At 53.2% G+C, this 123,254-nt stretch overlaps 4 protein-coding genes across 6 annotated transcripts; 3 read left to right on the forward strand and 1 right to left on the reverse strand.

Annotated features, from left to right (window-relative positions):
- The first annotated feature begins 301 nt into the window (after positions 1 to 301).
- On the forward strand, positions 302 to 20,917 carry PPP1R7 (protein phosphatase 1 regulatory subunit 7). 2 transcript variants are annotated; one of them, XM_065880417.1, is made up of 10 exons: positions 302 to 376; positions 3,217 to 3,345; positions 6,595 to 6,650; positions 7,339 to 7,404; positions 7,998 to 8,128; positions 8,556 to 8,718; positions 10,166 to 10,282; positions 11,116 to 11,220; positions 14,522 to 14,608; positions 20,616 to 20,917. In XM_065880417.1, the coding sequence occupies exons 1-10, from the start codon at positions 325 to 327 to the stop codon at positions 20,790 to 20,792; spliced, it is 1,083 nt and encodes a 360-aa protein (XP_065736489.1). In that variant the 5' UTR covers positions 302 to 324; the 3' UTR covers positions 20,793 to 20,917. The 2 variants fall into 2 exon arrangements, with proteins under 2 accessions (XP_065736489.1, XP_065736490.1); XM_065880418.1 differs by lacking the exon at positions 3,217 to 3,345 and having other exon boundaries at positions 325 to 376; positions 20,616 to 20,792.
- A 6,066-nt stretch (positions 20,918 to 26,983) lies between these two features.
- On the forward strand, positions 26,984 to 54,586 carry ANO7 (anoctamin 7). Its single transcript, XM_065880202.1, is given in 28 exon segments — positions 26,984 to 27,070; positions 27,323 to 27,502; positions 28,210 to 28,234; positions 28,437 to 28,565; positions 28,685 to 28,840; positions 29,426 to 29,592; positions 33,942 to 34,102; positions 34,497 to 34,643; positions 35,677 to 35,728; positions 36,123 to 36,308; positions 36,945 to 37,052; positions 37,750 to 37,886; positions 38,756 to 38,813; positions 39,612 to 39,722; positions 40,602 to 40,767; positions 42,235 to 42,266; positions 42,268 to 42,326; positions 42,812 to 42,842; positions 42,845 to 42,886; positions 45,265 to 45,363; positions 46,426 to 46,533; positions 46,536 to 46,560; positions 47,848 to 48,053; positions 48,148 to 48,294; positions 50,426 to 50,515; positions 50,885 to 51,004; positions 51,074 to 51,094; positions 54,545 to 54,586. Coding segments are annotated over 28 exon segments (2,892 nt in total).
- LOC136126055 (NADH dehydrogenase [ubiquinone] 1 alpha subcomplex subunit 5-like) lies at positions 29,642 to 29,983 on the forward strand. The gene is made up of 2 exons (XM_065881108.1): positions 29,642 to 29,706; positions 29,815 to 29,983. The coding sequence occupies exons 1-2, from the start codon at positions 29,642 to 29,644 to the stop codon at positions 29,981 to 29,983; spliced, it is 234 nt and encodes a 77-aa protein (XP_065737180.1).
- Positions 54,587 to 55,521: 935 nt separating the features above from the next.
- On the reverse strand, positions 55,522 to 91,809 carry HDLBP (high density lipoprotein binding protein). 2 transcript variants are annotated; one of them, XM_065880261.1, is made up of 28 exons: positions 91,732 to 91,809; positions 86,756 to 86,820; positions 85,423 to 85,534; positions 83,499 to 83,656; positions 82,043 to 82,258; positions 76,998 to 77,204; positions 76,685 to 76,900; positions 75,957 to 76,163; positions 75,690 to 75,797; positions 74,769 to 74,873; positions 74,331 to 74,409; positions 72,546 to 72,685; positions 71,515 to 71,619; positions 71,311 to 71,424; positions 70,034 to 70,120; positions 69,756 to 69,887; positions 66,389 to 66,607; positions 64,050 to 64,271; positions 63,734 to 63,952; positions 63,076 to 63,214; positions 61,237 to 61,391; positions 60,348 to 60,452; positions 59,967 to 60,101; positions 58,716 to 58,859; positions 56,933 to 57,118; positions 56,345 to 56,461; positions 56,102 to 56,230; positions 55,522 to 55,990 (listed from the first exon to the last, which is right to left on the reverse strand). In XM_065880261.1, the coding sequence occupies exons 3-28, from the start codon at positions 85,496 to 85,498 to the stop codon at positions 55,904 to 55,906; spliced, it is 3,807 nt and encodes a 1,268-aa protein (XP_065736333.1). In that variant the 5' UTR covers positions 85,499 to 85,534; positions 86,756 to 86,820; positions 91,732 to 91,809; the 3' UTR covers positions 55,522 to 55,903. The 2 variants fall into 2 exon arrangements, with proteins under 2 accessions (XP_065736333.1, XP_065736334.1); XM_065880262.1 differs by lacking the exons at positions 75,957 to 76,163; positions 86,756 to 86,820; positions 91,732 to 91,809 and adding an exon at positions 85,956 to 85,998.
- Positions 91,810 to 123,254: the final 31,445 nt, after the last annotated feature.

Consider the following 123,254-nt stretch of genomic DNA (forward strand, 5'->3'; position numbering starts at 1 on the left):
CCACGAGCCCAGAGCGGCTCCCAGACTCCTCTCCGCTCTCCTGCAGGCTCGGCTCCGTGCGTGCGGCCCCGACTATCCCTGCCCGCAACCCGCTCCTCGCCTTCAAAGCCTCCCGTGCGCTAACTACCTGTCCGCCGGGTGTTGTGGCTGGCGGCAAGGGGGCTGAGGGCGGGCTAGGCCTCGCGGAAGGACTACAACTCCCATGAGGCTCTGGGGCCGCGCAAGCGTATGTGATTCCATTGGCTGGGAAAGCTCTGAGCTGGGAACCCTCATTGGCTGAGGGGCCTGAGGCGATAGATACCGGAAAGGGGAAGAGTAGCCAACATGGCGGCGGAGCGCGGCGCGGGACAGCAACAGTCGCAGGAGATGATGGAGGGTGAGCGGCCCCGCGGGGCGGCGACCGAAGGGCCCAGCGGGTGGGGGGCGGCGACCCGTACCGGCCTTGCCCGGGAGAAACGGGGCGGCCCGCCTGCGGCCGCGGCTCGGACCCCGCCGCGCGCACCCCCTGACATCTGCCAGCCGGCAGGGCGGGGGTGGCCCTGGACCCGGGACCCCATGCTGAGGCGGTAGCGGCCGGGAAGGCGCGGGCGGCCCGGGAGGTGCCAAACCTAGGGTCGGGGCCAGCGGCGGGGCGAGCCGGGCGCGTGGGTGGGGACTGAGGGCGCGGTGGTCCTACAGCCCTGGCGTCCGCCAGCTGGTGGGAGCCTCGCACCGAGTTCCTCAGCCAGCCGCGCGAGTCCCCAGTCCCGGGGCAGCTGACGAGGACACAAGGCGCGGGGCTCCCTGGGACTCGCCCGAGTCGGGTCATTGGTGAACGTGGCGGGGGTGGAGAAGGGTCCTCCCGAAAGTGAATGGGTCGTGGGGAAGGGGTGACTAGGAGCCAAGAGCTGAGTTACAAAATCGACGGTTTCCTGTTTTCAAAGCGATCATAGTTCCAAAAAGACTAAATCAAACTCTTCCGCTTTGTTGAAAAAAAGTATATGCATGTTGTGTGTGCATATAGTTACATACACACGCTTACCGCAATCGGAGAGCCAGTCCCGTCTTCGAGTGCTCCTGTACTGTTCGATCCGCTGGCCTCATGAGCGCTCCGGAAGAGCAGCCACAGTCTCCAGTGTCAAGTGCTAGGGAAGCGGGGGCGGCGAAAGAAGAGCAGGCATGTTTGTGAGTGATGGCTGTGCAACCAAAGCCAGCTCTGAGCTGAATCGTGCAAGACAACTATAAGTCAGCCGGGTTGGAGATGGGCTGAGGTCATTTCAGGTGAAGGAAGCCACACGAAGGCAGGGGGGTGTGAAGGAATGTGACCTTTGGAGGAGAGTTCAGCCAAGAGTGGCGCAGTCGCACCGAACGAGGGAGAGTGCCGGTGAGGCTGGCAGGGAAGGTCGTGGAGGGCCTTGGTGGCGGGGAGAAGCACATGAAGGGTCTTGGACTTTCAGACCATTAGGTCTTTTTACGCAGGGAAACGCCTCTTCTTATCCCCCTTCTTCCCACCCTCCCACCTATTCCCACTTCCTCTTTAGCTGTTTCTGTGTCTTGGTAAATGGCAAGTAGGAAACCCAGGCAATTCCTTCTCTCCGGCTCCCACCCATCCAATGAATCAACAAGCTCTGCTGCCCCTGCTTCCTTAATATCTCCAAATCTTTGATACCTCTCCCATGCCCACTGCTGATACCTTGAGCCAGTCCATAGTCCCCGGTGCCACATAGTCACCTTATGTGCTGTCTGCTGTCCCATGCCCCTGTTTCACTTTGGCTGCCCTTCATTAGCTAAGCCCCTCCCACCCTGGGCTCCACTGCACCAGACCATTGCCCAGTAGAACTTGCTGTCCCTTAGCCTTGACCACCTGTGCCTGGTAACAACTGATTTATTACATGTCTGCGTACGTGTCATGCACATGTTTTTGTGCCTGACAGCAACTCTGAGATGCAGGTACTATACTAGCTCCTTCTACAGGTGAGGAGACTGAGGCTTAGAAAAGAAAATCACTTGCCAAAGCTGTGCCTGTGGAGACAGGATGCAAACTCAGGAAGAGTCAGTGGCATTCCAGAAATTTTTGGAGTCAAAGATCAGATTTGGATTTTAGGATAAGATCGGATTCTCTAGCAATGGAGAATAGATTAAACAGCCAGACAAGCCATCGAGAGACCAGTTAGGAGGCCAGGCAGGAGCCGAGGCCACAGGTAATGAGTAGCTGATCCAGGGCAGTTGCCAGGGCAGGGAAGAAGGAATGGGTTTGGAGGTTTTAGAGGTGGATTTCATCAGGACTTATCCAGCAGTCCTTTCCTGGGTGCTGCTTTGCTAGGCCCAGCAGGAGATACAAAGGTGAAGTAGCTGCCTTCCCCTCAAAGAGCATACCCCTTTGTAAATAAGCTGTAGTGGGAGAAAAGAGAATGCTTTCAGTGTGGTTGATGATTCCAAGTAATCCATTAGTGCTCCAGGTCTTCCACAGATTTCCAAAAGAGGTTGCAAAAAAAGTTAGGAAAAAGGGAAATTATTTGACAGTCTTGCCAAAGAATTTTTACCAGTCTGCCACATTTAATCACTGCCTGATTTGCTAATTCAAAAAATATTTATTTACCAGCCTTTCAAAACTGCGCTGGTGTCACGGTGCCCTGACATTCAGCATCAGTGACTTCGTGGGGCATTTAGCACTACTGGCTGTCTTCTCCTTTTTCTAGAGCTCCCCGCTGCCCACAGTCTGATTTGAGTTAGTCTTGATTTCTTTCAGAACGTGGGCCTGTGAACTGGGCTGGTTTTCTTGGCCAAATGGATAGTGGAGCATGGATGAAGGTATGTGGCGGGAGGGTCACATGGTCCCCTCTACGTGGACATCCAGGCCAAAAGGGAGCCAGACAGGAGGTGCTTCTCTGTGTGTTACCGCTAGGGCGTTTAATCACAAACCACCCAGGCCTTCCAGAACACCTGGTAATTCTTCACGAGTTCCTTGAGGGCAGGAATAGTATGTCACTCACCTTTGTACCCCTGTGGCCTCCCTGCTGTGCCCCATTCCCATCTGCCACAGTTCCCCCCTCCACTGGATGCCTCAGGTGGTACCCGGGACATCCATGGAAAACACTCAAATGTTTGTTGAACTGAGTTCAACAAACATTTTTGATTGAAGTCTTTTTGACTTCCAACTGGATGTCAATCTGTTATATGTTCCTCAAAGGGCCCCCTAACATGGGTGTGAGTTCTTATGGATGTGTGTGGGTTCAGTTGACAGGCGGGTGGAATCGGAAGAGTCAGGCGATGAAGAAGGGAAGAAGCAGAGCAGCGGAATGGTGGCCGAGCTCAGTGCGCACAGCCTGAAGGACGGAGAGGAGCGGGGGGAAGAGGACCCAGAAGGTACCAGGCCGAGTTAAGAACCTTAAACTCACTAAGCGGGAGGAGGATGGGGCTCTGTGGCATGCGATGGGCCCCTGGGTGGCGCCCGGGTGTTTGTCTGGCTGACTCTGGAGGCCCTCGGTGGGTGGCCAGGGGCGGTGGGAGTAGGCGCTGGGAGTAGGGCGCCCTCTGAGGTGCTCCCTGAGCCAGCTACACACTTACGGCACTTGCAGGCAGGATGAACTTTTTCCTAATTCCATTGAAGGCAAATACTAACGATATTGATACTAATGTGTCATCTGAAACAGAACCAGAAGATTGTTTTATTAACCACCTGTGCAGAAAGTGCGATTTGAAATAAACAGTTCGGCTAACGAGCATGCTCTCTTTTCCTACTGTGGACATAAACTGATTCTCTCTTAGTCATTTCTGAGTTCTGTCCACCAAACTTCTAGGCCTGAGGATCAACTTCTAAGTCGGTTTAGTGATTAACAACAACGAAATGAATTTAGAGATGAGAAAGTAAGTGCTCCGCCTGTGATGGTGGGTTTTCACCCTCCCGAACTGTGAGCTGAGCCTTTTTTGTTTGTTTTCTTTGCTTGCTTAGAAAATCAGTTTACATTCAGAGGAGTGAGAGAAACCATAGAAACAGACATAAAGATGTCCAAGATATATTATTAGGTGAAAAGAGCAAATTCTTTACAAATGGGATGCGTGTTAAAATCCTATCTTTATTTTTAAAATGATAATAATGGAATAATAGTATGTAGTTTTACTTAAGAGAGAAAACACCTCAAACTGTTGTTGGGCCGGGGGGCAGTCTTTCTAAACAGCAGGTTTGAGAGGGTCTTATACCTTCTGCATTTTCTAGATTTATACACAGTGTATGGGTATTTAAAGTTTTAATAGTCATGCATTACCGTTATGGTAATTAAAGCAAAACGAATTTTTAAAATAACATCATGCTCTGTGCCAGTGAAGATGGTTGGTAACTATGGCAACCTAATTTTAAGGCAAAAGGAGATTACCACAAAAGTACCAGTCACATTACTTTGGAACTTCAGAGTCGATATTCTGGAAGTGATGTGGGTGGAATACGTACACGGGAGTGATGGGTGAAAGCTCTCGTTGCTGACTCAGTCACAGGAAGGCCAAGCAGTGGGAGTGTCACCTGCCCTCACATCTGAATGCCTGACATGTTGACAGAGCCCTGTCATGGGCTCTCCCCTGGCTCGTGAGCACAGGCTCACTGTGACTCGCCCAAGGGTACATGGCTACAAAGTGGAGCCCCTGGACTAGACCCCAACTTGTCTAGATCCAGTGTTCTCTCTTCCAGGCTACTAGCTGGTTAGAAGTCCTCTAGGAAGGTGCATTTTTATAGGTCCTTAGAGAAACCAGGACTTGCTCCTACCTGTACTTACTTAGATCTTAAGTTCAAGTAAAACAAATTCAAACGTGACAACTGGTACCATTCACTTATTTTCTATAAGTTGTTTTAAAACTTAAAACATACAGGATAGGTTTGGAAAGATGGCTGGTAACTTTGTTTCAAAGGTTAAGCTGCCATTTTGAGCGCTGCCCTGTGCTGGATGTATTACAAACAGAACCCTTTAAGCCTTGTGACCATGTGTCCTGGACACCCTGCCTTTGTTGTCGCGCGCGTCTTTCGTTGCAGCTTCCTGAATTCAGGCCGTTGGCTGTGCTGTCTTTTGTAGGGGGATCGTTTGGGCATATCTCTTGGTTTTGCCCAGCTCCTTTTATTTAATTTTTGGGTTGGTTGACATCTTGTAAAGCTATGGCTGAACTAGAGTAAATGACACGTTTTTTTTCTTGTTTTTTTTTTTGCGGTACGCGGGCCTCTCACTGTTTTGGCCTCTCCTGTTGCGGAGCACAGGCTCCGGACGCACAGGCTCAACGGCCATGGCTCACGGGCCCAGCCGCTCCGCGGCATGTGGGATCCTCCCGGACCGGGGCACGAACCCGCGTCCCCTGCATCGGCAGGCGGACTCTCAACCACTGCGCCACCAGGGAAGCCCGACATGTTTTTTTAACTAGCCATTGTCAGTGGTTATGGAAAAGGTGGCACGGTGAATTCAGCCAGTGTGGCGCCAGGACGTCTTTGTCAGGCTGGGCCTGCATCGGGCGTGCCTCTCCTAGGCCTCCGGTCCAGCCTGCGAGCTGCCCCGTGCTGGGGGGCGCTGGGGGGCGCGGGGGGCATGAGGCTGGGGCCGTGAGCCTGCTCAGCCGCAGGCGCATATGCAGTGTTGCCGTCGGGGAGAGGCAGCTGAAGGAAGCAGGCCGAATGGTAGTGGTGACTGGCGGTCCCTGGGGGCACAGGCCAGATAGCAGTCACCGTGGAGGAGCCGCCGCCACCGAGGAGGAGCCTCTCCAAGGCAGGCGGCCCAGTTGCTTCAACAACAAATTGCAAGAACAAACGGGGACTTTATAGAAATGCCCTCTAGTACAGTGTGTGGCCTCATTCAGATCCTAATGCGTGCAGGCTGGGGAGAGCATTTAACCCTTTTAGACGATGTGCTGCAGTAGGCCCAGAGCCCAGCGCGGGAGCGGTAGCCGCCCTCCTCAGGCCCCCGGACGGGAGGCCCGCTCTCCAGGGTGGACTGGCTCCTCGTCCTGCCCGGCAAGAGGGGCATGGAAATTGCTCAGCGAGGCTCTTCAATCTTGTCTGTCGAGCTGAGCGTTTTGTTTCGCTCTTTGCAGGCAGACGTGTTTGTAGGTGCTGGGCCACTTTCCAAAGCAGTAGAAGGCACATCCTAGAACATCTGATGTGCCCACAGCGTGATCTATATTCAAATGACCTGCTTTCTTGTCACAGACAGGAAGGGAAAGACCGGGAGGCAGGCTGCCACCAGCTATGCAGCTTCGGGCGTCACCAGGAGGTGGCGGTGGGCAGCTTCCTGGCCCCTGGCTGGGGTCACTTGAGGCTTGGTCACCGTCCCCCCTCCCCCGGCTTTTCTGACGACAGCGTCAGACTGCGTTTCCCTTCCTGGGAAGTTGTGTGGCACAGATGGAAGTTTGGAGGCGTTTGCTGAGTTCAGGAAACTGAGGATCTTGAAGGGTGACCATTGTCAGACAGATGTTAGCTCTGCTGCGTCATCCATGCCCTCCGGGTGTTGCCTGCTGGTTTCTCCTCTGCTTTCGAGTTGGCTCTGTGCCCCAGGCAGCCCGACCCAGCTCTCCGCGGACGCCGGGTCTACGTCCTCCTGGAGACGGGGGTCTCTGAATGGGCTTTTCTTCTTGTTGTTGTTTCAGAAGGACAAGAGCTGCCTGTGGATATGGAAACCATTAACCTGGACAGAAACGCAGAGGTAACGCTGCCGGCTCAGCCCAGCCTCGGGGGGCGTGGTGACAGCACTCTGGCCGTCAGGGTAGCCTTTACGAGCGTGCCAGGTTAGCGAGCGATTTCCCTGGAAGGAGTTGTCTGAGCCTGTCTCGGCTGGCTCAGAGACCCTGTGTTCTTACCGTTCTTAATACCGGTGATTGACCTGCCATTTCTGTTTAACCAAATGAAACGCCTTTGACTCAAATTATATGGGTCCGATGATTACATTGTACGTGGTGGGGTCCTGCCATCCCCGGCCTCTGAGAAGCACCGCGCATTAATGATCTGGGAAGGGCGGAGCCAGCCGCTGTGTCTAGGTGGCCCGTGGGGCCTCCCCTGAGCCCACAGCCGGCCGTCGGTGGGGACGCGGGACTCAGAGCATGGGCTTGTGCTCTGTGCTAAGGGGGCAAAGGGGTGAGAGTAGGTTTCGCATCCCACCCGCTTGGAGGGTCAGTTTTACATCAAGCCGCTACCCGTGGTAGCTGAACCGAGGAGCGTTTTGCAGCTCGCCTCTGAGTCCCCGCCCCCTGTCTGCGCAGACTCCGTGTAGCGCTTCTCCCATTCTCCCCTCACCCTCGCGTCCACCCGCTGCCCGGCCTCCTCGTGGCTCCGATTCCAGGAAGCATGTCTTCAGGCGCTTGCCTGCAGCTGAGCGAGGTCTCGTCTTGTTTCAGGACGTTGATTTGAATCATTACCGCATTGGAAAAATCCAAGGCTTCGAGGTGCTGAAGAAAGTGAAGGTGAGGAACTCCGTCCTTGCAGGGGAGGTGACACTCCAGAGTCTCTCCCGCCCGAAGGACATAGATAAACCCAGAACAGAGTCAGTTCTGCGCAAGTGACAGTCCTTGCAAAGGTGCCAGGCCGCACCAGGAGCTGCCGTCGGGCACCTTTCCTCCGGAGCCTGGCAGGGTTGCTAGGGCAGACGGCAGGCTGGGTGGCTCGCCCCAGGTTCAAGCGGTGGCTCGGCCATGTGGCCGCCTGCAGTGCCTCAGGTCGAAGCCCGCCTGCAGCCACACACACCCCAGCCTGTGCAGTCCTTAACTCGCTTCAGTCCAATCTGTTTTTCAGAATTGAGCCGCTGAGGGTTCCCTCTGCTGGGACACAGCACCCCCCCCCCCTGCCCGCTGCCTCCCTCACTAAGTAGGTCTTCTCGGTATGGGGCTTGCCTCCAGCCTCCCTTGGGTGTCTGCCCATCCTTTCCAAGGTCAGCAGCTTTCTAGAAAACGGGAAGGAAACCCACATCCTCCCACCCGGAAGACCTGTCCTGTAACAGCGGGCACTTTCTCCTGGCCTCCCTGTTGCCTACGTCAGCTGCCCTCTTTCTGTCCCCTAGACTCTCTGCCTCCGTCAAAATTTAATTAAGTGCATTGAGAATCTAGAGGAGCTACAGAGTCTTCGAGAGCTGGATCTTTACGACAACCAAATCAAGAAGATTGAGAACCTGGAGGGACTGACAGAGCTGGAGTGAGTCGTGAGACCCAGGGAGACAACGGAGGGGCCCGTCCAGCCTCCCCAGAACCAGCCCTGGGCCCCAGCTCTCAGGCCCAGGGAGGCCACTTCTGCCCCAGGGTCCTGCCCTGCACCTGGCTCCAGGGGTGCGTTGGCTTGCCCACAGTCCCAGCCTGCAAATTAAACCTGTGGAGCCTTTTGGCTGGTCTCTTCAGGGAGGACATGGTCTCTGCCCTCAACACCATCCTGTGAGCCCAGAGGCATCGGGAACCTGTAGGCTGCCTCCCAGCTCTCCCGGGCCTTCTTGGGCAGCCACAGATTCTGCGCCCGCCCCCGGGTGAGGCACGGTCCCCCAGGTCAGGATGCTGCCTCTAAGTTAATTACATTCTGAGTTCTGTGTGACCTACGCTCATTAAAAAATAAATGTTTTGCCTGTTCCCAGGATTCTAGATATTTCTTTTAATCTACTGAGAAACATTGAAGGAATTGATAAGTTGACACGACTGAAAAAGCTCTTCTTGGTCAACAATAAAATCAATAAAATTGAGAACATAAGCAGCTTACATCAACTGCAGATGCTGGAGCTGGGGTCCAACCGCATCCGGGTAGGTGCGAGCGTGGCAGCTGCGTGGCCTGGACGGTATGGGTGCAGGGTGTGCGGTCGGCTGTATTTTTCATAAGAAAAAGTGCTGACTGGAGGTCAGTATTAATAAGAGTGTGTGCCCAGGTGCAGCGGTCTAGCCTTTCTTCTGCACGTAGAGTTCACTTGCTCCCCGTTCAAACCATGACATAATTCTTACCAAACCATTCCATTAGGTTCTGCCCGAGGTGAGCTGATCAGCTCCAAACACTTTGCTTTTGAATGTCCTGCAGAGTGAAAGTGTCCCAAGGCAGCAGAGGGCTGGCTTGCCGGTGCCTCGCCCCACACCAGGGCCGTAGGAAGGAGCACGCAGCCTGGTACTCGGCTGGCCTGTCCTCCCCTGCTGAGCGGCTGGGGGCAGGGATTTCGGAGCACTTCTTCCCCTCCCTCCGTGTCGCAAGTGACCCTCTGTCCAACTTTTGGAAGCTCGTAGCACACGGTCATCCCAGGTTGGCCCTCATGAGCTGGACAGGATGCAAACCAAAGAGAGTGGTTCTGGCAAAGGGCCTCTCATGATGATGGTGGTGATACGGCTGAAGATAGCAAAGCAGCACACTTAAAACTAGACAGTGGCCCAGATGTCAGCATTTTATCGAGTATTTCTCTATGGAATCTTCCAAGAGAAAGGTGGCTCGTCACAAATTGATGTAGGCCGTAGCAGTTAAGGATGCCTTCCCTCTGAATCCTCATCCTCGTAGACTGCCCCCAGCCACATCTTGCTGTGAAGGGCCAGACAAGATGCTCGGTCTGCACTCGCTTGAGGCCCCACTGTGTTCCCGTGCACATAGTCTGGTCATTTAGTGCTGAAGAAGCCAGTAGCTAACCTGTTCTGGGAGAGCGGTGAACTCAGAGGAGGCGGCAGCCTGAGGCCTGGTCAGTGGGCGTTGATTAAACCGGCTGCTACCCGAGGCGCTGTGGGAGATCCATCTCCAGCTGAATGGCGGAGCACCGGCATGGAGCAAGGAGAAGCAAGGAAGCAGGTGGCAGAAACAGGAAGAGGGGCAGAGAGTCAGGGAATGGGGGCACCTGCTCTAGGAATCCCGTAGGGCATCCCAAGGCCAGAGCTCCCAGCTTCTGTCTCTTGTGGAATGCATTTTAACAAACCCTACATAGAGTCACGTAATAATGTGGCAACTCGGAATTTTAGGACTGGAGGGACCTGAGAAGTCCCGAGAGCTCCAGGGCTCTGTGGAAACTCGAGGTCCAGGAGTGAGCCCAAGTAAGGGGGGGCCTTGATGCCTCGCTCCCACCCCCACCTTTTCTGTGTTCTCATGTTGTGCTTTCACGTGAGGTTGCATGGGAAATTTTCCAGAGTGGAGAAGCACCTGCCTGACGCCCCGGGAGGCTCTCCTTGCCCAGAGATCTTTCCCTTCCCCGGGTAGCTAAGTGCTGCCCTGTCCTGATTTTCACAGGCAATTGAAAATATTGACACGTTAACCAGCCTGGAGAGTTTGTTTTTGGGGAAAAACAAGATCACTAAGCTTCAGAACCTGGACGCACTCACCAACCTGACAGTCCTCAGCATGCAGGTACTGACTGCCCTACCCCCCGCCCCTGCCGCCCCAGTCCTGCAGGCCCAGGGCCCGGGCTTTGATGGGCTCTCTGTTTCACTGGCAGGGAGCGACTGAGACATTATACTTCACTGACCTTAGTCGTGCGTGACGCATGCTGGACCACAGTTTCATTCTCTAAGCATCACGCTCCTTTTCCTAGTAAAATTTCGAGCTGGTTTTTAGCCAGAGGGTCTCTTCAGAAGGTGGAGCTCGTTCCAGAACCTACAGTGCTGGGCTCCACGGTGGGAGCGGAGGGCATGCGGCCTGGCTCGGGGGTTGGGAAGCACATGGCTGCGCCTCAGCTCCTGTTCCTTTTTGTCAGAAGCAGGCAGGTGGCACCAGGCCCTTGAGGCAGGATGTGGCGGGGTGCTCTGAGGACAGGACCTCAGCGTGGCAGGTCCCCTAAAACCACAGGTGCCTTTTGGAAAGCAGACGTTCCGCAGACTTCTTTAAGAAGAGGGCGTTAGGCTTTAATTTGAGTTATAGTAGATGCTGAAAGAAATGAGAACTGATTTTATTTTAAAATATTCTGTGATTCTGACATTTTTGAATTACTAAATTAATTGAGGTAGACCTTCCCCAAGTAGATGAAAAGTGAGTGCTTTGCATACAAGCCTTTAACCCCGCGTGTGAGCTTTAGCCCGGTACAGCAGACCCAAGATTTCGGTCTTCCTTTTCTGTGTGTGTGAGTCCCATTCTTGCAGCTGTATCCGGATGCCCCGCCGTCAGGCACCCACGGTAAGCAGCCCCACTTCCCACAAGCCACGCAGCTTCACGCGTCCTTGCTGCTCTGACTCTCCCTCTTGCAGGGCAACCGGCTGACCAAGATCGAGGGCCTGCAGAGCCTGGTGAACCTACGGGAGCTCTATCTCAGCCACAACGGCATCGAGGTCATCGAGGGCCTGGACAACAACGTAAGCCCGCCGGCCGCCTGTGGGGCAGTGGGGTCATGGGGTGCCCAACGGGCAGGCAGCACACACCAGCCTCCAGGTGGCTCTCGAGGGGACTCGCTGCCTCTGGAGGTCTGTCCTAGTGACCTTTCCATCCCTCCTCACGCTGGGAAACACAGACGCAGGCGGTATCTGCTCAGCCCTGAGCGGGTGCTGAGCTGTGTGTCGCGGGGATAGATTCACTGCGTGGCCCTGTAGGCGTTGGGGAAGATTTTTGAAAATTAAACCCCAGGGACTCCCTCGGCTGTCCAGTGGTTAGGACTCTGCGCTTCCTGTGCAGGGGACGCAGGTTCAGTCCCTGCTCGGGGAACTAAGATCCCACATGCCGCGGGGCACGGCCAAAAATAAAGTTAAGAAAAAAGTAAACCCCGGCTGCTCCTAGGTGTCCCTGTCCCACGGAGGGCTAGTGGGCGCAGCAGCCACCCCCTCTTCCCGCTCCGGGCCCCACTACCCAGCCCGCGGGGCCAGCAGCGCCCCCCCGGCCCAGATCCTGCACAGTCTCGCTCCCTCCCGCCCGCCCCTCAGCAGCCCTGCCCGCCCAGCGCGGGACAGCCTTAGGGGCGCTGGGCAGGGAGGGGTAGCGCTGGCCCTGAGCCCCCAGGAAGCCCCTGCGCCCCTCAGCTGCCTGCAGGCAAACCTGCTTTTCCTCAGTGCAGTATTCAAGACAAATAAAATACTTTTACTCTTTCAATTTTACTGGGTTTTTTTTCCTGTTTTGTTGACTTGCCAGCAAGTGTAACCAGATTGGTCACTTCTGTTGTTTTAAACACAGTGTTTCAATCTTCGTCAAGTCTCCTTTGGGCTTTGCACCTCAGCCCCTGGGCCTAGCCACCATTAGTAATGTTTTCAGGGGAAATCCACGTTCTGAATTTCATTTCACCAACATGTACGTACAAAATTTTAGAAAAGCTAGAATTTGCCTACAGTGAGTCTGGTCGCCTTTGCCTGCCTTCCAATCAAGCTGAGAGTTTACGGAGCTGGTGTGTAAACTGGGTGCACAGTCGGCCGGTGCAGAATGGGACCCTGAGGCTAAACTGAGAGGTGCGGCCGTGTGGAGGCCGTGCGATTGGAGCCAGGCGGTGCCCCCTCTGCTCCTTGGCCTCCCCCGCCGGTCCCCACGGTCAGCGGAGGGTCCACGCAGGAGAGGGCGTGGCAGCGGTATGGCCCAAAAGAGCAGCGGGGTCCCAGGCTCACAGGACGGGGCAAGAGCTTAGGACTGTCCCAGTAGGAGCGCTGTGCCTCGGTCTGGGGTCAGCACCGCACCCTTCTGGGGCCTCTGCAACAAAACAGAAAAATAGCAGTTGTGGCTTTAAAGGTAATCATTGTAAGATTCTTGTAATCAAATGAGACAGGCTTTCCTCTGAGGTCTTTGTTCAGCTAGAGATCAAATATTCACCTATACTTTCTTCTAAGCTTTATCTCTTAATTTATCTGGCATTTACCTTTGTGGTGCGATATCAGGCAGTAAGTATCCTTTTCCCAAATGGCAGATCCACCGTCTTGACACCACGGCTGAGTCCTCCCCCACTGCTGCCTCTGTTTGCCCCTCTGTGTGCTGGGTCGTCTTCCTGTGGGTCTAGCGGGGTAATCTCTCCTGTGCGTGCTCTCCCCACCCTGTCCCCTTCCTTTTTTTTTTTTAAAGCAATTCTTACTGGTTTGCTTTTGAATGAGCTTTCAAAACACTGTCCAGCTCCCCAGGAAAACACGAGGTAGTATTGAGCGCATGACGGAATCCTTGTTCCTGGACGTTTGGGGCCAGTTCTGGCAGCCGGGCGCCCCTGGTGCTGAGCCCTCGTGCTGGGGCTGCACAAGGGTCACATCCTGCCGCGGGCCACACATGCTTTAGCTTGGCCGGTTCCTGCGCTGACACATCCCACGCCGCCCGGCACCGCAGAGCAAGGGGCAGCGGGCCTGCCCTGGCCCCGCCCTGCTGCCCACGGTGGCCCCCTTCTGCAGAGTTCTCCCGAGTCCCTGTTTGCTCTGAAGGTCGCCGAGCCCCGCAGGCAGGCGCCTCCTAGCCCCCTGTAGTCACCCAACTACCTGAGCGGACACCAGGAGCCCAACAGAAGCCAGTGGAAGGGCTCGTCACCCGTGTCTATGCCCAGACGGCGCAGGACACTGTGCCCGGCCCTCAAGGAGTCAGAGGCCAGGGCCGGAGCGCTTCTGGGTTGGCAGGGCTTCTGGCTGCCCGCTCGTGTGTGTGTTTGTGGGCTTTGTTTTTATTTTATTGAGAGTTTTTTTTTAACTTTCCCTTAAAACTTGGTATTTGGAGTCAGAATCCCAGGAACACGGTAGAAAATGTAAGAAGGCAACCCGCAATCAGAAATGAGCAGAGAGGAAGAGAATGTACTGTCGGGGGCTGTCAACCAACTTGTAATGTTTCCCTTTTGATTTTAGAAAAACTTGCCAATTGGTGTGGTTAAACATACTTCAGGGAGCAGTGCAAGCTTTTAAAGGCTTCGTTTTCACTACAATCTTATTGTGTGAAATCTTGAAACTCTGTGAACTTTAAAAAAAATTCCTCGGGCTTAGCTGATGTGTGCTGGGAAGTAGGCGTCTGCTGGAGATTTCTGGAATAGAGGGTCGAGCACAGCGTTGTCTCCACGAGACAGTGCGATGCCTGCCCCGCGGTGGGCGAGCCCCGGACGCTGTCCCCAGGGGGGCTGAGCCCCCTCTTTCTTCTCTCCCATCAGCTGTAAATTCCAGGCCAGTGGCCACCCGCTGCCCCTCAGTGCCCAGGCGTTCCTCTCCGCCCTTCCTCCTGCGCTGGAAGGAGGGCCCCTTCACCCCCGCCAAGCCCCAGTTTCCTCAGCCCTAAAAGAAGAAGGAAACGCTGTTCTAAGGATCAGTTGGAATTGTATGTTTCCTAGGGGTGAGCACTAAACAGATGCTACTGCAACTGCTACCCCCTCTTCAGAGCCCCGGCCTCATGTTCGCTGCCCTTCCCGGGACCAGGCGTGTCGCTGGGGTCCTTGTGGGCCAGGATCTGGGAGCCTGGGGCTTGGGATCTGAAGGAACTAGTTCCAGACCCCAGTGGTGAGAGCGCAGTGAGGCAGTCGTGAGGATTCTGTGTCTTCGGCCTGGTCTGGGGGTGGGCGGGGAGGCTGCAGGAGGTGGGCAGTGCTGTCCCCCTGCTAGCGCACTCCCGTCCTGAGAGGGCAGCTCGCCTCACGGCTCTAAGCCCAGCGCCCAGCGCTGTGTGCATGGTCGCGCGCTCGTTGTTGATCTGAGGTAATCCAGGAAAAATTTTATTTCCTTATTTTAGAACAAACTCACGATGTTGGACATTGCGTCAAATAGAATCAAAAAGATTGAAAATATCAGCCATCTAACAGAGCTGCAGGAATTCTGGGTAAGTTTAATACACAAGGGGTTGATGACACTTCAGCTGCACTGGTCCTGCCGAGTGAAATACCGTTTACTCCAGCCCTGGAGGCTGTGGCGTGGAATGGGACTGTGGGCAGGGCTGTAGGACTTTGGCACCCACGCGGGATCTCGGGCCCCGCCACGCCCCAGATGTAGACCAAACCAAAATGGGCATTTTAGAAGATTCTGGGTGATTGCGGTTCACATGAAAGTGTGAGGAGCCCTGCACAGTGTATGGTTAGACCCGAGGATTGCCACATGACTGAAGGGCTTCCAGACCCAGCCAAGGGGCCCAGTGCACCCAGCACAGGGGTGTACCGGCACCGCGGAAGGAGGTGTCACATGAGCTTCTGCTGTCCGTCGTCCCAGGATGTGCCTTGTGTTTGCCTCATGGTGACAGTGTTGTCTCGGGAGCAGTGCCACCGAGCCCAGAGGAAGAGAAACAGGGCATAAGATGTCTTGAGACTCCTCTGAGGGGGTGGTAGGATGACCCCCAAGCTGAAGTCCTCAATGTCAGGGTTCCACACGGGTGTCCTCCTGAAGCACGTTTGTTGCCTGGTGGCTCCTGCAGGCGCCACCACACGCTCCACCCGGTGACTGCCGTCTGCAAAGTGAGCGTCGTCCGGATGCGCTCAGTCTGATCCAAGATTCGTGCTGCGTCTAAGGCGTGCTTCTTCCTTGTCTAGCCATCCTACTGACCCTGCTTGTGTCCTGTGTGCTTTCCTTTACTCATCTTAAAAGATCGTCCCGGTTTCCCTAGAGCACAGGTGGCCTGCTGTGAGCATGTCCCTTGCCCCTTAGCGGTAGCCCTGAGTCTTGGGTGTTGTCAGCACGTGATGCCAGCAAGTCTGGGAAGACCGGAACCAGCCTTTGAGAGGCTGGGGGAGCCGAGCGAGCCGCCGTGAGCCGGGGGTCTGGTGTACAGCCCACCCCCGGAGGCAGGTGTGGCTAGCGGTAAGCCGGTTGCATTGGAGCGAAGGGATTTGGCTCCGAAGAGGCCAGGGAACCACACAGAAAAACCGCACAACCGGAAGCGGGGTCCAGAGATGGAGGCTGGGGCTAGGCCAGCACCCAGGGCGCCCAGCAGGGAGACAGCACTAGGTGTGCCCCCACCCCCCGCAAGGTGCTGATATTCACGCCGTGTGTAACCCCTCCCCGTGAGTGTGTGTTGACCTTAGTGACTCACTTCCAGCCGACAGAATGCAGCAGAAAACAGGATTCCACCCCCGTGACGGGGTGATGAAAAGACTGGCTTGTCTCCTAGGGGCTCCCCCTTGCTCTCTCCTGAACCCCAGCTTTGTGTGAAGTAACAGACACCTTCTTTGATGCCAGCAACAAACAAGGCACGCATCCCCTCTGTTGAAGTGATTCTGTTGTGTGAGAAATGTATCTTGGGAATTCTCCCACACCTCCGTTTTGTTTAAAATGTTATTGAATTTGAGGGGAAGTAAATGTAAATTTTCTATATAAACATTAGCCACCAAAAACCATTGTGATGGGAAATGCATACATCCTATGAAGTTTGGGTCTTGAAAACCACGAGATAGTCTGCTGGGGAATGTCAGCCAGGGTGATGTTCTGTCGCAGAATTCCAGTCTGGGATTCAGGCAGGATCATCACCAGACTCTAAAACCGTGGACGAGCAGGGTGTTCGCACCTGTGCCAAGTGTCGCCCCGCCGAGAGTTTGCTGATCGCAAAGGGGAGACGCGTTCCCCAGAGTCATCTGGGCGCCACCAGTGTGTCCACAGGATCAGACTTATCCCCGGTAGTGGGACAGCCTCATGCCTTGTGTCCCCCGATGTGCTTCATGTATGAAGTGTGCTCACCAGGAATGTTCAGTGTGATGTAACCAAGCATGTAGACCTAACTTCCAGTTGTCGGGAAGTAGAGGGTCCGGGAGAACGAGCTAGGTGACACCACGGGAAGCAGGCAGCTGAACCCAGAACAAGGGTCCTTCTACACGACAAGTAGCTGGGTGTCTTTAAAGGTCGACTTCATATAACAGAAAAAAAATGAGAGGAGGAAGTGGGAAACATTCTAGATGGAAAAAACTAAAAATTGCACCTTCTGGGAGACTCTTTAAGAAGACGGGCGTACCTGGAAGGTCACACTCCACATCACACCTTGCTCCTTTACATCTCAGTTGTGCGGAACTTGAAAAAAGAGACATAAAGGCCTTTTTTTTTTTTTTTTTCCCTCAATGAGGCTTCCAGAGATCCTGGAATTTCTGTGGAGACAATACAGGTGAATGGTTTTGAGTTCCATTTTGGAAAAATACAAAGATAAGAATCTCCAGGGACTTCCCCGGTGGCACAGTGGTTAAGAATCCGCCAGCCAATGCAGGGGACACGGGTTCAAGCCCTGGTCCGGGAAGATGCCACATGCCACGGAGCACCTAAGCCCATGCGCCACAACTACTGAGCCTATGCTAGATCTAGAGCCCATGAGCCACAACTACTGAGCCCACGCGCCACAACTACTTGAAGCCCATGCGCCTAGAGCCCATGCTCCACAACAAGAGAAGCCACCGCAATGAGAAGCCCGCACACCACAACAAAGAGTAGCCCCTGCTCGCCACAACTAGAGAAAGCCCCAGCGCGGCCACGAAGACCCAACGCAGCCAAAAATAAATAAATGTATTTAAAAAAGAAAAGAATCTCTGAAAGTCACCTGTGTCAAAGACATCCTTTACAATGTGCCATTGGTGGTGAGTAAAACTCCCAGGTCCACATTCACTAAATCCTAGAGAAAACTGCCCTGTGGCTGGCTGTACTGTGGAATACCCTCAACTATAAGACCTGGGGTTTACAAAGACAGTAAGCGCACCACCGGGGACTAACAGGACTGGAAATGCCGTGACGTGTGACACAGGAAGCACACAGTGTGTGTCAGCCACAAACGACTCTGTTGAGAAAGACGAGGAGGAGATGGCGGCCCTGCCGGAGCGTCAGCCGCCAGCGGAGTGGGAGACGGTTTATAAGTAGATTCTGCGGCAAAAAGACCTTACTTCTCCTGAGCGATGTAACATTGCTACTTCTATTAAATGAATGTGCTGTTTGCACGTTGCAAGGTAAAAGCGCTTAAGGCATGCGTGGCTTTTTTGTGACTCTCCACTGCGGCGGCCTCCTTCTGGTAACCGAGCAGCTGCAGCCACCGCCACGGGGGACATGGCTTCTCTCTGGTTCTGATTTTGCACACTTTGCGTTGGCCGCATGGGCAGCTCATGTTGTACAAGAGGAGTGTCATAGACTAACGCTTAACAGAGTACTGCTTAAGGCTTTATCCTGGGACAGCTCTTCTCCCTCTGCGGTGGAGGCACCTTGAGTCCTGCTCTGAGTTCCGGGTCCCCGGGACTCCGTGCTCAGAAGCAGCCTTCGGGCCCTCCACAAGGCCGGCCTCTGGGTTTTGGAAATCCGGCTTTCCCAAAGCACGTGGCACACTAGGCCCACGTGAAGTTCTGTGAAAATAGCGTTCCTTAAATAGGCGAGTCTGAGAAGCCCTGCATTGTATACCCTCTGGGAGAATCTAGGAGAATCTCTGTGGGAGATTCATAATGTGCAGTGAGTTATTAAAGACAAGCCTGGCTGTGGCCGTGGAATGGAGCCAGAGTAGCCCTCCCGCCATGAACCGACCCCAAGGCCCGAGGCTGCTCCGTTCGGGCAGTGCGCAGCTGGCCGCGGGCCCTGAGGACGGGGGTGGCACAGTGAGCCCCGGGCTGCCCTGCTCTGCCTAGGACCAGCTTCCTAAGCGGAGCACTGCGGTTCTGTGGAGCTGAAGACGCAGAGGTCAGAGTTCATGGCAGCTGGACTCTTCAGGACAAGGTGTTGGAGAGAGGGGATAGCTGTGCAGAGGAGGGCCCCGGAAGTCCACGTGGGGGTCGCCTGCCAGGCTGTGGCTGAGCGGTGGGCAGTCTGGGCACGAGACCACCCCTCTCGCGGCTCACCCGCTAGCTCTGCCGGAGGAGAGCAGAGCTGGGGGACGATGGAGCTCCAGCCCTGCCCAGGTGGGGGTCTCACCAGCACCCTTGACATCCAGCTAGACACCAAACGGGCCAGGCCTTAGGGGTAAGTGCCACAGGCTCAGCTACGACGCCCTCCAGGCCCCCCCAATAAAGCCTAGAAGCAGGCTGCCGCGGTGTGTCCAGAGGAGGCTGCGCTGGGAGCTTGCTTCCCACCAGGTCAGAGGGGCCTGACCTCCCGGAGACCCGCCCTGAAGAAGTGTGGAACCGAGCCTGTGGCCGTCTCTACACCGTCTTAGCCCCGATGTCCAGCGTTCAATCCAAAACCACTAGGTGTACAATAGGAAAATGTGATCTGTATTCAAGGAAGTCGTCCTAAGAAACCAAGCCTAGGTTTTCAGTCACCGTTTGTGAACGTAGCCCTGGACCTGGAGGTGGCTTGCGGTCTCTTGGTCATCACTCCCACCTCCAGGCTGCTCTCACCTTCCGCCCGCGAAGACCCCCACCACACCGCCGCTCTGCAGCGTGGCCGTCATCCTCTCCCTCCCTGGAGACCCTGGTGCTGCGGCAAAACTGGGCCCTTCTCTCAAGAGACTTAATCCAGTGCCTGGTCAGTGCTCGAACCCTCTGCAGTGTCCCCACCAAGTGGCAGTGGATGGGACGGCCAAGGGCCTCGGCTTCTTCACCTCCCACACATGGACAGATGTCATACCTTCTCTGAGTGGGGCTGCTGCCCTGTGACCTCGGCCACCCCGCTTCTGCCCTCGCAGGTTCCGAGGGAACAGGTCTGCCCTTCCCACCACCATGTGCATGGCGGGCCCCGGGCCTGGTGTCTCTTGAAGCGTGATTTCTAGAACTGGGTGTGGCCGGAGCCAGGGGGTGAGGGCAGCAGGTGCGGGGCATGCACTCAGGGCAGCTTCCCCGCCCACCCTGCACACCCAGCCCTGTCAGCTGTCAGCTCACGGGCGGCGACGCGCTGGAGCCTCTGCCGTGCGCCTCTCTTCCCAGTGCTGTGGTCAGCGTGAGGTCAGCCACCGAAGCTGGCAGACACGACACGTCAGGGCTCTTCAGCTTTCCTGGGAGCCGGTTACCGAGCATTTGCTGGCGCGGCACAGCCGGGAGACGTGACGGTGATGTCCCCACGGGTGCCGCCTGAGCCCCCTGCCCTCGCCCTTCACTCCGGCCATCCAGGGCACGTCTCACGTTCACAGAGGCAGTTCTCTAGTTTGTGTTCACTTGGCCGTCTGCCGTATTCTTTGGAAACTGAAGACTGGTCTCTTGGAGCCCCAGCAGAAGGGCCACGACATCCACGCGACAGGTGTGGACCGAGCTGGGTGACGGGTGCTCCAACCCAGAGGCTCTACGTGCCCTCACCTTGATGGTGGTTTGAAAAGTGAGAGGTCTCCCCACCCACCAACCCCAGCCCCGCGGGCCTCAGCAGAGCCGGGACGGGGCCTCCTGACCTGCTCTGAGCCCGTCCTCCTGACGTGGCGCATCCTGGACGGGATCAGCCGTGGTGCAGCATTTCCGCCACAGAGGCGGGCGGTGGGTGTCCCGGGGGTGCACGCCATCAAGGCCCCTCGTGCCCTGAGTGTCCGGCGAGCGACCTCTGGTCTGTTGTCCGTGTTGTCATCAGAGCGCATAGTCAGGCCTTGGGGACAATGGCCGAGGATGGTTTGTAGGAAATACAGCCGAACCGGCTGCAGCACTTTGCCTGGAGACGGGGTGGGGTGGGGTTGCTCCGTCTCCCCTCTGCTGAACTGAACATGGATTTGCCCCTGTCGTGGCACCGTGTCCAGGTTCATCCCATATGGGACGCGGCCCGGCCAGGATGTGCCGTGGTGGATGGAAGGCCCCGTGAGGTGCTGGTCACCCCTCTTTTGAGGGGGGGGTCTCGTGGCCCACGTGGGGAGGCTGGGGGGCCGGGTTGGTGTGACCTGAAGGGGGCGGGGCAGGGCTGTCGTTTTCTGAAGGGGGGCGCGGTGCGGGGCTGTAGCACCCGAAGGCTTCTCTGATGTGCGCGTGTTCCCCCAGATGAACGACAACCTCCTGGACTGCTGGAGTGACCTGGACGAGCTCAAGGGCGCCAAGAGCCTGGAGACGGTGTACCTGGAGCGGAACCCCCTGCAGAAGGACCCCCAGTACCGGCGGAAGATCATGCTGGCCCTCCCCACCGTGCGGCAGATCGACGCCACCTTCGTCAGGTTCTGAAGCGCCCGGCCCCTCTCTTCCGAGAGCCTCCCAGCCACGGTTTTTAGTCCACCCGTTGCTCCTAAATGATCGCTCTATCAACAACGGTCACAAACCCAATGGCAATAAAAAGGCACTGAGTGAAAGCTGCCGTGTGCGGTGCCGCTTGCCACCTGGACACCAGTGCTGTCACCTCCGGCCGGTATGCGTTCCGAGTCAGTGGCCCACGGCCCCGCGCCACCCGTGGTGCTGCTCGAGACCCGTCTCCGTTTCCTCCTCTCGACAGGTCTGGGAGCGCGTGCCCGGGGGGCGTCCGGGCCGTCCAGGGGCCTGTCAGCTTCATAGCCTCCTAGACCAGTTGATGCCAATTTTTTTTTTATTTGATATATTAAAAAACAAACCTGCAGGCAAAGGATGACTCAGCCCTGTGTGCCATGACCCCCAGCGCTCTCTTAAAGAGCAGTGGCCGCCCGCCAGGCCTTGCTGGCTGCCTTCCGGGCACGCCCGTTGGTCCCCCGCAGCCCTCGGGGCAGGAGGGGCCGCCTCCCGCGCACACTGCGCTGTGTGCTGGCGGGTCTGAGCCCACCTGAGCCTCTGCGAGGACTGTCTCTAGAGAGCTGCCCTCGTGGCTGCTCGAGTACTGCTTCCCTTCTTACCCCACCGTTGTGTTGGCTTGTTCTTTACAAAGCTTACATTGACACGCACCCTGAATGCTACAAGGACCTTGTCATCTCTTGGGGCCCTGGATTTTCCCTTCTGCAGAATGAGGACCAAATCTCAGGGTCCCTAGGGTTCCTCCTTCCAAGACTCAAGCTGCGCTGTCCATTGTGGGCCCCCTCGTGCCACACGTGGCTGCGTCAGTTCAAGTTTAAATTTGTTAAAATGAAATTAAAAATTCATGTCCTCCACTGCACTCGCCACACCATAGCCACATCTCACCAGGGGCAGCCCGTCTCCATGGTCACAGAAAGTCCTACTGGACAGCACTGCTCTGGAGCCTGTCACAGAGCCTGGGCAGCCGCGTGGGGGGCCAGGAGCTCGGGGGTGAGCGCCTGCTGGGGTGGCCTGAGGGTGAGGTCACGTCCAAGTCCTGACTCAAATCTTCGCCAGAATCGATTGTGTGACGTGCATCTGTGAGCATCTCCCTGTTGAAGAGTGAACTCTTGGAAAGGAAAGCAGGGTTAGGTAGGACCTGGCCCCAGAGAGCCCTTGCGTTGCGACCCCAGAATTCTGCCCTTGGCCAGACACTAGCTGAGGACAAAAGAAAGCCATTTTAGAAACACAGGGTTTCAGGATTTGAGTGCCCTTGCTGGAAGGATTATGTGGAGGAGTCCACCCACACGAACAGTGAATCCAAATAAGGAATGAAGGAAGGGAAAGACAGGGTTTGGCAGCAGTACCAAAACCAGCAAAATTTGGTTTAAAAGTACGTACTCGACTGGTTGGTGAGCTCTTTTCTTTGTAAATGCTAGGACGGTTCCTGACAAGACACAAAACTTGCCCCTGAAAAACCATGAGTGACCCGAACCGCATGGCTATTGTTTTTTTAAATCGAGGTAAGACCGTGGCAAGTGCAAGTAGAGACTGCGCAGGCTTTCACTTTGGTGTGGAAGAGGGAGCGAGAGCTTAAGAGAGTTTGTGGGAAGATGTAAGTTTAGAGCAGCCGCTCGTAGATATAAATTATCCAACATCCAACTCACAAGTAGGAAAAAACCCAAAAAGCTTCAAGCAAAGAGGACACTGGAGAAAAAGGCTCAAGGAGGCGCCACAGATAGACGTGCAGATGGGGTCAGAGCCCGTCCGTCCCCGTTTCGGGTCACAAATCCAAGTCCAGCACCTGCTCTTTAATAGACACTTGCAAAATTATACAAAAAAAGGAGAAGGGATGGGAAAGCTCTGCTAAATCCAGCACAGTCCTAATCAGAATGACATTTGATTTTTTAAGAACCTTAAACTCTAAAATTTATATGGAAGAAAAGATCCACACTGAACCTTGAAACTTTAAAAAAGTTTAGTCACCTTTGAAAATGAGTCAAGAGCAGTGATTTCCTTCCAGATTATAAAAAATCTGGGGGAAAGCAAAAAAGCTACAAAGCCACCGTAGAAACACTGCCAACACTGTAGAAATACAGCCGGCCGCACAGACCCTCGGACGGGCTCGGTGCTGGTGAGGGCGCCCGCGGGTCCCTGGACGAGAGGCCTGTGTCCTGGGCGGGGCTGGCAGAGGAGCACAGTTTGTGGGAAAAGGGACACTGACCCAGCCTAACTTCGTACGCAGGCCGACCTGAGGATTAAAAGTCTCCGTGTGAAAGAATCGCAAGCCAGTAGAAAGAACGGTGGGAAAATACACTTGTGAGCTGGGAGTGCAGAAAAGCTTCTTAATCCCCGAAGCACAGCCGTAAGACAAGGTTTTGATGGGTTAGTTTACATAAAGTAAAAATTCCTGTGGGGCAAAGGACACCATGAATAGACCACTGAGAGCAGACTGAGAGACGTGTGCTCAGAGTTTAGAACTGGCAGAGGGCCTGACGCTTAGATGTAAAGGACTCCTGCAAACCAGAGGAAGGAGAATCCGGGTAGAAACATGGCCCCAGGACAATCAGGCAGCTCAGAGAAGCCGGGGGCCAGCCAGCCAGGGCTGCCATCAGAGGTGTGCAAAGCAGGGCAGGGAGCCGATCCTCTGCAGTGCGGGGTTGCCATGGGGGAAGAGGGGGCACGGACTGGGGCGTCGACGTCGGGAGTTGTCCCCTCCTGGCCGGCAGGGCACTGCACGCAGGCCCCAGGCACAGCGGTGGCTGAGTCCAGGCTGGGCCTTCGGCTATGGTAAATGCTCCTCAGTGGGGAGGAGCCCACAGCGCCCTTGCTGGGAAACCACAGGAGGCCACAGCCACGTGGACTGCACGTCCATCACAGAGGGATGCGTCCGAGTAGGAGGGTTCCCACAACAGGGACGGAGTGGACGAGGGGATAAAGTGAGGCCCGAGTCCCTGCTGAGAGCAAGCACCCCGTGAACGGAGGGTGGTGAGCACAAGCCGCCTCACCAGGGCCTCTGCAGCGTGACGACGCCGACGGTAAGCCGCGGGGGGGGGGGAGGGGGGTGACGACGCCGACGGTAAACCAGGGGAAGGAGGGGGGGTGACGACGCCGACGGCAAGCGGGGGAGGAGGCAGCTTCCGTGGGGGATCTGACCTTCGTCCCTCAGCAGGCACTCGGCACCTGCTCCGTGCCAGCCTCCCTCTTGGGCACCTGGGAGACATCGCGACAGAGGTCTTTAAATTCCTGCCCTTGTGAACTTCACATACAGTGGCTATAGATCAAACAATAACCGTAATAAGACAGTTACGTAGTTGGAAGGTGACCCGTGCTTTGGAAGAAAGCAGAGCGTTTTGGACAGGCTCGCTGAGGAGTCATTTAACAGGAGGAATGGGTGACCCTGAAGAGAAGACCAGCACTGGGGAGGGGGCGGGGACCTGAGAAGGGGCGGCAGAGGTGGGGAGGGGCAGAGAGTGAAGCCGTAGCCAGAGCAGCCTGGAAGGAGGTGGGGTGAGGGCGAAGGAGCCCTGAGAACCCCCAGCTCTGGGCTTGGGGCACTTGGCAGGAAGAACCAGGGGGGATGGGGAGTCGGGGTAGGGACCCAGGGGGGCTGAAGGAGAGATAGGGGTCCGGGAGCAGGGGACAGGCATGCAGACGCACTGGACCGGGGTGAAGGCTGCGGGGATGGAAGTGCCCTGTGCAGCCAGAGACAAGCAGGCAGGACGGCGGCAGATGGCTGGTGAGCAGGCTGGGAGGCTGCCTGGAGGAGGGTGCCCCTTTTGTGCAAGGAGAAGGTTTGGGGGAAGCAGGGGAGGGTCCTGGGGGCAGGGAGCACGCTGTGCAAACGAGGTAGCTCGTCCGGGCACAGGAAGCCTTGAGCATCCGTGGTCCACCCCTCAGGCTCTGTGCAGAGCAGGCAAGTGTCAGGAGGACAGAGTCCTTCCCAGCTAGCAGTCACTACAGTGGACACTCACCTCAGTGGTTTCACCCAGACCAGCAATGTGTCCACCCCCAAGGATGAGGTGCATTTGTTCCCAACCACCTTTCCAGACTGCCTCATGGCCGAGGGTGGCCCGAGACTCGTGCTTAGCTGATGACACCTGCTTTCCCGAGAAGAAGGGCAGGTGCAGCTAGAAGGGCAGGTACCTTGAATGTGGACTCAGTGGCTGGACCTGCCACAGCAATCCTGCAGCCACAGGCAAGGGCTCTGGCCCTGACACCCTTGAGCCACTGAACCCACCCAGGTGCCAGCACCTCCCTACTTATGAGGTGAGGAAGAAAACCTTTTGGGTTAAGCCACACAAAGGTCTGGTGTCAAAGCCACAGTAGTTGGAGGCTTAGCTTTTTCTAACTAATGTATTTCTGAATATTATATAAACATATACTAAAAGTTATGGTCAAATAAAGCTAGTATAGCAGCGGCTCCTGGGCCTGGGCCCTTCCTAGCACCTGGGACCCAGCAATACAGCCGCGCTAATTGTAGCTTGCTTGCTTGCTTAAATTTTTTTTAATCATATATTTTTATTTTTTATTAATAGACTATTTTTTAGAAGTTTATTTATTTTAATAAATTTATTTATTTTTGGCTGTGTTGGGTCTTCATTGCTGCATGCAGGCTTTCTCTAGTTGCCGCGAGCAGGGGCTACTCTTTGTTGCGGTGCGCGGGCTTCTCATTGCGGTGGCTTCTCTTGTTGTGGAGCACGGGCTCTAGTCGTGCTGGCTCAGTAGTTGTGGCTTGCGGGCTCCAGAGCGCAGGCTCAGTAGTTGTGGCACACGGGCTCAGTAGTTGTGGCTCACGGGCTCCAGAGCACAGGCTCAGTAGTTGTGGCGCACGGACGTAGTTGTTCCGCGGCATGTGGGATCTTCCCAGACCAGGGCTCGAACCTGTGTCCCCTGCATTGGCACACGGATTCTTAACCACTGTGCCACCAGGGAAGCCCTAATTTTTTTTTTTAACTGCTAAAATAATGCAACTTGAAAAAATTTCAAACCATAATACATTGTATAAAGTGAAAAGTAAAAGATCATACGCAGGGCGTGTGTGCCTTTGTACGCGCCTGTGTCCCTCTGAGGGCTCCAGCTGAGCTGTGCACCCACCTCCAGAAACCTGCTGCCACCGCTCTCCTTGAGCAGCCAGTGCTGGGGCCACCAGAGCTGCTGTGCCACCGACAGCGGAGAGCCTGGGACCCTGCGGCTTGGTCTCTTCCGGGACCGTCCTTCGCAGCGGTAGCCAGAGGAGAGTGTCCAGCGGCCTAGTCTGGGGAGCTTGGCCAAGCCCTCCTGCCGCAAGCCCCGCAGGGTCAGCCTGAGGCTGCCCTCTGCCAGGATTTCTCCTCCTCGACTGCGTGCCTCCCGGTCCTGTCCTGGGGTGCCGAGGTCAGGGGCTCCAGCCAGGATAAGGGTCAGACTCAGGGATTTCCACAGGCAGCCAAGGGCACGAGGGGAACGGCCATGGGGGCAGGGCCGTGAGGACAGGGTCCCTCCCAGCTCTCTGCCCTCAGGGCTGACCCAGACTTGGCTGCCAGACCAGGCTGGTGCTGGGATGTTGGCCATGATCTCGGAGGCCTCTTCCGGAAGCCGCTGTGCCAGGTGGGAGCCCATTCTGCCATGAATGGGTCGCCAGAGGAAGGGGGTAGATGGACCCAGGGAGGCTGGGCAAACACCTGGCCCGTCAGGGCTCCACAGGCCCCTGGGCCTGGCGCGGCATCTCCTCCAGGCCCTCGGGGGTGAGAAGGGCCAGGCGCTCTGTGTGGCTTCGGTGGGGGGACCCCAGCCCTGGGGAACCGCGGTTGCCCACCTGCCCGCTGGACGCACCGCAGAGCAGCTCACTTCGGGCGGGGCCTTGGCAGGTGGGGCGGCCTCGGTCGGTCCCTGTGCCCCCGGCGCAGAGCGCGGACAAACACCCCGCCCCAGCCCTCGCGCTCGCCACAGCGGGGCATCTGGGGCCTGGTGCGGGCTCCCATCTGCTCCTCCAGGCCTCGGGCTCTCTGGACTAAATGGCAGCTGCCCCAGCTCCTGTAGCTCTCCCCCCCTCGCACCGTCCCAGCCACCAGCAGCCCTCCCGGCCGCAGACCTCCCCTCGCTCTCTGCCCCGCTCTGCCGACCCGGCAGCCGCAACAGTGGTGTCCGTCCTCCCCGCAGAGGGATCCAGGCGCCGGCAGGAAGGACGCAGGGTCAACATGGCCAGACGGTCCTCCCCGCTGGCCCAGGATCCCCGAGGAGCCGCGGCCCTGTCTCTATTAACGGGTGGTCTGTTCCCCCTGCAGGTGGGGCGGGGGGGTCTGCACTCCAAGCCCACCCTCGGGCCTTGCCAGGCCCTGCCACGCGGAGGGGGAGGCAGGCACTCCCTGGGCAGGTGGGCAGACAGACAGCTGGGGGGCCAGCCTCCCCGTGCTCCCCGTCTCCCTGGTCTGGAGCAGGGGCCCAATCTAGGGCGACTTCCTCTGCTCCCGGGCCGGACCCAGCCCTGCTCCAAGCCCCGTCCTCCCCTCTGAAGTGCCGACTGTGCGGTGAGGCAGGGACCGGGCCCACGTGCCCCTCCTACCCCACCCGTCCCCACCCCGGGCCTGGCCCTGGCGGGATGCAAGAGCGGGGTGCTGCACAGACGGGCCCGGGAAGAGGACAGTGCCGTCCTGATCGACGTGGCCGCCGGGGCAGAGAAGGGGGACTCTCACGGGAGCACAGCCAACGCCTCGGAGGTAACCCCTCCCCTCCTCCCCTCCCCGGGTCCAGGCTCGGTCTGCTCTAGGGTTAGGAGGTGGACGCAGGGACCCGGGAGACAATGGCCCCAGGCCCTTGGTGGGGCGGATGCATGCCAACTGTGTCTTCCCTCCTGCGTCCCCCAGCGACACCCAAACCCTCACCTGCCCCAGCGAAGGGAAGAGGGAGGTGCCCTTAACCCTGAGGGATGAGCAGACACCCCTCAGAACAGGCTGAGCGGGGCCCCCGGTGAAGGGGGAAGGAAGGGGACACAGAGCAACGCACCAGGGTGACGCGGTTGCCTGAAAACAGAGCTGGGCGCACAGCAGACGCGGCCAGTGTTGGGTCTGGGTAGAGACTGTGGGCGCTTGTTGGGTTGTGTCTGCTTCGTTCTGCATCTGCCAATTTATCAGAACACAGAAGTGACGGGGAGAGAAGGCTCTAACCCCCCAGAGGGCGGAGATGGGCTTTAGAATTAGGGTCAGGGTCAGAGCGTGGGTAAGCTTCAGATGGGTTAGGTGAGGGTGAGGGCGGAGCTCTGTACGGTGACGTTATTGATAGGGTAGGTTTTCAGTTAAGGTTAGGGTTAGAGTTAGGATCAAAATTAGTGACGGGGTTCAGGTTAGGTCACCCTGGGCCCAGGGGAGTACAGATGCTTTTGATAAAGTGTGCTGGGGTAAGAACACCCGGCCCCACCTTGTCTTAGGTTCCAGCCGACCCCCGGGACCCAGGTCAGCCACTCTGTGAGGCCCCAAGGATCCTGAGGGCCTCAGCCTGGCCTCAGGCTCACTCATGTTCAAGCTTTGTCCCCTGGGTCAAACCTGGAGAAGAACACACCTCCTGGGGCCTGCAGGAGACTCCCTCCGGGCAGACTGTTGTGGGCCTCCTTTGGCCATCTCTAGGGTTCCCACCCCTGTCCCTGGGGGGCCACAGACACCCCAAGTGAGGCTGTTGGGGAAGATTCCGGGTCCCAGACCCGGGAGTCCCCGCCAGGGAGGTTCCTCTTCCCTGGTCCTCCGGGGCCTCGAGCCTCCGGCTGCTGCGGCCTGAGAGTGGACACAGGTGCCTCCCTTCCTGCTGCCCCAAAACATAGCCTCAGGGGAAACACTCACCCGGAACATCTAGAAACGCAGAAGCATTCCACCCTCTGGGCGCCGTGACCACCTCTGGCCTATCCGAAGGGCACCTGGCTCTTCTCCAGCCTCTGGAGGCCAGCACGGTGGGCGCCCTGGGTCCTGCCCGTGCTGCCCACAGCCCAGGTGCTCCGTGGCCCATGGAAGCGCCCAGAGAGGCTGGAGAGGCCCGGGGCTGGCCTCACCCCCGGATGCACGTGTGCTGTGAGCCCCTCTGGCCACGTGGTCAGAGGCTGCCATTCCTCCCACTTCCTTCCCTCCAGCTGGACGCCAGGCAGCCACCGGCAGGGTGGGAAGCCCCGCCAAGCCCTGGGTCGGTGAGCCCCTCCCATCATCTGCCAGCCGTGCCTATGTTGGTACCGGGGCTGGGGACACAGATGGGGCGCCCAGGGGTGGCAGCGGGAGGACGGGGCCCAGGCCACCATCCTCAGGAACCAGGCCTCCCCTCCCTCGCCCAGCACCATCTCCGGAGCCAGCTGTGGTGCCAGCCGCTGTGCTGGAGGGTGGGGTGAACAGCACACAGCAGGAAGGGGGTCCCTACTGATGAGGGGAGCTGGAGAGGGCTCGGGGGCAGAGCGGTCGGCCGTCTCTCTCCTGCTCTGGCCTCGGGACCAACTCCAAGTCACCTCAGACTCTGCTCTCTTGCGCCCCACACTTTCTCTACCTTCAAAGTGGATCGGATCCATTTCTCCTCACTCCCCACCCCGCGGCTCCTGTCTGCCCCGAGCCACCATAATCTCCCCAGAGCTCTGCACCAGTGCCCACCTGCCAGCCCTGCTCTCCACGCAGCACCGGAAAGACCCGTGCTAAAAGGAGATGCCCTGACCTCGCACCCGTTAGAATGGTTGAACGACAGCAAAGAAACAGAAAACAAGTGCCGGGGAGGACGTGGAGAAACTGGAACCCTCGTGCACTGCCGCTGGAAAGGTGAAACGGCGCGGCTGCGGTGGAGAACGGTATAGCGGTTCCTCAAAAAATTAAACACAGAATTACCGTGTGGCCGTCATGGCGGGCTTGCTGAAGAAGACCACTGGCCTTGTGGGACTGGCTGTATGTGAGAGTCCACACGAGAGGCTAAAAATATTGTATACAAAGATTCTTGGACAAATCCCTAGAAATGCAGCATACCGAAAGTATACAGAACAGATTACAACTGAGAAGCTGCGTATGGTTAAAGCGGAACCAGATGTTAAAAAATTAGAAGAGCAACTTCAGGGAGGCCAAATAGAAGAGGTGATTCTTCAGGCTGAAAATGAACTAAGTCTGGCAAGAAAAATGGTGCAATGGAAACCATGGGAGCCTTTAGTGGAAGAGCCTCTTGCCAACCAATGGAAGTGGCCAATATAAACATCATTAAATGACTTATGTGTTTATGGGAAACTGACGTAATTAAATATTCTGTTATATTAAAAATATTTCCATATTACTGACATCTTATAATCAAGAAAACTGATACAGACCATATATAGGAGACTTGATGAAATTGCTGATTATGTAATAGGGACTTGTGAATCGGTTTTTGATTTGTAGAGCATTCATTCAGATTATTTCAAAAATATTGTTTAAAACAGAAAAAAAAAAAAGAATTACCATATGATCCAGCAATCCCACTTCTAAGTTTATACCCAAAAGAAGTGATGACAAACATTTGTGTTGTTTCCATGTTGGGGGTTATTGTGATTAATGCAGCAATGAGATCACGTACAAGATTTTGTGTTAATGTAAGTGTTCATTGGGGGTGCGGGGGCGTATACCACTGAGTGGAATTTCCAGGTCATATGGTAACTCGATGTTTAACATTTTGAGGAACTGTCAAACTGTTTTCCAACGTGACCCCCATTTTACAAACCACCAGCAATGAATGAGGTTCCAGTTTCTCCACATTCTATCCAACACTTCTTATTGTCTGTCTTGGTAATATAGTTGTCCGAGTGGCTGTTGGGTGGCATCTCACTGTGGGTTTGATTTGTATTCCCCTAATGACTGGTGATACTGAGCATGTTTTCATAGACTTATTGCCAATCTGTATATCTTCTTTAGAGAAATGTCTATTCAAAATCTTTGCCCATTTAAAAATTGGGTTGTGGGACTTCCCTGGTGGCACAGTGGTTAGGAATCCGCCTGCCAATGCAAGGGACACGGGTTTGAGCCCTGCTCCGGGAAGATCCCACGTGCCGCGGAGCAACTAAGCCCGTGCACCACAACTACTGAGCCTGCGCTCTAGAGCCCTCGAGCCACAACTACTGAGCCCGCGTGCCACAACTACTGAAGCCTGTGCTCTGCAACAAGAGAAGCCACCGCACTGAGAAGCCCACACACCGCAACTTAGAGTAGCCCCCGCTCACCGCGACTAGAGACAGCCCGCGTGCAGCAACGAAGACCCAGCACAGCCAAAAATAAATAAATATATTTATTTATTTTTTTTAATTGGGTTGTTTGTCTTTTTATCATTGAATTGTAAAAGTTCTCTTATGTTCTGGATACAAGTCCCTTACCAGATACATGATTTGCATATACATATTTTTTCTCTCAGTCTATGGGTTGCCTTTTTCACTTTCCTAATTGATGTGCTTTGAAGCAGATAGGTCTTTAATTTTGATGAAGACCATCTTACCAATCTTCTCTTTTATTGCCTTGCTTTTGGTGTCGTATCTAAGAAATCATTGCCTAAACCAGGTCATTAAGACTTACAACTATGTTTTTTCCTAAAAAGTTTTATCATTTTAGTCCTTATACTTAGGTCTGGGGAATTCCCTGGCGGTCTAGCGGTTAGGGCAGTGCGCTCTCACTTCCAAGGGCCTGGGTTCAATCCCCGTTTGGGGAACTGAGATCCCACAAGCTGCGTGGTGTGGCCAAAAAAAACCCGAGAACAAAACAAAAAAGAACCTTAGGGCTGTGATCTTTAACTTATTATCTTTTTTTTTTTACACACACACACACTTATGTAGATCTTTAACTTTTATTATCTTTTCTTTTTTACACACACACACACACTTATGTAGATGTTTTAAAAGTAGATTTCTGCTATTGTTTTTTGTTCTTCACAAAATTTTAGAAAGCTTTTCACATCAGTACATATAAACACATCCCATTCTTTTTTTTAAATTGGGGTATAGATATTTTATTAATTTACCATCTTAACTCCACTTTGAGTTAATTTTTGTAAATGGTGTGAAGTAGGGGTCCAAATTCATTCTTCTTGTGAAAATTCACTTGTCCCAGCAACATTTGTTGAAGTCACTATTCTTTTCCCATTGAATTGTTGACCTCTTTGTTTTAAAAACTGATAATAAAATTGGGTTTATTTTCGAAATCTCAAATATATTCCGTTGATCTATATGTCTGTCCTTATGCTGGTGCCACTCTGTCTTGATTATCCTATCTTTTTTTTTTTTTTTTTTTTTTTTTTTTGCAGTACGCGGGCCTCTCATTGTTGTGGCCTCTCCCGTTGTGGAGCACAGGCTCCAGACGCACAGGCTCAGCGGCCATGGCTCACGGGCCCAGCCGCTCCGCGGCATGTGGGTCACAAACCCGCGTCCCCTGCATCGGCAGGCGGACTCTCAACCACTGCGCCACCAGGGAAGCCCTTATCCTATCTTTGTAGTGAGTATTGAAATAAAAAATTGTGAGTTCTAAAATTTTGTTCTCCTTTTTCTACATTGTTTTGGCTAATCTGGGTCTCACGTGTTTCCATATGAATTTTAAACTTGTCAATTTCTGCAAAAAAAAAAAAGTCAGCTAAGATTTTGATAGGGACTGTGTTGAATCTGTAGGTCAATCTGGGGAGTACTGCTGTCTTCACTATGTTAAGTCCTCTCATTCATGCACATGGGATATTTTTGTGTTTATCTAGTTAGTGCTTCTTCAACTTATTTCAACAATATTCGGTACTTTGCAGTGTGTACATCTTACACTTTCTTTGCTGTTAAATTTGTTCAGGTTTTTTGGGGGGAGCTGTTATAAATGGATTGTTTTTCTTTGTTTTATTTTCAGCTTGCTTGTTGCTAGTGTATAGAAATACAGTTGTTTTGTGTGTTAAGTTTGTATCCTGCAAACTTGCCAAACCTGTTATTAGTTCTAATAGTGTTTGTAGTGGCTTCTTTGGGATTTTCTATACACAAGGTCATGCCATCTGTAAACAGAGAGAGTTTGACGTTTACATTTACCTGTTTGTTTATCCTCTTGGTCCGTTCATTCGTTCTTGCGTATCTGCACTTCCACCTGAGAGTATCCCCTTTAGTATTTACTGTAGAGCATGTGTCTGGGGCTAAATCTCTCGGATTTTGATCGTCTGAGAATATCTTCACTTAGCCTTCATTTCTGAAGAACATTTCGACTGGATAAAGAATTTTAGTTTGCAGTATTTCCCCACCCTTTAAAGACGTCGTTCCGTTGTCTTTGGCCTCCGTCGTTTCAGTTGAGGAATCGTGTGCCTGTTTTATTATTTTCCCCTGAAAAAAGCATGGTTTTCTTTCTCACTGCTTTTAAGATTTCTCTTTATCTTTAATACAGCAGAGCCATGCTGCACAATGGTTTTCCTAGTTTTTAAACCCTGTCTGGAGCTCACGGAGCTTTTTGAACCTTTGAACTGATTTATTTCGTCAGATTTGGAAATTCTCGAACATTCTTGTTCAAAGATTGCTTCCTTCCTGCTCTCTCCTGGTTCTCGGATTACGGTCTGTTGGGCCTTTGACCACGACCCCACCCTTCTTGTACCCTGATCTGTTCTTGCCGTTCTTTCTGCTCCGAACGTCACTTTTTCTACTGGTCTCTCCTTCAGTTCAGCAAGCCTGTCTTCTGTTGAGTCTAGTTGCCTATTAAACACGTCCAATGAGTTCTTAATTTCATACGCTGTGTTTGGCTATTTTATTTCTTAGTTTTGGCTGCACCACGCGGCATGTGGGATCTTATTAGTTCCCCAAACAAGGACCGAGCTAGCACCCCCTGCAGCGGAAGCGTGGAGTCTTAACCCCCGGACCGCCAGGGCAGCCTCCGCTTTGCTATCTTGGCACGTGCATTTGATCCTTTCCACAGATTCTAATTCTCTCTCAAAGCAGTCCAGTTGTTCATCAGACCACTCTGTCCATTCTTTACCCTTTTTTTCTCTTTTAACTTAATAACCACCATTATTTTGCACCTTTTCTGCTAAGAGCTCCACTGTGGGGTTCGCCTCTGGGTCTCTGTTGGCTCTGGCACCCTCCTGTGCAGTGCTGAGCTTTGCTCTGGCAGGTGGTCCAGTTACTGGCAGGTCACCTTGCTGGGCCTGAGCTTGGTTTCAGGTGTCAGCTCTGCACCCATCCCGCAGGTGCAGAGTCCTCACCCCTGTGCTATTGCCCAGGAGGCTCAGCTGGGAAGCCAGAGGGGCCGACAGGCTCCCTCCTCCCTGTGTGGCTGGAGCTCCAGCACTGTGCTTCCTGAGTCTCTGTTAGCCATCAGCCTGCAGCAGCCGCCTCTGGGCGTGAACGAGTCAGCAGCTCCAAGAACCCCCGGATCTCCTCACAGACCTGTGTCTCCATCCTCTCCACATAGCACCCCTCAAGCCCAAGGCCCCTTAGCAGCCCCGGATTCTGACCTCCCTCTGGGCTCTGTGGCCCTGCCCTGCATTAGGGAGAGAGATGAAGCGAATGCTTCCCTTCTCTCGAGGGCCTTAGCCCGGCATCCACGGCTTCCTATGCTTTGCCCAGCTTTTACAGTCTCTATGGCAGGGAGCTAAGGCTGATGTGACTCAGAGTCCTTCCAGACCCACATAGACTCCTGAGGAGTTTGGGGCTCACTCTGCAGGGATGGGGGCCACAGAGGAGCCAGAGGGCTGGCCCCAGCCCCTCTCCAGGGCTCAGCTTTCCCCCGTGGTCCAATGCAGGGCTGTCCCGAAAGCTCTCCTGAGCCCTCCCACCCCAGCAAGGACCAGGGAGGGCCTGGGAAGGAGACACAGAGGAGCAGGCCAAGCGGCCGGTGCCCAGATCCTACTGCCCACCGGGAGCCTGGGCGTCCCGTACCTGTGGGCCAGGTACGTCGGGTAGCTGGGGAGCCCCAGGCTCAGCGTTCGTTCAGTGACCTTGCCCCACGAGACCTGAGGGCATGGTGTCCCGAGACTTGGAACAAATCAAGCCCCAAAGTCCTGCTGGGGGCCTCACCCTTCAGTGAGCACCCCATGGAACCATTAACCACAGGCCAGTATAATACCCACCCATCGCAGGAGGCCAAAGCCCTCAGGCCACCTGAAAACTCAGAAGCCACCTTCCGTTCATCTGTCCCACCTCCAACGTTAGAGCTTTTGTCAAGGGGTGACATTTGTAATCATAACCGTGTTTTTATAGAATTAAACAGCTGAAGAAGTCCTTTCACATGCAGCATGTCGGTTATAACGGTTGGCATCACTTAGATCCCCTCGGTCTCCTGCACCCTCCACCCTCCTTTCCTACCGGCTTCCTCTGTTCCCCAGGGACAGGCTCTGCCATCAGAGGAACCGATCCTGAATTTTATGTTAATCACATTCTTGTGTTGTGGGTTTTTAAAAATCATTTTTGCCCCCATTTCACGTCACCAAACAACACAGCTTGGTTTTGTCTCTTTGAACTTGATGGAAGGTCTCAGTGTCACTCCTCCTGAGGTAGTGTTCGCGAGGCCCGCCTGCGTCGCTGGCCACTGTCCTTGCTGTGGAGAAGCCACTGTCTTCCTCTCTGTCCTTGTGTGGACAGACATTTGACTTCTTCCCAGTTTGGGGTGATTATGAAGACGGGCTGCTGTGCACCTGTGCCGTGCCCTCACGGGGCTGTCTCCTAAGGGTAGGGTCGCTGGCGGGGTGCAGGGCCACACCAGTCCCCAGGCACGTTGCACCGCCGACAGCGGGAACTCCTCTCAACACTTGGTGGTGTCAGTTCTTACAACCCGGTGGGTGTACAGTGGTGTCTCGCTGCAGTTTTAATTCACCTTTTCCCTGATTCCTAAAAAGATGGAGCATTTTTTGCATGTTTATGGGCTCTTTGTGTTTCCAGTACTGCGAACGGTCTTTTCGTGTCTTTTGCACCTTTTGCGCTCAGGCCGTCCATCGATAGCAATGCTGGGCGCATTTTCTCATCAGTGCTGGTGCTTGTATCCTGGACGTTTCCTCGTTGTCGCTTCCATGCGTGGCAAACCCCTTCCGCTGTCGGCCTGGCTGTCCCAGCATCACGGTGTCCTGGTTGGTTTTGACCACACGGCTTTCCCTCCACCTTGTGTTCTGTTTCCTGTCCCTCAGGCATGAAGTGAGCCCCTGCCGCCCTTGCTGCCCGCCCTCCCCGGCCCACAGCCGGCTGCGCTCCCTTCCAGAGCTGCCTTAAGAGTTGGCAGACATACACACCGTGGGATTGGGGCCAAGACCCCTCCCTTTCCAGGTTCAGATCCACTTGACAGCCTGGTGCGGGGAGGGGCTGCAAAGCTGCCCTGTACGATGGAAACGGTGTGGCTCACAGGTGCGGTCACATGACTTTGCCAAACCTTCTTCCAGAACTGGGCTGCATCCTCCTTGGGCGTGGGGACCATGCTGCCCGAAGCCACACGCTGCCCAAAGGGCCCTCAGCCTTCAGTCCAGATGGCGGCCCTCAGCTTTCAGCACACGTCACAGCCAGCTGGGGCCGCCCATGCCTGTCCCCTGGGCTTCTGGCCTTTCGGGGACCCCGATGGCTGTGATATGGTAGCGAGGACTGAGAGCCACTGAAGAGGACAGTTTGGGAAAGCAGGTGCACTCAGCAGAGACGCCAGTCCCTGGGACAGAGACGCCGGGCCCCGAGCAGAGAGGCTGGGCCCTGGAACTGAAAGTCCCGGCTCCGGCTCCAGGAAAGCCTGGCACGCGCCTGCACACAGACACACGGCCAGGCCCGCCCGTGTGTGCACACCTCTGTTGTACGTGCATAACATACACAGATGCCCAGTGGCTTGTTGAAGGCGCAGACGGGCGTTCGTTATCCGCAGAGTTTCTTGCCCATGGACGTCAGGACAGCCAGGTGGCGGCCTCGCGGGGACTGTCGCTGTTTGGCTGGCTTCCAAACAGGAGCGGCCCCCCGTGCCGGCTTCCACAGGTCCACAGAAGCAAGTTGCCTTTTATCGAATAGGTTTAAAACAGCGCTGGTGAGCTGTTACCACGTTACCTACGGAAATGCCCCTTTTCCTTAGAGTGTGAATGCACACACACACACACACTCAGGGGCACACACGCGTGCACCCACACGTGTGCACACGCGTGCATAAAGATGACCGCACATGCCACACGCGCACACGTGTACACGCATGCGTGCACCCCAGGCTGTCACGGAGCCCCCCGTCCCGGCAGCGTGACGTCCAGGACGAGGACAGCGTGGTGCACTACCACCTCTTCAGCGCCCCTTGGGCTGTGCTCCGCTATTACGCGGAGGACCTGTATCTGAAGCTGCCCCTGCAGGTACCCAGGGCACGTCGGGGACAGAGAGGGCCTGGAGGCCCCCCACAGCCAGGATCGCTTGTGACGGCACTCCAGTTCCCGGGGGCAGCCACCAGTGCTGACGATCCTGGGGGCTCCCCACTCCGTGTCCCCGAGGGTCCCTGCCAACACCCCTACCCCACCCCCGCCAGTTCCACGGTGCTCCTAGAAGCCTTGTGGCCAAGTCGGGTGAGGGGTGGTGCCCCCATGGTGGGCTCAGGGGAGGGGCGGGCAGTGCGTACAGCAGCCAAGGCTCTAAGCGGGCCACCTGGGCCCCCTTCCAGGCCTGGACCCTCTCCAGGCCTCCTGCTGAGGGCCAGCCCTCCAGGCAGGGGCACAGGGTGGAGGGGCAGCGGCTCCCAGGTGACCTCAGGTTGACAGGCCTAGGGGCTGCTCTACTGCCCAGTCTGTGGGCTGCCTGGGACCGTCATGGCGTGCGGATGGAAAAAGAGACGTGCCCCCACCCTCTCGTCCTTCTTGCCGTGAGGGGCTCTGGGCCTCAAACTGACCAGCAGAGCAGCCCTGGAGCCTGAGGCCCGGAGAGGGAAAGGGGCTCGCCTGGCGTTTCTGCAGGGCCCACAGCAGAGCCGGGGAGGGCGGGAGCCAGGGTGCCCACACCCCACCGCCTGGTGTCTGCGTCCCCTCAGGACGGGGAGGGGCAACTGACGATTCCTTCCAGGAGCTGCCCAACCAGGCCTCCAACTGGGCAGCCAGCGTGCTGGAGTGGCTGGGGTTCCCCAACATCCTGCTGGAGGACGTGCCCGACGTGCCCCACAAGTCTTACTCCTGCCAGTTCAAAGTGAGCAATCTGTCCAGGTAAGATGGCCCCACCACTCCGCCAGACAGCCTCACACAGGGCCCTGGGATGGATGAAAGAATCAACGGATGAGTGAACCAAAACCTGCTGCTCTTCCCCTAAACTCTCTCCTTCCCAGAGCTTTTCGACCAGGGCCTGCGAATCTCAGGTAGGTGAGCTTTCGTGCACGCCGCCTGTATCAGTCAGATAGGCAGGTTGTGCTGCGGAACGAGCATCCCCCAAACCTCAGGGGCTGGACGTGAAGGTTCACTTCCTGCTCAGCGCCATGTCCGTGGTGGGTGGGCAGGGTGTCCTGAGGCCCGGGTGGGTGCAGGCTCCATCTCACACAGAAAATGCAAGCGGTCAGTCCACACTGGCTCCTGGATCCCTTCTCCCATTCACATTTTACTGCCCAAAGCAGGTCACACAGCCACACACCCAGCAGGCAGGTTAGGGCAGCGTCCAGGCCTGGGGGGACCCGTGTGGGTGGCCAGCACCAGAAACCCCCATGCTGAGGACACCTCCTTCCCGGGCTGGTGGGAGGATTCAGCCTCACCCACACGTGTCCCTACACAGGGAATCCCCAAGGTTCTGGTGTCCCAGGGAGGGCCCTCTGGTCAACCACCTGTCCACACAGGCTACCACCAGACACCGCCCAGAGGCCTTTGGTCCTGAGTTCGGAACTTCAGGGGATGCAGATGTCTGTGGGCTCCTTTGCCCAAGTGCAGTCCACTCTCCCCTACCCTGGGGGGGTTTCTGTGATGTCCTGCCATTCCCTCAGGAAAGGAAAAGGCCCAAACGGGAGCTGCCCATGCCGCCCGGTGGCAGTGGTCGCTCTCTGAGGCCTGGCTGAGGCGCAGGCACCTGAGTTCTGACTCTGAGCCCACAGGTTCCTCGGGAGTGAGAACCAGGCCACCTTCTTGCCCATCACCTACAGGCACCAGATTGTGAGTGGGGTCCTGACCCAGCTCTGAGAGGCCTGCGGCCCCAGACCTCCCGGCCCCCAGTGGGCAGCTGAGGCCTCTGCGGGCACAGGAAGGTTCGCCTTTGTCCTGACCAGAGGGATGAGGTCCCGGGGCTGGGGGCCCCCGGGGGGGTGAGGGGATGGATGCTTGGAGGCTGCCCCCACCTCACTGCATAAGGGGAGCACAGCTGGGGCCCCGAATGGGTATCACCTTCAAGAACCTGTGGGACTTGCCAAGACCACGGGGACTGGGGAGGTGTGAGTCCAGTTGGTCAGTGAGGACGGGAACCACGGGCAGAGCCGACCAGAGGCTGAGCGTCCTCGAGAAGCATGGGCAGTGCCTGGCCTATGGTGAGGGAGGGCCTGGGACAGGTCTGCCCAGGAGAACCGGCTGGTGACAACTGAAGGGCACAGGCCACGTGGGCTGCCCAGCAGGGGCTGGGCCGCCCCCGACACAGGCCTCCAGGTGGAGGCTGACTCCTGCCCAGAGTGAGGACCCAGGGCGGGCTGCGCTTAGCTAGGGCATGGGTTCAAATCCAGACTCAACTCCCATGAGCCTAGCATCCCAGCCAAGGTCTCCCATCTACCAAGCGTGAGAACGATCACCACCCTTGGGGGTTGTGTGAGCCGGTGACATGAGGAAGAGCTGGGTGTACCCTTGCCATTGTCGCCAGGAGCCTCGGGAGGCTGTCTGTGGGCTCAGCCCCAAGACGGGAGGGCCCGGGTGTCCCCGCCCCCCCGTCACATGACAGGTGACCAGTTCCATCCCTGCCACCCCCAGCTGTTCGAGGTCCTGGCCAAGACCCCGTACGGCCACGAGAGGAAGCGCCTGTTTGGGATCGACCAGCTGCTGGGGGAGGGGGTCTTCAGCGCAGCCTTCCCCCAGCACGACGTGATTCCAGGGGCTGGAGGGGCGGGGCAGGGTGGTCGGGCTGCCGCCGGAGGGTGAGTTTCTGGATGAGGGGGACCCCAGGTCCTGCCCGGGAATGCGGGGCAGCAGCACACCAGGCCCCGCTGCGGCCTGTCGTCTCCCCGAGCAGCTTCTCTCTCTCGGGGGGATGGGGAGGTCACCGAGCCCCTCACAGACCCGGGGAGGATGTGCTCACCACGCCAGCTGCCACCGTACCGGGCTCGGTCAGCCTCACCGTCACCCTTGACAAAATGCCCACTGCGTGGGTTAAGAGGCTGTTTACTCCCCATGAGGCCCCCAGAGCCGCACGAAGGGGCAGCGGGGCCTCAGGGCCCAGGTCAGTCCCGCACCCACTGCTGTGTGACTGGGGAACAGTCGGTCCCGGGCAGCCACCGAGGAGGTGAATGTGGACGCGCCCCGGGAAGTGCCTGGGCACTCAGGCTCCATCACGCTCCGCGGGCCTCGCCCTCCCTGCTGGCCAGGGCTGCACGGCACAGGGTCGGTAGAACCCTCACCCAGAGACGCGGAGCCCACTCTGGACCACAGTCACTGGCTCCTCCCAGGGCCACCCCTCCAGGCCCTTCCTCTGCCCTGGACTTGGACCCCGGGCTGAGGGGCTCAGCACAGATGTCCCCTCCTCAGAGAGGCCTTCCTGGACCCCCAGCCCCCAAAGGGACTCTTTTGCCCTTGAGCAGCAGCCCTGCATCCTGGGGTGTGTCTGCCGTGTGCCCATGCTGGGCCGGCGGCCACCTGTGGGTCTCGCCCTGCCCTGAGGCCCCCACACACCTAGACTGTGCCTGGCTGGGGTAGGGTGCCCAGACCAGCCTGGATCCTCCCTGCCCGACCGCTTCTCACCCCCAGGGCCCCTTGACGACACCCCCAGAGGGCCCACGGGCCCTGGGCCTCACCCGGAGGCAGGTCCGGCTCCAGCCCTGGGCCCACTGGCACAAGTGGCACACGTACCAGCTTCTGGACCACGTGCGCAGGTACCTCCGGGAGAAGGTGGCCTTCTACTTCACCTGGCTCAGTGAATCTCGTGCCCACCGCCCCTCGGGGCCTCCTGGGCCCCTAGCTTGGTCTTCAGGGTAACAGTCTGCTAATAGGTGCCCCCAAGAAGGGAGCTGTGCCGGGGGCTCAGCCACCGGCCATGCTGACCCCTCCTAGGCCAGCGCTCCCTGGCCGAGCCCTGCCCCTGCCCCACCACCTGGCCCCATAAGGTAACCCAGCACTGGGACCGTTCTGGGGCACCCCCATGTGCTGGCCATGGACCGGGAACCCCCTTCTGCAGCCAGGGCCCCCTTTTGACTCCAGCCCTCAGTGTCCCTGGCCCACCAGACATGTCCCGGGGAGCCCTGGGCCACCCCAGGAACTCCCAACCCGGCAGAGGTCGCCCCTGCCCGGGGTCCAGGGAGAGCCACCCTCTCACCTCCTCCAGGCAGGCTGGCACCCTGGGTATGGCTGTCCGCCCCGGACGGCCCCCCGTCCTCGCTTTCCTCACGGGCTCCCCACCCTGCCACCCAGCACAGTCTCGCCCCCCGCGCCCCCCGTCCTGCCCCAGAGAGCGATGCGCCTGCCCTCAATCGCGCATGCGCACGTCTGTCAAGATGGCGAGCAGTGCTGGGGTGCTGTGCAGGGCGGCGGTTCCTGCCCTTGTGGAGTGTACCGGCCTCGGGTGACACAAGGAGAGGCCACCCATAGCCTCTGGGGACCCGGATGCGGCGGGGGTGTGGCTGTGGCCAGGGCGTTGGCGCCCAAGGCACAGCCCACGTGTGAAGGACCTGAGGCTCCATCTCGGGGCAGGGAGGGCCGGGGCCCCAGGAGGGCAAGGCCAGACCACAGGGCCATGGGGGGCACGACAGGTGGGGTCCTCGTCTCGGTCCTGGACAGACTTGCATTTTACAGAGGTCACTCTGGCTCACGCAGGGCAGACAGGACACCAGGCTGGGATGGATCTGGGCTTGACCCGTGAGAGGCAGACAGGGTGCACACTTGAGGGCTTGGGGGTACTGAGGGACCTGGCCACGGTGGGGTGGGGTGCAGAGCCGGAGGCATCCACAGTGACCCCCAGTCACCCAGGACTGGAGTCCAGTGGGTGATGTGCCTGTGAAGCAGGGGACACCCATCCTGGGCATGTTGGTTGGAGGTGAATGGGGCTCAGGAAAGGGATGTCTGGGAGGTGGGAGGCACAATGGGCTGGAGCCCTGGGGGCTCAGGTGCCGAGGTCAACGTGGGGGTGGTCCACAGTCCCGGGTGTGGCGAGGAGGGCAGAGCTGTGCCCAGAGCTGCCGGGGGGGTCCTCCCCGAGGACCGGTCCCCTCCCAGCTTCCTAGAAGGCCCCCTCCCCTGCTGGCTGAATGTGGTCCCCAGAGGACGTGCGGCTATGTAGACCCCCACCTGGGGCTCAGCCCTGCGCTGGGTACCCAGGCCACCCACAGCCAACTCCCAGGGTTTCCCTGCCTGGGCCCTGACAGCTGACCCTGGCGTTCCCCTGCAGGGCTCTACACAGGCTGGCTGGTGCCAGTGGCGTGGGGCGGGCACACTGGTGTCCCTGGTGGGCTGTCTCATGGTGTCCTCAGACGCACCCACGTAGTGTCCTCTCCCCTCAGCTCCCAGGCCTGCCCCTTGCCTCCTGAGATGGGTGTGCAGTAAGAGGGACCCCCAGGTGCCAGGCCCTGTGCAGCGCTGGGGATAGAGGTGAGCACTGAGCACATCCCTGCCTTAAGGATGTCATGGAGGGTCCTGCCCGCGAGCTTGGCTAGAAGACTGGCAGGTGGACAGGGGTGCTCCCCAACTGACAGGTGGACAGGTGTGATCGCAGGTTGATTTTATTGGCACTCGCCCTTGTTTCGTACAATAGTGTAAACTTTTCTTACAATAGATAAATAACTGGGCTTGGGTTTTATCCTACTATAGAGCTGAAATTTCAAGAAGTTATCTCCAAAATTATCATTGCATACATTTTTAAAAGAAATGCTGGGCCTGGCAAAGACAGTGTGGGGAAGGAGGGGGCAAGGGGGCGGGGCAGGGGGAGGGCCGCCTGCCCAGCCCCCACAGCTGCCCTCCCCGCCCAGAAGGCAGGAGCTGTGCCCGCTCTGCCTGGACTCTGCCCCTTCTGGCTGCTCCCCCGCGCCTGTGCGCTGGTCCAGGTATGAGGGCAGGTGAGGGGAGGAAGGCAGACCCCTGGGTCCTGGCCCTGCCCCACCCATAAGCCCAGCTCGGTCCCCACCTAAGGCAGAGCCCTCTGTGAGTTACGTAACCCGGGTGGCAAGGTCCCCACTGGGCTGGGACTGCAACTGGCGCCCCCCTCACAGCACTCAGCAGGGTGCCTGCACCAGCAGACGTCCACCTGGAGCTTTTACTGTTATTGTTGTCAGTATGTGTGGCTGGCCGAGAAGGTCAACTGGCGACCCCCGAGCAGGTAAGCCCTGAAGTTCTCAGGCACGGCCAGACTGAGCAGAATTCGAGAGGCCGGAGCGAGGGGCCCCTTGGGGTCCCTGAGCCCTCTGGGTCCCGTCAGCCCGCACACTTCCAGGGTGTGTCAGCTTTTCCATGGGAACGGCGGCCTCACCGGCATGCCATACTCACTGGGCCTTGAGCCCTGGTGCCCAGGATGGACCCACAGACAGAGACACCTTTGACACACTGCTGGGAACCCATCTGTACCAGTTTCCTAGGACTGCTGTGACAAATTACCACAAACGGGGGGTTTAAAACAACAAATTGCTTTTCTCCCAGTTTTGGAGGCCAGAGTCCAGTATGGGGGGTTGGCAGGGCTGGTTCCTTCTGGAGAATTGGCTCTGGGCCTCCGGCCTGGGTTCTGGGGGCCGCCAGGAATCCTCCCGTCCACTGGCTGAGGCTGCATCTCTCCCATCTCTGCCTCTGTCTTCACGTGGCCTCTCCCTCTGTGCGTCGCTGTGTCTGTCTCCGCTTCTCTTACAGGGATTTGTCATTGGTTTTAGGCCGTCCCCCTAATCCAGGGTGCTCTTATTTGGAGATCCTTACCCTGACTACACATGCAAAAGCCTTTTTTCCAAGTAAGGCTATATTCTGAGGTTCCAGGTGGACATATCTTATGGGGGCCACAGTTCCATCCACTACAGTCCACCCTCTGGCCCCCCAAATTTTATGTCCATCCCATGTGCAAAATACATTCACCCCCAACCCAGTGTCTCTGGAGTCTCACCCACTGCAGCATCAACTCTAAGTCCAAAATCTCATCTAAATATCAACAATGCAAAAAGTCCCCGATCTCAGAAAGTGGAAGCTGGTTTGTGCAGGATGAAGAATCACTGTAGGGTGGGTTCCCCCAGAGCGGACGCCCAGGCAAAGACCCGGATTCAAGTAACGGGTGTGGGTGTCACCCTGGGAAGCATGCAAGGGGCAGGGGCAGTGCAGAAGGTGGTGCACCCACGAGTACTTGAGGTGGGGGGGTCACCACTGTGGGCTTGTGAGCTCAACCCTGCCCCACACCCTCTGAGACATTGTAGAAAATCCCTCAAAATGTGCCTGTGGTTCCTTACTGGCTGAGGGCCAAGCACACCCCGAAGCAGCATGAGTGGGTGTTTTGAACAGTCCACAGGTGGCCTCTAGGCTGGGCCAAGGGGACCCGGGTGGGAGTCCAACAGCTCCTGTGGAGCACCTCACCTGAAAGACCCTCTTCTCCCTGATGGAGAACAGCAACTTCCCATGGGTCTGGGCTGTGACCCAACCCGACAGCTGCCTGCAAAGTGACTGACCCCCAAGGGACACTCTCCATTTTCGCATGAGAGGGGAGGGGCTTTCCAGGGACAGGGCAGATGGGACCACAACTCGGGGCATGACTGCACATGACATATAGCAGTCAGGCAGCTTTGTTACCAGTTATCAGTGGGAAAAGTTCCCAACTCAAAATGGTTTCAACAAAAAATGGAGTTTCACTGGCTCCTCTGTTGAAAATACAGGACTCTGTGAACTCAGGTATGGCTGGATCCAGGTGTTTAAACAATGTTGCACTGCTTTCCCAAGCATTGGCTGTGTCCTCAGGCAGGCTCTCCTCACCTGGTAGGGAAGACATTCTGCAGTGTGGGCTGACATCCCAAGAGCACAGGACGACACCCTCTAGCTTAGTAGCCAGTGCAAGGCATGCTGTCCCACAAGCTCCCCATAAAAGCCCCAGGCCCACCTCTCACTGGCTTGATCAGGTCACTGATTGGTGAGGCCTGCCTGAATCCTGGGTCCTCCCTGGAGCCACAGGCTAGGGTCAACCCCATGTGGGTTCCCAAAAGAGCCCAGGGTTGCTGTACGGCCGTGCTTCTCGTGTTCCCGTGACAGTCCGCCCGTGGGACCTGGGGAAGACTGTGGGGGCTTGACTGAGGTCAGGAAGGGGGAGGGAGGGAAGGAGGGTCTCTGCAGTCCTCAAGGTGCCCCTGGCATGTCTGAAAGGGAGATGAGGGCATGGCAGGGGCCACCTTCGAGGCATAGAGAAGGATAGGCAGCCGTGAGGCTGGTCCCTCCCACAAGCTAATCTGGAGCCCTGATGCTGTAGTGTGCGGCCGGAGGCTGCCTCACTGAGTTGGCACAGGAGCTCCTGGTCATCACAGTGGGCAAGCAGATCATTTGCAACGTGCAGGAGATTGTCCCGCGAGTCACCCACCCCAACCCGTCCCTGGGAAGCATCTAGGGACCGTGGGACCCGGAAGTGTCTGAGGCCGCAGCCCCCAGTGCAGCCCCAGCTGGGAGAAGAGGTTGGGGGGAAGGCAGGCCCGGCCCCTCCTGGACCCCAGTGACTCCAGTGCTGTGTGGGGGGAGGGTCGGCCCCAGCCACCTGCCCCACAGGCTCTCTGCCACCTCCACCCCATGTAGTTGTGGCAGGTGCTTGAGTTCTTTTGCCCAGGGGCCAGCTTTGGAGGGGAGGAGGCCTGGGTGCCCGGGCCCTGCCCCATCCATGCCGGTCCATCCTGTCTGCAGCCCACTGTGGCTGGGCCGGGGCATTCTTAACGGGGACACTGGGGTCCCACCTCCCCAGTGCCACCCACTGGCAGCACTGGCGCCCCTCCCATGCCAGAGCCCTTGCAATGGCCTGTCCAGGCATGGCCTCTTATCTGGCCCGAGGCTGGACTCAACCTGGACGCCCTCCAGCATCCCCACACACCCGATCTCCCTGTGATGGCCGCTCCCTGGCAACTCCCCGGGGCAACCGAAACCGTGGCTTCAGACCTTGGCCAATCCACGTGCCCTCTGTGGGCGTGGCCCTGACTCTCAGGGCAGGTGGTGCCGGGAAGCTGAATTCAAGATTACAACAGGCAGGTGTAGCTGGGCTAGTGAGCGACACACACGCACACACACATGCCCCACTGTCCTCATTCGCTCCCTCCCAGCCCTGACACAGCTCCGCGGCATCCGCTCCCTCCCAGCCCTGACACAGCTCCGCGGCATCTGCTCCCTCCCAGCCCTGACACAGCTCCGCGGAGGAATCGATGCCCCTAGATCTCCTACAAGTGATGCTGACTTCCTGAGGGCTCTGCTGGGGAGCTTGGCACGCCCTCGCCCCCACCCCTGCTGCCGTAGGAGCAGAAGGCCTCACCCTCGCACTGCCCACCCTGTGGCCCCAGACCCTCCTCCCCCTGCTGCCCTTTGCTTGCAGAGCGACCAGGACCCGGCTTGGGAGGACGGGGCCATCGTCCTGGGGGTTTCTGTCTCCAGGGAGCTACGGGGCTGGTGGCAGAGGTCCCGGCTCTGCTCCAAGGAGAGGAAGGCAGGGCTGGCCAGGTGCCCTGGGAGGCAGGCAGACTACGAGCTTCTGCCCTTCCAAGGCCCCTTTTTGACGGACACCTTGAGATGGGTAGGAGCCATGGCGGTGGCCGCAGCCACTGTGCGCGGGGAGGGGCAGCCGCACTACTGAGGGGTCTTCCAGCCTCAGCATTCCTGTCTACATCTGCCTTGAAACATGATGTAGGGGTCCCTGATGGAGCCAGGCCTGCAAAGATCAGGAATTGTGGCGGCCAGAGTGGGGAGCGCCCAGGAAAGCCTGGCTGAGGACGGCAGTGGCAGCATCCTGGGCACTGGGGTTTGGAAGAGGACCTGGGCAGTTGATGGGGCTCTCTTGGAGCGGCCTTAATCTCCCCCCCCCCCCACCGCGGAAAGCCTGGGCCAGAGCCCCCCGTAGGAAATGAGAAGTGGGGTACTCAGGAGAGTCAGCCCTGGGGGTGAGGGCAAAGGCCCCCTGAGAGGTAAGGTTACACCTCTGGGGAGTTGATTTTCTCCAGACATTTTCTCAATGCCCGCACTCTCTGCTGGACCCTCCAGTGCCCTTGCCAGGTGGAGGCCTATGCCTGGGGCTCATTCCCTGCATGAGGTGACTGCAGTTTTTGAGGCCAGAGTCCGCATCTAATGCGGGCACTGGTCCCTGCAGCCAGGCCCTTCTCTTTGATAACAGGGAGAGAATCATGGCACAATCTGAAGTGCTGCATCTGAGCCAACACATTGCTGTGATCTCCCCCGCAGCCAAAGCAAAAGGGGTGGCAGTAGTGGCATCGTTCTGTGGGTAAAAGGGAGCAGAAGGCTCACAAGGGAGAGACATGGTTTTTCATGATAATGTGAGCCGGCTGACCTTGTGTCTCTACTCCACTGGACAAAAGGCAATGGGACCCCATGCTCTCCTTAGGAATTATACCTAAGAGCCAGGAACCCCTTTCAAGGAGCCCCTTCCTAGAACCAGCCCTAGAATCAGAGGCAGATTCTACTCCAATCCTGCCAGGGTGAGCCAAGCAGTGGGGAGGACTGTTAAGAGTCCCTGACCTCGGGGAGATGGGGTGGCCCATGACCAGCCAGAAACGCATCCAACTCTCTGAGAGCAGTCCGGGGAGGCTTCCTGAAGGAAGGAGCCCTGCAGCCGAGCCTGCGGGATGAGTACCAGCAGGAGGAGCAGGAAAGGCCAGAGGCCGGGTCTGCTGTGCACAAGCAGGGGCTTCCCCTGAAGGGCGCAAGTGAAGGGTTTACGGTGGGCAGTGTCGGCCATCGGTCGCAGGCACGCGTGGCCCTTACCACCAGCTGCAACCGGGCGGGCAGGAGTCAGGGTACGCGGGCCGTGGCTACCGGAGGGCCTGGCGGCGACCACCGACCCCCGCAGTGCTGCAGTCCGGCTTCATCACCGTCTTCGTGGCCGCCTGCCTCCTCGCGCCGCTCTTCGCCCTGCTCAACAACCGGGTGGAGATCCGCCTGCACGCGCGCAAGTTCGTCCGCGAGCGCCGGCGCCCCGTGGCCGAGCGCCCGCAAGGCATCGCCATCTGCTTCCACATCCCGGCGGGCATCACCCGCCTGGCGCTCACCAGCAGCGTGAGCGCGCGGGGCCCGCCCGGGGTGGGGAGGGTGTCCGCGGGGGAGAGCGGGGCCGGGCGGGGCGGGGCGCGCGGCCCCGCCGGTCGCCCAGGCCTTCCTACTGGCCTTCTCGTCCGACTTCCTGCCGCGCGCCTACTACCAGTGGAGCCGCGCCCGCAACCTGCGCGGCTTCGGCAACTTCACGCTGGCGCGCGCCCCGCCCGCTTTTGCCGCTGTTCACAACCGCACGTGCAGGTGAGTCGGTGCCGGGGACGGGGCTGGGCGGGGCTGGGCGGGGCTGGGCGGGGCTGGGCGGGGCTCCCACCCGGAGGGGCCGGGCTGGGAGGGCCTCGCGCCCCTGGCTTCCCGCCTCCTTCCCGCTTCCGGAGCCCCGCCGGTCCGGTTGCTGCCCTGCGGGAGGGATCTTGATCACCAACCCCATTCCTTCCATGGGTACAAGCTTCTTTTCTTTTTCTAGTTCTTCCTGAGTCAATTTTGGTATTTAGTATTTGTTTTTACGGAAAACTGTTTCAGTTAAGCTTTAGAATGTAACGACATGAACTTATATTCTCTTAAGACCTCGTTTTGTAGTTATGGCCCCATTTTCTTTCCAGATATAGTACGTGTATTTCCTCTTGAAAATCAATTTTCTGAGTTGAAACCTTAACTCGTTTCAGACTTCTTGGGTTTTAATAAACAAATTGTGTCTATAAATTTATTTGAACATACTTTTTATAAATTTATTTATTTATTTTTGGCTGCTTTGGGTCTTTGTTGCTGTGCGTGGGCTTTCTCTAGTTGCCGCGAGCAGGGGCTACTCTTGGTTGCAGTGCACGGGCTTCTCATTGCAGTGGCTTCTCTTGTTGCGGAGCACAGGCTGTAGGCGTGCGGGCTTCAGTAGTTGTGGCTCGCGGGCTCCAGAGCACAGGCTCAGTAGTTGTGGCGCATGGGCTTAGTTGCTCCATGGCATGTGGGATCTTCCCGGACCAGGGCTCGAACCCGTGTCCCCTGCATTGGCAGGCAGATTCTTAACCACTGCACCACCAGGGAAGCCCCTGAACATACTTTTTAAAAGCTTCATTCCACTAGTGTTGATAATACTTCTATCCTTCACTTCTAAATATTTCATCACTTCAATTGTGATTTACCTATTTATCCATGAATCACTTAGGAAAGTAATTTCCCAAACACACAGAGTTTTGTTTTTGCTACTTTTAAGAAATCATTTGTGGTTTAACTGCACGGAGGTCAGAGAGCCTGAAGAGTTGACATGATGTAAACCTCACATTTGTTGAGTCTCCCTTTAGGATCTGCTGGTCACAATGGATTTTTGCATACGTTTCAAGTGAACCTAAACAGAATCTTTATTAATTTTGGAGCAAGGTTCTACATATACCCATTAGGTCAGGCTTCTAAGCTTTATTGTTCAGATTTTAATTTTACTACTAGAAGAAGACAAAACACTTTTAGTCACTTGTTAATCACAACTCTGGTGTATTTCATTAACTTCTGTGGCTACAGTGTTTTCTTATGCATTATCTTTCCTCTGAGTTCATTTTTCTTCTCCCTGAAGTTTATCCTTTAATAAAGGCACTTTTAGGAACGGTGTGGCTGGTGAACTCTTAAGCATGTTCATTTTGTCCTTCAAATGGCAGGTATAAAATTCTAGGTTAAGCATTATTTTCCCTTAGCTCTTTCTAAATATTTCTCTTTCGTGCACTGGCTTTTCTTGTTAGAAGCATTCGTTGCATTTAAGACTTTTTCATTTTCCTTCATCTGTGTCATTAACGGGCCTGTCACAGAAGGGTTAAGTTTCTCACTGAGACCCAGCAGGTGCTGCCGATCTAGAGTGATGCCTTCCTTTAGTTCTGGAAGAGCCGCATTCCTTCAGGCAGTGATTCTCCATGCTCCCTGACCTTCTCTGCTGTTGGAGCATCTCCATTCCCCCATGTGTCTTGAGCACTCTCTCCTATTTGTCTGTCTTTCTGGGCCTCAGCACTGCGTAATTGTCTTCCAGCTCCCACGATGTGTCCCTTCTGTCATGTCTCGTTTAGCCACTTAAAGTATAGCCCGTTCTTTGGGGAATTTTTATTTTCAAGATTTTTGGCTTTTTTCTTTTCCTACAAAGTTGGCCCTGGTAATGCTTTGTTACCACAACACAGAAATACGGAGGACATGAAAGGACGGCAAGATGACCATTCAATCTGAACTAGCCAGCAAAGCCCAGTGTCGTGCTCAGGAGAGCAAAGGAGCTGGCCGGGCAGCCTGCGTGGGGACATTCCCTGCTCCCAGTACCCTCGCTGGTAAGCCCAGCCGGTGAGGAGGAGAAGCTGAGAAGTGCGTCTGGCACCCTCAGCCTGGCTCCCCACTGAGCCCCATGTCTCCTGCAGGTATCGGGCTTTCGGGGGGATGATGGACATCATGCCCGGATCTACTGGAATCTTCTGGCTATCCACCTGGCCTTCATCATCGTGTGTGAGGCACCAGCATGGTGGGCCCCACTGCCCACCCCCAGTACTCTGCCTAATCCCAGCACAAGATGTGCAGGGGTTGGCGTGCCCAAGGGCGCTCACTGCTGTGTCACCTTGTTCAGATCACAGTCCTCTGCATCCCTTCCCTGCCTGGCCTCTGTCTCCAGCTGTGTGGACGTCAGAATGCCCTGGGCACTGAGGAGTGTCCCACGGAAGCCAGGGGGTGGTCTCTGTCGCTGTGGCCTCTGCCTCTTCCGGGAGTTTCCTTTTCTGCACTGATGCTTGCTGTCCGCTCAACCCACACCTGAGGAGCAGGTGCCCCACGAAGGCCACCCTGGGCACTTGTTTTGCCAAGGGGTGGGGGTGCCCTGCCCCCAGCACGTGGTGTTCCCCATCGGCCGGGTCCTTGACCTCTTGGTGCCTGACATCCCCGGATCTGTGGAGATCAAGGTGAAGCGGGAGTACTACCTGGCCAAGCAGGCACTAGCCGAGGACGAGGTGAGCACCCCAGCCCCCGATGCTCTGCTGCTGTCCCGCTCCCCCTTCTCTGCCCTTTCCTGAAAACAGGTTCTTGGTGGAACAAACGGGGCGGAAGGAGCAGTCCTCGGGCTCAGAGATGAATCTGAGCCCACAAGCCTAGGCTGCCAGGAGCCAGAGGCAAAGGGGTCGCTCTGAGAGCAGCCCCACCTGGAGGGCGGGGGGGGGGGGGGGAGATGCGGAGCTGTCAAAGGCTCACCACCCTCAGTGGCCACAGCCCGTCTCCTGGCCCCTCAGGCCTGCTGTGGCGCCCATGGCCAGCCAACTGCAGCGTGGTACCTGGAGCGCTGGGCATGCTGTGCCCGGGGGTATCAGGCAGCTCCTGCCCAGCCCCAGGGACCAGTGCTGTCTCCTCACTCCCCTGGGGCAGGACGGCTCCGGTCCTTCCAGCCCCTGCCCCTCCCCCCTCCCCATCGCCTGGCAGGCATAGGAGGTGGCTTCCGCCACAGGCTGCTCCGTTCACGCTTCCATCCCCCTCAGCCCTTCCGTGAGGCTCATCTCCTGTCCTCTGTCTTCTCTTCCGTGCTCCCTGCACGTGCTCTCCCTCAGATGGCGGTGTCGCCTCTCCAGACCAGCCCCGCCCCTTCCCACCGTCCACGCAGCGTCTTGCGAAACCTGCTGGGAGTCTGCCCACCACCCCCGCCCCGTCCCCTGCGTCCCCCCGCGTTCCCCGTCCCAAGGCCTGCAGGTCTGTCTTCTCATCTCGAGCCCCTTTCCTTTCCAGCCTGTCCACAGCCTCTGAGCCGCCCTTTCCTCTCCTCCTGTGGCACCACCTGACTCCCCCAGATGGTGCGCTCTGAGGAGTGGGCACCCCTTCTCTCCGGGCAGCGAGCACCCAAATGGGGAAGGTTTGGAAGGAGACTGAACTTTATCCCCTGACCAGTGAACGCCTCGAGGAAAGGACACTCCTGCGATGCTCGGTGCATCTCCTTCAAGAAGTTCTGCCTGTCTGGGTGCACATGGTCCTCTTCAGAGCTGGGAGCTTAACGGTACCTGCAGTTCGACTCTGTCCACTGACTGGCTTCACCACCTCTCTCTGTGTTTACCTTCTCCTGGCTCGGATCACACAGCACCTCCCAACGTCACCATCTGCTTACCGTTCTCTTGCTCTGCGGTTAGAAATCACACGGCATGAACGCCGGAGACGCTGCCCACCTTCGTTTCCTTCGGGGACGCTCCTCGAAGTGCACAGCAGTGTCAAAAAGGACACGTGGTTTTCAAAGCGCTTTGATGCACTGCACCACCGCCCAGCTTTTCCCCAGAACTGCCGGTTGACACCTTTATTTAAAAACCCACGGGGCTTCCCTGGTGGCACAGTGGTTGAGAGTCTGCCTGCCGATGCTGGGGACACGGGTTCGTGCCCCGGTCTGGGAAGATTCCACATACCGCGGAGCGGCTGAGCCTGCGCTCCGCAACAGTGAGAGGCCCGCGTACCGCGAAAAAAAAAAAAAAAAAAAAAACCCACGGCTCTGGGCCTCGGGCAGCACTGAGCATTTCTTGACCCGTGGGGCTGAGGCTGTGGTGTGGCCACTGACATTTTTTTAGAATCTGCCATTTGCTTACCCACTGTTTAAAAAATGAGCCGTCCTTCCGCTTGTGGGTGGTGGGGCTGCACGTACCATGCCCTTGTCACCAAATCCACAAGTATTTTCTCGCAGATGGTTGCTTTGTTTCAAACTTTTTAAATTTTAAAGTAAATTTATGGAAACATAAGAAATGCCAGGTCACACCTCGGGTTTTCATGAAGTGAACACACCAGTGTAACCAGCTTTTGAAGGAAGACACAGCCCTGGTCACCAGGACGCGGTCCTGACAAGGACCTTCCCACACCACCCTCCTCCTCCCACCTAGAGTAGCCACCAACGTGGCCTCCGTTGGAGGGACGGAATGATGGAACCCACAGGTGCGACCTTTTCCACGGGCCGCACAACCACGAGCCTTCCCTGCAGCGTCGTGCGTAACTAGCCCACCCCGGCTGCTGTGTCAGCTCCCTGAATGAAGACGGCCACTGAGCCGTTCTGCCCAGCTGCTGGGGACAGCGCTGCCTTCAAACTTCTGCCTTCAAACTTCGTCCACACCTCCTGGTGCCTGCTGGTGCCCCCGCAGGGTGCATGTTTAGGAGTGGGAAGTGCCGGGTCACTGTCCGCCCCCAACAGTGACGCCTCCCAGCGCTGTGGCTCCTGCGGGAACAGTTAACACAGGGCTAAGAACCCTGTGCCAGCTGGGAGAACTACACCAAACACCTGTGGGTGTCCAGTTACCACTCAAGAGCATGCTGAAGACACGCCTGGTTTCACAAGACTGAGCACAAGGGCTTCCCTGGTGGCATGATGGTTAAGAATCCACCTGCCAATGCAGGGGACACAGGTTCGAGCCCTGGTCTGGGAAGATCCCACATGCCGTGGAGCAACTAAGCCCGGGCGCCACACTTACTGAGCCCATGCGCCACAACTACTGAAGCCCACGCACCTAGAGCCCTCGAGCCACAACCACTGAAGTCCACGTGCCTAGAGCCCGTGCTCCGCTACAAGAGAAGCCCACGCACCACAACAAAGAGCAGCCCCTGCTCGTCGCAACTAGAGAAAGCCTGCGCGCAGCAACAAAGACCCAACACAGCCAAAAAAAAAAAAAAAAAAAAAAAAATTCCACTATTAAAAAAAAAAAGAATGAGAGAATGAGCACACGCTGGGACTCATAAACTGTATCTGGTTTCGGGTTTTATTTTAGAATTTATAAAATTCCAGTGTCATCCATATTCATGAGCCTTTACACATGTTTGCATATAATCTCCAAATTTTAAAGTTAAGGCCAAGGGATGGATGGTAGCCATGGACACATATGATATGGAAGACGTTCAACAAGGAGACGGACACACGCACCCATTCCCGCCAGGCTCTCCCCGCAGCATCGGAGGCCGCAGGGGACAGGCCTGGGCACAGTCATCTCATCCCCTTTAACAACAACCAAAAACAGAGCGAGCGAGACCCCAAACACAGTTTAGGAAAGGGGAGTTTGCATCTATGACGTTTAGCAGTAAATGCACGTGTGCAAAAATCTGTTGTGAGAATTAAAAATTTACCTCTGGGGAGGACAGGGCTGGATGCTGTAGGAAAGACAGAGGGAGGGGGAGGTGTGGGCAGACTCCTGGGGGGCCAGTGGGAAAGGCTCCGAAACTCATGCCGAAGGAGAAGAGGGGATGGCCCTTCCCCTGCGAGGCTCCCAGAGGCGGGGGGGCCTTTCCTCCTGTCTCCCTGTTGCAATCAACCCCACCTCCTTCGGGGTCACGCAGCCCACCCAGCAGGAGCAAACGCCCCTCCTTTCCTCTCCCAGGTGGCCACGCCTCTGAATGGGCACACTTAAGGCCGCCGGAGCTAGTGGGGACTTGCAGAGGCGACCGCAGTTAGACTCGGGGTCTACTCAGGAACTGAAGAGTCAGAAGGGGTCCGAGCTCCAGTTAATAAATTGAGAGGAAAACTCTGGGGGCGGGGAGAAGGTGGTCAGAGCAGAGACGACTGTCCCCAGGGCACAGGGCAGCTCCTCTAGGAGGCCCAGCATCTGGCAAGACAACTCAGAGTGGCCCGTCGCCTCCGTGGACACGGGGCCCCAACCTTTCCCTCTTCAGGGTGGACCTTGACCAAGCCGGCTGGGGCCGCGGCACCCTGACCCGCCAAGGCCTGGGGTCCAACCGCGGGACTGACCTACCACACACCTGACATACAGGCCGCCAGCAGCACCGGGGCCTCTGGTCCCGGCCGAGCGGCAGCCTCTCTCTACCCCAGGGCCAAGAGGCCTGCCCTTCGAGCATGCATCAGCGGCCACCTGGGGGGGTGGCCCGTGTGCTCCCCGTTGGACGGGCCCACTGGCCACCGACCCAGTGGGTGAGGGACAGCACAGTCTTGAGCCGGGCACTCGGTTTCCAGCCCCCAAGGCCACAGCAAACACACCCTGAAGCTCGGGACACCCCATGCCAGCTCTGAGGTAGAAAGAGGCAACTAACTCAACAGGGGGCATCTGGGAAGGGGTGGGTGCGAGGGAGCGAAGGTGGTGTAAAACCAAGTCAGCCAGCGTGCCAAGGGTGGGGCCTCCGCCCAGCAGGAGTGGGTGGTCTCCACCTCCCCGGCCAGCCCCCTCCTCTCCACCTGGCGTTCCTCAGGCCCCGCGCTCACCAGGCTCACCAGACGTGGGGCCTGCGCCTGTGCGGTCCGGGGCAGAGACCCCGACGGGACACAGGGCAAGCCAGGGCCCCCCAAGAACCGCATTTCCCTCCTGCCTTCCTGATCCCTCTGGCTCCACCGTGGCTCTCCTTTGGGTCTGCGGGCGCCCAGTGTGCACACCGGGCCTCCCGACCTGCCCTGTGGTCTGGGTAAGTGGGCTTTTTGGCAGCTGCAAGAAGGCGGAGCACATTCTACAGGGAGGAGCATCTGGATGGCAGGCAGGCACGAGAGAGGGAGGGGGGTGGGAAAGGAAGAGGGCAAACGTTTTGGCTTTTACAAAGTCAAGGAAATTTATTTCCTGAGGTCATGACACAGGAAGTAGACTCGGCTGCACCTGTGGTGCTCTCCTGGCGGAGGCCAGAGCCTCACCGACGTGCTGGGTGACACCGTCCTGTGACCTCCTTAGTGTTCACAAGAGTGGAGAGCCGCCCAGAGCGAAGGCTGGGAGCAAGCCCCGCGCTACGCTGGGTGCCACCAGGCCCGGGACCGGGCCACACACAGCGCGGGGCGCCGGCTTCGCTGTGAGACCTCGGGGAAGGGGAGCATCGACAATTTACGGAGGGTCCAGCCGCTGGGTCAGATTGAGACAAACCATCACGTGGCGGGTTCAGGTCAGCAGGCTGGAGAGGGTTCTGCTCTTTGATCATTATCGTTTGGGGCCCCATGGGAGGGTCTTGGGGGCAACCTGAGCCCCAAAGCTGGGAAACTCCTCGGAGCTGCTCATATCGGGAGCCTGTGGGGGGAGAGAGGGCTCGGCTTCAGTGACGAGGCCGCCCCCGCCCCCTAGCAGCTTCTGGAACGGCCGCCGAGGCGCACGCGCAGGGGCTGGACGGCTGAGCCTCACCTTCTCGCTGCTGCTGGCGGTCCAGGGCGCGTCACGCACCACGAAGCCCCTGGACGGCGCCTTAGACTCCTCGTGGGGGGCGGGCTTCACGTACAGCTGCAGCGCCTCGCTGTCCACCACGTCGGCCAGCTGTGGGTGCGGGGGGGGGGGTGTGTGTGTGTGTGTGTGTCAGTTTGCAGCAGCGATGCCCGACGGGCACCCCTGCACCCGGCCCCAGGTGCCTGCCGCCCAGCCCGGACTCACGTATTCCTCCTCCAGGTTGAGGATGTGGTCGATGGCCTCCTCCACGTTCTCTGGGAGCCCTGTCACGGTCACGCAGTTAGGGTCTGGGGCCCCACTCTGTGGGAAGCGAATGTCCACCTGGAAGGAGCACACACAGCAGCTAAGACGGCTCTGAGGGCCCCGTCGTGTGCGGCTGGGAACGGTCTGTTTCTAGTGAAGATCCCCCCTCGGGAGGACCGGGGCCCTGCGGGGCACCTGGTGTTCAGAGCCGCATGTGCCCTCGCAGATGCAGAGCCATCGGCCACCACGGGGCTGCCGCCTTCCGCAGGCCATGCAGGGTGCCGCCGACAGGGTCAACTACACACAGCTGTGACCCCACGCGACCTCTGCCTGAGGGACAGGGACCTGAGCCTCGGAAGTCTCCCGATCCGGTTCCCGAGTGTGGTCAGCGACCCAGGCAGGAAGAGGTGAAGCCCCAGGTGGTCCCCGCTGCCTCCTCAACTGGCTCATGGGGAAACAAGTGGCTCGATGGTGCACGGAGCACCCGGCCGCTCCCCCCTGCTGTGCTTTTAGGGCTCAACGCCCTTCACGATCAGGTCGGGGACTCACCTTGAATTCATCCATGATTTTGCGGATGGCTTTGCCACGGGCACCGATGATGCGGGCGTGAACACGGTGGTCTAGTGGGACATCCTCAGAAACCATCTGTTCAAGTTCACCCACAATTTTCAATATGGCATCCCGGGCAGCTTCTGTATTCTTCTCGTACCCTGTGATGGTAATTTGGTCCTGGGGCTGATAAAGGAGAATCCGGTCAGAAGAGGGGGCACCCAGGGATGCCTGACTGCGAGCACCGACCCAGCGGGGCGCAGCTCTGTGGGGAGGTGAGAAGAGGGGTAGGCGCTCAGCGGGCCTGGGTGAGGAAGGCCTCACCTTAAGGGTGAGGGAAAACCCAACCAGCTCAGAAGGGAGAGCGCCTAAAACAGCAGGTTACCAGTACCTGTGTTCTCCCGCCCCCCGCACACACTCCAACAGAAAGACAGTCGCGGACGAGCAGGAGGAAGGGCACCGGGCCCCAAAGCCGAGGGGACGCTGGCAGCTGAGGGCACAGGGGTGGGTGGCCTCCACTGGAGGCGTCTCCGCTGGACAGACACACCGACCTGGAGACAAGGTGCAGACAACCGTGGCCGGCACCCCTGCCCCTCAAACAAGCAGGTGAGACGCCAGAGCCGTAAAGATGAGCAGAGCAAATGGGTAACTCAAGGCAGAGAGAAGGAAACTAGAAGTGACAACCTAAAGCCATGCTCCTCAGGACAGGGAAGAGCACTACGCCCACACCGAAGAACACAACACGACGTAGAAGGACCACAGGACACAAACGAACAACTGGACACAAAACAGAAGAGCAGGAACTCGGTGACCCACGCCAGGAGAGAGACAAGAGAAATGCCAGGACACACCAGGGCTGCGGCCAGGTGCCTCCGGTCCCGAAGAAGCAAATGCAGACGGTGGGCGGCGGGCTCCACCCAGAACCCAGCCCAGCAGAGCCCAGACTCCCACCAGCTGGCGGGCCCATCGTCCGCCAAGTACACAACAGCACAGAACAGACTGCAAACGCAGCATAAGCCTCACAGGAAAAAGCGACGAATGCGACCCAGGACCACTCAGCCCCACCTGGCTCATGGAATGCTAACCAAAGTAATCTCAACACTATAAACAGTGACTAAAAAACTGATGATCACGTGGAAAAGTTGGGGGAAATAAAAGGTAGTGAAGGCGAAGAGTATGAGCTAAATTCTCAAGGTCAAGATAATTTTAAACGGTCACAAATGAAGAAGAGCGGTAGTTTTATGAACACTGCTTAGAAATACAGAGGTGAAGAAACGGCACTGCTCAGGATGCGCCGGGGAGGGTCAGTGAGGATGCCAGGGGCTGAGTCCAGAGCAGTAAGAGGCTGGGAGGAGAGGAGGCAGGGCGGGGGGGGGGGGGGGGGGGGGCAGGAGGGCCCAGGTCACCTCCCAGAGGTTGAGCCTGAGGGGCAGAAAGCGCGAGGGAGGGGGCAGGAAGGGGTATGCGACAGCCTGGGGGCTATGTCTGGGGGGAGGGGCTGCCTTCCACCGCCCTCTGAGTGCAGCAGGTGGAGGGCCAGGTGGGCACGGGAAAAGTGCTCCAAGCCCATGACAGAGAAGCCTCGTGCGCTGGCCTGGGCCAACATGGGCCCAGACCCCAAGCCACAATCAGCTCCCCAGAGACCTGCTACTCTCACCATCCCTCTGGATATGCCCTAAGTTTGCGTGCTCACTGTCCCCAGGTCAGGACGAAGACCCCCGAGAGCCCCTCTGCCCCTGAAGCGCTCCACCGTGGCGTTTGACTCAAGTGGGGTCCTCCTTACCTGGTTCCCATCATCCTTATCAGGAAACTGGATGTTCACGTCATGCTCCAAGCGGATTTGGGTGATCACTGCCCCCTTCCTCCCGATGATTTTGGGGTGATATTTGGGGTCTACAGTGACACTCAGCTTAAAACTCCTTAAAGCCTGCAGATGGGACAAGAGAGAGTGAGGGGGGTGGGGCACGTCCGCCTCGGCCCTCAGCATCGCGCGCCCACGCGCCCCTTCCATCCTCAACCTGGAAGGGATCCGTCGTCACCTCTGCAACAAGAACGAGACACGGCCTTCCCGCTAGCTGCTGCGCCCCTTCCGCCATCAGCTAGTAATGAGAACCCGAGGACCTGACCACTCCACAACCACGAGCACAGATCCTTCAGAAAAGAGGGAAAGCTGCGTGCTGGTAACCGACAGGCCTGGCACAGCACACAGCAAGCCCTGGGCTCTACTACCCTAACTTGTGAAACAGAGACCTGATGAGTAAGTATTAAAAAGTTCTGGGTCTTTTGGGGTAGGGGTATGAAAGCAGGCAAAAAAAAAAAACCCCAAAACCAAACCAAACCAAACCAACAAAAAACCCACAAAAGGGAACAAAAGCGCTAAGGGATGTCCACAGGCAGAGGCTCAGGCAAAGCCCTGGGCAGAGAAGGGCCCCCATGGACTGTGCCGAGGCTGAGACAGTGGGGACCACAGACTCGTGAGGTTCACGGGCCCTGCCCCATCACCAGACGCCAGGAAGGTTCCCCTCAGCAAGGAGTCCGTTACCCCCACATGAAATGTAATGGTGCTTCAAGTTTCCGAACACCCGCCCCTGCGGGCATCACTCATGTCATCCTCCAAACGCCAGCCCCACAGAGACGCAAAGCGGCTTCTCACGTCCCCAGCAGCAGGGAAACAGCACCAAGGGTGTCAGTGGGAGCCGTCTGGGACCACAGTCACATGTTGGGGGGCGAGGGGGTCTTTCCTAGCAATGGCTCCCAGGCCTCCCCAGCTGAACCTTCCCTGTAAGGTTGGCAAATGTCTTCAGATTTACTTACGAAACAGCTAATTAACGTGGAAGCCCTCCTTTGCCACCGTTACGTCAAGAAGAAAGGGCCACGGCCCCAACATTGCCTCTGATGAAAGCTCGCTGCACAGGGGGGTCAACTGGCTCTCCCACTGCCACCTGACTTCACTGGCTGAGGGGCAGCCCGGGAGCTGGAGGTCGGGGCCCCCGGGTGATCCTCCCTGGCCCACGCAGCCCCGCCCGGCCCTCACCCGGTCCTCTTGCTCTGCCTGCAGCTCCTTCACCCGCTCCAGCAGCCCAGCCTTGGCCCGGTCCAAATTCGCAGCCAGGCCCGTGATGGCGATGATGTCAGACTGCAGTTCAGGTGCCGGGACGTGAATATTCACCTGTGCGGAGACGGGGACAGGCCTGATGCACGTGCAGGACAGACACGTGTCTATCTGGTCCCCACCAGCGGGGAGCTTGGGAGCCGTGATCAGCTGTCCACCTGTCCCTTTGGCCAGGGACACAACTGCAGGCTCAGGACAAGGCGGGTGGGACGTGAAGCCCCACTCCGAGGGCTGACCTCCTGACCTGGGGGGCACCCCCCCCGACACCTGGTCTCCAGGGAAAGGACCCGCCAACAGCTGTACCTCAAACTCGTCCATCATCTTGCGGATCCCGCTTCCCTTCTGCCCGATGATGTACCGGTGAAGGTCAAAAGGCACCTCCACTTCAATGGTGACGGGAACCAGCGCCTGCAGGGCAGGGGGTGAGGTTAGGCCTGAGAGCGAAGAGCAGAGGGACCCTGTGGGCTCAGCAACAGGTCTTCATGGAGCACAGGGGACGAGCCTGTGACAATCAGACCGCTTTCTCGAACCTTTTGTGCCGTTCCACTCGGACCGAGAATGCTGCCTAGACCTTTGACTCAACAGAGGACACGGAAAAAGGACGTGGAATGCAGTCTTCAGGTCAATGCTGGCAGAGCAAACAGACCCGGGCCTATACTCAACACGGCAGCCCCTCGCAGAAGCAAAGCAGCACAACTCCAGGGAGAGGCATCAGGGGCCCACAGAGGAGGGGAGTGGGGCTCACACAAGAGGCTCGCCCTGATCCCAGCCTCGCTGAGACCCTAGAGTGGGTCAGAGCAATGGGACACCACCGGGACCACAGACTCCACTATCCCGACTGCAGCCCCGACCGTGCCCTTTACCTCGGCAAGCTGCTTGCCCCACTTGACCCGTGATACGACAGGACCCCTGTTCTGCCCACTGAGGTGGTGCTCAGCAATTACTCATCCTTGTGAGCCCCGGCAGCTGCACACCACGGAGGGTGAGTCCGAGCCCCGCCAGCTCCGCGCCCGTCCTTGGCCCCGGGCCTGCAGCCCTGCTCCTGGGCTGTGACCCAGTCCAGCACCTTCCGCAGTGCGAGCCGAGGTGCCTGGGCTCAAGTGACTAGATCCGCTCTCCCTCCCCGCCCCCACCCCGTGCCTGCTGATGGGCCCCCAGGGATGCAGGAGTGGTGGTGGGGTTCTGAACGCACCTCGAGGGCTTCCTTGGCGGCCTCACACTTCTCCTTCCGGCCGGAGATGACGATGATGTCGCACCTCCTGGGGGAGCCGGGCTCGGCCTCCTTGCCATCCCTCCCCTCCCCCGCGTCGTCACCATTCTCCTGGACAGCAGGCTCCACGCTGTGCACTGGGGACGGGGAAGGGGCAGCTCAAGCTGCTGAGCGCCAGGCCCAGGCCGTCCTACGGGCCACCCCGTGATGCTGGCCCCTGCCCAGACCCATGCACTGGTCCAGCGCCTACGGCGGGTGCTGGTGGGGAGGGAAGAGTCCTGCCTGACTCTGGGAGGACGCTGTCTGGCTGGGGGAGGAGACAGACCCGCGGGAGGGGCGCGGAGCAGGGCCCACTGAGCCCGAGAGGGAAGGAGACCAGTGCCCGGATGGTCATGACAACCCAAGTGACCCGTGCTGGGCGGAGGCAGCCAGGAGGGGATGGAGAAGATGGCTGGGGAGGGGCCAGCTTCTTGTGCCAGGAAGCCAGCAAATCCAAGAGCACTGGGGGGCACGGGAGCCGGCGGCGTGGCTCCCCTGGCCCCTCTAGGATCTGGGCGTGACCGAAATAAACAACACGACATTCGTGGAGCAAGACAGAACCCAGGAGCAAATGAGCACACAGACACAACGGCCTAAAGCAATCATGATCCTGGACTGAGCTGGGGAAAGGTGTGGGCTCGGCAGGACGCTTTTAAGATCAGCAGAACCTGCATGTGGACGACGAACTAGGCCGCAGTATCACGTAACACTGGATCTTCTGAGTCTGGTGAGTGACAGAAGAGAATTGCTCTCATCCCTACGAAGAAGCCACTACAGGTAAAGGGTGGGTCTCAAGATTACATTTAAATAACTCAGAAAAAAACAAGCGTGCCTGTGTGTAAGTGAGGGGAGTGAATCCGGATGTATCTTTACACCATCCTGTGTAATTTTTCTTTAATGTGAAGTTTCAAAATTAGGAAGTAAACATTCAAGTGTGAAACATAAATGTGACAAATACGATTTAACTCGTTTCTACTCAAAACAGCCCATCTTCTCAGGAAACTAGGAGCTTCAACAGCCATGACAAGCTCCGTTAGAGGACAGAGGATAGAGCAATGGGAGTGCACCCTGCAGGCCACAGGGTTGCCACCAGACCCGATGGGTCAACAGGAAGAAGATGGGCAAGCAAGGAGGACACGGGATTTACAAAGTTGGGTCTGAGACACCAGCTAGATCTGTATCCCGCAGGTCACCTCCCTGACCACCGATCACCCTGCCCTGCCCCGTCCCGTCCCCGGGGGCACAAGCACAACCAGGTGACAGGCAGGACACCTGGAGCCGAAGGGCCATCCCATAAGGGCAGCCAGCCATTCAGACGGTGCCCTCCAGCCGGTCAGTGGCTGCCTCATGAGAGGGGTGCTGGCGACGGGGAGGAGGTGCTGCCGGGACGGAGCCCAGCACACGTGGCACGCAGAGGGCCCGGAAAAAGCGGCAGGCCTGCGCTCAGGGATCCCACTGCACAGGAGGCTGCAGGTGCTTTGCTCTCCCCTGGCTTGGTCACCAGCAGCTGTGAACCTCTAGGAGATTTGAAGGGCACCTCACCACCCTGGAGCAACTAACACAGCCCACCTCTGAGAAACCAGGGAGTGACCCTGACCTCTGGAAGCCCCCAGGACAGCCGACCGTGCTGGCAGCGCACCCGCGCAGGAGCCCCAGGAAGGGAGGAGCTTCACCCGGACAGCCAACAGCCGCCACCACCTACCCTAGGCTGGGACCGCGCGCGCGCACACACACACACTCCGCTTCACAAGCACAAGCACAGTGCTCACCGCGGGGACTCACCTGGGTTCTCTTCTCTGTCTGGGAATTTAATCTGAACGTTATAGTCCCGAGTAATCTGTTGGATTTTGGAACCTTTGGGGCCCATGACCGATCGATGGAACTTCTGGGGTATGGCGCATTCTATGGTCACCTGGGCTTCCTGTGGGGAGACAGAGCAAAAAGAAAACAACCGGCAAAGGTTAGCTGCTTAGGGTCAAATTCACATCCATCGCTTTCGTTTCCGTCCCCCTATAGCCGCTTCCCAGCATATGGACAGCCTGCGGTGCAGGGCAGGGCCAAAGGGGAGGGCTCTTTCTGAAGCGCTTCCCAAAAAGCGAACCGCCCAGAACTAGAACGTAACAACATCTCACTGCTCTGCAGACAAAGGAGGGCCCCTCCCCCACCGCACTGCAGGAGGTGCTGTTAGGTGCCATCCCTCAAGGGATGACATTTGGAGGCTGGGCTGGTCCACAAGGAGGGTGAGGTTCTAAAGGCTGGTTCAGAAACCCCACACGTTTTCAGGGGACCTCTCCCCTTGGGAGGAGCAGGGGGTGGCCGGTCCTTGTGGGATGCCCACCCACCATCAGGAAGGAGGCTGAACACCAGACCCCTGGCGCTGCCGAGGGAGCGTCCACCCGCCTCGCGGCCCGGAACCCTGCCGAGCCTCCCGGGCGCCCACCAGGTCCTCGATGATCTCCTGGATGCGCTTCTTGGCTGCCTCCACGCAGTCCTTGGCCCCCTTGAGGGTGACCTTGTCGCTCTGCGTGCCGGAGCGTGGGAAGCTAACCATCACGCCGCCGTACTCCTCAGCGATCTCGCGCAGGACCTGGCCTCTCCGGATGACAAAGTGACGGTGGTGCTTGGGGTCCACCAGCATGTAGTCTTCAACCACGTTGTCCTGCGGCGTTGCGAGAAGGGCGCAGTGTGACCCGCCCTGCTGAGCGCGCCGGGACCCCGGGGCCCCCAGCCAGGGCCCGGCCCCCACCAGGCCTCACCAGGCTCCGGATCAGGGCCTCCAGCTCCTTCTGGGCCTCCCTGACGGCGCCCTCCTTCCCTATGATGGTGATCAGGTCCTGGTCCCTGTCCTCAGCCGCCGGGAAGATGACGCGGGCCCCGGTGCTGTCACGCACCTTACGGATGTTGCCGCCCCCTTTGCCGATGAGGAACTTGTGATACTCCGGCTTGGCGCGGATGTCGACAGTGAAACTCTTGGTTTGCTGCAGAAACCAACCCCATGTTTGTTGGCCTGAGCCACCTGCCTGGGCCCTGGAGCAGGTGACGAAGAGGGCCTAGGGGATGGCGCTGTGAGAGGGAGTTCTCCTCACAGTGTCACCAACGTCCCTCCAAAGGGGGCTACTCAAACCTCAGCAAGCACGTGGACAGACACCCGGACAACATGGTACTCGCATTTCCTCCCCTCCACGATCAGAGACACCAAGGTGGGGACAGCACTCAGCCTAGAGCCCCAGGCCTGCCACTGACCAGCAATGACCAAGCTTCTGCGAGCTGCTCTCCATCTCCATCTGCAAAGGGGACGTGGGCTGGGGGGACTGCACCTGCACAACAGGAAGCCCATGGCACGCCAGGAGCCTCTCCCAGGCCCGGGCACCCACACTGCTCCCGACGCCAGTGGACGGCGCCCTGTCCAGTCCTCACTCCCTAGGGCTCCAGGTGACCTACGCACCACCAGCTGCAACCTCCAACTCGGAGACGGCCAAGCCAACCAAGGCCCACATCTGACACCACAAAAGGCCCTGGCCTGGCGACCCCGCTGAGATGCCGGTTCCTCTGGCAGAAGCGCCAGGAGAATGTGAGGGGGACACACCCCCAGGTGGACAAGCCCATGCCGGGCAACCACTCTCCTTTCTCTTGTCATGAAACCCGGCCCCCAAGCTAAACGGTGAACAGCCTAAGTCTGTTACCTTTAAGTGCCGGTGTCACAAAACACCACGAGGATCCTCCATTTTTCAGACAGACACTCGCCAACAGCAGCATTCTAAAAAAGCTAACGAGTTAGCGGAGTCCAGCCGAGCAACATGATACAGGATGATGCACCAAAACCAGGTGGGGTTCACCCCGGAAACACCACAGTTGGTTAAACACCAAATCAATCTAATATCTACACTAAAAAAAGACAAACCAGGTGATCATGTCAACAGATCCTACAATACACCCATTCCTGAAAAAAACGCTCAGCACACCCGGAACAGAAGGGAACTTCCTCAGCTGCATCAAGAGCGACTGCCAAGGAGCCAGAGCACAGCTCACGTCCCGCACGGCGAAGGGCCGAGGGCTGCCCCCAGCCCACGCCAGGGGAGGCTGTCCGCTCACCATGGCTACTGAACAGCGCACGGGAGGCCCAAGCAACGTAGTAAATAAACAAGACACACAGGCGGTACGGGGCAGAAAGGAAAAGAACTGCACGTTCACAGATGGTGTGTTTCACCTGTAAAACTCACAAGAATCCACAAAAAAAGGTATTGTCACTGGTAAGTGAACTGTAGACCAGATGCATAAAATAAGGCCAATATGCAAAAACCAAATATGCTTCTACATGCAATAGTAACTGGAAATTGAAGTGCCAATCGTATAAAAAGGACCATTTATAATACCACTAAAAAACAAAACAGATATAAACCAAACAAAACGTGAACAAGATCTTCATGCTAAAAACTACAAAACACCAATGAAAAATCAGAGTTTAAAATTGAATCGATGTGGACTGGAAGATTCAAAACTGCCGAGACAACAATTCTCCCTGCTTTGATCTTCAGATCCAACGTGACCCCAATCAAAATCCAAGCAGGATTTCGCTCTAGAAATTGACAAGCTGGCTCCAAAATGCATATGGAAGGGCGAAGGGTCTAGGAGAGACAGAGCAGTTTAAAAAGCACGAAGCTGAAGGCCTCCCGAGACGTCCCACAAAGCGGGCCGTCCGCTGCGGTGCTGCTGAAACGGAGCCAAGTCCACAAACAGAGCGGTACCTGGGATTTTAACAAAAGGGCAAAGGCGACTGAGTCAACAGAGAACCTTGGGAGGTGACAGTCAAAACGTTTTTATTTGAGTGGCGGTCACATGAAGGTATGCTTGTCGAAACTCAGAGCTATACGCTAAGATTTACTGTATGTAACTCATACTTGAGGGAAAAAGCCCCAAGTAACAAGCCTAGCAGCAAATTTTCTACACTGAATATGTAGGCATCCGAGTTGGAAAGGCCCTTCAGTGGGGGCAAGAATCAGAAACATACAGGTATATATAGGTGTTTGCTAACCTGCCACACAGAGAGGGTGTGTGGAGGAGGACAGACACAGTGACCCTCCTGGGCAGTGCTCACCTTCTCCTCCGCCAGGTGCAGGAGCTGTTTCCGGGCCTTCTCCACATCCGAGGAAGGGCCCCTGATGATCACGGTGTCACTTCCCGAACCCTCCACGGGGAAGTGGATGTGGACCCCACCGCACTCCTCCATGATGGAGCGGATGAGGCGGCCCTTGGTGCCGATGAGCGAGTTGTGCAGCTTGGCAGGGATGGAGACCTCCACCTCGGCTATGTTGGCCTGAAATGACACATAGCACGAGCGAGCCAGGTTTTTGTGTGGCGGGAAAGGGCAGACATGCCGCGGAGGGAAAGCCGTGACGTCACACAAGATGTCTCCCTCAGGCGCCTGCAGCAGAGGCAGGGCCGAGATGCCCGAGGACCAACCCTCCCAAGAGCCCCGTAAGCAAGGACCCTGCCTCTACTCAAGGCGGAGCACAGGGACTGGATTCACCTCCCACGTGACACAGCGACAAGACACCGGAGACAGGAAGCCGACAGGCCGAGCCTGGTCCCTGCCCCCGGCCAAGCCCCTGCATCAAGGATACAGCCCTGACTGTCCAGGGAGAGAGCAGCCCCCAGCACTGCAAGCTCACGGGCTGAACGTGCAGGGAGACCAGCCGGGCCAGGGAAAGGACTGCCACAGACCCGGGACTAAGCACCGCTGTGATCCCACCCAACAAATCTAAAAAGCAAGTCCAAAAAGGAGCAAACTGTTTTAAAGTAACTTATCAAAGCTCAAAGATATTTATAGAAATGCAAAAATATCCAGCACCCACCAAAGTAAACTTCATAACATCTAGCATCCAATAAAAAAAAACAAACAAAAAAACCGGACATGCAAAGAAGTAGGAGAAAACAACCCATCACGAGGAATGAACAATGGAAAACAACCCAGAAATGACACAGAGGTTAGAGCCAGCGGGCCAAGGACACTAAAACAGGTATTTTCATCACTAGACTACACAGGTCAAAAAGCCAAAGGCAAGCTGAACGTGTCAAGCATAAAAACAAATGGCTGAAACGGAACTTGTAGAGGTGAAGACAATATACGGAAAGAGGAAAGCATACTTGGTATAGTCACAGATCAGACATCGCAAAAAACTAATGACCTTGAAGAGACTGCTGAAAGGAGGAAAAAAAGCACTCCTCCTCCCCAAGCAAATAAAAAGGCACTGGTAGACAGCAGGGCAAGGTCAAGCTGCCTAGCACCAGGTAATCTGAGTGTCCTGACGACAGAAAAAAACAGTGAGAAATAACGACCCAAATATTTCCAAATCTGAGGACAACTCTAACCTCACATATCCAAGAAGCTCGATGAGAGCTTCAAACTCCAAAGAAACACGAATGAAATTACACCAGGACACATCGTAAGTTGCTAAAAGCTGGTGATACGATCATTAAACAGGCCAGAGGAGCAAGGATGACATCAGGTGTCTCGTCGGAAACCACGTTAAGTGAGAGACACTGAGGCAAAGCCTCGAGTGCTGAACGAAAGCCGCCAACCTGAGGATGTGGGGCTGGTGGGGATGCGAGATGGTGCAGCCACTGTGGAAGACAGTCTGGTGTTTCTTACAAAACCAAATGTTACTCTTATGATACGATCCATCTTACTACTTACTACTAAGTAAAAGAAGCCAGGATGAAAAGGCTACAGGCTATTCCAACTATTTGACATTCTGCAAAAGGCAAACTATGGGGCCAGTGAAAAGACTGGTAGTTGTCACGGTTTGGAGGGAGGGAGGGATGAACAGCTAGAGCGCAGAGGATATGCTGACATGGGTGTATTTTCTTATTAAGATGCATGTAGGGTTTACGGTATGGCGACAAAACACAGTGGCGGGGGCAGGGCTGGCGGCCCACCGTTCTCAGTTCCTTACACTGCGTTTCAAGCAGGATAAGTCACCTGAAGGCAGGCTGTGGGAAGCTGAAGATGTATATACCAAACACCCTAAAGCAACCACTAAAATAAAACAGAAGTACACCCAATAGACCAAAAAAGGAGGTTAAAAGGAATCATAAAAACGTCTAACCCAAAAGAAGGCAGAAAAGAGAACAAAGTAGATGGGACAAAGAGAAACAAACAGCAAGACAGTAGGTTTAAATCCAAGTGCTCTACGTAAAGTAATCACACTGAGGGGGCCAGGGGCTGGGGAGAGGGGAGGAAGGAACTGTTATCTGGTGGGGACAGTCTCCGTCTGGGAAGATGAAACCGTTCTGCAGGTGGCGGTGGTGACGGCTGCACAACAGTGAATGGCCGTAGTGCCGCTGAGCTGGACTGGACATTTAAAAGTGGTTAGGGTGCTGAATTTTGTTTTTCAAACTTCACAATTTTAAAAATGGAAAAATTATAGTCACATTAAATGTAATTTAATTAACTTACTAAGTGTATGTAATAAAACTTGCCATACATACCACACAAACATATATAATTACTAATGTGATTAAAACGTAAACACTTTTAAAAGGCAGAGATTGTCAGACTGAATAAAAAAGCAGGCTGCCTAAAAGAATCTCACTTTGATAAGAGAAAAAGTAGATTTCAGAGAAAAGAATATTACGAGGGTTAAAAGGAGATCATTCTACAATGCTGCAAACTACGTACACTAGGAATGAGAAAGATGACATCACCAGAGACAGGAAAGAGATAATATGTGAACATTAAGAAAGTTCTTACACTAGTTAACTTGACAACTTAGATAAAAGAGGAACCCCTTGAAAGACACAAACTACAAAGCTCACACAAGAAGGAACATGATCTCCTGTGATGAAGCATCACCCGGTAGTGAAAAGCAGCACTGACATGTGTGACAACGTGGTGAATCTGGAAGGACCTGTGGTCTGAGAACAGCGAGGCCTGCGTGTGGGAGGAGGCGCCACGGTTCCCCTCACACGGTGAAGCAGGAAACGCACCCCAACCCACGGCGGCGCAGACACCAGGGTGGATGGGGGGCGCCAGGAGCCCAGCAGGGCAGAGGCGGGAGTGAAGGGGGACGAGGGTGTTTCGGGGTGACGGCGCGCTATCTGGATCGCGGAGGCGACTCCCCAACCCACGGCGGCGCAGAGACCAGGGTGGAGGGGGGGCGCCAGGAGCCCAGCGGGGCAGAGGCGGGAGTGAGGGGGACGAGGGTGTTTCGGGGTGACGGTGTGCGCTATCTGGACCGCGGAGGCGACTCCAGCGGCCAAAACTTACTCTGCACACTTTACACACGTGCAGTCTCTGGCCTGTTAATTTTTCAAAAAATTGAAAAAAAAAAAAGTAACACCTTCAGAATGGGACGATTTCCAAGCACCTGAGTGGGACAAGCGGCAGGCATCTCTTGGTGGCCCACCCGGCCCCGCACCCCCGGCCCCAGGCTAGAGCACCCCGCCACACAGCGTCCCGTTACCAGGTCTTTCTGGATGGACAGAATGCGGCTCCGGGCGGCCTCGCAGTTGGCTCGCTTGCCTGTGATGATGATGGTCTCTGAGTTGCTGTTCTCTGCAGGAAGGTCGATCTTGGTGTTGCTTTCTTCCCGGATCTACAAGGAGCGAGGGGACCGTGAGGGGCTGACTTCCCAGGGCTGGGCAGCAAGGCTCCCTTCTTCAGCTCTAAAGCCAGAACAGCGCAGGGCTATGGGGGCAGAGGGGGCAGAGCCAAGTTTCGGGAGACACGCCGGCCGGTCACCTTTTTAATGTTTGCACCTCCTTTCCCAATGATGTTCTTATGAAACTGTTTGAAGATCGGAACAGAAATTGAATAGCTATTTTCCACCTAAAAAACACAAAAGATGGTACAATTAACCGTCGTATTACAGATTGACTTGTCCTTCTTGTGCCTGAAGGTGGGACGGGATGACAGGATTCTGCGACCTACTTCGCTCCCCACCTGACCTCCAGAGATTTGTCACAGGAAAGGTGAGACAACTTATCCGACAACTGACCAACCGGGCGTGCCACTCAGCTACTGCAAAGTCCCTCCCGGGAAGAGCAGCCCACGAGAGCGCCTGTGATCTGTTACACACGTGTTCTACAATCCAGAAGTGCCTGGACACACACCAGCTCTGTGGGTGTCATAGCCAGGAGCAGAGCTGCCTGAGGGTGGGCAGAGGCCGGGATGCCAGGCCTAGGAGAGAGCTCAAAATGCCCATGAAGGCAGCAATCCCCATCCTCCAGGGCAGCGCTGGGAAGCCCTCCCCATCACCCCTCTGAGGAGGTCAAGTCCAAGCCCCCGAGAACCCCTGGAAAGCACGGGGCACCTGCAGCCCTCCCACCAACCGCCCTCAGCACTTTCCAAACTGCCTCTTCGCATTCCAAGTTTTGAGGAAGATAACAAATCAATACGTGACTTCTCAGGCTACTTGTGTAAACCTCTCTTCTCCTTACTGGATGGGAGAATTTCTCTGCCTAGGTATCCGAAGACCCCTCAAGAAACAAAGCAGGGTCTTCCCTGGTGACGCAGTGGCTAAGAATCCGCCTCCCGACGCAGGGGACACGGGTTTGAGCCCTGGTCCGGGAAGATCCCACATGCCGCGGAGCAACTAAGTCCCTGTGCCACGACTTCTGAGCCTACGCTCTAGAGCCCGCGAGCCACAGCTACTGAGCCCACGTGCTGCAACGACTGAAGCCCGCGTGCCTAGAGCCCGTGCTGCGCAACAGGAGAGGCCACCGCAGTGAGAAGCCTGCACTGCAACGAAGAGGAGCCTCCCCCTCGCCGCAACCAGAGACAGCCCGTGGGCAGTAACGAGGACCCAGCACAGCCAAAAATAAGTAAATACATAAATTTATGAAAAGAAACAAAGTAACTCTGCACAGGAAAAGGATTTCTGCTGCTCTAAATACCGTGAGATGGGGGGCTGCCCCAGTGCCCGAGCGTGCCCCCGAAGCAGGGGTTCTGGGGAGCACCCCCAGCCCCTACTACCCCTGACACTGTCGCACAACAAAGGATGGAAAACGTCCCCTTACCAGATCTGCCACCATCTTCTGCATGTATTTTGTGCATTTTTCCACCTCATTCTTGGGCCCTCTAAGCTGGACAATATCGCTTTTCTGTGCTGGGTCTGGAAAGTTGATGATGACCTAGAACAAATCATCAGGAGACCAAGTCTGGTTATTAGCGAGGACGGATTCCAAAACACTGGATCAAGAATGTCTTTGGGAAACCTTTACCTCTGGGAATTTGTCCCGAATTTCACGGATCCGTTCACCCTTCTGCCCAATGATTGTGCGATGAAATCTCTGCTCAATGATTAGATCCTTGGTACGCTCGTTTTCCTAAAAATACAACTGAGCACAGTGAGGGGCGCCCAGGTGCACCCCTGCAGCACTGCTAGGCACCAGCGGCTGGCAGGGAGCACCCCTCGCAGAGCACCTGCCCTCTCCAGCAATGCCCACACTGCACGTTACTCTGGTTGTGTGTTATTCTCCTGAACAAAGCAGAACGAGCAAACGGAGTGTAGGACCCTTCACCCGGAAGTGCTACTGCAGCAGCTCATCCAGCAATTCTACTTAACGGGCGGGCTGCGAGGCTTCGCCCTCTGCACAGCCCTCCTGAACACTGCGTGGCCCGGACCGCGTCCCTGTGCGGACGATTAAGGAAGAGTGGCTCAACACAGGGCGCTGAACCCGTGTGGCTCTCACCCTCCTCCAGAGGTCCCATCAAAACGTGGGAAGTACAAGAAAACGAGCAGAGCTGGAACACAGAGACAAACACTAACAGCCAAGCAGACACTTCAAACAATTCTGGGAGGTTCTGGATCAGACTGGCATCAGGGTGACAGAGAAACAAGGGTTCAGCAACCCAGTACCAGGATAAGGCGCCCCAGAGCAAGGATATATCTGTCTGCATTTCACTCAGAAAACCAAGAAACGTGTGTGAGGGCTGGTGGCTTAGTCTCTGGGATGGGGAACAAGGCACCACCCCCACGCTGGCGGTGCTAACCACACAGCCGTGCTTCTTGACCTTGGCTGCACACGACAATCACCTCCAGAGAAGTCGTCACTGCAGCTGGGACTCTGGGGTCTGGCCAAGGCTGAGCACCCAGCGCCCTAGCACCTCCCTAGCACTACATGGGGCCCTGGGGATGGGGGGGGAATGAAGGAAACTCGGTACCAGCAAGTCACACCCGCACCGGCCACCCTCTAGGACGGCACAGGAGGAAGGTGCTGCCACACAGCCCCAGCCCCAGCCGCGGGCTCACCATGCGGGAGGCGAGCTCCAGCAGCTCGCGCTTGGCCTGCTGCACGCCCTGCGGGTCCCCCTCGATGCGGATCAGGTTGCTCTTCTCGCTGTCGGGAGGGATGCGCACAGACACCTTGTACTGGTCTTTGATTCTGTTTACTGAAGAACACAAAAGGACACACGCAACTGGATGCAGAATCTACCTTGCGCCACCAATGACTCACAACGCGGCAGGACAGGGCTAGAGCCCTCCCCAAAGCTAACCACTCATCCCATAAGCAAAAACTCCACAGCAAGACCTTCCATGTTCTACAAGGAGCCAGGTATGGACCACATGCTGGCACCTCCCTGAGAACTTCCAGTGTCCTACGGCGAGGGCCACTCGGTGCCTGAGATACAGCTGGTCTGGGCATGGCCAGGGCATTTCTAATGTGGAGACAGACAACTACTGTTCAAGTAAAAAAAAATTACTCTCGAGAATATAATAAAAATAAGAAGCCATTAAAATCCAGAAGGTCCCACATTACCTGAAGATAAAAGCACCCCCATCGACCACCTTGGAGCCCATGGAGGCCATGCTGTCTAAGGAGACTCCATCGTCAGCTCAGCTCCAGCCTGAGCACTTCACTGTCTTTGCAGAACCAGTGGAGTTGTTGACAACCCTCCTCCTGTCACCTTCTCTAGACAGAGATCCAGGCTCCCACACCCTGGGGAAGCCTCATCACCAGGAAATGGGGTCGGCATTTTGCCCACCACGTAGTAAAGGGGAACCAAGCTCCTTAGAGGGTCGCCAAGGAGAGATCTGAGCAAACACGGACACAGCCATGAGCCGACCCGCTCTGGGGCTGCTGTTCCAGGGCGGAACCACACGGGACAAGAGCCAAGGACACAGAAGCTGGGCGGCAGATTTTAGATGAAAGAAGACGAAGGTGAGGAACTGAACCAGAAGAAAATGGAACAGACACAATTCTCTGAACAATGCAAAGTGGCTCTGCACTTCCCAGGGAGCAGAAACCAGAAATTAACATCAGAACTGCACTTCCTTACATTTTCTGTTCGAGAAAGCACTGCAGTCAAACAAAACAAAAAACAAAATCAAATTTATGGTATGTGCAAATTTATGGTGTGTGCAAATTTACGGCTCAAGCAGCACTGACTGGTGTCACTCCGTGAGCGTTTGCCCGTTGTTTAAAAAGCTCCAGAACTCACAACTGACACCAACTAAAGCAGCAGCAACTAACTAGCTTACATTTACTCTGAACAAAGAATGGACTGCACAGGGCAAAACCCAACAGGGCAGGCACACGGAGGCGTCCTACCTACACTGGCGGGGGGTGCCCGCTACCTCACCTCCACCAAAGGTCACACCAGGGGACAGAGCTATTCTCAGGACTGGTGAGCACCGTGATGCCGAGAACGGCACTGAAGTTAAACTGAGCAAAGCAGTGGATTTCAAAACACATCCGACATCCGCGGATTCAAGCAGAGCGCTCACTCGGCACGTTCCAACTTGAGCCGATTCAGTCCGTGGCTGAGCCTGGGCTGGCCAGCCCAGCAGGGGCGTGGTCAGGGGCGCACGTGAGGATGGCGGATGGCAGACCCCACCCCAGCAGGTCTGGCTGAACTGTGAGGACACGGCCCTCTGCATGCCTTCTCGACCAGGCTCATCACGTTCACCTCTAGGCCCATCAGCTCCAGGCCAACCTCGGCCCTGGGGGAGGCCTCAGCTAGGAGTCTAGGCCGCCCCCCGCTGGCGCTCTGCTGAGGACGCCCCGCCTGCCCTCCGCGTGCCGCCCCCACTCACTGTTGGCCCCGCTCTTCCCGATGAGGTGTCTGTGGAACTTGTGGTCGATGTTGATCTCCACGTAGTCCATCCGGTTAATCTGCGGGAGAAGCACAGAGCAGGACACTGGAGACCAGAGTCCAGGACCTGGGCCCAGATCCGCAGACACACAGCCAGAACCAAGGCCCGGGAGCTGGCAGCGGCCGCCCTCTCTTCCCACTCAGCTTCAGGGTCTGCGGCAGGATCGTCCTGCAGGCACCCTCGCAAGATCCTCCTCCACAGTAAGGTTTAGTCTACCCACGGCTCTCCCGGACTTCGGCCAGATTCCAGCTGTTTCAGAACTCGCCACTTGACGACTGGGCCCCCCTCCCGTGCCTCCAGGGCCCCCACATGAGGTCTGACTGGCAAGTGACAGGATTACGCCCTATGCCCACTTGGCCAGCACCCGGGGCACCTTACCAAGTCCTTGACCATGGCTTCGATCTGTTCCTGGGCCACGTTTACATCCTCTGTGGGGCCTTCCAGGGTGATCCTGTCCTCGCCCTCTGTGAACTCGATGTGGACCTACCGCACCAAAACAAGAGTCAGCCCACCGGGATGGCACGGCCACAGCAACCTCCTATGCGAGCCTGGGCTGCTCTCCCGGGGCAGCAGCCGATCCACAGACACCAGGAAAAATTGGAAAGGAGGTCTGGGGATGACCATCGTTTTGGTACTAAACACTGTGTGGGAACCGCAAAGGCCTCCCCACTGTGCGCCACCAAAACCACTGGCATGAAGCACGTCAACACCTCACTGCTCACGCCCCCCCGGTGTGCGAGGGGGGGTGAGACAGACGACAACGGGGGTGAAATAACGCACGGGGAGGGCAACCCGGGAGGCCGGCGCCACGGAGCCAGCCCCACTGTGGGAACCAGGACTCTGAACAGAACAGGAACGAAATACGACGCACGCGTTCTCTGCCAAGGTTACTGGACCTACTGCCGCCTGAAGGACAGAGACGCGGAGGGCAGAAAGGCCCACAAACTCCACCTCCACACGAACCGTATACAAGTTCTGCTCCACGAAATTCTCAGATGTAACTACTCACAGGTTACGACACCGTAACAACTAAATGAGGTATTTCTTGAGATATTCAATAAACTTAGCAATACGCTCTTCCCCTGGTTAAAAAGACCCAAAGACGTGACACAGGTATTTGAAAAAACGTATTCTGCTCACCCCTGGCTAACCATGGAGCAGCTGACTGTCACCCACAACAACTGATCTTTAAAACGGGTGCCCCGGTCTTCAAAGGCACCCCCACCCCCACAGGACAAAAGTAACGGCAGCAATGGGATGACGAAGATCAACTCAACACGGCAGACAACGATTCCTTACCTTTGGCATCTGCTGAGTGATTTTGGCCAGGTTCTGCCCTTTCTTGCCAATGATGAAACGGTGAAGCCAGGAAGGAGCAGAGACGGAGGAGACCGTAAAACTGTTGGCCTAGGAAAACCAGGAAACAAACCCGTGGGTCTGCAGAGTCCAGGTTTCGTGAACACCAAGCCAGGTGGCTCACCAGGGCTCAGAGACAGGTGAGTGCTGCCCTCCCCTGACACGGTCCCAGGAAACGCTCATCGGAGTCTCCCCACAGCAAGCAGTTACCTTGGCATAGACTTCAGTCAACGCCTGCCCCAGCTTTTCAGGCTCGCCTCGGAGGATCACAGTCTCTGAGGTGCTGTCTGAAGGAGGGATCTCCACAGAGACTCCAGTTCTTTCCAGGATCTCCTGCAGGGAATTGCCCTTGGGCCCGATGACATACTTGTGCTGGGATTTCCTCACCTCCACCGCAATGGTCGTGGTCCTCTTTTTCTAAGTAAGAGCGCCGTGAGGGTGTCAAGAGGGAAGGGCCGGGAGCAGGACACAGAGCCCCGACTACAGCAAGTGAGCCCCGAATAGTGAAGACGATGACCAGCCACTCCCCAGAAACTCCACTAATCAAGGACTGGGCTTTCTCCTCAAAAGAATTACTGCAGAATTTAAGTCAAGCCCAGAGTAATCATTGCAACTAGCTAGGAAGAAACAAAAACACCCCGTCCTCTCCCCAAATAAAGGAACCAGCGTCAGACGTCAAAGCCCACCGACTCGGGCTAACAGCTCACCCAAAGGCCTGATCAGCTCTGAGCAGCACGCGCCCAGGGGCACACAGGGCAGGGGGAGCTCGGGTGGGAATCTGTGGGGACAGCTGCCCAGCAGAGCCTGGCCCACTGCCTCACAGCTACGGGGAGGCGCGGGCGCCCCCTTCTAACTGTGGCGACTGGAGCTGTCCAGGCCTCGAAGGCTACAGGGCAGGGCTGGGCTGCTCTCACTGGGCTCCCACTCCTGACTGCTACCTTCTCCTCGTAAACCTTCCTGACGCGAGCCACAGCCTGAGCCAGTTGCTCCTTCTCCCCCGTGAAGACAATCTCGGTCCGGTTGACGCTGGGCGGGGGTATGTTGATGCGTGTCCCGGTCTCCTGCATGATCTCGCTGACCAGCCGGTTGTACGGCCCCGCGATGAAGGGGTGGAACGCCTTCTCTACTTCCAGCCTCTCCACAGCACGTTTGTCCTGAGAGGGAAGGACAGAAACCATGAAGGCACAGATCTGGGCCTCCCGGCGGTTGGGGCAAGGCCACCACACACACCAGGCCCGTGGCTGGCCACACCTGCTCGGCGGAGATGAGCAGGACCTCGTGGCGAGCTTTCTCGATGCCCTCTTTGGTGCCGGTGATCCTGATCTGATTGCTGGCGTCATCTGGGCGTGGGATCTGGATTTTGGTTGCAGTTTTTAGCTCCAAGTCTTGCAGTTTCTCTCCATTTTTGCCAATAACAAAGCGATGGTGTTCTTTGGGAATGGCAACAGTTGCTGAGGCCTGCGGCAGGAAAAGAACCAAAAAAACAAAAACATTTGCAGGTTCCGCAAAAGCACGTTTTCCCATGACATTCTCCCTGGTTGGAACGCCACCTCCGCCTACTCTCACCTTGCCAGCCCCAACCCGTCCTTCAGAACGGTCTCGGGTTAAACATGGCCTGCGTGGGGAAGCAGGACCAAGCCCCAGGCTTGAATGAGTTCAAACGTGACACAGACCCATGGTCCTGCGTCACCCCTTCAGCCATCACGATTATTCCTTCAGTGTCTTCTCAGCCCAGCTCTAAGCCATCACGAGGACAGGAATACTCAAGAATGGTACGTGCTTGCTTCCTAGCTCAGTGACTCCTCACACCACGCTAGGACACAGCAGGAACGCAGGCACAGACTGACTAACCAGATGAATTGTTGTCTTTGCAGCACTATATGCTCTTGTCTTCAGACATAAGCCCTATATGTAGGAATAAACTCTTCTTGCTATCTCTTTTACAACCAGTTAAAATAGACAACCCATTTGAGGAAAGAAAATGACAATAATCCAAATCCTCAAACTGCCAGAAATTAAGTAACTTTCTGAAGTCACAGGAAAATCTGGGAGGAAGACAGAGGTTTCCAGTCTTCCTAGATCTATAAACAGTCATCAACCAAGAGGACGTCGAAAAAAAGAAAAGGGCCAAGTGTTAAGGTTCCCACCACTAGTGCAGCAGGAAGTCACAGACCAGCCAGCTTCCCTCCTTCCTCAAAGGACACAGCTTCACAGCCAACTTTTCAACACTCACAACAGAAATGTTAAATTGTATCACGGAGGCAATGAAAAAGGTCCTCACTTCCCAACTAGCACAGAAAGTAAGACCAGTGGCTTACAAATTATGAGCAAATGAGGTTTATTCTAAAAATGGTTCAATATTAGGAAATCCATTTCTATAAATCATCATATTGTTAGATCTAAGGAGAAAAATCAAATGATCATCTCTATAAAATCAAAATCCTTTCATGATAAAAATTTGCAAGAAAATAGAAATCAGTGGATGTATATTTTTTTAACATGACCAAATATACATGCACCCTCAGCCCTAGAGCTGTATTTGGCAGGAAAGCTTTGCTCATTAAGGCCGTGCACTGTCCACAGCCACTGCCAACCTCCACCTGAGTATTTCCCACGAAGGAGACACGAGAAAGCAGAGCCGACACGAGGCTGGAGAGGAAGAAGCACATGACTGCACACAGGGGAACCCTGGGGAAAACCATACTTTACCCAACTCTTACTGTCCGTAAGAGGAAGAAAAAATTAGGATCCGGACTCAGCAGCTTTAACTCATACTGACAACACATGGTTAGAAGATGCGAAAGGCGGACCACTCATCTCAGCAGCTGGACCCAAAACACAGCAGGTGGAACGTGCGTCCCACAAGGCAGAGCACAGCTCTCGGTGATCTAACACCGCTCGGAGCAAAAAGCTGATGATCAAGCTTGAAGGGTAGAACAAAAGGGAATAGAATGGACAGGAAATCCTGAAAGAGAACAGTACAGGAGTGGTGGCAGTAACTGGACTAGATATTAAAATATAAAACCATTACCAATAAAACAGAGAACATGAGCACACGGAGAGACAGACCAACTCAAAATCTAGGAACAGACCCAAGTTAGCACGAAAATTTAGGACGTGATAAGAACTGCCACTCAAATCACTGCGGGGAAACTCTTTTAAAATTGGTGTCGATGACTTGATAGCTATATGGGGAAGGATGTTTCTGGGTCTGTCTGTGGCACCATTCACACTAAATTCCAAACAGATCAGGACTTGAAATATAAGAACACCTTTACAAGCACCAGAGAAAATAAGAATAAACTTTCCTACAACCCAAAGTAAAAAGAAACTTTCCTAACAACAACTCAAAAAAAGAAAAGATTAACGAATTTTGACTACATAAGAATGAAACTTTCACACAGCAAAACATACCAAGATCAGAACCCAGGTGGCAAACTGGGAACTGTATCTGTAACATGTTACTGATGCAGGGTTTGAAGAGCCCCACTGTGTCGAGCAGGACGGAAACCTTTACCTGGACAGCAAAGGGCAGGAGACCAGTGCACAGGGGAAACGCAGATTAAAAGTATACGCAACTATCTTTCAGAGTCCAGAAAGTCCCAGTATCTGACGGCCCTGGCAAGGCTCTGAGAAAGCCAATGGGAGGACAAATGCACAGCACCTCAGGGGAGGGATGTGGCTGTGATGGCAAAATTACAGATGCAGATACCCTCTGACCCAGCCATCTCACTTCTAGGAAATCTCTCCCGAGATAACTGTGTAAAACAGGAAATAGCAGGTGCACAAGGTGTTTAACTGTGACATGATTTGTTAAGAGCAAAAGTCTGGAAGCCACCCACGGGCCCGTCAAGAGGAATGCTCGAAATCACAGCACACCCACAGAGCACTGTGCAGCTGTGTAAAGAAACGAGGAAAGCCACTGCCTGCCCTGATGCAGACTGCTCCAGGACGCGGCCCTGATGCAGACTGCTCCAGGACGCGGCCCTGATGCAGACTGCTCCAGGATGCGGCGCAGGAAGAAACAAGGTGCAGAGCACAGTTCACAGCAAGTGAACCTTTTGCTTCTATTCTCAAACCAAACAATGGAAGAATACCCCAAAGATCAAGAATGGTCACCCAGCAGGGGAGAAAGGGGCCAAGAGGACCTCATAGGGCTCTGACTTTGCAATCATGGAATATTTAAGTACTTTTTAAAAACTGAAAATAAACTAAAAACAAACGAACCTAACTATATATCAAGATGATAGCATAACCTCAATAGAGAGAGACTTACTTCAAGGATTTTAAAACCCCCACGATCTTTCACCTTAATTAGAAGCATGTGTTTGAACTCATGCAACTTCCCACCATAAACATCCAGAACTCTTGGACCAACAACTGATTTCAGGTCTGTGGAAGGAGATGGCTAAGGTCAGTCTGTGTTACAAATAAGGAAGTGGTTCAAGATGAACAGTTATGTCAGAAGGTGCAGGGTGCCTCCCTGAAGGAGCTCCCGTGGGCCAGAGATAAGGCAATTTCTGCATAAAGAACTAGTCAACACACCAGAAGTTCACGATGACACTGGGAAGACCCATGGACCCAAGATGCCAGAGTGCCAATGTGGTCTAAAAACTAAGGGGAAAAGGATCAATTTTTTTTAAAAAATAAATTTATTTATTTAATAAATTTATTTTTGGCTGCACTGGGTCTTCGTTGCTGTGTGCAGGCTTTCTCTAGTTGCAGCGAGGGGGGCTACTCTTCATTGCTGTGCGTGGGCTTCTCACTGTGGTGGCTTCTCTTGTTGCAGAACATGGGCTCTAGGCGTGTGGGCTTCAGTAGCTGTGGCACGTGGACTCAGGAGTTGTGGTTCCGGGGCTCTAGAGCACAGGCTCAGTAGCTGTGGCGCACTGGCTTAGTTGCTCCGTGACATGCGGGATCTTCCCAGACCAGGGCTCGAACCCACATCCCCTGCACTGGCAGGCGGATTCTTAACCACCGTGCCACAAGGGAAGCCCAGGATCAATGATTTATCCTGCACGTCCCACCCGGAAGTTCTTCATCAGAATACCAACTAATTCAGGAGGAGGGAGAGACTAGAAAGCCATCACTTGCAACCCCAAATGAACTCAGGCAGCGACCAGCAGTGGTTGATAGAACTATTAAGCAAAAGATTGGTCAGGAACTTTACCATGGATGGATTTGCTGAAGACACCTGAGTCTACGGATCAATCCTGGAATCAACACCAAGGACAGAAGCACTACCCACACGTTTTCTTGCCAAACATACAAGCTGAACATGAAAGCAATCGAGAGCCCCTAGATCTACCCTCCAATTTACAGGAGTAACGATGGACAGTGGAACGAGCCAAACACCTGCTTGTCCCTTGAGAACAAGTCAACAGCATTAAGGAAAGGAGAGGAAGGCGCTGCTGAGGAATGAACGAGCGGGAGTGGGCAAGTCTCATCCGGACACAGGAAAAATCCAACAGGAAGGACGCCTTTGAGATGATGAGGGAAGACCATACACAAACTGGGTTAATGTGGGTATATTAAGAAGTTAACTTTATTAACTTTAATAAGTGAGTTAACAGGATGTGGTTATATTTATGGGAGCCCACCGGGCTGTGCTCCCCTCCCCACTAAGCCCCCTGGGGCCCCTCTTGCATCAGTTCCCCATCTTTGAACCACCACATCTAGAGCCAGCTCTCCCAAAAGCTCAGAGACTTAGCAACAGGTGGGAAGAACCCTCATTCCCACCTAAACCCATCTAAAGACCTACCATACTACATTTTAATATGATCCTCTGCATTTATCTCGGTCTTTAAGTGATGCCACTTAGGGAGAAATGCATCACTGATTCACTCATTTATTACAATGGTTCCCAAATAAATTCCAAGTAACTGGTATCAGACTGCTAAGAACTATGGAATTCGTGATCTCCCAAGCCCGGGGCCTGGAAGTGTGTATTTAACAAGGCACGTACTCACTGACCCTCAGAGCCTGAGGTGGGAACTGCTGACCTACACATGCATGTCCTCACTCCACCAACTGGGCAAGCTCAGATGCGTGTCTGAAGCTCTGGGACGCCCCTCTAACTTTCAGTTCATTCACCGCAAGAGGAGAAATGGGAGGTGCCCTAGTTCTATCACTGAGTTAGTGGTTTCACACTAAAAGTGCTAGGAGGAGGCTCTGAATATTGCTGGCCTGCCCGCAAACTCTATGGCCCTGCCCACTGGTGGCAAGAGTCAGGTCTGAGCCGTGTCCGCAGTGCCTCGAGTGCCCCTTCTGGGGAGGACCGGCCGGGGAACACCCACCTGAGTCTGCAGTCTAGCAACAATGTCCTTCCGGGCTTTCATGACAGCATCCAGCTTCCCTGAAACCATGATGGACAGGCCCTGGTCTTTGGCAAGAGACAGCTCCAGGTGCGCGCCAGTCCTCTGCATGATCTCAAGGCAGATTTTTGCTTGTTCACCTTCTCCAAACTGGTTCATGTCCTTGTATTTCCTCTCCTCCAGGGGTACGTGGAACACCTGCTCAGAAAAGGTCAAAAAGGTAAGGTTAAGAGACCAAGAAGAGAAGACAGGAGTGTCCAGAAACCGAACGCACAGAGTAAAGAACGTGAGTTTGTTCATTCACTAAGTATCACCCCTGCCTACTGCTCTAAGGCCCCAGAGGGCAGTTAAGAGACAAGCAGAAAGCGCCTAAGGGCAGGAGACTGTGAGGAAGTCCTAGTGAAGAAGACACCCCCTGTCCCCCCCCAACCAAGTACAAATGAAGGCAAGGGGCATCACATAACAGTAATGAGCAAGGTCAGTGAAGGAAACAAACTGGGAGGGGAGAAGGACCTGGCTGGCTATGCTGGGAGGGGCCCGAGCAGAGGAGCGGGAAGGGAGGAGAGCTTCATAAAGGGGGCGGGGAGCATCTAGCACAGTGGGGGTTCACGAGGTAGGAGGGGAAGTGCTGGTCCCTCAGCCCACCCTGTGGGTGAGATGAGAAGACAACGGAGAGTGTGAAGGAGGACACATTCTGACTGAGGATGCGGGCTGAGCAGAGGCAAGGGTGGAAGCAGGGAACCAACAGGACTGTGGTTCAGGGCCTGAGCCACTATGTAGAACTTGGTGCATTTACAACATCAGGAGGCTGGAGGAACCAGACTACAGCCGGCGATGAGTCCTGGGCTTAGGGGGACTTCTCAGTGCGTGGGTGGTAGTCGACAACCGTGACCCAACATCGACACACAGAGAGAGCACTGAGCCTGCCAACACCCCAGCTCCAGGGAGCAGAGACAGGCTAGTGGAGTCCCAAAAAGTCAAGAGGAGAAAACTGATTCAAGACAGCGGGACAGCTGCTGACGCTGGTGACACGGAAGCCAAGGGCAGTTCCAGCAGCTGGAGCACAGACTGGACTGCAGTGGACTGAAAACATATGGGACCATCCATTCTGGGTGCTGGGGTGCAGGGCAACTGTACTTCCCTAGAGCTCTGGGGGGTGGGGAGACCGACTTAATCCAAAGGCCTCCTCTCATGTCCAAAGCACTCTCACATCTGCACGTTCAAAAACCCTCCCGGGAATTCCCTGGGAGTCCAGTGGTTAGGGTCCCACGCCTTCACCACCGAAGCCCCGGGTTTGATCCCCGGTCAGGCAACTAGGATCCAGAAAGCAACGCGGCACAGCCGAAAGAAAACAAAAACAAAAACAAAAACCGAAACCTCCCATCAGACACCACTGCTTCCTACTTGGAGGGGCAGGTGAAAAAAGAATGGACTCTACCTGAGTGATGACGGAAGCCTTGATGGGCCGGATCTTGTTATTCCAGACGCCAGCAGGTTCCTGGGCATTTTCCAAGCAAGCTGCTTTCTCAGGGAGTGGGGGGAAGGCATCCTTGTAGGTTGGAGGGTCACTCTCCTCCTCTGAATTTAAAGTGGCAACTGGACCGGCCAACACAGATTAAGAGGAAGCACACCACTTTCAGTGTTAGATGGAAAAACCACGAGGAGGGTTTTAACGTCAAAAAGAGAGAGCACTGACTGCTGACAGTTGACACTGACAACCCCCACCTCTTCCCTCGGTCACAGGCAAGGGCCCCCGCCGCTCCGCAGGCCCAGCGCCCTCAAGTTCAGCCTGTCAACTGGAAGGGCCAGACTCTGATCCGGATGGCGCCCCTGCCCTGCGCACAGCCTCCCCTGTGAGCCTCAGCTCAGAAGCCAGATGCCCCACTGCTCCCCTAATGGGGTGAGCCCCTTGATGGAAGGCCTTGACACAGACTTTTCGGCCCTGAAGAGTCTCCCAATCCTGTATTCAAAAACGATCACGACCACAACAATGCCTGGCACATAGCCAGCTCTTAAATTTGCAGGACAAAATGCTGCTGCTGCCCAGCACTGCCAGCGAGAACCCCCCCCCCCCCCCCCCGCCCCGAGGTAAACTGCAGCTGATTTCCCACTGTAATGTACCATGTTGAAAGCATCGCGGGACCTGCCATCTCTGCCCCCCACAGCCCCAATGCAGGGAGCACAGGAGGAAATCAGGTCCCGGTGACTCCCTGCTCCACCCTCCACAGTGCCCCGACCGTTCACCACAGCTCCATGGAAGCAGGAGCGTGACTGTTTGGGTCACCCTAGGGTCCGGGGCTGAACACAGTATTCGGCAATGGCAGGGCCCAATAAAAACTACTGTGAACAGAGGTGCACACAGAGCAGAGGGATGACCTTTGGAATCGGACAGGCACATGTCCGACTCCAGGGTCACGACTCTAGCCGTGCTATCCTGGATGCCAAGACAGACTCCGTGTGACGAGCTGTTCCAGTCTGCCAGTGCCCGCTCTCCTCCCCTAAACACGGGGGCGCAGACCCCACAGGGCTGTTGGGTCGTGTGGAAGCCCCAGGCAGCAGGCACTGAGAACCCAAGCGAACGACAGTGTCTAGGTCTCCACTGCCGAGAGACAAGCCACTGAAACGTGGCGAGTGTGACGGATGAAACGCACTTGTAACTTTAATTAATTTAAACTTAAGAACTGATATTCAATTTAGTTATCGGAAAACTTTAAAGAATGTTTGGAACGACAAAGGGTAGAACAAGCTACTCTTTCAGCTACAAATTTTATAAAATCTAACTACAGATGAAGGGCTTTGGATGGAAACTGCATTCAAGTCAAGTTGTCCTGCAGTCATACACACACATCAGACTCTGAAGGGAAAGACAAGACTGTGAAGTATGAGCTAGAGACGCCGGAGCGACCGTCCTGCAGATGCCGCAGCTCGTGTACTGTCCCTCCTGGGCAGCACTGGTCCCCACTGGGGCTGGCTGCCTGGGCCAGTGCAGCGCCCGAGTCCCACCTTCATCCTCACAGCCGACAGAGCTCTGGGATGCTTCCCATCCCAGAGTGCAGTTCAACACAACTGGGCAATAGCGATTTTGGAGAAGAATCCCAATAACCACAAAGGCCAAAGTCATTGGCTTTCCAGAAAGTTGTCCACGTTTTAAATCGCACTGTAGGCGATCCACCCACCACTCCCGGCCAATTTCACCCCTCACACGAGGGTAGTGCAAAACGGAGCACACAACACTGGTGGGTCCTGGCCCACCCCACAAGCACAGGGCTGAAAGGCACCTCTGCAGAGGCCACAGGCTCTCATGAGGCTCGGAAAGAGCCGTGTCTTGCGGTCAACAAGAACAGTGGGGAAGGGGCCGTCACCTTTGACTTGTTGCGGAACCAGTCCACTTCGGTGTTCAGCAAAGCTCTCTTGGGTCAGAACGGCGACGGAGCTCATGGTTGGTCCCGGGGTCCACACGATCCGGGTGAGCCACTGAAGCAGGGGGGTGAGTCAGAGAGGCAAGTCCGGCACAGACAGCTCGCAGCTACCTGATCCGTTCAGCTGAGAGTTTAAGCCAAGGGTTCACTCTGCTTCACCAGCAAGCAACACCTTATCTTCCTCACTTACAACTGCTGACATAAGGTGATTCCCCAACTCTCACCAAGTGATGAAAAGGAGAAACTCAAGGGGGGGGGCACCCTGGAAAACCTCCCCCCCGTTGCCCGTAACAGAGCAGATGTAGGCTCCAGCTGAGAGGTTCAGGACCAGGACGCCCAGGGGCCACCCCTCTCTCCACCCACAGAGCCCCAGTGGAACCCAACACATGTCTGACCCAGCCCCAGACACACATCAACATCTGGATGGTTCTACTAACAACTATCTCAGTTACTTGGTTAATCTGTTATCCTCATGCCTCCTAATGCTTATAAAATGTATCGTTTGACAGTAGCTGCAAAGAGCCACTGAAGAGCAGCCTCCCTTGCTCTGTGGCGACAGTGTAACAGCAAGAGGTAGGAGGGGTAGCAGTTTAAGTGCCTCTGACATGCGGTGACTGGCTCCCACGTCCGGTCACCCACGTGTGGGAGGGGACTTGCAGCAGGTGGGACCTGGCCCCAGGGCACACAGTTCCTCAGTTCAGGGTAGGAACCCCGCAGTCTGCCTCCGGACCCCACTCCTGAGTGGCCGCAGTGCTCAGCGAGACTCTGGCTCTCAAAGCCACAGCTCCCTTATTTGGAAAAAGGGCTCACTCAGCACAGGCTGCCTCTCTGCAACTCCAGGTGAGCCCCATGCTACTGCAAAGAGGAAGAACCCACTCTCTTCACACAATTCTGTACCAAGTGTCTTCTTGTACCACCGTGGCAAAAAAGCATAAGAGGGTCAAGTAATTTAGTAAGAGTGAGTTTCTTCACCATTTTTACAACACAGTAAGACCCCTCCCCAAGTTCAAGAAAATTAAACTCTGTATTTCTAAAGAAAAGCAAGATACAAATTCAGATACCCCGAGCAAACGTAATTCACATTTAAGGAAAAAAGATGAAAAATAGATGGAAACCAGATGACACATCTACCTGAAGTATACACACTGCTCCGTGCTGGGAGGTTAGCTACAGTGATTCTCTCTGAAGAACCATTAGAAACTTAAGGATAAAACATAATGAAAGAAGGCACGCACACAGCCCAGGGCCAGGAAGCCTTGAGACAAGACACACTTACCAGCGAAACGGTCAGTAGCCAGAAGGTCCGTCCTGAGGCCGCCTCTGTCAGCCTGCCAGCTTTTTCTGGTGTGGGACAAGGGGAGAGGGAGCAAGGAGAAAACCAGAGAAAAGTTACTTATTTGCATCCTACAACCCAGATCCGTTCACCTCTCAACCAGAAAAGGTCAAAGTATTACTTACACTTTGGCTACTAATACCAATATTAGGCAAATTGCTTGGGCGGAAAAAATGGAAGGAACCCTTTCACTAGGCCATTAGCTTCTTTTTTTTTTTTTTTTTTAAAAAAATATTTATTTATTTATTTGGTTGCACTGGGTCTTAGTTGCAGCAGGTGGGCTCCTTAGTTGTGGCTCATGGGCTCCTTAATTGCGGCAGGCAACCTCCTTAGTTGTGGCATGTGAACTCTTAGTTACCGCACGCATGTGGGATCTAGTTCCCTGGCCAGGGATCGACCCCAGCCCCCTTGCATTGGGAGCACAGAGTCTTAACCACTGCGCCACCAGGGAAGTCCCAGCTTCTTTTTTTAAAAATTAATTTATTATTTATTTTTGGTTGCACTGGGTCTCTGTTGCTGTGCGCGGGCTTCTCATCACAGTGGCTGCTCTTGTGGAGCACGGGCTCTAGGCGCATGAGCTTGGTAGTTGTGGCTCGCGGGCTCTAGAGCGCAGGCTCACTGGTTGTGGCGCACGGGCTCGGTTCCTCCACAGCATGTGGGATCTTCCCGGACCAGGGCTCGAACCCGTGTCCCCTGCATTGGCAGGCGGACTCTTAAACACTGCGCCACCAAGGAAACCCCTAGGCCATTAGCTTCAAACAAACATATTACGGTAAAACCTGAACCATCTGGAACTTCTAGAGGGCAACTTTTCCAGGGACCCAAGGGAATCCCGTAAGTGTATCCCTTTTACATGTAACCATTTTGAAGTAAAATTCTCACAAAACTGATGTTTGTTCTGCTATGTGGCGAGTAATTTTTCCTGTATTCCTCTTATTAATCTATGCTGAGCCAGAAGAAAAAAGGTCTGCAACACTGTGTCATGATCTAGAACAGACTGTGGACCTTGGGGGCTCCAGAGCTTTTTAGGGTGACTGAGGGCTACTGTCTTTAAGAGTTCCCTGTGTATTTTGTAGTTACTTTGTTCTTCTTGCTGTTAGCCTATAAAAGTTCTTCGGTCCCTTCTAATCTACTGTGGATTTAGAGACCAGGCCATAAAATAGCAGGGCTGGAAAGGACCTTCAAAGGCCAGCTTGGGAGGACCAAGGAAAAGGGGTTGGTCACCTTGCCTTGGGGGACTTCAGGACAGTGAGGCTGCCAGGCAGGTTACCAGCCACACCACGTGCGCTTGATGAGGGAGACATTATGACAGTGGTGAGGCATGGGCTAAAATGGGAGAATTCCCAACAGTAACAAGAATACTCTACCTCACTGGAGAGTAACACCCCCAAGTTCTTGCCCATAATACAAGCGTGGTTCAGGAGCTAGGAAGGAGGTTCATGGCAGTCAGGGGTGCCTCAGTGGGGTCTCAAATGTCCCAGCTGGGGACATGAACCAGTGGTATAAAAAACAAAAAAAATCTCTCAATGTAGGGGCTTGAGTCACATGGGGGAAGTAGTATGAGCCAGAGGCCAGACCCGCTCTGGGGCCCCAGTCCCACCAAACACACAAAGGCACCTGAGACCCAAGTGGAGAAGGTGGAGACAAACTGACCGAGACTACTTTATTTAAGAATTTGCCTCCAACGAATTCTAACTGCAAGTCTCAGTGACTAAGGCAAGGAAGAAAGAAACCCTTTCCATTCAACCAAACTGTCAGAGTAGCACATCCACGCATGGGTCCTGACGGGGTGGAAAAGATGAGCCCGCCTTGGGGTTCCCAGTGTCCAGGGGGCCCACACTTAGCCCGTCTAGGAACAAGATGGCGGTGCTCCAGGTCAAAGCGCCAACGGGAAGCCAGGACCCAGGCATCTGCCCCGCTCTCCTGGCAACTCCTGACTGCTGACCTGCGACCTGAACCTGAACAGCCTCCCACGCCAGGTGCCGACACCCCTTATCAAAACCCACTGACACCCACCCTCTAAGAAGCTGCATTCACCCACGTGACCACCATGACGCCCACACCATCTTCTCTGTGCTCCTAACCGACCAGTCCTCTTGCTTTCCTGGACAGGCAAGTCTTCAGTGCCCAGTGACAGCTACGAGGTAAGCCCGCGCAGTGCAGCCACTGTCCACGTCCGCTCCAGCCACAGATTTCTGACGAGAAGCCCCCACCCTGCACCTGGCGTCACGCACAAGAGGGGAAGAGGTCCTGAGGCTCCCTTCTGAGCCAGCTCCCACATGCGGCACGAGTCAGTTCCAGTGAGCCTTTCTACTGAGCCCCCGCATTCCTCACTGGCTCAAGAAAGGGGCTTCAGTACAGCCCAACCCGCAGAGCCTCTAACGCCCCCATGTGTGCACAGGCCCTCAGGCAGCTAAGGGCGGAGGGTGGACCTACAGAAAACTCCAGGCTGGTTGGACAGGACACGCTAGTCTCTAGTTTCCAGATTTCAAATGGCAGTTTGTCCCAGCTGGAATGAACGGATCACAGCGAGCCACAGGTGAACATCTAGGGTGTGATATGATCAAATTAGGGTGTTGCTCTTCTCATAAACTTCTCAAACTCCTGTCTCTAAAGAATCCATTTTAAAACCGATCTGCTGATCCCTGTGTAAGTGCAGACCTGAGACCTACCTGAGGTGCTGGGGCAGATCTTATAAAAGGCCAGCACCAGTCCTCCTCCCGTGCCCCCAGCCCTACCGTCAACCTGCCGCCAGTTCAACAAAGCAGCACCTAAAAAACCGTCCCCCAGAGCGCTATGCCCACCCCTCGGAGATCTTTCAACAACCTCACACCCGTCCGGGCGTGTGTGCTCCCTACCCCGGCTTCCCTACTGGCCATCAGTCCCAGGAGCCCTTACCCAGGCCTCCTCCCGAGGAGCAGAGACCAAACATTTGCTATCACAGCTCCTCCCTCAGTTGAATACAGCTGCTCAAATCAGGACCAAAAGGTCAGCGACGACTCCGTCCCACTCTCTGAATAAGCCGGGGAATAGGAGCCACACAGCCTTCCCTGGGGGCCCAGGCTCCACTGCTTCTCCATCACTGTGTAGCTGTCAGGACAGGTGGCTTGAGGTCGTGCCCAGATCTGCTCCTTCTTCCCCCTTCTTGCCAAAGAGAACAAGTCCATCTTTCTTACAAGACTCCTTCAGGTACGTGAAGGAGTACTTCAGGTACTCCTTCAGCCCATTCTCCAGCCCCCTTCAGTGATTCCCAAGATGCCCTAGTCCCTTCATCATTTTGGTTGCTCTCAACTACTTCCCATGCAAGAAGCATTCAGATCCACCCAATGCAAATCTCAAACTCTTCTCAACCTGGACTTTAAGTCTTGTTTCTCAGAGTATAAATACCCACAGTAAAAAAAACACATTTTAAAATACAACTATGTAAAAAAGAACTAGAACCAAAGGAAGAAGGCTAGACAGAAGCAAAGACTCTTCTCTCCTACTCGCCCCCTCCCCAGGGTGGGATGCAGCGGCCGGGGGGCACTCCCACAAGGATGGACAGTTATGCACCAGGGTGCCCAGGTGAAGTCACAGCATACGTGGCTTACATCTGAAGCTCGGTCCTAACAAATGTACAACAGATTAAATGAAGAATTTTACTTTTTTGCCTATAAACAAGGAAATATAAGTTGATTCCCTTGTAATGTTTTGCCAATCACATATTCAAAAGAGAAAGTCTTTTGCAAAGAGAACTCATGAGTAGTAGTCCAGGAAGAATTTTATCTCAGTCAACTAATGAGATCTCAGTGCTTTGTTTACCTACTAGACAGGACTGAGTATGTAGGGTATCAAAAAACCACCAGGAAACCCAGGACCTCTGTCCTCTTCTTCCAAAACTGAAATTATTTACTTTTATCCCCTCAGCAAGCTTGTAAGGAAAAAAAAAATTTCAAAGTCCTTCTCAAGACCCACAAACCAACTGAGAATACGAACATAAAATCCCGATGGCTGCGAGATCACAAAGCACAAATATAAGGCCACCCGCACAAAGTCTACACGGCTGGGAGTAGAAGGCGGGCATTTGTGCGTTTCACCAAGTTCTGGAAGTCGGCACCCATCCTGCAGGAGGAACTTTCGCAGATGCCACCTCAGCAAGGCCCTCCCACAGGCCACGCGAGCCCGCGGGCGGGGAAAGGCTTAAAGGGGCAGCAACGCGCTGGGCCTCCCCGCCTTTCATCCAAATTCGGTACTTTTCCGTAATGCATTTTTCGTCCGTGGACCCTGGGGCACATCCAAGTTGCGCTCCAGCCCCGAGGAGGGCAGCAGGGCCCGGCCGACCACGCAGGCGGCAGCAAGTGGAGGTGAGGCCCGGCCTGCCCGGGACCCGTGCCGCCGTCCCGTCCAGCCCCACCGCCGAGGATGCCCTGCGGGACAGGCCCCCGTCCCTGCCCACTCCGTTCGGCCGAGCTGGGGGGAGGGGCGCCCCTGCCGGAGCAGGAGGGGGGAGGGGGCAGGGCCCGGCCGCCAACGTCACCGACCTGGGCCCAGGTCGCCCCCCCCCCACCTCAGCGGCGGGCGCGCGGAGGGAGCGGGACCCGGACTGGGGTTTGGGGGCTGCTCGGCGGGGCGGTGGGCAGCGCAGAGCCGGCGCCGCGGTACTCGGGAAAGTTTCTCACTCCTCCCGTGCCAGCGCCGCGGCCCATGCGCAGTGGTGACACGTAGCCGCCCCCCCACCCCCGACCGGTCAGGGGGGCGCCCGCGGGGGGAGGGTGGCTGTGCTGGCTGGGGGAGTATCGGCTTGGGGGCGCTGGGGCAAAAGGCGGCCCCGGCCCCCTCCCCCCGCCCGGGGCTCCACGTCGGCAGCCCGGCGCCCCAACTTCCCCGCGCCGCCCCACGCCCGGCACCCCGGCCCGCGCCGCCCGCCCCGGCCTGCTCACCCCGCGGTGCGCCCGTCCGTCCGTCCGTCGTCCGTCCGCTCGCCGCGGAAGAAGCCGGGACCTTCGCTCGCTCGCTCCCTCTAGGCTGGCTCCCTCCAGGCCGGCGCCCGGGCCCCCGCGGCTATATAGGGCGGCGGCTCCAATCCCGCCCGGACACGTCAGACCACGGCCGCCCCGCCCGCCGGCCAACGCCGCGCCCCCGCCCGCCCGCTGCTCTTACAGCACCTAACTCCGCGGGGGCTCGGGAGCCTTTTACTGGGGGGGGTGGGGGGTGTCGGGGAGTTGGGAAATCAGTCTCCACCTTCATAAAGCGAAGGCGGGAGGGACTGCAGCTCTAGCATTGAGGTCCCCAATACCGCCTCCCCACCCAAAAAAGAAACAAGACACCTCGAGGTACAACACAAAGGAAATTAACTGCTGGCCCCAACCATCTACAACTTCCAATAGCTGGACAAGCTGGCCTAATAAACTCGCGTGGAAACATACCCCATGCCCCCAAAGTTCGGAGCACAGATTTCCACTGGCGCACTCGCCTGCGGTTCTGCACCTTGTGTCCTTGCCGTCTATAAAATATCCCTACTCTACTCCTTGGCTACCAGTTTAATTCCCTTAAAAATTGTAGACCCCTCTTTTAAGGACTCCACTCCTACAGCTGTGTCTCCAGCCTCACAGCCTAAACAAACAAGAGGAGCAGAACAGAGCCCCTGCCCTCAAGGGGCTTCCACCCTGGTGGGTGAGAGTGGCTTGCAGACAAGCCAGGTCTGCATTCCTTGTGTAATATGTGACAAGGGCCTCGGTTTCTTTTTCTTTTTTTTTTTTTATAAGGGTACAGGCCTAGTGGAGGGATTTGCACCTCTGATGAAGCAGCCCATGAGTAGAATCCTACATGACACACAGGAGTGCACCACACACTGGGGACAAGGCATGAGCCGGGGCCCTGGCAGGACTGGGAAGGCGAGGTCAGGGTAGAGAGGACCCCCAGGGCCAGGTCAGCTCGCCTGCGGCCATGATACACGTGTTGCTCAGGATGATGGGAAGCTGGGCCAGGGGGGTGGGGGGGTAGTTGAGGGGGAGAAGGCAGGACCTGGGTATTCCTTTCAGTGGAACACTGTCGAAGTATGTACACATGGAGAGGGGGGCGGGGCAGGGCCACAGCAGTTGTTCGGTCTAAAGGTGACAATGGCTTTCCATTGTGGTTGGCAATGGCAGATGCACCAAGTGGACAGATTCCAACAGTAGCACCAGAAGTTTCTTATTAACTGGACACGGGGAATGACAGAAGTCAAGAACAGCAGGGAGACTAATGAGAAAAAATTTAAAAATAAACATTAAAAAAAAAAGAACGGCAGGGAGGTTCCTGGCTGCCCTCACTGAGATGGAGAGACTGAAGGAAGCCTAGATTGGTAAGGGGAAGTGTGATGCAAAAACTCGGATATGCCGTCTGACATGCCCACTGGATGGCCAAGTGGGGATGTCAAGTAGGCAACTGCACGTACAAGGTGAAGGCTGGGGAAAAGCCCATCACAGCTGACAGAATACGACAGCACTTCATGACATCACTGGGGAAAGAAACCATGGAGCTAAGGACACTGTCATCAAAGCTGTACCTTAAGTCACCAGGATGGTACCTGGGCAAAGTGGCACCTCCTTAGACTTGGAAGAATCTCTGTAAGCATCCCTTCCTATGTTATCACTGAAGTTTGGAGGTAGTCTTTCCATGCGGATTAACCAACCAGCAACTCCGACAAGTGCGTTTTGTTATTTTTTGTTTTTGAGGGCTCAGCACTACAGAGGGGTCTGAGAAGGGAGGAAGAGGGGAGGGATTCAGAAAAAGTAGGCAGGTCCACTGTCAAGGAACTTCCAAGGAAGCTAGGAAGTCACCACAGGAGAAGCTCACAGAGTACCTGGTGCACAGGATGCCTTGAAAGAGATGGTTAAAAACATATAATTAGGGCTTCCCTGGTGACACAGTGGTTAAGAATCCGCCTGCCAATGCAGCGGACACAGGTTCGAGCCCTGGTCCGGGAAGATCCCACATGCCGCAGAGCAACTAAGCCCGTGCACCACAACTACTGAGCCCGCGCGCTGCAACTAGTGAAGCCCGCGCGCCTAGAGCCTGTGCTCCGCAACAAGAGAAGCCACCGCAATGAGAAGCCGGCGCACCACAACAAAGACCCAACACAGCCAAAAATAAATAAATTTTTAAAAAAACTGTAAAACAACATATAATTAACAAAAGATATGATAAAATCAAATGTTAAATTTGTGCTACAAACCATCTCAGGATGCTTTTGTGCTGATAGTTACAACCGGCTTTCCTTCCCAGCAAGCTTTACTACATTGAAACTAACAGTTTGCAGAGGCAAATTTTGAGATATCTGGGTCCAGCAATATTCACACAAAATAATGTGCAAACCCCTTATGGCTGCCTCAAAAGGAGAACATCAGTATGTAACATTTGGGTTTTCAGTGTTCAAGGGGACAGGGGAGAAGCTTTGGGGCTCCTCAAGGTAAAAGGTTAGAATAGAGATATCCCCCCCACACACTTAAAGCCACGATCCCCCCAAAAACTAACCCTCAACAGAAGGTAGGTTCTGGCCCACTAGCATAGACTACAGGACGTTTCCCCACTGGCCAGTGCTGGGAGATGGAAACCCCTCTCGAGCACTAGCAACCATGCACTAGTTTAATTAAGGTTCAATAAAGGTTTAGGGCTCAAATTCCTACAGCCCCATTTGTCCAAGGCCTAGCCCAAACCTAGAAATTAACAAAACAGAAAGCAACCCCACGTGGGAGGGAATGAACCTCACACCAGGCTGCAAAGGACACCCACAGATCTACCAACACTGTAGAGAAGCTTAAAGTCCAACGTTCAAAAACTAAGACTGAAAGACGATTAGACTGAAGAACTCCAGGTGACAGAACTATCAGAGGCTATTAAAAAAAATTTAAAGCGACTAGAGACATAAGACATAAAGTTTACAATTAAAAAAAATCAAGAGATGGAACAAATTAGAGAGGTTAAGAACCTCAGATACAAGGATGAGGAAGTCCAACACGTGTCTAATAGGCAGTCCACAGGAGGCAAATACAAAGAATAGAGAAGAGGGACTTCCCTGGTGGTCCAGTGGCTAAGACTCCATGCTCCCAATGTAGGGGGCCTGGGTTTGATCCCTGGTTAGGGAACTAGATCCCGCATGCATGCCACAACTAAGAGTTCACATGACGCAACTAAAAGATCCCGCGTACTGCGACAAAGACCCAGCACAGCCAAACAAATAAATAAATATTAGAAAAAAAAAGAACAGAGAATATTGGAAAAATAATGGAGAAAATTTTAGAATGTAAAGATATTACATTTCCCTCCCCTCCTAAAAAGAGACAGAACAGGTGGCCAGGTGGATAATTTGATCTGCGTTTTGGTGTAGAACAGTGAAACCTCAAAAACGACCAAGACAAGAGCAGACCTTAAGAGCAACTAGAGAGAAAAGACAGGTTACCTATAAAGGAATACAACGAGACTGAGGGCAGACCATGTCACAGCACAATGCCTACCAGAGGACAATGAAATAACACCTATAAATTACGCTGAAGAAAGTTAACTGTCAACTTAGAATTCTTTATCTTAAAAAAAAAATTTATTTATTTATTTTTGGCTGCATCGGGTCTTCGTTGATGTGCGCGGGCTTTCTTCAGTTGCGGCGAGCGGGGGCTACTCTTCGTTACAGTGCACAGACTCCTCATTGCAGTGGCTTCTCTTGTTGCAGAGCACAGCCTCTAGGCACGCGGGCTTCAGTAGTTGTGGCACGCGGGCTTAGTTGCTCCGCGGCATGTGGGATCTTCCCACACTTGGGCTGGAACACATGTCCCCTGCATTGGCAGGCGGATTCTTAACCAATGCACCACCTGGTAAGCCCTAGAATTCTTTATCTTATTTAATATACATTATTACTTATTCATTATGTTATTTTGTATTACTTTTTTTTTTTTTTGCGGTACGCGGGCCTCTCACTGTTGTGGCCTCTCCCGTTGTGGAGCACAGGCTCCAGACGCACAGGCTCAGCAGCCATGGCTCACAGGCCTAGCCGCTCCGCAGCATGTGGGATCTTCCCGGACCGGAGCACGAACCCGTGTCCCCTGCATCGGCAGGCGGACTCTCAACCACTGCGCCACTAGGGAAGCCCTGTATTATTAATTATTAAATAAAAGAGAAAAAAAGAAAATAGGAAGCAAGAGAAGTAAAAGAGAAGCAATTAAAAAGGCAAAGCACAAAATACAATGGAAGAAATGAATCCAAATGTGGCAATAATCTAATGTTAATACACTAACTAGCCAGTTACAAAATCCAGCTATAAGCTATTTAAGAATCCCAGACCATGAGGACATAGACATTGAAAGTAAAGGGATAGAAAAAGTACTCCAGACAACTACCAACCAAATTAAAGCTGGGCTATCTATATTATTTTCCGATAAAATAGACTGCAGGGTAAGAAGCATTACTAAGAACAAAGAAGGTCAAGAATAAAAAATTCAATCAACTCTGATCATGTATGTACAGTACCTAATAATGTAGCTACAAAATGTATAAATAAAAACTGAAGGTTACTAGAAATTGATATAGCCAAGATTACAGGGCAAGACTGACTCAACTCTTGGTAACAGATTACGGAGATTAAAAATGCACAGAATATTAAAGCAATGCAATTAAAACCTACTTTATTGGACTTATATAATCCTTTGCCCAATGATTAGAAAGCACATTCTTTTCAAGTATACATTGAACTTTTACAAAAATTGGTCAGGAGCTAAGGCTCCCCCCCAAATTTTTTTCCAACAAACGACAAAAAATTAATAAACATTCTGTGATCATAACACAATTAATTAGAAGTCAAGTTAAAATTTTAAAAATCCTGGAAAGTTTAAAACTTGCTCCTAAATAACTCACGGGTCAAAGAAGAAATCTGAAAATATTTAGAATAAAGCAGTTATATATCCAAACTTGTAGAATGAAGCCAGAGTGTTACTTGAGACAAATCTATAATCTTAGTCATCATATTAGTGAAGAGGAAAATGTAAAAATTAGCTAGTCACCCTCTTCTAAAATTAGAAAAGCCACAGAATAAAACTAAAGAAAATAGAAATAAAGATAAGAAATCAATGAAGTAAAAGACATATACCACAGAAAATAAACTGAGCTAAATCTAAAAAGACTAGTTAGATCTCTGGCAGAAATGATCAATAAAAAAAGAGAATAGGTAAAAATAGGCAATACTAAGAATTCAAAGTGGGTCAAAAACTATAACTAAAATAGAGACTTTGAAACATCATACAAGAATTCTACTGAGAAAAGTATTATCAAAAACTTAGATGAAATAGGCAATTTCTAGAAAAGTAAGTTACCCAAACTGACTCTGTTAGAAATGGAAACCAACACTCTCCAATATTTGAAGAAACAAATATAAAAATCACAACAAAAAGGCAGGCCCAGATGGTTTTGTAAGGAAGCCCCAAGAGACTGTCTTCCCAACTCACTTAAAGCCAGGGAAATTTAATACCTCCCAGACAAGGGTAGCAGGGGAAAAGAATATGTGAATTTCATCTAGGTACTTAAAAGCAAAAGTCTAAAATAATCTAGCAAACTGATCCAGAGATGTAAGAACAAATACATAATACATAACGATAAAATCAAGTTTAATCCAGTTATGCAAGGTGGTACAATATCAGAAAAATAAAGTAATTCACCACATTGTTAGCGCTGGAACAAGATGATCTGATCATCTCAAAAACATTCAAATGAAGAACATGACATAGTTTACCCATTCCTGATAAAACAGGAATACAAGGACACAATCCCTAACTCCATGATGGGCACCTACCAAGAGTCCTCATTAGAAGCATTCATATTGGGATCATGAGGAAGGCAGGCTGCACTGAGCATTTTCTATTCAAACCTACACTAGAGATTCTAACCAGGGCAGTAAGGCAGGAAAATGGAACGTATGAGGATTGGAAACAAAACTGCCAGTGTGGGCTTCCCTGGTGGCGCAGTGGTTGAGAGTCCGCCTGCCGATGCAGGGGACACGGGTTCGTGCTCCGGTCCGGGAAGATCCCACATGCCGCAGAGCGGCTGGGCCCGTGAGCCATGGCCGCTGAGCCTGTGTGTCCGGGGCCTGTGCTCCGCAACAGGAGAGGCCACAACAGTGAGAGGCCCGCGTACTGCAAACAAACAAACAAAAAACCTGCCAGCGTTCACAGACAATATAACTGTCCAAGTACAAGATCCAGGAGAATCTATAAATGCACTGTTAGAACTAACTAAAGAGTTCGCAGGTTTTCTGGAAACAAGACCAGAACGCAAAATCAATTACGTTCCAGAACACCAGCAACTATTAGAAATAAATTAATGGGAAAGTAGAATTTATGGAGAGTATTGTAAAAACCTTTGTCAAAATACAGGAAAGACCAAAATAAGTGGAGAAATGCCACGTTCACCTATATAGGAAGACTTAATCATACAGAGTGCAATTCTCTTAGACTAGAAATTCAATGCAAATGCAACTTAAATCCCAAGAAAGGCATGCACATATGTGTATAATTTTATAACCAGATTTTATACAATTTTCATTTATACAATATTTCTATATACATTTATACAAAATATTTAATATATAATTTATATGTATACAACAATTTTTATACAGAAGATCAAGGGCCACAGACAACTCTGAGGAAAGCAAGGTGGGGAGGATATGCCCTCCCCAATCCAAGATTTTCAGCTGCAGTAATTCAGGCAGTGTGTGCTTGTGCAGGAGCAGGGGCAGAGGACAACGGAGCAGGTGAGAAAGCCCAGATGTGGACATAATAGACAGACTCATTAGAGGTGACCTCCTGCATGGACTACACAATCAATGCCTCCGGGAAAACTGATTATTTACATGAGAAAAACCTAAGTCCTCACCTCACACCACTCACAAGGCCAGTTAAGGCTTGAGATGCAAATACTGTGAGCGAACCCCCTCACTTCTAGATATATACTACAGGAGAAAGCTGTCCCACACGAGTGAGAGAATCATATACAAGAACCACATCACAGCCAACAACTGTAAACAATCTGTCAACAGATGAACATGGACAGACAAACTGAGGTGTGTAACCTAGGCTACTTACCCTCTTTGCTTTACCTACCTACCTGACAGGAACCCCTCCAAGCAGGGTCACGTTGATGGGGGTCAGGGGGCATCGCTGGGGCTGTGGGAGTGCTCAGGTCTGATAATCCCTCAGCAGCCCTGCCACCCTGTGGGAGACTGGTGCTAAGGGCGGGGGTGTGGAGCACAGTTTGCTCTCCCACACTGTGTGGTGCTCAGGTTTGGGCAAAGAGTATGCCTTCATCCTTTTTTTTTTTTTTTTTGCAGTACGCAGGCCTCTCACTGCTGTGGCCTCTCCCGTTGCGGAGCACAGGCTCCGGACGCGCAGGCTCAGCGGCCGTGGCTCACGGGCCCAGCCGCTCCGCGGCATGTGGGATCCTCCCGGACCGGGGACACGAGCCTGCGTCCCCTGCATCAGCAGGCCGACTCTCAACCACTGCGCCACCAGGGAAGCCCCTTCATCCTTCTTGATAGCTGAAATATACTAGTAAACTCCTTCTGTGATTAAGCTTATTTATATGTAGCTATAAATATAAACTGTAGTGTTGACCCACGTTGACTGGTAGTGCATTCTAATACTGAACACCTAAAAACTAGGCTCCTTTCTTTGGCTCAGAGATAGTGTTTATTACCATATGTATGTTCAACTCAGCAGCTTTGTTCCCCCCAAATATAGTAGTACAAGTTCAGACGAGAGAGAAACAAATACCTGTGGTCCATGTTTTCCTTTACCTGGCTTTACTCTTTCTCCACTAATTCTATCAGCGTCACTTCTTTTCAGGAAGTGACAGAAAGGGTAACTTAGAATTTTCTTCAATGACATGTATTTCTCCATAACGTGAAAATAGGTAACAACTAAGTTTTAGCTAAGTCATGACAGGTGTCTCTAGTGAGAAGAGACTGTGTAATTAACACCACACCTGTCGTCAGGACACCTATGTTCAGAATCTTGCCAGATACTACTTGGGTCATCCCGGCTGGTTGTTTATGCTCTGACTTTCTACGTTTCCCACCTCTATCAACTTCTGAGGGCTTTGTGAATTGTTGAAAAGATCAAGGAAGATAATCTGCTCTATAGTAGGTATCCCACTGTTTGGGGATATTAGTGTTTAATTCCACTAAATGAACAACACATCACCATGTTCCACTAAATGAATACTCTAGCATGTTAATTTTACAAATACTGAAATAATCAGCAATATCTTTCCACAGATGAGTAAAGAATAATATTTATTTAGAGCCTAAATCAAGAACAAGTGTCAGATAAATACACCTTATAACTCTTTTTAAAAAGCAGATGGGACAAAGGTTAGTTTCAAAAGAGTAAGTGAATGGATTTCCACAGAAATGAAATGAAACCACTCTATAGAGCCATGCTGGCCAATACGTCCTGGCGATGTGTGTCTATGGACACTCGAGACCTGGCTAGTTAGAACTGATATAAACTGTAAGGCTAAAATACACATGGGTTTTGAAGACTTAGTACAACAAACACAATGTAAAACATCTTATTAATGATTTTATGTTGATTACATGTGGAAACGATAACATCTTGGATTAGGTTAAACAATATATTATCAAACTTAAAGTTCACTTGTTTCTTTTTACATTTTAAAGATGGAAACCAGAAAATTTTAAGTTATACATGTAGCTCTTATTGAACAGCAGTGCTATAGTCGGTTTTCCAAATCAAGGCAGAAAGGAACGTAACCTGACAAAAAGTTTTTATTAATAAACTTTATAAAACAGTCTTAAAAGAAGAAAATCTCAAGTCATTTTTATTTTTTTTTTTGGCGGCACGCGGGCCTCTCACCGCTGTGGCCTCTCCCGTTGCGGAGCACAGGCTCCGGAGCGCAGGCTCAGCGGCCATGGCTCACGGGCCCAGCCGCTCCGCGGCATGTGGGGTCTTCCCAGACCGGGGCATGAACCCGTGTCCCCTGCATTGGCAGGAGGACTCTCAACCACTGCGCCACCAGGGAAGCCCTCAAGTCATTTTTTACAAATCTCCTGTTTATAATGAATAAATTTAGAATAGGGGAAAAAATACAAAATGGGTACTTGTCTTAGTCACGAAAGTATCTCCTCTACCACAAACACCCAGGGGCACATGGTAGAGGGTATAGTCTCAAAGATCTGAGAAAGAAGTGGCCAAGTGTAGTTTACAGTATTTCCAAGCACTCTAACAACCCATTTAAAAAAAAATGGCAAAAGATACAAAAATCTTCCATGGAAATGCAGGAAACATTTAAGTTGTACCAAAAAAATAGATTTGAAGGTAGGATGAGACTCTTTCACCTCTCAATTTGGCAAAAATAAAGTATGAGGACAGAAACGGTGTGAGCATACTGCTGTGGCTGGAAGAAGAATAACTGAGTGACCTTTCTGAGGAGCAATCTGATTACACACTGTAATTTAAAATACAAATTTTGGGCTTCCCTGGTGGCACAGTGGTTAAGAATCTGCCTGCCAGTGCAGGGGACACAGGTTCGATCCCTGGTCTGGGAAGATCCCACATACCGCGGAGCAACTAAGCCCATGTACCACAACTACTGAGCCTGTGCTCTACAGCTCGCGAGCCACAACTACTGAAGCCCGCTCGCCACAATTACTGAAGCCCGCTCGCCACAGCTACTGAAGCCCGCTCGCCACAGCTACTGAAACCCGCTCGCCTAGAGCCCGTGCTCTGCAACGAGAGGCCACCGCAATGAGAAGCCCACGCACTCCAATGAAGAGTAGCCCCAGCTCAACGCCAACGAGAGAAAGCCCGCGCAGCAACTAAGACCCAACGCAGCCAAAAATAAATTAATTAATTAAAAAATAAGGAAATAAAAGTGAAGAGAAATGTTTCTGTGAACATTAAGTCTACCACATTGAAATTCTCAACAAAGCCAGTTTGCTTTAAAAAAAAAATGTCAGGTGAAAAAAAATCTTAAAACCCTCAAGGAATCCTGCGTTCTAACTGCTTTATTAAGTGTCTTAAATTCTTGATTTGATGGTGAATGTCCTAGATGACGTATTATATGAGCTTGGTTTATGCAAGAGATTACGTAGGATACAGTCAGCAGACACTCAAGTACACACAGCCCTGCATCAAATGATTGGTGAATGAGCAAACGTTCCCCAACTACACCACATACCCAGTATCCGTGTCAATAAAGGGGCAGCTCTATGTTATACCAATACGTAACCCGTGGTGTTAGAGAGACACGTTTGTCTATGCAAAAATAACTCTGGAAGGACACTCAGGCCACTGAGGACACAGAGTTCTGTGAAGAGGAGAAAGAACAGGAGCACAGAGTCGGGTACTGAGAAGTGTCAGGGCCACAGAGTGAAGGACGGGGGCTGCACTGACTCGAAAAGTCAGCAATTTTACTGTTAAGTTGGTAGGTGAGCATACATAAAAGCATATATTTCATATACCACTTACCAAAAAAAGTGTGTTTTATTTAACAGGTACAGAAATTATGGATGGACATATGCTAAGTGTTCACAAGAGGGTATATGGGGGGTGTGGGGGGGAAAGCTGTATTATATGACGCGCCTCACTTTTTCAAGAAAGATACTTCCACTTGGAGGGAAACAAAGGTGCTATTACGTGGCACTAGCTACTATAAATGAGTGGAAGCCTGAGTCACAAGGATTTTCTTTTCTGTTTTATTAGACCACGTTACCAGCAAGAAGTCTGAAGTGAGCTTTTTTTGTGGTGAATTTCTTTGTGGAGGATGAGGCTTTCCGTTAACCCATTAAAGCCCTTGGGAATCGGAAGGCACCTGCGAGCTGTCTCTAAGTGTCTGAAGGGCAGCACAGAAGGCCGATCTCTGCCAGCAGCCAACAGCACAACTAGGAACGAGTACAGACACCTTTCACCTCAGCACAAAGACAAAGGTCCCCGAGGGAGCACACCTCACTGGATCTGCGCCCTGGAAACCTAGGCAGAGCACTTCCCACCCGGTGATGTGCTCCCCACTGGGCGACCGTCTGGATTAGATGACTCCTTAGGTCTCCGCCTCGACACGTCTTTGTGTCCTTAAAGAAACCAACCACTGCTTCTAGGGAAGTGCATCGTGAGGTCTCCGAAAACCATGCTTCAGAGCAGCGCCCCACACACAGGCTTGGAGGCCCACCCTCCTGCCTCAACCTGGAGGGCGTTTCTGGACAGAGAAGGACGGGATGGAATGGCCACGGAGGAGGGCTCTGGCTGGCTCTCCCCCTCAGTCCTACAATTAAACTACAAGAAACAAAATAATTCCAAGTTTGACCTAGGGCAATATACTTGAAGGTGTTTTTTTCTTCCTACAATTTACATAGAAAAGTTCCATGAGCTAGAATGAGCTTTTAGCTTGTGTTTATAAAAAACTTTGCAATGGATACAAAGCTAGCTAAAGCTATGGGTGGATACTTAAGAATTAGAACCAGTCCTGTCCAAATAGAAATGAAATGCTTTTCTACAAAGGAAGAAACAAACATCAGAAACATCAAGTCTTTGGACTTTCTCCTCTGCAGGGTGTTAAGCCTCCATGGGCACTCAAGTGCCATCTGCCTGGTGACACTGGGCACATCACACATCTTCAACTGACCTGTTTCCTCATTTGTCAGACGAGGAGATGGGATTCCATCATCTCTTCCAGTACTACCTTTCTGAGTCTCCCAATTTAAATCCCTTTAAATCCCTCACTTTGGGATTTAAAGACCTCCTAGAAACCCTTAATGATACAGCTGTCCCCAACCCCTCAAAGAACTAATTCCACATAAAGGCACAGTAATACAAAGTACAATGTACGGGGACTTTCCTGGTGGTCCAGTGGTTAAGTCTCCATGCCCCCAATGCAGGGGGGCTGGGTTTGATCCCTGGTCAGGGAACTTGATCCCACATGCATGCCTCAACTAAGAGTTCACACGCCACAACTAAAGATCCCATACACCACAATGAAGATTCCGCACGCAACAAGGAAGATCCCCCGAGTGCCACAACTAAGACCCGGCACAGCCAAATAAATAAATAAGTAATTTTAAAAAATTAAGCATTAAACAGAAACGAAACAAAATACAAGGTACAGACCAAAGCAGAGATATTTAATCTCTGTCCTGAGTCAAACACCTGAGATCCAGGACTCAGGGTAGACCACCATGCTGTAAGAGCATCTGGGGTGCAGGACCTTAGAGGTTTCATCTGTCAACAGAGAAGGCTGGACAGGGCACGAAAAAGCTGTTAACCCTCCCACTAGAAAACCGGTAACAACCAAAGAGGGGAGGAAAGAAAGACAACCTATCTCTGGCTCCACAGGGAGCCAAGGATGGGAAGCAGGTGGGCAGCAGGGCCCTCATCAGCATGGTGGTGCCAGACTAAGGTGAACGCACAGAGGCCAACTCTAAGCAGACACGAAGCACCCACTTGGGATGAACTCTAGCTACTGTGTGAAGAAAGAATTGTGGAAATGCAAGAGCAGAAAAAGTGAGAAATAAAAAGCTGATGAAGTCTGGAAGTAACCACAAATTCCCTAAGGAGGAGACTGACTGGATAAACCATGCTATGTCCATGCAACAAAATAACAGGCGGCCTAAGAGGCATGCATGGCAAGATCTCCATGCACTGTTACGCATGGTCTCTAGGGACAAGGTTAGTGAGAAAGGGCGAAGGAGGCAGGAGGTGCAGAGTAAGCTACCTAACTCCAAGAAAGTGTCGGAAACACCAGTGTACCTATGTCTGCTCGTATTTGCAAGAAGAAACAATGGGAGGCAACACTGGGAGAAGAAAAGGGAGGAGGGACAGGGATGGACGCAACTCATCTGAATATACCACCGAGCCCCTCTGCCTTTAGAACCATATAAATCAGAGAAGAACAAACTCTAAAAACAAATATCTCCTGCTTCTCTGTCTTAATGGTGTTTACATGGTTGGGTTCAGTTAACATTTATGGCTCAACGAATCTTCACTAAGGATTTGCATAGTTCTTTGTATGTTTATTATACTTCTTTAACACTTTTAGTAAAAAAAAATTGAAATGAACCTAAATAACAATGTCACAACAGTGGCGCAAGCATCAGAGAAAAACATAACTTTAAAACACAGTAACTTGACAGTATATTCCAAGTGGGATATAATCTAATAACATCAGTTACTATTATGCTAAAAATATTTTATGTTGTAGGATAAGGTTAATATCCTTAAAAAACAATTTTCAGCATTAGCAAAAACCATGTAGATTTTTATTTGAATTGGAAATATCTATACTCATGATCGGTTCCTAGGCCTGTCTGCTACGAGAAGCAATGCAGTGGCACTGGGCACCCTGAGCACACAGACTGTGGCAATCAACACCATTCCCCACTAAAAGGAACCAGGCTCCTTGGAAAAATAGCTGAGTCCAGGTCACAAGATGGGACATCTCGCTGTGGCAAAGAGCAAGGAAGGAGTCACAGACTAATGGGGTCACGTCCAAAGAACACAGAAGCCAACTGGGGGGAACAATATAAGCATCAAAAATTGGCTTCAATGGGTTGAAACACAATTACATGCACATCTACAAGTTTATAATACTAGGGGGGGAAAGCAACAAAAATGCATTGTTGCTTTGGAAGTTGCTAGTCCAAACATATTCTAAATATGAATAAAGCAAAGAAATCATTTCTCCTTTCTCTTCAGGAGGAATTGTATTTTAGAGTAACCAGAATTGATCAGGGAAACCTTCTTCATGTAAAAATGCCAACAAATAAATGTAGAAACAGATAGCCAGGTACTTAGCCCTGGAACCTGTGAATGTTACAAATGAATAAGAGTTAAGAATATTGTGACGGGAAGATTATCTTGGATTATACAGGTGGGACCTGAATGTAGTAAGCATCCTTAAAATCATGTGCTTTACAGATGGAGGAAAGGGCCGCCAGGAGTGCGGGCGGCTTCAGGAAGCTGGGAGAGGCAAGAAATGGATTCTCCCCTAAAGCTTCCAGAAGGAAGCCCTGCTGACACCTTGACTTAACCCCAGTGAGACTGGTTTCAGCCAAGCGTGTGGTAATTTGTTACACCAGCAATAGGAAACGAACACACCAATGAAACAGTGAATATAAGCAAAATGGCTATTAAGCCCCTTAGATAACTGGTTAATAAAAAACTTTGTAATGAGGGACAGAATCAGCCTTCAGACACTTCATTCACTGATCACTTGTAACATAACGAAGAGAAAGACAGCCAGACATTACGCCTCCTGGTATAATGCAATATGAAGTACACAGCACAATCTATGATGTGTTCTTGACACCCTCCCTACACCAGCATTGCCAAAACAAACGAACAAAAAACCCCAAACCCAAAACAAATAACCACCCCCAAACCAATTAAGCATATAAACCTAGCTACCAGTTTACAGAAAATATGAGGATCAGAGGAATATACCACGTGCCACCACAAAACAAGCAACCAAATGCAGAATGTGGGAAAACCCACAGCACAAATGGCGCCGCTGCTTTCATAAACAGGAAAAGGGATTGTTACAGATTTTAAAATTGTTTAGATTTTTAATGCAGTGTGGACACTTTCTGTGGGTTTTCTTTGACTCAAACAAACCAAGTGTAAAGACGTATTTTATGACATTTGGAGAAAAGTGAACACAGAATAGATACTGGATGATACTAACAAAATATAGTTAATTTTGCTAGGTAAAATTTCTTTAAAGCCCTCATCCACTGAAGATACATGCTAAAGTATTTACAAGTGACATGAAATGTGATATTTGCTTTAAAATACTCAAACTCAAAATTAAAAGTATGACAAGTGCGGAACAAGCAAGGAAAGATAAAATAAAAATGGCAAAATGCTGACAACTCTTAAAGTTGGGTGACAGGTATATGAAATATCAATATTCTCTCCTATTTTGGGATATGTTTGAATGTTTTCCTAACAAAAAGGTGTAAAAAAAGAAAAAGATCAAAGAGCACTACTTATCAGGGCATACAGGATGCTACCAAAGCTATACTCTGAGGATGAATCAAACTTGTAAATTTTATTATAAGAAGAAATGAAGATAAATGAGCTAATCAGCATTCAAATCAAGATGGAAAGAGAAAATCAAAGAAAGTACATGGAATAAATAAACGAAGAACCGGTGAAATAGAAAACAAAAACTAACAAAATACAGCTGGTGTGGTCAATCAAAACCAGAATCAGTTTCTCTGAAAAAATAAATTAAAGAGCAATTAACTCTTTCAAGTCTGATAAAGACAAGGAAAGAGCACACAAAGAATACAAGTGCACAATGATATAATATTATCCTTGCCTGGTACTGAAATAAGAAGTGTTATAAATGGCAGTAATTATATCTTCTGGTAGTTCCCAAGGAAGTAGGAGCTTCTTTGCCTCATGAATTATTTTTGTATCTCACTGGCATCAGTTGGGTTCTGAGCCCATCAGACGACCAATAACTATAGTCAAGGGGCCAAGGGGATGGAATATGTCTATTAGCTACAGCCAATCAGGGTCCACCCACGCAGCTGGGCCATTTCAACCAAAACACATGGCTTGTACATGGTAAAAAGGGGGGCTCCCCAGAGGAAAATTAGGGCACTGCTTTGCCTCCCCAAAACAATGAGTGGGTGCTGCACAGAAAAGAGATTATCAACTACAAAAGAGTTTACAAACATATAAAATTTTAAACAAAACACCAGCACAGTAAATCCACTCTAAATTTAGAGAATAAGGCACCGTGACTAAGTAGGTCTGTTCTAGGGATGCAGTAAGGATTCAATATTAGGTAATGTATACATCTCACATTTATAGCTCAAAGGAGGACAAAAAAACATATATACATGACTGATAGATGGCCATTTAAAAAACATCCGTCTGACTGATGAAATTCAAGCATCTATTCCTTGCTTCCCATGGAATGTAACTTCAGGAATAGAAGGAAATGGCAATACGAAGAGTATTTCCCAGAAGTAAAATGTATCACAATTAGTGAAAGGCCAAAATTATCCTATTAAAGTAAGTAACGAAACAGCAAAGACGTCTACTGTGGTCAAAGACTGTCAAACACACAATCTAAGTAAGGAGAAATAATTACGTTAAGACACAAATGCCACTATTTGCAGATGACCATCTGTCTAGAAAACCCCTCTACTATAATGAAAAGCTAGGAAAACTGAAGGGAAATTCAGTGTTAGCAAAACAACACACACACTAGATGCCTGAGTCATGGAGCAGTTTCATCATCCAGGACACTCATCACAGAGATGTCTGTTTCCGCGCCCCCCGCTCCCCCCCCCCATTGCAAGTTCATCTACACCCTCAAGGAAATGCCAAATAACATCTGTGGTAGGCTAAACAATGGCCACCTGAAGACGTCAGGTCCTGATATTTGGAATTTAAATGTTACCTTACCTGGAAAAAGTCTTTCCAGAAGTGCTTAAAGATTACCCTGGATTATCTGGATGGGTCCATTACAAGTGTCATTCTGAAAGAGAGGCAAAGAGACAACACAGAGGAGAAAGCTTATATGAAGGTGGAGGCAGACACTGGAACACACAAGCCAAAGAAAATGGGAGCAGCCACCAGAAGCTGGAAGGGGCAAAGGACAGTTTCTCCCCTAAAGCCCCCAGAAGGCGTGTGGCCCTGCCAGATTTTAGATTTCTAGCTCCAGAACTGTGAGAGAATAAATTGGTGTTGTTTTAAGCTACTAAATTTGTGGTAATTTATTTTCGCAGCCCTAGGAAACTTAACACAACGTCCCCGTAGGTTTTGTTTTTCAATATATACACTGTAAAAAAGACTCCCAAATTCACCTAAAAATAAAATTGTTCTAGGTTATTTGGAAAAAAGAAAGAAAGGGGGAAAAAGAAAAAACATTCAACCTGAAGTTAAGTAAAGCACACCATAAAGCAACAGTAATTAGTACTTGGTGGTTTTTGCTAAGGAAAAAGAAAAACTCATGTGTATCTATGAGTTTAGCATTTGAAACAAGTGCCATTTCAAATCAGCAAGGAAGGATAGACTAGGCAGTAAACAGCGCTGGGCCCATTTGCAATCCATTTTGGAAAAAATATAAAGGTTGATCCCTACCTCACACCATACGCCAAAAAAAAATTTCAGCTGGATTAGAGATCTGGCCATAAAAAATCAAGCCTTGAGGAATTCGAAGACTGGGGAGAAAAACCTATGATTTGAGAGTGCAAAGGAAGATACTGACTCATTTGACCCTATTAGAGCTTAAGAATTTTGTACAGTAAAGGCTATCATATAGAAGTTAGGACACAAACAGAGTTTTTCTCTGGTTGGGAAACATCTAAATAGACTAGGACCTATCAACACACAGTTCATGGAAAACTAAGACATACGGCACATAAACCCATGAACAGGTGTGTTCGTCTTCATTCTGCCCTTATACTATGAGATCTACAAAGATGAACAGAAGTGATGCAGATTTTGAAATGGTGAGGAAAATTGGCTTCTCTATCGTTGAGGATGTGTAACATTAGAAGGTAATTTAAGAACAGAAATAATCGGGCTTCCCTGGTGGTGCAGTGGTTAAGAATCTGCCTGCCAACGCAAGGGACACAGGTTTGAGCCCTGGTTCGGGAAGATCCCACATGCCATGGAGCAACTAAGCCCATGCACCACAACTACTGGGCCTGTGCTCTCGAGCCCATGAGCCACAACTACTGAGCCCACGAGCCACAACTACTGAAGCCCGCCCACCTAGAGCCTGTGCTCCGCAACAAGAGAAGCCACCGCAATGAGAAGCCTGCACACGGCAACGAAGAGTAGCCCCTGCTCGCTGCAACTAGAGAAAGCCGGCGCATAGCAACGAAGACCCAACACAGCCAAAAATAAATAAAATTAATTTTTTAAAAACCCACAAATAATCAACATACCCATAATCCAATTCAGTGATAACACTCCAAAGAACCTACTCTCCAGAAGTACCTGCACAAGAACACAGAAGGCATAGGCATAATAGTATATAAGAAGGCTCATAGAAGCATAGTGACATGCAAAGAACTGGAAAAACACAACTGTGCACCAGTGAGATACTGGTAACTAACTACACAGTGACGCATCGATACCATACAGCAGGCATCACCAACAATGAAGCAATGGCTCAGGTAACAGCCTCGAAAGGGCAAAAAGACAGTGCACAGAACTTTATTTCTAGAAACTGGGATATGAGTTCCACAAAACGGGGTGTCCACATACCTAGGATATCAGAGGCTGAGTGAGATGAAGAGAGCAGAGGGCACCTGTGCAGAAGAGGGGGCAGCAACAGGAGACTGGGAACACACATGGTGACTAATCAAATAAGTAAATATATTAGGAACACAGGCACCTAGGATTGTCACTGTTGGAAAAGGGAGCTACCAATTCAGAAAGGGAGAGACTGGAACGAACCCTGTGGTATTAGATAGAAACCGAGGTTCTGAAATAAACTCGTGTCTTTCAACATACAGAGATGTAAAAACAAACGTGTTGTAAATACACAGGCATCTGTATATCTGTGTGTGTGCATGTATACATGTATGTGCATACACACCCACACACACACTCCATCTCTGTCCACTAAGAGGGCCTGAGTGCATTAACACCCCAGCAACAGCCCAACTGGTGCCCACATTCTGCTTCTCTGAGTACCAACAGTTGTAAAATGGAACCGGGCCTCCTCAAAGAAAAGGCTGATTTCAGGTCTGGGGCAGGAAAGCATTGTACACGAAGAGCCCAGAGTACCTTGCTGTACCAGAAAGCAAGAAGTATTAAATGAATGATGGGGACTTATCCAAGCAGCTGGCTTTAAGGGGCTCCCACTGGCCAAACATGGGAAAATACGAACATCAAAATAAATAACGATAATAAAAGATGACAGCCAACTGAATAAAATGGGAAGCTCTTAGCCTGCACTGATATAAATGAGCAAATCGAAAGTCTGCTAGGAACAGATACTTAGTTTCAAAAGCACCTCCCCCCACAGTATACTTATTAATCACAAAGACTTCACAGTGGAGAAACCTGGCAGGCACCACCTTTATCAAGTGAGCCAAGCGGGCACCACTGGTAACGGGACAAATCGAAATCGCGCCCCATCTGATACAATGCCAAGAGAAGAGCCCAGCACTCCTTCTGTGCTATTCCAGCCGAAGATGCAAAACCTGAATCGAATCAAAAGGAAAGAGACAAACCCACTCTGAGGGACACTCTGCAAACTAACTGCTTGTGGTCAACAAGTGTCAAGGTGAGGAGAGTCAAGGTAAGATGGGGCAAATGCTCCAGTGTAGGAGAGACTAGAGACCTGACAAGGAGTGTCAACACAGGGCTGTGAACTGGGTCTTTCTGGTGAGGCGTGAACTGGTCTGAAGGTAGCAAAGTATTCATGTGTGTGAGCGGTTGTACTAAGCATCTTGTTTGCAGGAAACACACTGAAATAGCCAAGGGTGATGAGGTTTCATGTCCCCAAGTTACTTGCAGGTGGTTCAGAAAAAAGCGTTTTGTACCATACTTGAAGCTGCTCTTAAAGTATGAGAGTTAAAAAACATTTTTTTAAAATAGAGGAGAGTACTAGTTTTGTAATTAGAAAAAATAAATGCCTTAATTTGGAAATAAACACATTGAGGTAGGAGGCGGTGGCAAATGACAGTGACCATCCAACTCCAAGTCAAACCCGAGTTTAATAATGTATATCTGACTATGAGTTCACCTATTTACATCAGGGCACTTCTCACTCACATTTTATGGAAGCATAACAAAGTTTTACCTAAATTTTATAATATTGTGATGACACTAAAGCCCGTTACACATCATTTTATCAAAGTTCATGAAAGCAGATTTTTATTTTATTTTTTTAAATTTTTAAAAATTTTCTTATTTGTGATTTATCTATTTAACTACCTATTTAACTATCTATTAATGTCTATTTATCTATTTACTTACCTATCTATTTATCTGTTTACTTATCTATCTGCCGCACCACCGCAGGCATGTGGAACTTTCCCAACCAAGAATCAGACCCGTGCCCCCTGCAGTGGAAGCATGGAGTCTTAACCACTGGACCATCAGGGAAGTCCGAAAGCAGAATTTTAAACCATCAGACGGTGTCAAGAAAGCTGCTGACAACACCACGTCAACATGCTGAGCAGCACACCCCAAATGACGTCAGGGTCCACAGCGGGACTCCCCGCCGGCTCCTGCAGAGGAGGAAGGAGGCCTGCGGGAGAGCAGAGGTGCTCCGAGAGCTTTTCAGACACCACATGCAGAAGGAGCACAAGGGACGTGCCCCTCTGAGCTAGCCACCAATCACAGACTGTTCTCTGGGCAAGAAGCAAAACTCAGAGACACCAGCAGCTGGAGCCAGCCATGCCACGTAAGGGACCGTGGCCCAAGGAGAGGGGAGCGATATTTAGGCTGGGCAAAGAGACTGACCACTCAGTCAACAACGGCTTAGGGCTTCCCTGGTGGCGCAGTGGTTGAGAGTCGCCCGCCGATGCAGGGGACACGGGTTCGTGCCCCGGTCCGGGAGGATCCCACATGCCGCGGGGCGGCTGCACCCGTGGGCCATGGCCGCTGAGCCTGCGCGTCCGGAGCCTGTTGCTCCGTGGCAGGAGAGGCCACAGCGGTGGGAGGCCCGCGTACCACAAAAAAAAAACAACAAAAAACACAACGGCTTAAAAGAGAGAAAAACCCTCACATACCCCTACCACTTCAGGACTGGGGTGAGGAGATAACAAGACAAGCAAAGCTAACTTTGTGAATTAAAACAGTCCTATAAGAAGCCTTCTAATGCATATCCAGTAAGTTCTAAATAGCCTAAAACCAAAATCATACACCTTCAATAAAGCCATATACCAACTGACACCAAAAACCTAATTACTATACAATCCTGTGAGATTTTATGGAAATTCCCACAGATTACCACTGAATCCTTCACATGCCATTTCTTCCTTGAAGATTTGGTCCTAACACTACCCACACAGTGTGGAACCATCCAGAAGAAATCAAGGGCTGGAGGTTTACACACACTCTCTCCAACTCAGCGGCATCTCTGGCAGGTAGGCATACCTGAGGCCCCAAGCAACCAAGGACGCGAAGATGAGGATGTCACGCCACGCTGCTCCAAAAGCAAAGGCATGTCTCACGGGTCAAAGGAAAGCCAACCCGTGTTTTCAAAGATCAAAAAGAGAGTGTTGCCTTTCCCAGTAACACCATCGTTTCCTCCCTGCCCAGTCTTTCAGAAAAGAGCTACACTTAACCCAATCTCAAAGGCACACAGTGATCATCTCCAGCACCTGTGAAATTAAGGGATGGCTCCAAACAGCAGCAAGCCTGATGGGTCACCTGGTCTGGACATCCCAGAGACCGCCAGGCTGGGCTTAGGAGCCAAGGGGCCCTGGGCACAGGCAGCCTGACAGCACTGCTGAGCTCACTGCTCTGGCGACAAAGGCAATACAGCACTTTGGTCTCAGGGGCAGGAGAGTCAGCTCCAAGCAAAAGCAAATGTATCAAAACGGAAGCCTTGTTTCTACAGAAAAAAACTGTATTCTTCAAATTGATCTCACACACACAGATTTAAGCCAGTGCTATAAGAACACCTAACTAATCTTACACTTATGAGAAAAAGTCAAAACAGTCAATATAATACAGTAATTCCATCTGAAAGGTATTTATAAATGAGCTAAGTATTAATAAAATTAGAAAGCATGTCACATAAAAGTGAAATGAACAGTAACATACAAAATAAAACCGATTAGGATAACGCAACATCCTTGATTTTGTTCGCACCTGACCTGTCATCACCTAACACCCTACGTCCAGGAGTCAGTGCACCATCTCAAGTGAGGGAGAAGTGAATTTAAAGTCCCACCCAGACACCTCAAAGCCTTCTATTTATAAGTTACAGGACACCACCAAGTTAGAGTTAACACGGTTCATAACTGTCAGAATGGTACATCAGAAAGACAGGAATGGGGGCTTCCCAGGTGGCGCAGTGGTTGAGAGTCTGCCTGCCGATGCAGGGGACACGGGTTCGTGCCCCGGTCCGGGAAGATCCCACATGCCGCGGAGCGGCTGGGCCTGCGGGTCTGGAGCCTGTGCTCCGCAACGGGAGAGGCCACAGCAGTGAGAGGCCCGCGTACTGCAAAAAAAAAAAAAAAAGAAAGACAGGAATGATCACACAGAGCCATCCTTTCCTCTTTTATTACTCTTTTTAATTTCTAAAGAAAAAGTTAAAACAAGGACGAAAAGCTTTCAACTCTGTATATCAAGGAATCAGAAACCACAGCCTGTATATGTATACTGAGAAGGGAATCCTGAGAGGCAGAGCCACTTCTCAACAAGTCACTCACCTCAACCAGAATTTCAAAAACAGGAAAACATGCCAAATACATGACATCCTTTCAAAAATTATTTCTTCTAACTCTACAGTTGCACGGCTTTCTCTTTCCCTCTGGCCTCTGCTGGTCCTGAGGGGTCCCGCGGTCAGGGCGTGTTCGCCAGCTTCCATCTCCCCCAAGGCTGTCTGCTGTGGTAACCTCCTCAGGAGCGCAGCTCTCTCCAGAGCCTCCTGATGGAAACCCCCTAAGAGGCCAGAGCAGTTGCCATGCAGGCCGTTGCTACCAAGGCACCAGCATGAAGACTGCTTTCCCTCCCCCAGGAACCATCCACCCAGAGGTCTGTAGGATGACTAGGGGCAGGGAGCTCGGCACTACGCCCCCTGGCGCCTGACCCTCGTTAGTCCAAGAGATTCCTGACTCACAGCGCCCGCCCTCCCAGTCCCCTTTCACTTAACTTCAGTCGCCCAGGCCAAGTGATGCACAGGCCTAACGGGTGGTGCACAGAACTTCCCTGGAAGGGCACAACAGGTTATGCAACAGAGATAACGCTGCACACTGAATTGCCTCTGGCCAAAGGTATTTCCTTCCTCCAGAAAGAAACCAACAGTAGTAGCACTGGTCCAGCCTGCACTGTGTCTAGAAGCTGTAAATGCCGTTGATGACCTTACAGCTGGGAAGACAGTGTATCCTGCCCGTGGACAGAGCTGGGACTGCTACGCAGAGTTCTCCCTCAGCCAGCAGAGCGAGGCCAGCTCAACCCACGCCCCAAAACAAGATGCTAGAAGCTTAGAGAAAGGAATCATGCCGATAAAGGTGAGACGGCATAGAAAACAGGCAGGAGGACACTTGGCTTCCCAAGCATTGGTGAGCCCCACGGTACCAAGCTGCACTGCCACAAGGAAGGCCCGTGCTCAGCATGCAACGTGCCGGCCAAGCACATCCAAGCCTCTGGAGAAAGCTGAACTACAAAACCGTCTGTGAAGGCCAGAGTCAACGGTGGTTGAAGAACCCAAGAGCAACAGGTTGAGATGTGGCCTGCAGACTGCCTTATTGCTGTGTCCAGCACACCCCTCAGAGCCTAGAAAGCTGCTCTGGCTTGCAGCAGCCCATGGTAATTCACCAAAAGGCAGGAAAGACGAGTCCAGAATCAACACTGTCCTGTCTGTTCATCCCCTCCAAACACACAGGGCACCTGCCATAGCCAGGACACCCTGCTGCGCCAGGGGGTCCAAAACAAGAACAAGTCTACCAGTGGCTTATCCTGTAACTCAGATGAAGGGTGGGGCAGGTAAAGCTAAGCAGGGACTTACCCCACCAGACCTGTGTAGTCATATGATGACGTCACGGAGGCAGCCAGAGGCGGTGGAGCTGGGTTGCTGCGATAGGAAGATGGAAACACCAGTCCAGCAAGAGTGAAAGCTGACCCCCTGACGGTGGCTGAAGACTGACCGACAGCAGCCGTTTACAGGTTACTGCAGAGATGGGCCCTGAGTGCTCAATGGCTTTAGGTCTGGGACTCTGATTTGTTCACTTCCTTCCAGGAAACCTACTGACAGATATGTACTTGGTGAAAAATAAATGCCTGATGAGGAATCAATGATATTCAAAATTCTACGGGACACAGACCAATTTTAGTGTGTTTCCTTCAGGGTAGAATATCTACCTTGCTACAAAGGCCTGGGTGGCCCCGCTCCTGGACATTACATCACCTCTGGATCCCAAATTTTAGAGAAACTCTAGAGATGCTGAGAGGAAACACTAGGTAAATTGTCAAGGCTGAATGTTTAAATGTGTGAACTGAAAATGAGGACCAAGGCAAGGAAAAAAAACATCCTGACTTCTCTGTGCCTCCGTCTCCTGTCCTGCAAAAGGGAGCTGACATTAGCATCGGGTCACTGTGAGGATTATGAGAGTATACATGCAGTGCTTAGCCCAGGCCTGGCAGAGTAAGCCTGGGGAGAACTTTCTGGGACCATGGCCCTCCTCGGTATCTGTGACAGCCACGAGAACTCTGGCAGTGCAGGCAGCACAGCCGTAACTCAGCTGCAATTGCCAGTGGCCTCACCCTACCAGGCTCCACTCTCCTTGACTGAAAAATGGGGCCTGTGACTGCTACATCCTAGAGCCCTCCAAGGATGGAGCCGGTAAAGCAGGACTTCTCAACCTCACTGCTGCTGACCTTGTGACCAGGCAGTTCTTCCTTATGACCACACAATTCTTCCTTGTGGGGGCTGTCCTGGGCACTGCAGAATGGTGAGCACCTCTGGCCTCTAACCATGAGATGCCAGCAGCACTCCCAACTCATGACAACCAAAAATGTTTCCAGATGTTCTGGGGTGGGGGCGTAAGATCGCCTGGTTGAACCATTACTGGAAGTAAAGGTCATGATGCCTGGTGTGTAGGAAGCAACAAAAAAAGCTTTAATAGTCAAGGCTTTTTGTATCACTCGTGCATCCTTGAAACAGATCACAAAACGGGATGCTGTATGAGTGACTATTAGCTCCAGGTGTCACCCTTCCAAGTTGAAAAACTAAGTTTCTGATAAACTGAATTGAACAAGGGTGGGGGCGGGGGGGGGGAACGCTGGGGGGGGGGTAAAGGGAGGGAGGAAATGAATGAAGGAAAGGAAGGAAGGAAGGAAGGAAGGAAGGAAGGAAACAAACCACCTCAGAGACTCCTTTCTTATCTTTGAGAGGAAGAAGCTAAAGTCCTACAGATCAAGAAACACTCAAGGGCTTCCCTGGTGGCACAGTGGTTGAGAGTCCGCCTGCCATGCAGGGGACACGGGTTCGTGCCCCGGTCCGGGAAGATCCCACGTGCCGCGGAGCGGCTGGGCCCCTGAGCCATGGCTGCTGAGCCTGTGCGTCCGGAGCCTGTGCTCCGCAACGGGAGAGGCCACAACAGTGAGAGGCCGCATATGGCAAAAAAAAAGAAAAAAAGAAACACCCAAAATCACAAGGCTGATTAAGAACAAGTTTAAACTGAAGTACTTACAGGTCTCCTGACTCCCGCTCCAGTGGAGGACTACCTACCCCACCTGAACAAACATCTCCACCCTCTGCCCTGTCTGGTAGAAAGAACCAATGCCTAAGACCCAAGCACCGCTGCATGTCTGACAAAGTCCACAGCCAGGACGTCTAAGAATAGCAATTCACACAAATAAAAGGCAAACCTGAGAGCGCTTCCAGAAAAGAATCCATCCTAATTGCTCAACGGCACTTGCTACCTAACTACTGGTTTCTGCATCAGCAACTTCCTGCCTCTCCTTGACCTAGACGAGGGCTGCTGTTCCAGCTGTGGGGTCTCAGGGCACAGATAAGCCTCCTGAGAGGATACTGCACCCATGGCAGAGCCTGGGATGGAACGGGCAGGGGCCATGGGGACTACATTCATACCAGTTTTATTAACTGATAGTATGAATACGATAATACGGTCGACCAAAGAATGATCCTTAGCATAAAAATATTGTAAAACACAACAACAGAAGTAAAAATTGGCAATCTTCTTGATTCTTCCTCAAGAAATATCTCCAAAACTATTGTTTTACCTAATATTTTTTCTTGGATATATTAATACATGGTCTAAATAAAAACTAAGATCACATTACGTGCATGTAATGCCACACTTACTTCCATTTAAAAATGCATATGGCTGTCTTTCCAAGTTTTACACACAAGTTTACCTATGTTAACAACTGCACGTTGCATGGAATAACCATAAAATAAACCCCCTGCTGATGTTGTTTTGTTTTTTTCCGATTACAAGCACTGCAGAAAAGAGTACCATCTGCTCACTCGAGCCTGTACCTCGACAGGTTAAATTCCTAGAAATACAATTACATGATTACAGGAGATGCGTGGATAGGCACTGCAAAGGCAAAATTTACCCTCCCAACGAACTGAACTATTTACACTACACGACATTGGGGTATACCTGTCCCCCTCACCTTCGGTAACTAAAATGGTCACGTTTATTTTCCCCAGTCTATAGGGGAAATATGATTTTAATGTCAAGTCTTTGATCATCGGTGAAAACTAAAAATCTTGCTCTGCATACCGGCCCTGTGAGCTTCTTGACTGTGAAGACCGGCCTTTTCACAACCTCCGTCCACTTTCCTACCAGGGCCTTCAGCACACATTTAAGACAATGTAAAACCCACAGCTGGGCTATAAAAGGTGTAGTAAATAACAGAAGAACAATGAATTTAAGTGCAACTCAAGTTGTAAGCTAAAAATAACATTGCTAAAGGGCAGCCAGGCAAAAGTAGTAAGAAAATACTGTCAAAAAGGACAGTTTTCTGTTCTTTTTTTTTTTTTTTTGCCTCTCATGCCTCTTAGCCAAAGGGTGTGGTTTTTTTCCCCTTTGGAAAGGGAACTAGAATCTTTGGACTGGGGATACCAGTTACAGTGGAGTGATGGCAAACGATTCTGAAGACAGGGGAAGTAACTTCTTCCATAGTTATTGCTAAGATTGTGGCCTTCTCCCCTCACTTGGCCCCCAGGCAAGAGGCTGGGAGGTATTTCTTTGGAGAACCCAAAGAGACTTGAAGAAGCTGACAGGGTGCTGTAAGGAAATGGCCCAGCCAGATGCCTCTACAGCGAATGTCACAGTTGGCAAGCTCCAACCAACCACAAGCTCCAAGTCCCTCTGACATGTAAGCGGGCAAGCAAACATCACCGGATAGCCCAGAAAAGGCGGATATGAAAGCCAAAATCGCAACACAAAAAGCAGCCAGAAGCAAGCAGTGACTTTTGGTGAAAGAAAACTTTGAAACTCACCAATGTCCTCAGAGAGATAAGAGGAGATTCTATATCCATGGAACAAAAACAGGAGGTTATAACATAGGAACAGAAAGAATAAGAGAAATCTCCTAGAAACAGAGAAACTCAATAGAAGCGCTCAAAGATAAAGTTGAGAATGTCTTCCAGAAAGAAATGGGAAACCTAAGAAAATCAGACTGTCAATCCAGAAGGTCCAATAGTTGAATTCTAGAAAGAGAAAGAAAGTGAATGGAAAGATATGAAGGTAATAAATCAAGAAAACCGCCCAGCACTTAAGAACAGAAGTTTCCAAAATAAAAGGGCCCAAAGGGCAGGCAAGACACTAGATGAAAACAGACTCCAAGGGACATCACTGCACTGGATGCTCTGAATTTCACAGAAAATCCCTCAAGCTTCAAAAAAGAAAACACAGTCACATATAAAGGCTCAAGAATCATAAAGCTCTAACACTTCAAGGCTAACACTGGGGGATGGAAGACAGAGGGGCAAACTGATGTCCAACCTCTAAACACAGGTATATGGGCAGAATAACACACTCCAGACATCCAGGCTCTCAAAATTTTATCTCCCAGGCAACTCCTTGAGGAAGAGCTCCATCAAAATGAGAGAGTAAAAAAAAAAAAAAAAGAAAAAAAAATCAAGAAAGAGAAAGACATGGGTTCCAGGAAACTGAGGGCAGTGAGATCTGAAGTGAGATTCCAGCAGGTTGGAGGTCTGCGCCTACTGAACTTGATCAGATAAAAAGAACTGAATTGCTCGAAAGGAGATTTAGACAACTAGTGAATTTGGGGTTGACTTTTAGTGGCAAATGCATATAAAACTAAGAAAACAACAAAAACCACCAATAAGAACTTCAGGAAAAACAAAAACTTCTCCAGGAAAGGAAAAGTAATCCCATCACACCATTTGGCCCAACTGTGAATGGTACCAGTAGCCAGAATATAAACACTAAATACCTGACAGCAAATTAAAGGTGCACCTGCTTTGGGCAGCCATGCATTTGTCTGCAGGGCGAAGGCAGAGTGGTGAAAGAAAGTGAGAGACATCGAGTGGAGAGGCAATGTGTGGGACAGGGGAGGGAAGGGCAGGAAGTGAGCGAGTCAGGCGTGGATGCAAGAGATGGAGGCAAAGACCAAAGCCAACAGCTAGGAGACCAACGTGGGTGTCCTGCAAGGGAGGAGACATGATGGGAGGAAGGAAACTGACACTTTTTCTTCCTTACAAGCTTTTCCGGATTTACTTGATCTTTTCAAAAGTATATGAAGATATAACCTTGATTTGAAGTAAAATTAAGTTTTAATGTTAAAATCCAAATGAGTGCCAATAAACAGTATTAAGGGAGAGTATGCATGGCCAATGCATTGTTATCAAATTAACAGCAAGCATCAACAAGATGACTAACATGACAGGATACCCAGACAAGTCCAGCTTGTCTTAAATGATAGTTGAGGAACCTTACCTCACCGGGTAAACAGCGGCCAACTAGGAATATCACCTCTAAAATGTCTCTGATGTTAGAAATACAAAAAGGTAAAAAATAAATGAAAATCCTGCTTTACCACAAAGTAACTTGTGTAATCAAGTTTTTAAATGTTACACACTGAAGAAAGTTTAGTTCTTTTCTTGGCTTTCAAATGTTCAATGTTGTGGTGCCTTCATAATTCAAGAGAAAAGGCATTCTGACACATTAAGGTTCTTTGGCCGTCTTTCTATACTTGGTCAAAACGTTTGACAACATGCTCCTTGAACTTTTTGCCACCAAAAGTCAGCAACTGAGAGTTCAGCTGTGTGCTATGTTTCTTCCAGGAGCTTGGTTATTTCTTAATAGAAAAGGGAAATGCCTTCCTATGATCACTAGCCCTGTGAGATGCATGTGTGCTGAATGGGCCATACCAAATATAAGTATCATTCTGTACTTTAAAAAGTGTTCTCTGCTCAAGCCCTTTAGGTAAATAAATTTCAGCTGCCAAGCATTAATGGTGAGTCTACCTGATCCACTTGTGACTAAAGATCACAAAGTCATCTTGGTGGACAGTGTAATCATTTGAAATGCTGTCCAAGTCAGTGTCTTAGGGCATTAAGTCCTTCACCATTTGAGATGCCAGCAGTGTACCAAATTCTCAACCTCTTGCCCATATATACCACCCCTTAAGTGGATAGCTGTCACTTGTTCCCTTTGCATAAGCTAGTCTTCTTGTCTAGAACAGCCCATCCTGCCAGCTCCTCCTGGAAAAACTCTTATTCATCTTCTAAACCCCAGTTTCAGAACCACATTCTTTGTGAAGACTTTCCAACAGGTAATCACTGCCCCCTCTGTCCTACCTCCACTCCTTGTACATACTTCCATTACTGCACTCAGAACACCGTAATCTCTCCTTTACAAGTGAATCTCCCCTACCAGACCATAAACTGCTTGAGGAAAAGAAAAAGTCTGTGTCCTCTTTACCTCTGCTGCATCCCCAGAACCCTTAACAATGTCTGGCACACAGCCATTTCCAATACATATTTTTTTGAAATATTTTCTACTGTGGAAGAAGTAAAGCCATGAGGTCAAAGTCAGACCGCCAGAAACCCCAAACAAATCCAAAGGAAAAAAAATACTTGATGATTCAAGAAGAAATTCTCCCATCAGGACGCTGAGAAGTCAGCCTGGCCCCCTGGAGGGGGCACTGTGACCGGGTTCCAGCGGGTCCTCGAGTGCCCAGGAATGTGGGCCAACGGCATCTTAGGAGTGCTCTCCTTACACGCTCTGCTCCTTTACTCAGGTGACCTCAGCCTGATTAGAGGAGGTAAGCCCCAATCGGGACGTGACACACAGCAGAATTAATAGTAATTCCAGGGAAGTTTAATCTTCACTGTTTTCAATGGCTTTCATATTTTGTCCTTCAAGACTTCAGGGGGTATGTTCAGTTTTCTCCAAACCTAAAGCTCTCATGACAGGTGGGTGGTTGATGTCTCAGATCCAGAGAACTGGGAGTTCAAATGACGGGAGCCACTCTGAACCAAATACCTTCTCGACCACTTTAACACTGCTTCCAAACACCCTAATATTAAGCGCACTTCATAAGGGCAGCTGGGGTTGCTTAGTGTTCAAAGTGATCGAATATCAACCTGAGCACTAGGCTTCAGCCAATGTCTCATCAGCCCGGGTTCGCTCCCATAAAAGAACACTGAGATTATTTTGTAGAACAGCACTACCAGTTACCTCGGACAAAATCCTAATTGTGACTCACCCCGTGTTAACAGGGCCTCAAGAAAGCTACCTGCCAAGAGAGTGCCTGCCCGTCCTTAGTTCTGCGGCAGACACCCAAACGCAGGTGAAAGCAACGCAACGCCTGAGGGTTTTCGGCAGCTCTGCAGCTGAGGACAAAGAAACCCCGCAGCTCAAGGGTAAACCATCCTGCTCCTGAAGATTCCTCTAAGACCCATCTACACTCCTTCGGACGTTTCATCTGACCATAGCGTTGCTTAATAAAACACAGAGGTCAGTTTTCCTTTGGTCTTACGTGGTGCCCGGACACCACGCACAGGCCGACTTCCCCACCTCCTGAGTCGGCGGGGAGAGGACGCCTGGCCCTGAGCACTTCGCCACTTTCCAAAGACACCCTGTCAGGACGCCCTACGGTCACAAAGAGCTTCAGGCGCCCCGCGCTACGCGGCCGCCCAGGAGAGACTCCAGAGCCGTGTTTACTGTCAGTCGTGGGTAACCCAGAAAGGCTTCCTGTACGAGGGCGTTTGCGCCCAGCCTCCCAGCAAGCATCGGCCAGCTGCTGGGAATGCAGGCCGCGGGAGGGGAGGAAGGACGCCCCGGGCCGGTCACGCCCCCGCCGGGCACGTCGCCCTCCCGCCCCCGAGCCGCGCCGCCGCAGTGGACTTGGAGGCGCCCCCAGGCCTCACCTAGCGAAAGCGAGGGGCAGCCCGCCCTCCCCCTCCCCGTCGGGCGCGGGCTCCAGGCTCTGGCGCACGAAGACCACGTCCCCGGGGACGGGCGCCCAACTCTATGGTCCGCGCACCAGTCGCCGACCCCCACGTGACCCACGGCAGCCAATCGAGGCGAGGCCCGGACCACCGAGACGACGGCGGCTCGGGGCTAGAGCAGCCCCGCCGGCCGCTCGCCGTCCCTCCCCGGTCCCAATCCGGTGCTCCCTGCTCGGTGCTGCCGCCATCTTCCTGGAAGAGAGGACCGGAGGCGAAAGGTCCCCTCCCCGTGGTCGTTCCGAACTCTTACCGCCACCTGCCCTGCCCCCGTCCCCCTCTCGTCTCACCGGTCATTTAGCTCCATCTAAAGAAACGCTCT

This window comes from Phocoena phocoena, chromosome 7 (genome assembly GCF_963924675.1).
Source record: "Phocoena phocoena chromosome 7, mPhoPho1.1, whole genome shotgun sequence".
Taxonomy (NCBI): Eukaryota; Metazoa; Chordata; class Mammalia; order Artiodactyla; family Phocoenidae; genus Phocoena; species Phocoena phocoena.

Bases quoted from the DNA above. Each gene is read 5' to 3' on its own strand.
- PPP1R7 (XM_065880417.1), top strand. From the start codon at position 325: ATGGCGGCGGAGCGCGGCGCGGGACAGCAACAGTCGCAGGAGATGATG. The intron at 3,346-6,594 runs GTACCAGGCCGA...TTGTTGTTTCAG, and splicing joins GGGGGAAGAGGACCCAGAAG to AAGGACAAGAGCTGCCTGTG. The intron at 8,719-10,165 runs GTAGGTGCGAGC...TGATTTTCACAG, and splicing joins TGGGGTCCAACCGCATCCGG to GCAATTGAAAATATTGACAC.
- LOC136126055 (XM_065881108.1), top strand. From the start codon at position 29,642: ATGGCGGGCTTGCTGAAGAAGACCACTGGCCTTGTGGGACTGGCTGTA. The intron at 29,707-29,814 runs GAGGCTAAAAAT...TATGGTTAAAGC, and splicing joins GTATGTGAGAGTCCACACGA to GGAACCAGATGTTAAAAAAT.
- HDLBP (XM_065880261.1), bottom strand. From the start codon at position 85,498: ATGAGCTCCGTCGCCGTTCTGACCCAAGAGAGCTTTGCTGAACACCGA. The intron at 83,657-85,422 runs GTGACGGCCCCT...TGGCCGGTCCAG, and splicing joins GGTTCCGCAACAAGTCAAAG to TTGCCACTTTAAATTCAGAG. The intron at 55,991-56,101 runs GTGAGGCTCAGC...CTCCCCCCACAG, and splicing joins CCGCCAGCAGCAGCGAGAAG to GCTCCCGATATGAGCAGCTC.